At 45.6% G+C, this 117945-nt stretch overlaps 1 protein-coding gene across 7 annotated transcripts; it reads left to right on the forward strand.

Moving 5' to 3' along the window:
* The first annotated feature begins 26835 nt into the window (after positions 1-26835).
* PHKG1 (phosphorylase kinase catalytic subunit gamma 1) lies at positions 26836-113413 on the forward strand. Of its 7 annotated transcripts, none has more exons than XM_069757401.1 (11): positions 27090-27328; positions 33288-33480; positions 38428-38536; positions 39392-39567; positions 48319-48373; positions 88607-88672; positions 105079-105242; positions 106247-106337; positions 106500-106653; positions 108725-108850; positions 111911-113413. In XM_069757401.1, exons 3-11 carry the CDS (start codon positions 38454-38456, stop codon positions 112160-112162), a joined length of 1167 nt encoding a protein of 388 aa, XP_069613502.1. In that variant the 5' UTR covers positions 27090-27328; positions 33288-33480; positions 38428-38453; the 3' UTR covers positions 112163-113413. The 7 variants fall into 7 exon arrangements, with proteins under 7 accessions (XP_069613505.1, XP_069613503.1, XP_069613507.1 ...); XM_069757403.1 differs by having other exon boundaries at positions 27213-27328; positions 33412-33480; XM_069757404.1 differs by lacking the exons at positions 27090-27328; positions 33288-33480 and adding an exon at positions 26836-26951.
* The last annotated feature ends 4532 nt before the right edge of the window (positions 113414-117945 follow it).

Below are 117945 nucleotides of genomic sequence, written 5' to 3' on the forward strand. Positions count from 1 at the left end.
TGGCGTGGGCTCCCGCACAATTTTCACCACCAGAGTAGTAAAGGGTTAAAAAAAACACAAACACATTATTAAAAAGTATTTTAATGAAATAAACACAAAGGTTGTTGTAATATTTTATTCTACGCTCAATCCATCTGAAGACCATCGCTCTGTAACAAAGAAAAAATAATATAATAAAAATAATATATATATACCTATTCTATGTGTACACATTTATTCTACCTATTCTATTGTAAGCTGTCAGTGTGATTTTACGGTACACCGCACTGAATTGTTGGCTTTTCTCTCTAACACTGCTGCGTATTTCTCGCAAGTCACACTGCTGGTCCGTGTGTAATCCGTATTTTTCTGGCTTCCATAGACTTTCATTGGCGATTTTTTTGCGCAATACGGTGACAAACGCAGCATCATAATACAGATCAGTAAAATATGGCAGATAGGAGCAGGGGCATAGAGAATAATTGGGTCGTGTGTAATGCGTGTTTTACGGACGTATTTTATGCGCTCATACGTCCGTAAAACTCGCTAGTGTGACGCCGGCCTAATACATACAAATATCAAGCGCTCATGGTGCTACTGGGATCTCTCCGCAGCTCAGTCCAGTGACCGGAGGGAACCTCTATGATGTCACTACTGCTCACTGTGCGCTTGTGAGGGAGCGTCAGAGCCGTAGTCGTGGCTGAGATTATCGGATCTTGCGCGCCTTGGTCTCCCTTCATATACAAAGACCGTCCTTTAGCCAGTGTACTTGCCTCTCTGCTGTCTGCACCTTCAGGATCACCTCTGAGTTGCTGATTGCCTTCTCCATACGTTTGCACACAGAGACACAGTCCTGTTGTAACTTAAAACGTAGAACTTTACTTTTTCCTCTTCGCAGCACATCCTTATTAGATACAACATCAGCATAGGGTTCCAAACAGTCCTCATTCTCCACTTTCCCTGCACTTCTTCCTACGGTCTTCAGTACGTGCCCGGGTTCTACCGTCTTTTGCGGTACCGCAGCGTCCTCCCTGTTCAGACTCCCTATGCTCAGGTATTCCGTCGTCCATTTCGCACCAGATCTGAGGTCATCTGCCCATGCAGTAAGCTGCCACATTATAGAGCCACCTGTGCCCCCGTACTGTTGTGACCTCCGCTGTAGCCTCCGCTCCACCACTGCTGTCACACTGCTGCTAAGGCTGTACTTCTGGCCCACTGGACCCTCGATGGCTGGCTTCTTAGTTAGAACGTTACGGAGCTACTGGGTAGCTCGGGCTCTAAAGCCCACCCAAGCTGTCTGGGCTCTCTAGCCCCTCTGCTTCTAACCAGGAAACTGTTCCTGCCTTATCCCAGTTAACTCCTCCTATATTATGTACCCATCTAGTGGCCCAACCAAGGTACTACACTGTCCCTAGATAATTATGGAAAAACTATACACAGTAGTATAAAACATTCATATAGCACAAAACTGTTGGAGAACACTATATACATAGCAGATTGAAATCACATTTACATAGTGTGGTCACACTCTCACTACATTAAGAACTGGGATGTGCTTCAAGGGGTAGGGGCGTGTACCAGTCTTTGTAACCTGTTACACGCTCACGGAGCTAGCGGCGATCTCACCGCAGCTCAGCCAGCTGGGAACACAGCCCAGTGACCGGAGTTACCTCTATGACCTCATCCCCAGTGATCGACACTGTGTTCCCAGCAGCTCATTCACCAGTGCTCCTCAGCCTGGACGGTCGCATCTTGGCACCGTCTAGGTTGAAAACAAATTATCTCCCAGGCATGGATTACGGCGTGGGACACGACGACGGACAGGTATGGTAAATTATTGATTTTTTAATTTATTTTTTATTACAGGAGATCGAGGGCTTCCGTGGAATTAGGCAAGGTCATAAGTAGGGTTTAATTGAGAATATTAAAGGTGTCTGTGTCATTTTTTTAAATTAAAGGGCTTTATTCTGGCTGTGTTTTTATTTACCATATGATTATAGGATTAGTAATGGAGAGGTGTCTTATACCTCAGATGAACTCGAGCGTGGGAATTTTTCTGAATATTTTCTCATGCTCAAGTTCATCTGAAGTTATGCCAGCAGGGGGCGCAGCACCGCAAGACTAGGTAGCTACGTTCCCCTGCTTTCCATTCATTCCGGGGTTTTTACAAGCAGGGGAGGCTGCATTAGCAGGCCTCTGCTTGTAAAATTATTTAACCCCTTCAGATGGATTTACAGCGTGGGACAAGACTGAACGACGGAAGGTATGGGATATTGTTGGTTTTTTATTTGTTCTTTTTTACAGAACGAGGGTCTTCACTTGGATTGAGAGTATAATAAACTATTACAACACCCTGTGTCTTTATTTCATTAAAATACTTTTTCCATAATGTGTGTGTGTTTTATTAACCATTTACTACTATTGGATTAATAATGGAGAGGTGTCTTATTGACACCTCTCCATTATTAACCTGGCTTAATGTCACCTTACATTAGCAAGGTGACATTAACCCTTTATTACCCCATATCCCACTGCTACACGGGAGTGGAAAGAGAGTGGCCAAGAGCTAGAATAGGCACATCTTCAAGATATGCCTTTTCTGTGGTGGCTGGGGGCAGATGTTTTTAGCCAGGGGGGGGCCAATAACCATGGTGTATGTGTGGTGAAATGTGTGCTGAGGGTGGCATATGTGTTCAAGCACGTGGTAGTGTGTGGTGCACTTTGTGTGTGTGTTCATATCCCCGTGTGTGGTGAGTATCCCATGTCGGGGCCCCACCTTAGCAGCTGTACGGCATATACCGTATTTTCCGCTTTGTAAGACGCACTTTATTTCCTCCAAATTTTGGGGGGGGAAATGTGGGTGTGTCTAACAAAGCGTATATACCGCTTACCATTACAGGCTGGGATGAGGGGGTGTCCGCCACCGCTACTGCCTACCGCCGCTGTCGTCCGCCGCCGCTGCCGGGGTTGTCCGCTGCTGCCCCGGGTGATGCTGGAGGCTCCGGTGCTGCGGGGGACTCTGGCGACATTTTGTGAAAGACCAGAGCCCCCCGGCAGTTCGTCCTTGCGTTCCAGTATGACTAATTCCAGGAAAATGGCCGCCGGAATCTCGGGAGATGAGATTTCAGCGCTGAGATCTCATCTCTCGAGATTCCAGCCGCCATTTTCCCGGAGTCAGTCATACAGGAACGCATGGACGAACTGCTGGGGGCTCTGGCCTTTCACAAAATGTCGCCAGAGCCCCCCGCAGCTCCGGAGACAGCCCTGCAGCATCGGAGACAGCCCTGCAGCACATGAGCCCCCTGCAGACCCCTCATCCCAGCCTGCAGCACAGGAGCCCCCTACAGACCCCACATCCCAGCCTGTGTAAGAGAGTGAACTGTAGTCCCACTGAGAGGGCATGTTCCAAGGGGCGGGAACTCTGAATGATCTTGAGTTTGATGGTGTGCTTACTCCTGCGCCTGCTGATTTGCCCCCTGTGACCGATCTGGCCTCGGGTGATGAGAATGTTGGGGATATGGAGGATGTTGATGAGGAGAGTGCATCAGGTCAACTGTTTGGTCCTGATGCTGTATCACAGGACATCGAGCCGCAGGAGGAGACAACTCCACTTGCGCCCACTAACACGACCATGGAAGAGACTTTAGCTCCCTCTAAGGTTGCACCTGTTGATGTAGGACTCAGGAGAACTACACGATCTACGGCAGGAATACCGCCTCAGCGATATGCTCAAGATGAATTTGAGTGGGAAGGTATGTCGAGGACGCCAACCTCTAGTGGGGTGGCATGTAAGAGAGTGAACTGTAGTCCCACTGAGAGGGCACTAGGACCCTGTGGTTTTTGCCTGCTGCAGCAGAGGACAGACCCTGCAAAACTCCCGGAGACCATGTGTGCTGGGGGGTGGGGTCTGGTGTCTTGTGTGTAAAGTGAAACAAGGAAGTGAGAGCTGAGAGAGAAAGGCGGGAAGAAAAGGCAGAAGCTGCTGTGATATCTTAACAAGAGACTGTGTGTGGATTTACTGCGAGTGTGTTTGGAGGAAAAGAAGCTTTTGAGAGACTTTTGTTGCTAACGTTTCCTGGAGAAGAGCTAACCCTTTATCTAAGAAAAGACTGAGACTTTACTAAAAACCCAGTACGTATTTGGAAGTCTGTGGATTCCCTGTGCGTTGAGTGGAGAAACAAGTCTGGGCAGACTGCTGATACAGAGACGGACGGGTTGTTGTGGAAGCATTCCTAGGAGCTACAGAAGCAGAGACAACATCGTTTGACCACTAACTAAGTCCCCGGCGTTTGGGCTCGGCATCGGTCGACAAGACAAGAGGAGCTTGCTGTAACTTATTGGCGCTGAAGATATGGACAGGCTGCAGCCTGTGCGGATTCCTGCCTGAGAGGAAATCCATCTCAGGATACGGTACCATAGTTATAGATACCCGGGTGTCTCTGCTCTGAGTGTTTAATTGTTACTTTAGAGGTGTATCTTATATTAGAGTTGTGTAAGTTATACTCAGTGTGCCGTTCCAGGGGCTCCCTTGATAACACTACATTCAATTTACACTTGTTTCCTGTTTTTAGTTGCCCTGTTAGGTAAATTTCTTACTAGTCTGTTGTAGTATACAGTTCTCAGGAGACCTTGGAGTGGCACAGTGATTTCAGCTGCTGCTGAGCTAGTGTATCTTTGGGGTGCATCTGCCTTAAAATTCTCCATATTACCTTTATTATTTTGCTTTTGAGTAAATACCGTTGGAGCTTTCTGCCTTGGTCTTGGTTTGTGACTCACTGGATCTTATTCGGACCTCTGGTCATTACATTTTTGGCGTAGTCGGCAGGATCCAGTGTTTGTCATGGACGGGGGCGAGGGTGGAAATGACCCCGCTGTATCCGCATCCTCCTCGGGGGTTGGGGTTCCCCTGGCAGCCGCGGCGACTCCGGGAGGGTATGTGCCTGTAGGAGCTTTACTTCAGCACATGCCGAAATACGATGGGCGCAATATGGCGTTGCAAGATTGGGCTGAGAGAATCCGGAGTATTCTGCGCATGTGTAATTTGACCCCCGCGTTACGCGCTGAGCTGGCATTAAATGCACTAGAGGGTGATATTAGGCGTATGGTGATGGTGCGCCCAGAATCAGAGAGGGATACGTTAGAAAAGATTTTGGAACTGTTAGAGGGGAGTTTGGGGGGCCGAGCGCGTGTGGCCCAGCTTCGGTCCCTATTCTTTAATCGTCCCCAGAGAGAGTGTAAGTCCCTGATGCAGTACTCTAATATCTTGCAAGAGATGTTGAATGAGATGCAGCGACTAGACCCGGGGGCCATGGGGGCGTTCCGGGAGGTAGACCGCTTGCTCCGGGACCAATTCATCACCGGTTTAGCCAATAGACTTCTCCGGGACAAACTGTTGGAAATGGCCCGGGTTGCACCAGAGTTATCTTTCTGGCAGATTTACCGAGCTGCAGTGGAAAGGGAAGAGCAATCAGCCTATGTTCCCGAGGGGTCAGTGAACAGTGCCCAGCTGGAGAAAGGTGGGTCATCAGGGTCGGGGGAAGAGGGGCTGGTAAGCGTGGTACAAGCTTTGCATGCTGAGGTGAAGGAGTTGAAGCTGACATTGTCTCAACTGACAGTTGATCCCGCCTCTACCCCCTCACGGGGACCTCCTGCCCCACCCCACCCCCTGGAACGGTGACCCCGCAAATGGCCAGGTCGTCCTATCAGAATGAGTCAAGCCCTCGTCCACGAGGAACAATCACCTGCTGGAAGTGTGGTCGCCAGGGACACATCTCGCGTTACTGCCGGATGCGTACAGCCCCAGAAACCCCGTCGCCGGCTTTAAACTTCCGGCCGCTGCCATGAGAGGGCAAGCAGCAGCGGCCCCACACACACAAAGCCCTCGACGGAATGAACAAGATTTGTTTGCATGTAGTCCAGTGATAGAAGCAGAGTTTGAAGGGCGGAAGATGAGGTACTTGGTTGACACGGGATCCGAATGTACTATAATGCCTCTAGAAGTATATGAGAGATACTTCAGTCGACTAGTGATTCCAGAGGATGGCCGAGTGATACGACTGACCGCCGCAAATAATGGTCAATTGTCAGTCAAGGGAATCGTGTGGATGCAACTAAAAATGTTTGGTCAAGAGCTGGGGCAGAAAGGGGTAGTACTGGTGGATCACCCCTCTAGAAGAGGGATGGAAGTGACGCTCGGAATGAACGTGCTGCGAGACTTGAATCATCAGATGTATGCCAGTGAAGGACCCCGATACTGGGCCCGTGCGACAAGACACCGACCCACACAGAGAATTCTACACCGTCTAGTGTTGAGTTGCGACTTGCTGAAAAGTGCGGTCCCAGGTGGCCGGGTGGGCCGGGTCCGAGTGACTTCGAGGGCCCAGATCCTGCTGGGACCCAGACAAGAGGAACTCTTAATGCTGCCTGTGGGAGCTGCACAGAGATTGAATGGGCTTGAAGTGCTACTTGAGCCCGCCCGAGAGGGTTCCTCATTTGCCAAGGTACATGTGGCCCGGTCTTTGGCGATTGTGAAGAATGGACGAGTGCCGGTCCGATGCATCAATGTTTTAGATGAAGCTGTTGCAATTCCCGCTGGGACCATACTGGCTGAACTGTTCGTGCCGGCAGAGAAGGTGCCAGAAAATGCAGGGTTCGAATTGCGACCAGACCAACAGTCATCCTGGACATTCGCGGTCGAGGTAGGCCGGACTGAGCCTCCTACGGAGGAATGGAATGGTCATGTGATCATGGAGCAGATGGGAGTGGATCGGGAGAAGCTGACCCCCGTGCAGTTGGAGCAGTTGGAGAGAGTTTTGTGGGAACATCAAGAGACCTTTTCCCGACATGGAGAGGGCTTCGGGTGTACCCAGACGATTGAGCATGAGATTCCAACGGGGGATACTCCACCCATTAGAGAAAGATATCGTCAAATTCCTCCGGCGCTCTATCAAGAGGTGAAGAGCATGGTGGCCAGTATGCTGGACAACCAAGTGATCCGAGAGAGCCGGAGTCTCTGGGCGGCCCCTGTAGTCTTGGTCCGCAAGAAGGATGGGACACTCCGATTTTGTGTGGACTATCGGAAATTGAATGCCCACACCGTACGGGACGCATATCCTTTACCCCGTATTGAAGAATCCCTGTCGGCCCTGGGTCGGGCCAAGTATTTCTCAACGTTGGATTTGGCAAGCGGGTACTGGCAGGTCCCAATGGCTGAAAAAGATCGGGCCAAGACGGTGTTTGTCTTGCCAATGGGGCTCTTTGAGTTCAACCGGATGCCCTTTGGCCTCGCTACCACCCTGGGAACCTTCCAACGCCTGATGGAACATTGCTTGGGCGATCTAAATTTTGAATCAGTCCTGATATATCTAGACGACATTGTGGTGTTCGGAACCTCATTTGAAGATCATCTGGAGAAGCTGCGTCAAGTTCTCCGGCGGCTCAAGAGCTACGGCCTGAAAATAAAGCCAAAAAAATGTCAACTGTTACGAAACCAGATTGAATATTTGGGGCATCTGGTGACCCCGGACGGGGTACTACCTTTAGCCAGTAAGATTAAGGTGGTACAAGAGTGGCCACCTCCTTGTGACCTGCGAGAAGTGCGGGCCTTCCTGGGCCTAGCAGGATACTATCGGCGGTTTGTGCCTAAATTCTCACAAGTGGTGAGTCCCTTGAATGAACTTTTGAGAGGGACAGCGCTGGGTCCTCGAAATCGCCCCATTCCATGGGGGCCCCTATAGAAAAACGCATTTGATGAAGTGAAAACCGCCCTAACGAGTGCCCCATTGCTGGCCTACGCCCGGTTTGACACCCCTTTTTTGTTGTATACCGATGGTAGTCTTCATGGGTTGGTGGCAGTACTAGCACAGGTGCAGGACGGCCGAGAGCGAGTGATTTCTTATGGCAGCAGATCTTTAAGAGACTCTGAGCGAAATCCGGCTAACTACAGCTCATTCCAGCTGGAATTGCTGGCCCTGGTGTGGGCAATGACAGAACGCTTCGCCGAGTATCTAACAGGAGCTGAGGTGCTAGTCATGACAGATAACAACCCGCTAGCTCACTTAGAGAATGCAAAACTGGGGGCGTTGGAGCAGCGGTGGGTCGCCAGACTGGCCAAGTTCAATTACCACTTTAAATTTCGCTCTAGTCGAGAGAACGGCAATGCAGATGCATTGTCAAGAGTGCCCCTTGGGTCATCAGGGGAAGATGTTGACGAACAACTTGAGGATACTGAAACTCCAGCTTTGGGGCAGATACCTATCTTCCAAAGTGTGGTACACTCAAGTGGGGTGGCCACCGGGATGCCCTGTGTCCTGGGTAAAACACCCTCAGATTGGACAAGAGTCCAGGATGAGTGTCCGGACGTTGCACTTGTGCGCCGTTGGGTACAAAACAAGGCCTGGCCCAGTGCAGAGGACAAGGCTCAGTTGTCCATGGAAGGAATGAAACTCCTTCGACAATGGGATAAATTGTGTGTGGAACAAGGTCTGTTGTATCGTAAGGTGTACCTGCCTTCGGAGCTGCAGCATCAGTACCAACTGATAATTCCTGTGGGGATGGGTCCAGTGGTCGCTCATGAGGCGCATGAGAAGGGGGCCCATTTTGGAAGTGAAAAGACACTTCAGTGGTTGCAGCGAGTCCTCTACTGCCCTGAGTTGGGAGGGATCCTGGCCGACGCGTGTCGGCAGTGCCGAATTTGTGGGCTCAACAAAAGCCCTGAGCAGCAGGCTCCCACACAGTCTATTAAGACTTCAGCTCCACTGGAGCTACTCATGATTGACTACGTGTTGATAGGGTACTCTATGTCAGGGTACTCCTATTGCCTGGTGATGACAGATCACTTTACCAAGTATGCTGTAGCGGTGCCGACAAGAGATCAGACGGCCAAGTCGACGGCTGAGGCAGTGTGCCGACATTTCTTCCAAGTGTTCGGGTGTCCGCAGAGAATACATTCAGCTCAAGGGGCCAGCTTTCAGGGGACGCTGATGAAAGAGTTGCACCAGCTCTATGGTATCGAGCAGTCGAGAACAACGCCTTACCACCCTCAGGGTAACGGGGCGTGTGAGCGTTTTAATCGGACCTTGTTGCAAATGTTGAGGTCCTTAGAGAGTCAGCAACAGACATGCTGGCCTGAGTATCTCCCCGAATTGATGTGGGCTTACAATAACAGGGTGCACAGTGCTACTGGTTACTCACCACACATGTTGATGTTTGGTAGACCTGGCCGAGACATTGAGGATTTGAACATGCCAGATCCCTCCTCCGCCCCCCTTCGGACTGCATCCGAGTGGGTATGAGAGCATCGGCGGTGGTTGAGGGTGGTGCATCAGGTGGTGGGCGACCGCCTTCGCCAGGTGGTCCATAAGGACACGTGACCTGTACAAACAGAGCTGTTCTCTCCGGGAGACAGAGTGTTGGTGAGGACAAAACGACGGTCAGGAAAGCTGAGTGACCGATGGGAGGCGATACCGTATCTGATAAAAAAAAACAGGTGAACCCTGAGATTCCAGTGTACGAGGTCGAACCGGTGGGGACAGGGGGGCCAACCCGTAATTTGCATCGTAACATGTTACAACGGTGCTGGTTTGAAGATTCGGCGCCTACCCCCCTAGAGCCAGAGGCCATGTTCCAAGGGGCGGGAACTCTGAATGATCTTGAGTTTGATGGTGTGCTTACTCCTGCGCCTGCTGATTTGCCCCCTGTGACCGATCTGGCCTCGGGTGATGAGAATGTTGGGGATATGGAGGATGTTGATGAGGAGAGTGCATCAGGTCAACTGTTTGGTCCTGATGCTGTATCACAGGACATCGAGCCGCAGGAGGAGACAACTCCACTTGCGCCCACTAACACGACCATGGAAGAGACTTTAGCTCCCTCTAAGGTTGCACCTGTTGATGTAGGACTCAGGAGAACTACACAATCTACGGCAGGAATACCGCCTCAGCGATATGCTCAAGATGAATTTGAGTGGGAAGGTATGTCGAGGACGCCAACCTCTAGTGGGGTGGCATGTAAGAGAGTGAACTGTAGTCCCACTGAGAGGGCACTAGGACCCTGTGGTTTTTGCCTGCTGCAGCAGAGGACAGACCATGCAAAACTCCCGGAGACCATGTGTGCTGGGGGGTGGGGTCTGGTGTCTTGTGTGTAAAGTGAAACAAGGAAGTGAGAGCTGAGAGAGAAAGGCGGGAAGAAAAGGCAGAAGCTGCTGTGATATCTTAACAAGAGACTGTGTGTGGATTTACTGCGAGTGTGTTTGGAGGAAAAGAAGCTTTTGAGAGACTTTTGTTGCTAACGTTTCCTGGAGAAGAGCTAACCCTTTATCTAAGAAAAGACTGAGACTTTACTAAAAACCCAGTACGTATTTGGAAGTCTGTGGATTTCCTGTGCGTTGAGCGGAGAAACAAGTCTGGGCAGACTGCTGATACAGAGACGGACGGGTTGTCGTGGAAGCATTCCTAGGAGCTACAGAAGCAGAGACAACATCGTTTGACCACTAACTAAGTCCCCGGCGTTTGGGCTCGGCATCGGCCGACAAGACAAGAGGAGCTTGCTGTAACTTATTGGCGCTGAAGATATGGACTGGCTGCAGCCTGTGCGGATTCCTGCCTGAGAGGAAATCCATCTCAGGATACGGTACCATAGTTATAGATACCCGGGTATCTCTGCTCTGAGTGTTTAATTGTTACTTTAGAGGTGTATCTTATATTAGAGTTGTGTAAGTTATACTCAGTGTGCCGTTCCAGGGGCTCCCTTGATAACACTACATTCAATTTACACTTGTTTACTGTTTTTAGTTGCCCTGTTAGGTAAATTTCTTACTAGTCTGTTGTAGTATACAGTTCTCAGGAGACCTTGGAGTGGCACAGTGATTTCAGCTGCTGCTGAGCTAGTGCATCTTTGGGGTGCATCTGCCTTAATATTCTCCATATTACCTTTAATATTTTGCTTTTGAGTAAATACCGTTGGAGATTTCTGCCTTGGTCTTGGTTTGTGACTCACTGGATCTTATTCGGACCTCTGGTCATTACACCTGCAGCAATGCTCCACTCCTGCCTCCAGCAACGACCCTGGGACCCTGATCCACCACAGCCACAACCCCTGGTAAGTAATAAGATGCATGGATTATAAGACGCCCCACCAATTTATTAAAAAAAGTTTTTTCCTATTTTTCTCCTCAAAATTTGGGGTGCGTCTTATAATCCGGAGCGTCTTACAAAGCGAAAAATACGGTACTCTTTGGCGCCATCGCTCTCACTCTAAGTCCCCCTTGTTCACATCTGGCAGCTGTCAATTTGCCTCCAACACTTTTACTTTCACTTTTCCCCATTATGTAGATAGGGGCAAAATTGTTTGGTGAATTGGAAAGCGCGGGGTTAAAATTTCACCTCACAACATAGCCTATGACGCTCTCGGGGTCCAGACGTGTAACTGTGCAAAATTTTGTGGCTGTAGCTGCGACGGTGCAGATGCCAATCCCGGACATACACACATACATATATACACACACACATTCAGCTTTATATATTATATATATATATATATATATATATATCCCTATACTATGTGTAGACATTTATTCTATCTATTCTATTCTAACCTGTCAGTGTGATTTTACTGTACACCGCACTGAATTGCCGGATTTTCTCTAGAACACCGCTGCGTATTTCTCGCAAGTCACACACATGGTCCGTGTGTAATCCGTATTTTTCTCGACCCCATAGACTTTCATTGGCGTATTTTTTGCACAATGCGCTGACAAACGCAGCATGCTGCGATTTTCTACGGCCGTACAAGACCGTATAATACGGATGCGTAAAATACGGCAGATAGGAGCTGGGCCATAGAGAATCATTGGTCCGTGTGCAATCCGTATTTTCTGCGCCTCTCATAAGTCCATAAAACTCGCTAGTGTGACGCCGGCCTAACTCTCATCATTCTCCCCTGCTCGCGCCAATCGCCGGCAGAGCAGGGGAGAATGATGAGAGCCATGTTCAGCACCCAGCACAGGGGAACAGCGCTTATTGTTATGCTTCTTCAATGGCGCCAGTCCATGTGATACTGATGCGGCACACAGATGCCACAAGTATTACACACACGGACACTGACATCTGTACTGGGAATATCAGGACGTGTGAAAGAGGACTTATAGCCAGTTTTCATGTTTGGCTGCTGTCACATACTAAAAGATGCTTTTTATTACAAAAAATAGTTTTTGCATCTCCACATTTTGAGAGCTATAATTTTTCCATATTTTGCCCCACAGAGTCATGTGAGGTCTTGTTTTTTGCTGGCATTTTTATTGGTACCATTTGTGAGCACATGACATTTTTTGATCGCTTTCTATTCCGATTTTTGGGAGGCAGAATAAACAAAAAACAGCAATTCATGAATTTCTTTTTGGGGGGGGAGGGAGGGGGGCGTTTATACTATTCCATGTGCAGTAAAATTGATAAGGCAGTTTTATTGTTCGGGTCAGTACGATTACAGCGATACCTCATTTATATCTTTTTTCATGTTTTGGCGCTTTTATACCATAAAAACTATTTTATAGAAAAAATAATTATTTTTGCATCACTTTATTCTGAGAGCTATAACTTTTTTATTTTTCCGCTGATGGAGCTGTAAGGTATGTTGATTTTTGTGGGACAAGATGACGTTTTCAGCTATACTATTTTTTATTTACATTTGTCTTTTTTATCTCCTTTTATTGCCTTTTATTTCACTTTTTGTTTTGCGGTAAAGTTTTGTTTTTTGCCTTGTTTTTTTTTTTTTTTACGGTGTTCACTGAAGGAGTTGACTAGTGGGACAGTTTTATGCGGTGGGTCGTGCCGGCAAGTCACGGCAATCAATCACAATGTGATGGGCGTGAATAATTTTGAACAGGACCATGACTGAAGCGGTAAACAATGCCACCCCTATGACTGAAATAAAAGGTATGTGATACAATCTACGAATGATATTGTTTTTACACTTATATACCAGGAGCTTTTCTTTGAGAAAATAATGTTAGTGACACACATTGCATCACTAACAACACACTGGGGGCAGGTTAAAGACCTTTTAATGTAGGTCATGAGTAGAGAACCCTCATGTGTGATGTTCATATGCCTAAGGCCGGGATCACACATGCGAGAAATACGTCCGAGTCTCGCATGGTAATACCCGGCATTGCCACCATTGTTGAGGGAGGATCTAAAGTGATCCTTCACGGTTAACTCAGTGATTTCCAAATTAATCTACAGGGCGTTGCCGGCAACTGAAAATGACCAGACGGAGACGAATGTCTCTTTTTTGGGGGGATCAAGCAGATCTCTGGGCCCCCGTTTATTGTCTATGACTTTTTATAGTCATAGAAATTATACTTCAACCAATCAGCATAAGAACACGTTCACAGTTCTTAACCTATAAGAATGCAGGAATAGTCTGTACATCAAAGTCTCGTAGAACAATGCACCCTCAGTCTCATGTCCTGGCAGATTGCAACAATCAAGGTCTCATATCAGCTGTAAATTTTAGCCTAGTAACAAAATTTATATCAAAACAATAAAATGGAGTCGAAAAGCACAAAATGGAGAATCCTTCTTAATATATTCCTTCACATTCCCCCTAGATAAATTTTGTTAACTAATGTCCAGCATCAGAGGTACTATCCCAAGCTATAAGCTCGAGGGGTACTGGTCTTCACATGACTGGTGCCACGTTACCAGCCATGGCTGTTGCGGCATACCCGTCCCCCCTGTATACTAGAATTTACAAATAACAATTATTGATAACAGTGGTGGGGATCTTTTGAAGATAGCCATGCGCTTGGCTTCAACATCTTCATCAGGTAACTTTGTGAAATCGGTGTAGAGAAGAGCAGGGGTGGCAACGCTTTTGGTTTCATCATTAGTTGTCTTAGTGCAGAATTTCCTAATACATACAGAAATACACCAAAGAACAAGTTTTAGTATTACATACATGACAAGGATAAAGGCAGCGATATGTAACAAACTTTGCAAGATTCCAGCTATCCAGCCCCCAAGTCCCTCAAACCAATTGGCTAGATTAAAAAGGAGAAGATATCTGCCCACCAACTGTCCCTATTACGGTCATTGTCTTTATCATATTAATCTCTGAGTCTTTGAATATCTTCTAACTTTAACTTTAGAGTACTATTGGGTTCTATATAATAACAGAAAGCGGGTCCAATAATCTGACACATACCACCCTCTGCTGCTGTTAAGTAGTCCAGTACTAAAGTGTGTTGATTAGTGACTATGATAAATTGGTTTTGTACAGCAACAGTAGTATTAAGTATATCCATTATATCCCAAATTTGATCATCTAGATATCTGTGGCCCTAAGCAATTTATCCCATATTTGTGTAATCATAGGGTAAATGAAAATAGAACTGACAATTTTATTGGCTATACCCATCTGTACTACTAATCTTTCATAATATTGTACAAACTTATTATTCAAGGATATTGGAGAATTTAGGCTGTCCCATGCGGTTATCAATATTATTATATGGAAATACGAAAAACCAAAACATTATGTCCCCTTATTTGCTACTAGTCTGTTTGGCCAGCTTGCAGTGCGATGCGTGGATCCACGTCGGCCTTCCTTCCAGCTTTAATGACATAGGAGTAATGAGGAGGACTTGGTAGGTGCCGTCATACAAGGGTTCTAGTCCGTGTTTTCTGACATGGCTTTTTCACAACCACAAAACCACCAGACTTCAAGTTGTGACAAGTGTCGGTTTCTGCTTAATGTGGAAGGGAAGAAAAAAACTAAAACATGGGTGTTAGCAAAATTTTTACTAAGCTGAATAACATATTGAACAGCACGGTCAGTTTCTTCTGACAACTACTGAGACTGGAAATTTGCAACTGAGAACCTAGCACCAAACAATATCTCATTAGGGGACAGGCCATGTTTTGCAATAGGGGCAGTACAAATGTGGTACAGTACAATGGGTAGGAGCTCTGGCCATGGAGCCGTAGTCTCCTGCATCATTTTGGTCAATTGTCCCTTCAGTGTGCCGTTCAGCCTCTCAATTTTCCCACTAGATTGTGGATGGTACGGAGTATGGAGGGCTACAGTGGATCCAAGCATTTTCAGAACCTCCTGATACAATACACATGACAAGAAAAAGCCAGACCTTGGTCACTTTCAACAACTTCTGGAACACCATATCTGCATATAACTTCCATCACCAGTTTCTTCGCTGTGGTTTTTGCAGTCATGTTGGTAACAGGGAATGCTTCTGGCCAACTGGAGAACATGTCGACAACCACCAGACAATATTCATACCTTCCAGACTTAGGCAACGTGATGTGGTCCACCTGGAGCCTTTGGAAAGGATAGTCAGGCTTTGCAAGATACTTTGGGGGTACTGTTGTGAATTCTGTGGCTGAGTTCACTTCTGTGGTCACAAGTGGTATTGCAGTCTCTGGGCTTCCTCCCTCAGGTGTTTTGGTGAGCTCGTTGGCTGCCTTGCTATTTAGCTCCACCTGAGTCTGTCTTCCTTGCTCCTTGTCAATGTTCCAGTGTTGGATCTGAGCTACTGCATCTTTCCTTGGGCCTGCTGCTCTGCTAGATAAGTGCTTCTAGTTTGTTTTCTGTTTTTTCTGTCCAGCTTGCTATTAACTTTTGCTGGAAGCTCTGAGAAGCAAAGGGGTGCACCGCCGTGCTGTTAGTTCGGCACGGTGGGTCTTTTTGCCCCTTTGCGTGGTTTTCGTTTTAGGGTTTTTTTGTAGACTGCATAGTTCTCTTTGCTATCCTCGCTCTGTCTAGAATATCGGGCCTCACTTTGCTGAATCTATTTCATTCCTACGTTTGTCTTTTCATCTTGCTAACAGTCATTATATGTGGGGGGCTGCCTATTCCTTTGGGGTATTTCTCTGAGGTAAGTCAGGCTTGTATTTCTATCTTCAGGCTAGTCAGCTCCTCAGGCAGTGCCGAGTTGCATAGGTAGTGATAGGCGCAATCCACTGCTGCTTATAGTTGTGTGAGGATAGATCAGGTACTGCAGTCTACAGAGATTCCACGTCTCAGAGCTCGTCCTATTGTTTTTGGTTATTGCCAGATCTCTGTATGTGCGCTGATTATTGCACGCTGTGTTGCCTGATTGCCAGCCATAACAGTACAAGGAGCCACACCAATGATTCCCAATAGAGGGAAAAAAGAAATCCTGACATCATTTTTTTTTCTTAGCTCTGTCTTCAGTCTTTTTTTTCCCCTAGACATTAGAGTGCTTCAGGACACAGCTGTGGACATGGATATTCAGGCTCTGTGCTCCTCAATGGATAATCTCATTGTAAATGTACAAAAGATTCAAGATACTATTGATCAGAAATCGATGCTAGAACCAAGAATTCCGATTCCTGATTTGTTTTTTGGTGACAGAACTAAGTTCCTGAGCTTCAGAAATAATTGTAAGCTATTTTTGGCCTTGAAACCTCATTCTTCTGGTAATCCTATTCAACAGGTTTTGATTATTATTTCTTTTTTGCGCGGCGACCCACAGGACTGGGCGTTTTCTCTTGCACCAGGAGATTCTGCATTGAGTAATGTTGATGCATTTTTCCAGGCGCTGGGATTGCTTTACGATGAGCCTAATTCAGTGGATCAGGCTGAGAAAAATCTGCTGGCTTTATGCCAGGGTCAGGATGATGTAGACGTATATTGTCAGAAATTTAGGAAGTGGTCAGTACTCACTCTGTGGAATGAATCTGCACTAGCGGCTTTGTTCAGAAAGGGTCTCTCTGAAGCTCTTAAGGATGTAATGGTGGGATTTCCTATGCCTGCTGGTTTGAATGAGTCTATGTCCTTGGCCATTCAGATCGGTCGTCGCTTGCGCGAGCGTAAATCTGTGCACCATCTGGCGGTATTGTCTGAGAGTAAACCTGAGCCTATGCAGTGCGACAGGACTATGACTAAAGTAGAACGGCAAGAACACAGACGTCTGAACAGACTGTGTTTCTATTGTGGTGATTCTACTCATGCTATTTCTAATTGTCCTAAACGCACTAGGCGGTTCGATAGCTCTGCCGTTATTGGTACTGTACAGTCCAAATTCCTTTTGTCCATTACCTTAATGTGCTCTTTGTCGTCGTATTCTGTCATGGCGTTTGTGGATTCAGGCGCTGCCCTGAATCTGATGGATTTGGATTATGCTAGGCGTTGTGGATTTTTCTTGGAGCCTTTGCGGTGTCCTATTCCGTTGAGAGGAATTGATGCTACACCTTTGGCCAAGAATAAGCCTCAGTACTGGGCCCAGCTGACCATGTGCATGGCTCCTGCACATCAGGAAGTTATTCGCTTTCTGGTACTGCATAATTTGCATGATGTGGTCGTGTTGGGGTTGCCATGGCTACAAACCCATAATCCAGTATTGGATTGGAACTCTATGTCGGTAACCAGCTGGGGTTGTCAGGGAGTACATGGTGATGTTCCATTTTTGTCTATTTCGTCATCCATTCCTTCTGACATCCCAGAGTTCTTGTCGGACTTTCAGGATGTATTTGAAGAGTCCAAGTCTGATGCCCTACCTCCGCATAGGAATTGTGATTGTGCTATCGATTTGATTCCTGGTAGTAAATTCCCTAAGGGTCGTTTATTTAATTTGTCCGTACCTGAACACACCGCTATGCGCAGTTATGTGAAGGAGTCCCTGGAGAAGGGACATATTCGCCCATCGTCGTCACCATTGGGAGCAGGGTTCTTTTTTGTAGCCAAGAAGGATGGTTCGCTAAGACCGTGTATTGATTACCGCCTTCTTAATAAGATCACTGTTAAGTTTCAGTATCCCTTGCCATTGATTTCTGACTTGTTTGCTCGGATTAAGGGGGCTAGTTGGTTTACTAAGATTGATCTTCGTGGTGCGTATAATCTGGTGAGAATCAGGCAGGGAGATGAATGGAAAACGGCATTTAATACGCCCGAGGGTCATTTTGAGTATCTGGTGATGCCGTTCGGACTTGCCAATGCTCCATCTGTTTTTCAGTCTTTTATGCATGACATTTTCCGTGAGTATCTGGATAAATTCTTGATTGTTTACTTGGATGACATTTTGATCTTCTCAGATGATTGGGAGTCTCATGTGAAGCAAGTCAGAATGGTTTTCCAGGTACTGCGTGCTAATTCCTTGTTCGTGAAGGGATCAAAGTGTCTCTTCGGTGTGCAGAAAGTTTCATTTTTGGGGTTCATCTTTTCCCCTTCTACTATCGAGATGGATCCGGTTAAGGTTCAGGCCATCCAGGATTGGACTCAGCCGACATCTCTAAAAAGTCTGCAGAAATTCCTGGGCTTTGCTAATTTTTATCGTCGCTTCATCTGTAATTTTTCTAGCATTGCCAGACCATTGACCGATTTGACCAAGAAGGGTGCTGATTTGGTTAATTGGTCTTCTGCTGCCGTGGAAGCTTTTCAGGAGTTGAAGCGTCGTTTTTGCTGTGCCCCTGTGTTGTGTCAACCTGATGTTTCTCTTCCGTTCCAGGTCGAGGTTGATGCTTCTGAGATTGGTGCAGGGGCGGTTTTGTCACAGAGAGGTTCTGGTTGCTCAGTGTTCAAACCATGTGCTTTCTTTTCCAGGAAATTTTCTGCTGCTGAGCGTAATTATGATGTGGGCAACCGAGAGTTGCTGGCCATGAAGTGGGCATTCGAGGAGTGGCGTCATTGGCTTGAGGGTGCTAAGCATCGCGTGGTGGTTTTGACTGATCATAAGAACCTTACTTATCTTGAGTCTGCCAAGCGCTTGAATCCTAGACAGGCCCGTTGGTCGTTATTTTTTGCTCGTTTTGATTTTGTGATTTCATACCTTCCGGGCTCTAAAAATGTGAAGGCGGATGCTCTGTCTAGGAGTTTTGTGCCCGACTCTCCGGGGTTATCTGAGCCGGCGAGTATCCTCAAGGAAGGAGTCATTGTGTCTGCCATCTCCCCTGATTTGCGGAGAGTGTTGCAGAAATTTCAGGCTAATAAACCTGATCGTTGTCCGGCCGAGAAACTGTTCGTCCCTGATAGGTGGACTAGTAAAGTTATCTCTGAACTTCATTGTTCGGTGCTGGCCGGTCATCCAGGAATCTTTGGTACCAGGGAGTTGGTTGCTAGATCCTTCTGGTGGCCATCTCTGTCACGGGATGTGCGTGCTTTTGTGCAGTCCTGTGGAATTTGTGCTAGGGCTAAGCCCTGCTGTTCACGTGCCAGTGGGTTGCTTTTGCCCTTGCCGGTCCCGAAGAGGCCTTGGACACATATTTCGATGGATTTCATTTCTGACCTTCCCGTTTCTCAAAAAATGTCGGTCATTTGGGTGGTCTGTGATCGCTTTTCTAAAATGGTCCATCTGGTGCCCTTGGTTAAATTGCCTTCCTCCTCTGATTTGGTGCCTTTGTTCTTCCAGCATGTGGTTCGTTTACATGGCATTCCTGAGAATATTGTTTCTGACAGAGGTTCCCAGTTTGTCTCGAGGTTCTGGCGAGCCTTTTGTGGTAGGATGGGCATTGACCTATCTTTCTCCTCGGCCTTCCATCCTCAGACTAATGGCCAGACCGAACGAACCAATCAGACCTTGGAAACATATCTGAGATGTTTTGTTTCTGCTGACCAGGATGATTGGGTGTCATTTTTGCCGTTGGCTGAGTTCGCCCTTAATAATCGGGCCAGCTCGGCTACCTTGGTCTCTCCATTTTTCTGCAATTCTGGGTTCCATCCTCGTTTCTCTTCAGGACAGGTTGAGTCTTCGGACTGTCCTGGTGTGGATTCTGTGGTGGACAGGTTGCAGCAGATCTGGACTCAGGTAGTGGACAATTTGACCTTGTCCCAGGAGAAGGCTCAGCTTTTCGCTAATCGCAGACGCCGTGTGGGACCCCGACTTCGTGTTGGGGATCTGGTTTGGTTATCTTCTCGTCATATTCCTATGAAGGTTTCCTCTCCTAAATTTAAACCTCGTTTTATTGGTCCGTATAGGATTTCTGAGATTCTCAATCCGGTGTCTTTTCGTCTGACCCTCCCAGACTCCTTTTCCATACATAATGTATTCCATAGGTCGTTGTTGAGGAGATACGTGGCACCTATGGTTCCATCTGTGGAGCCTCCTGCCCCTGTTTTGGTGGAGGGGGAATTGGAGTATATTGTGGAGAAGATTTTGGATTCTCGTGTCTCTAGACGGAAACTCCAGTATCTGGTCAAATGGAAGGGTTATGCTCAGGAAGATAATTCCTGGGTTTTTGCCTCTGATGTCCATGCCCCAGATCTTGTTCGTGCCTTTTATGTGGCTCATCCTGGTCGGCCTGGGGGTTCTGGTGAGGGTTCGGTGACCCCTCCTCAAGGGGGGGGTACTGTTGTGAATTCTGTGGCTGAGTTCACTTCTGTGGTCACAAGTGGTATTGCAGTCTCTGGGCTTCCTCCCTCAGGTGTTTTGGTGAGCTCGTTGGCTGCCTTGCTATTTAGCTCCACCTGAGTCTGTCTTCCTTGCTCCTTGTCAATGTTCCAGTGTTGGATCTGAGCTACTGCATCTTTCCTTGGGCCTGCTGCTCTGCTAGATAAGTGCTTCTAGTTTGTTTTCTGTTTTTTCTGTCCAGCTTGCTATTAACTTTTGCTGGAAGCTCTGAGAAGCAAAGGGGTGCACCGCCGTGCTGTTAGTTCGGCACGGTGGGTCTTTTTGCCCCTTTGCGTGGTTTTCGTTTTAGGGTTTTTTGTAGACTGCATAGTTCTCTTTGCTATCCTCGCTCTGTCTAGAATATCGGGCCTCACTTTGCTGAATCTATTTCATTCCTACGTTTGTCTTTTCATCTTGCTAACAGTCATTATATGTGGGGGCCTGCCTATTCCTTTGGGGTATTTCTCTGAGGTAAGTCAGGCTTGTATTTCTATCTTCAGGCTAGTCAGCTCCTCAGGCAGTGCCGAGTTGCATAGGTAGTGATAGGCGCAATCCACTGCTGCTTATAGTTGTGTGAGGATAGATCAGGTACTGCAGTCTACAGAGATTCCACGTCTCAGAGCTCGTCCTATTGTTTTTGGTTATTGCCAGATCTCTGTATGTGCGCTGATTATTGCACGCTGTGTTGCCTGATTGCCAGCCATAACAGTGTACACGTTGAAGTTGACCAGGATTGCAGGTCTGACAGATGTTACATGCACGGGTGAGTGCTGTCAGGACTGTAGAAACACCTGGAGTCCAGTAGAATTTTTGTACCAGGGATAGGGCCTGTTTTTTCCTTGATGTGTACATCCGCTTAGGGAGACACACAAGTTGGTCCTTTTTCCAGAGACCATTGTCCATACATGCTCCATCAGCCTTTCACTGCTTCACTTCTTCCTTTGGGGACATTCTCTGCATCATTAAGCGGTCTCGTGGGGTCCAACAGAAAATCTCAGTCTGGCGTGGATCATCAGGTTCCTGTAGAGTCAGTGTTTCTTGTAACTGTTTACGCTGAGAGCGTGTGGTCACCATAGCTGGTATGGTCTGTTCAACGGGTAGGAGAGCAGCAGCTTTTGCTTGCATATCTGCAGAGGCGTTACCAGTCTGTGGACGGTTCCTAGCACCGTGCTCCTTAACTTTGATAATGGCCACCTGGGTAGGTAATTTGATTGAGTCCATGTGGGTTTTAACAGCTTCAACATTCTTCACTGGAGTCCTGGCGGTAGTAATAAACCCTAGATTGGCCCATAGGGCTCCAAAATCATGAGCAATACCAAATGCATACTGTGAGTCCGTATATATATTAGCCTGCCTGTCTTTGGCCAGAACACATGCAGTAGACAGAGCCTGAAGTTCTACTTCTTGTGCTGACAGGGAGGGAGGAAGTGCAGCTCCGTGCACTACAGTATCTTCCGTAGTGGGGTCTTTTTCTTAACGGGAAACAAAGGCATGTTACATGGGGAAACACAGTACCATTATCGAGTAACGTTAGTGCAGCGCCCCAGAGACCTGGTCGTTGCAGTATGGCACTCTGCCGCTAAGGAGAGTGGCGGTACGTCTGATGGCACTAAGGAGTTCTCCTGACCAGGTATCACCAGAACACATTACACTTCACACTCCGGCCACTAGGGGGAGAAAAAGGCTTTATTTATTGGGCCACTCCTCACATTGGTAAAACTAGGGGCTGGGGAGGAAGTTAGTCAGAAGCTGACTGGGTTGGAACCAGGCAACATCCCGTGGCAAGGGGTGTTGCAGGGAGAAGGCACAGGGGGGCCCCTGTCAGGCATGGGAACCTGGCAGGTGCCTAGCGAACAGAACGTAACGGAACCGCGCCTGCACACCCTGCGGCAGTATCCTAAGGAAGAGACACGAAGGGAAGGATATTGTGGAACCGTGTAAACGAGATCAAGCACAAAGGAGAGCCAGTAAGAGTCGTGCCGAGAGAGAGGCAACATCTTACTGAGGCGCGTAGTCGGTGGCCGGAACACCGTAGGAGTAACTGACTTCAGGCCTTACTTCAAACTCCGCTGGACAGCTAGTCATAGGTTGGCTGTCTACCTTACTACACCTACGAAGACATAGGGGGCAACATTTGGAGAGAGGCGTCTCTAGGGTCCCGGAAGACCTCCAAGCCTTCCCGTCATACGGGTGGCGTCCTAGCCATAACATACCTGGGGGACGTTAGAAACTAGTAACATCTGGAACCAAAGAACGAGAGAGAGAGCTGTAGAGAACGAACGAACGAGAACAGCAGTTGTGAGGACTATTCCGAATGCTCAGCAGGATAGGACTACAACACACAGGCGCTATTGGTAGGCAACGATTTCCATCTGTGAAGGAAACTCTGGATGTGCCCATCGGACCGGCCGGTCTCTGATAGCCCTGTTAAACGTACTCTCGATTGAGGATCCTGAAGCCTTCAGTAAAGAGGTAAAGAGACTGCAACCTTGTGTCCTCATTATTGACTGCACCTCACACCATCGCCACCTACACCACTGGGAAGCCCTGGGGGCATACTTCACCTGTGTGAAGTTATACCATCCGGCTGCCATTCCATCACCCCAGCGGACCCCATAGTAGCGTCGGTCACCCTGACCGAACACCACAGGTGGCGTCAGGAACCCATGACAGGCCGTTCCACTACTTTCATTGGACGCCCCTTAGCATGGTCGCGGACCGGGTCTAGCCACCGTGACAGCCTCAGAACCGAACCAGAGGGGCCCAGTACCGAAACGCGTGGCCCTGTGTCTGGGGGCGATCCATTTGTATTAGACCCTTGAGGCTCCGCTCCTGATCATGTTTCAAAGGGTATTGATGGACTTTGGGAAAAGGGGCACCAGATTTGAAAAACACTTTTACTGGTCCTACAGGCATTATTGGGGGTGAATCTGAGCCTATCAGGTCCATCAAAACCGTGGGAAGGGCATGTAAGATACACATCTCATTATTTTCATCTGCATAGGGGTTATATAACGTAAGTACCATCTGACCATCATCTTGGAATTATATTCTGGAGCGGAACTGTGATAATAAATCTACCCCCAGTAAATTTACCGGACATGAGGGAGAGATTACGAACTGAGCAGTAACTTCAGGGAAAGGTCCCACAGGGATGGGTTTTGTGAGAGTATATTTATTGGTTCTGCCATCTACTCTAATTAAAACAAGCTCTTGGTCTGAGAATTAACATGGCGAGGGAGATTCCCAGACATAGGGTTAAAAAGGGATATTGGAGTATGGGACTGGATTTGTGTAAGGGAGGAGGGCTGGAGCTGGAGTCTGGGCCACTGATAAGGAACCAGCTGCGTCCTTGTAACTGTGTGTGGGGGGGGGGGGGGCTGAGATTGGAGCAGAAATCGCTGCGGCTACTGGTTTAACCCTTGCTTTCCCTGTTGATGCAGAGCGGATTAAGTTCTGAAAACCCTTTTTTTTTTTTATACTACTTTTAATGCATCATCCGGAGTGGAAGTCTCAATATCGGATCTGACTGACCTTATTGCCTCTTTCAATTCAGATTTAATGCCGGACATCAAAGCTACTACAAAAAGGTGTGTATGGGCTTTATTTTACAATGAGAATCCCAGATCTTTAAATACTACCATAAGACGCCCATAGAACTTCTCGGCAGTCCAGAATATATTGGTGCCTTGGGGTTAAGGGGCATAGGGCTTACAGTCGGGAGTAGAAGCTTAATTTCCTGGGGAGGGACCATATTATCTAGCAGGGAGCCCCCCTGTCCCAAAATTTTTAATTGTTTGCTTTCCCAACACATTAATCTCAGTCACTTTCTCAGTTCCTTCTTGCACCACAAACATCCAGTTTTTTGTCATAGTAATAGACAACTTTCCTTTTTCAACGTAACAAAAACAAATCCGAATTCACTTCCTCTGTTAATCCTTAATTTGCTTCTAAAACAAGGCACCATATTTTACTTTAAACTTACAATATTGTTGTTTTAAACAAAACACAGATCTCCCAGCGCGTTCTACACCAAGGACATAAAATTCAGCTATGTGCCCCCTCCATACCAGAGACACAGAAATAAGAATTTACAGCATTCCTCAATACAGAAAGAAGGAAGCAACAGCTTGACCTACCCCTCCCATCGGGTATCTTGGAAATCTACACACAGAAACAGAATACAGCAGTTCTCAGACTTAATTAATTTCTACAAAACCTTCATCACACAATTCACATGCCAGAACACCTTAGAAAAACCAATGATTGAGAATATTTTCCTGCATTCCTGACAGATCTCTTTCCCCGTCTTTGGGCTAACAATATGAGATTCATCACACAACTTCAAAGTCTTCTTTTTCTACCACGGAAACTGATTCTACTTTAGAGCTAAATATCCTTACTTTGTCGTGCGCAATACCAGAGCGGCCGTTTTAGTTTGTTGCACTAGGTTTACCTGTCCCCCTCTGGGACAACCCAAAAACGCGGTACTCAGCGAAAGGAGGAGGGCGTCTCAAACTAACCCTCCGGATCCCTCTAGAAATACACATATATATCTATATATTCCTGAGTTACACATCCTACCCATCTTCGATCACCTCACCGCGCCTGATTCTAACAGTGATCAGGAATTCAGGATATTTTGACTATAAAGAGAATTACATCACTGGTCAATCCGGGGTGTCCGTCCCTTATGAGGTACGGTTCGAGCACTGGGCTCCCAACGGAACTACACCTCTATATGATTCCACCCAAGAATCACCCCACCATCGGGGACAAACCTCAGATCCTCTTTGCAGCACAAACACAGGAAAACCACACCAAATGGTCAGTCTGAACAGTATAACTGCCAACTTACCATGGTTGTTGTGGGGGATGATCAGTCCCAATTTTCCAGTGCCTGTGTCCGGTCCGAGGGTCCTTTGCCTTGTTGTCCTCCGGGGGGCAGAGGCGTTCCTGTTTGAGGCCCCACGTTTCGGGCGCCAACTGTTGAGGGAGGATCTAAAGTGATCCTTCACGGTTAACTCAGTGATTTCCAAATTAATCTACAGGGCGTTGCCGGCAACTGAAAATGACCAGACGGAGACGAATGTCTCTGTTTGGGGGGGATCAAGCAGATCTCTGGGCTCCCATTTATTGTCTATGACTTTTCATAGTCATAGAAATTATACTTCAACCAATCAGCATAAGAACACGTTCACAGTTCTTAACCTATAAGAATGCAGGAACAGTCTGTACGTCAAAGTCTCGTAGAACAATGCACCCTCAGTCTCATGTCCTGGCAGATTGCAACAATCAAGGTCTCATAACAGCTGTAAATTTTAGCCTAGTAACAAAATTTATATCAAAACAACAAAATGGAGTCGAAAAGCACAAAATGGAGAATCCTTCTTAATATATTCCTTCACACCATCACTCAGGAGCGGAGCGTGCGGCTCCATGTATTGCTATATGGCCGACGCTCCGCTCCTGGGTGACGGCGACAATGCCCGGTATTACCATGCGAGACTCGGACTTATTTCTCGCATGTGTGATCCCGGCCTAATAGTCATATGTAATTCTATATGCCCTATATGCATACTATAAATATAGTGTTTCTTCCCTGTGGGCTGTGGGGGTTTTGACAACAGGCATTTGCTTCTCATTTGCAGTTTTAATGTTTTCTAATGGGAACTTCGGCAACGAAAAGGCATTTGAGATTTTCTCGGCTGCCCTGCTGTTTTGCCTCGATATCTGAGTGAAGGTATTTTATTTATTATCTGTTGGGGAACTATTCATTATGCCCCTTTCACACATCAGTCTTTTGCCGTCAGTCTCAATCCGGCGAATTTTGAAAAAAAACGGATCCGGCGAATGTTACTGCCGGATCCATTTTTTCTCATAGACTTGTATTAGCGACAGATTGCGGTGGATGGCCTCACGTTTCATCCATCGTTCGCCGGATCCATCATAAATTGTTTATCCGGCAGCCGGAGAAAAAGGACATAGTAACGTTTTTTGTGTCCATCGAAAAAACAAACAGCAAAATTAGCCGGATCAGCTAGTCGAATCTGGTGAAAAACGGATCCATCGCATCAGTTTTTCACAATTTGCGCCGGATCCGTTTTTTTTATCATTAGACGGATTGTGACTGATGGCAAAAAACTGATGCGTGAAAGCAGCCTTATACAAATACCCAATATTCTTTTATTTAATTCCCCTACACCACGATTACGGAAATAATTCTTTTAGGGCTCGCTCTCACTTGCGATGAAATCAGACGAGTGTAATCTGATTAAAAAAAAACTCATGAAACAGACAAGAATAGTCCATTGATCACCCTTGGTCAGTGTTTTGTCCGCGTGTTGTCCGTTGCACACATTGATATGTGAACCCGGCCTAAATGTAGGTTCCAATTCATAAAGTCATTGGCGTCACGGAAACAATGTGTTAAGATTGGAGAATAAACAGGCCGTTCTTCATAACTTCCCCCATTAATTTGCTCTCTGTGCGGCCGTGCACTATACACGGATTGTTGCTGTGTACTGATGGCTTGCTAGTGGCACTCCCTATTTACTTTTTCCCTCGCCTAATGTTTCACTCCCGGCAATAAGGCTTCATGTGCCTTTTCTTGGTAAGTAGCAGAGATTTCCTTCACTTGCAGCCTGACAAATCCTGCAATGCAGCAGCTATCCGAGCTTAATGGCAGAAAGGTACAGTATGTTTTCTGGACTGTTTACTAGCCTGGATTGCCTTTCACCTTAGCCTAGGTCACACATGTTGCTCTGACTGCATGGCGGGCACATAGGCGGCAGCAGCAGCATACGCGGAGGCTTGGGAGTGCTGGGCTTATTCCAGGATGAATAGCAATGTATTTTTGGCAGGCCACTTGCTTAGATCTGCAGTGTACATAGCCCAAGCTCACACTATTATCAGCTCTGACAGTGTGTGTGCATGCTGGTGCCTGGGAGCGCTCTCGGGGGTCTACCGGAGGACCCCACATCAGTAACGGTAAGAGAGGATTTATCTGCTGCTCCGATTTCCTTATATGAACAGGATTTAGTCAAAGCCTGTAATCTCTGCGCTCACGAATCTGCCATTCTGTTCTCTTCCTCCCATAAAATAGGCTCTGTCTGCATTAGTTATCTTCATCATTTTAGGTTACGGGCGCTATATGAGTGAATAACCTTCTCTAAAAGCCGTTTACTAGTTTTGTTCGCATTCACTATAATTGTATTAACATGATTGTTTTGTTTTGGGTTTTTTTTATAACGCTGATAGCACTAAAGTATGGGATAGTGAATAGCAATTCCTCCAAGAACCATATGACAGAAAAAGACATCCTGCAAGATCATTTATATATTTTTTTAAATATGTTTCATACAGTAGAGTTGTCTATCATAGTTGTGATTTAGGGATTTTGCAAATTACCATATTTTAGGATTTCATGCAACCTGCACATTGTACAGGTCCTAATATTGCTCCCATAAGCAGTCTGTGGGACATACTGTACCTCCAGAAGACTCCAATTTCATACAGTGGCATACAGCACCATATTACAGAGATATTCTTGACATTTAACTTGGAACATGCCATAAACGTTCATCAGAGATTGAAAGTTTTTCCTTATAAAAAAAAAATAGGTGATAACGTGCCGATTGCTGAAGGTTCATCTCCTGGAACCCCCACTGATTCTGAGGATCAGAGAACGGAGCAGTGAACGATCCTGGGCACTGCCACTCCATTCATTATTATGGGAATGCTAAATACCAGCCGAGCACAGTGCTTGGCAATAGTGGGCAGACCCATTAAAAGGGTTGTCCGGTCTAAATCGATAAGACTGCAGTCACACAGAGTGAATATCCCTAGTTCACGCACTATGCGCTGCGAGAATTCGCCAGTTTCTGAGCTGAGAACAGCGCAGCGGTGTAACTAATATATATATATATATATATATATATATACACATATATATAAATTTACATATATACATATACACTGCTCAAAACAATAAAGAGAACACTAAACTACCACATATTGATAAATACCATATGACTGAATGAAATATTCCAGTTTTAAATCTTTATTCATTACATATTGGAATGCGTTGAGAACAATAAAACCTAAAAATGATCAATGTAAATCAAAATTAATATCCCATGGAGGTCTGGATTTGGAATGATGCTCAAAATCATAGTGGAAAATCAAATTACAGGTTGATCCAACTTCAAGGGAAATGCCTCAAGATGAGGAAATGATGTTTAGTTGTATGTGTGGCCTCCTACGTGTCTCCCTACAATGCGTGGGTCTGCTTGTGATGTGGGGGCAGGTGTTCTCCTGAGGGATTACCACCTACACCTGGGTTAAAGCATCGGTCAACTCCTGGACAGTAAGTGGTGCAACGTCTGTGCTAAGTGTGAACCAACCTGGTCTAATCCATCAATAGCACATTGCGCCAGTGTTGAATGTACTAATCTTGGTGATCTCCGGCAAATGCCAATTGCCCTGAACGGTGTTGGGCTGTAAGCATCACATCCCCTCATGCCACTCTCATGGAGTCTGTTTCTGACAGTTTGTGGAGACACATGGATTTTTGTGGCCTGATGGAAGTCATTTTGCAGGTCTCTGGCACTGTACCTCCTGATTCTTCTAGCACAACAAAGGAGGTAGTGGTCCTGCTGCTGGGTTGTTGCCCTCCTATGGCCCCCTCCACATTTCCTGGTGTACTGGCCTGTCTCGTGGTATCTGCTCCATGCTCTCTGGACACTCTGCTGACAGACAGAGGTGTAGCTAGAGTTTTCGTTCAGGGGGGTGACGCTTCTGAGTGGGCCCCCAACCAGGTAACCTTGATTACAACTGAGTGACGCACCCTAATAGTGGAGGAGAACCTCAGCAGATGACGGCGCTGTTGCTGAAAATAATCTCTATATAAAGACTAACATTGATATTACCGCCATATGGCCAGAGGTATATACCAGTCCTACAGAACATATAAGAGATCACTGCACAATTACAGATAAAGACTTACCGCTGACATTCTTACTGATGGAATCATTCACTTTTGCCATCTTTTCCATCTGGCCCAGACCGACATGACAACTTCTTCCACCCAGGACTCGGCTACAGAGAATACAAGAAAGACATGTTTCACTTCTCATATTCCAGCCCCATCACCATCTATTCCCAACCTGCACAAACTCCTCATCCCAATGATACCCCAATGCTGCTGCCGTATGTTGTTGGGTCTGGTGTCTCTCATCTTCCACTTAACAATACTCCATAGATTCTCTGTGGGATAAAGGTCAGGTGAGTTTGCTGGCCAATCAAGCACAGTGATACTGTTGTTTTTAAACCAGGTATTGGTACTTTTGGCAGTGTGGATAGGTGCCAAGTCCTGCTGGAGAATGAAATCTCCATCTCCAAAAAGCTTGTCGGCAGAGGGAAGCTTGAAGTGCTCTAAAATTTCCTGGTAGACGGCTGCGGTGACTTTGGTCTTGATAAAACACGGTGGACTTACACCAGCAGATGATATGGCTCCCCAAACCATCACTGATTGTGGAAACTTCACACTAGACCTCAAGCAGCTTGGATTGTCTGTCTCTACACTCTTCCTCCAGACTCTGGGACCTTGATTTCCAAGGTCTAGTGTGAATTATCCACCAACCTGCAGTATGTATGACTCATACATACCCTCCGATCCCAGCTCAGACATCAGCGAATCCCCACAGCACACAGTGTATGCGCTGAGGGGATTCATAAGTCAGCAGTCACACAGAGTGACTGCAGACTTATCGATTTGGACCAGATAACCTCTTTAAGGCTTTGGGCACTTCCGGCCCCATCGCAGTTATGCCAAGGAATGGCATGGCTGTGATTGGCCGGCGCACCACGTGACCAGGCCTGACAGTGTAAAATAAATAATTTTAAAGAAACGACGTGTGATCCCACCTATTTTAATAGTCAGTCAAGGGAAAGCAAACAACTGTGAGCTGGTCTTATTATGCTGAGAAGGGGACAATATCCATAGACCCTCTAAGCCTATTAATATCAGCCCCAAGCTGCCTGCTTTGCCTTTGCTGGTTATTAAAAATTGAGGGACCCTAAAAAAATTGTGGGATCCCCTATATTTTTAATAACCAGCTAAGGCAAAACAGACAGCTGGGGTCTGATTTTAATAGGCTGGGAAGGGCTATGGATATTGTCCCCTTCCCAGGCTAATAAGACTAGCCCTCAGCAGCCCAAAAATGGTGCATCCATTAGATGGAACAATTCTGTTGCTTAGCGTCGGCTTTTCTCAATTGCCCTGGTGCGTTGGCAATCGGAGTAATGGGATTGTGGGGTTAATATCAGCAGCTGGTGCTGACATCAAGCCCATGGGTTAGTACTAGAGAGACGTCTGTCAGACACCTCTATTACTAAACGAGTATTTAAAAGAAATACACACATAGAAAAGTCCTTTATTTGATAAAGTCACTCCTTGACAATATCTTTCTATCACCCATTATTAAAAAAAAATCCACACCCAACCGCCATAATCCAAATGGAGGTCCCACGACGATCTTCTTCATCCAATATATGGAGCCCCGTTCAAAGAACAAAGCTTCCTAGACTAGAGCAGCAGCAGCTGCCGGGTTTCATGCTGCACTTCGCAAGACCCGGCCACTGAGAACTGAGGTTACGTCATTAACCTTAGCTGGTAATTAAAAATAGGGGGACCCCTCGTCATTTGTTTTTAGCGTCCACCATTTTTAATAACCAGCAAAAGCAAAGCAGACAGGATATTGGCTCCTTCTCAGAATAATAAGACCAGCTCACAGGTGTCTGCTTTCCCTTGGCTGGTTATTAAAATAGGGGGAACCCATTAAGTTGTTTTCTTTTATTTATTTATTTAGAAGTAAACTATACAAACAAGGCACTGCTCCACTCCTTCACTTGGACCTCCACCTCCTGCTTCAAGATTATTATTATTATTATTATTATTATTATTATTTTATTATGTTATTTTAAGTAATTTCCCTATCCTCCTATTTTGCTCCCTTTTGCAGCCCCCTAGCCCTTACTGTGACCATTTTACAGCACCAAAGTTCAGATCCCCACTGACTTATATGGGGTTTGGGTCTGGGGTCAAGTTTTGGTACCCGAACCAAACTTTGGATTCAACTTAGGCAGAACCCGGCAAACTTAAACTTCCACGGGTTCGCTCATCCCTATCTATGAATGATAATATGCCTCTAAATAACACAATTATGCAGATACAAAATAGTACTATAAGAAGCAAATAATATCGCCATACTGTTACTGAACAAAATCAAAGATCAACAATACCAATATTACCACTATTCCACTACATATAACCACCACATAGTGACTAAATATTACCACTACAGTGAAAAATTTTGTGTGCTTCCATATCTTATAGGCTGCAGGCCTAAACCAGTCTGTGGTTTTACAAGAACAAATTGATTGCGACGCCACTTAGAAAACCCCTTTAAAGTGTAGGTATCTTCAGTCAAGATATATAAATATTAGGCTTCCTATTATAGAATTATCAAAACCATTGGCTTTAGCTGCGGGTTTGTTTTTAACAATACTCATATAGGGTTGTACATAATTTAATATTTTTCCTGGCATGTATAGGGTTATAGTTGTGTTATCCTAATTTGAGCATGAGCTTTTCTGGAGATTCTGAAGGTGCTATTCCCAAAATTTGGAAACTGAGTCATTGAGAAAATTATGTTCATTTTATTATTATTATTTATTTATATAGCACCATTAATTCCATGGTGCTGTACATTATTAACCCCTTAATGACCGCCAATACGTCTTTTAACTGACCTGAGATATAAGAGAATAGCCTCCCCATACAGATGACAATCCAGCATCTGTCAGTTGTACACTATAGCTGACAACTTGCTGCATTAGCCACGATCAGTATTTGCACCATCTAAGTCTGTTTAACCCCTTAGATGCTGCTGTCAATAGTGACTACATCATTATAAATGGTTAACAGTGTGTGGGGGCTTCTTCTTTGTCACAATTGGTGCCCTCAGATCATGATTTTGTTGTCCTGATGTTTGCCATGGCAATTCACGACCAAATAGTGGCCTTAGAGTCTGACGGCTGTAGTAACCTGTTTAGAAGTTAGCAACATTTAGGTGGTAAAAATACACATTGTCATTTCTGTCATACCACTTTGCATTAATTCCTGTAAAGCACCTGAAGGGTTAATAAACTACCTGACAGCAGTTTTCAATATGTTTAGGGGTGCTGTTTTTAAAATGGTATCACGTTTGTGGGTTTCCCAATATATGGGACCCCTAAAGTCACTTCAAACATGGATAAGTCCCTAAAAAATTAAATTTTGTAAATTTCTTTGAAAAAATGAAAAATTGTTGCTACATTTTTAAACCTCCTAAAATGCTAACAAAATAAAATAACATTTTACAAATGGTGCTGATGTAAAGCCGACATGTGGGAAATGTTATTTATTAATGGTTTGCTGTTGTATGACTATCTGGATTAAAGGGATAATCATTCAAATTTAGAAAATTGCTAATTTTTTAACATTTTTCTAAAATTATTGATATTTTTTATAAATAAACACAAAAAATGTTGAACAAAATTTACCATTATCATAAAGTATAATGTGTCACGAAAAAACAATCTCAAAATCACTGGGATTTGTTGAAGCGTTGCAGAGTTATTACCACATAAAGTGACACTGGTCAGATTTCAAAAATTTGGCTCGGTCACTAAGGGGTTAAACCTTATTGTAGGGATGTTTTAGACAGGTGCCTAGAGAAACTAGAGGTTTTGCTCATGACAACTAATCAGAATTCACCTCAATTTTATATTGTGCAGTTGAGCGAGGCATAATGAGATGTAATAGAAGAAGCCGCAAGTCTCTTGCTGCCTCTTCGCCTCCTTAAATTCTGCTATTTAGAACATAAATGATGTAACACCCTTCTAGGAAACGGCTTATGTAACATCTAAAACCGAGCTGCAGAAAAATCCAGTTTAGTCATCCATCAAGAGCTGAATATGGAAAAGAAACTTTACTAAGCTCTGTGGGATTTCACAATATATATTTACAGCCGGAGACCCTACAGGGCGGTTCACCAGGGATTGTTTCCCAGGAGAGCAATTCTGTTCTGAAGAAAAAGGTAAGAGGATATTGCAGACTTGACTTGAAAGTCACAGACATTGAACCAAGACAAAGCATAAAGTTACCCTTTTCTGCTAATCCTTGTACATTCATCTCTTGTGCATGTTTCGCATGATTATTCTACTGAAATGGCAAACAATTAAAGGGAGTCTGGCAGCACAAAATGACTGTTCAAACCAAATACATGATCTCAGTACACCCTTGGTGTGGCCAAACATTTAAGTTCATCTTCCAACCTACTTGTTTTCCATCTATCTCATATGGCTCCAGAAAGACAGAGACGTCAATCAAAGGAGATAGAGGGGAGGTGGAGGTAGAGGGAAACAAATAGGTGGAACGTGCACATAATTGGTCACGGCAAGGGTGCACATAATCTACTATATAATTGTCTAAGGGTCACTTCCGTCTGTCCTTCTGTCTGTCACGGTTATTCATTCGCTGATTGGTCTCGGCAGCTGCCTGTCATAGCGACGGCCACAGTCCGGAAGAAAATGGCCGCTCCTTCCTCCCCGCAGTCAGTGCCCGGCATCCGCATACTCCCCTCCGATCAGCGCTCACACAGGGTTAATGGCAGCGTTGACCGCGGTGTAACGTACTCGGTTAACGCTGCTATTAACCCTGTGTGACCACCTTTTTACTATTCATGCTGCCTATGCAGCATGAATAGTAAAAATATCTAATGTTAAAAATAATTTAAAAAATAAAAAATAGTTACATACTCACCCTCCGGTGGCCCCCCCGGATCAGGAACCTGCCTTTCCCGCTTTGCGCGATGCCCCGGTGACCGCTGCATGCATTGCGGTCTCACGAGATGATGATGTACGGTCTCGCGAGACCACAATGCAATCTTCACACCGGAGCGTGCGACACGCATCGGGAACCGGCCGCATCGATCCGGAAGCTCCAGGAGGTGAGTATGTAACTATTTTTTATTTTAATTCTTTCTTTTAAGAGGGATATGGTGCATACTATGTGACTGGCCAATATACTATGTGACTGGGCAGTATACTACATGGCTCTGTGCTGTATATTACGTGGCTCTGTGCTGTATACTACGTGGCTCTGTGCTGTATACTACATGGCTCTGTGCTGTATACTACGTGGCTCTGCTGTATACTACGTGGCTCTGTGCTGTATACTACGTGGCTCTGTGCTGTATACTACGTGGCTCTGTGCTGTATACTACGTGGCTCTGTGCTGTATACTACGTGGCTCTGTGCTGTATACCATGTGACTGGGCAAGCTGGGCAATATACTACATGGCTGGGCAATATACTATTTGACTGGGCAATATACTATGTGGCTGGGCAATATACTACGTGGCTGGGCAATATACTATGTGACTGGGCAATATACTATGTGGCTGGGCAATATACTACGTGACTGGGCAATATACTACGTGGCTGGGCATTATACTATGTGACTGGGCAATATACTATGTGGCTGGGCAATACACTACGTGGCTGGGCAATATACTATGTGACTGGGCGATATACTATGTGGCTGGGCAATATACTACGTGGCTGGGCAATATACTATGTGGCTGGGCAATATACTATGTGGACATACATATTCTAGAATACCCGATGCATTAGAATAGGGCCATCATCTAGTGAATTGATAAACAATGTACAGTTTTATCATCAATAGGCCACGTTCACACATTCAGTATTTGGTCAGTATTTTACCTCAGATTTCTATGCCAAAACCAGGAGTTGGACAATCAGAGGAAAAGTATAAGGCCGGGTGCCAACGATACGGAACTAGCAACACTTTGCACGCAATGTATGTTCGCTGCGTCCAAAGCACTGCCTTCTATTGAATGCAGGTAAGTCCGCATGTGTTCAATGAAACATATGGATTGAATGCATTCAACACATTTCTATTGATGTCATTTCTGTTGCGGAGACTAGCGTCTTTACAAGAGAAATTTACATGCTGCGGTCTGGAAAGATGTGCAGCATGTCAGTGTCCATGGATAATCTGCAGGCGTCTGTGGATGCATAATGGACATGGGATTTCTACATATTACCACCACATAGTAACCAAATAATTCCACATGCAAGGGACAAATACTGCCACAGCATGACCAGACCACATATTACCACCACATAGTGACCTAATAATACCACTTACAAGGAACAGATACCACCACACCATGACCAGATCACATATTACCACCACACAGTGATCGTATAATACCACAAACAAGGAACAAATACTAACATACCATGACCAGACCACATATTACCACAACACCATGACCAAATCACATATTACTACCACATAGTGACTGAATAATACCACTTACAAGGAACAAATACCACAACACCATGACCAGATCACATATTACCACCAAACCATGACCAAATCACATATTACTACCACATAGTGACTGAATAATACCACTTACAAGGAACAAATACCACAACACCATGACCAGATCACATATTACCACCACATAGTGACTGCATAATACCACATACAAGGGACAAAATATCTCCACACCATGACCAGATTATATATTACCACCACATAGTGACCAAACAATACCACATACAAGGAACAAATACTGTAATGCCACAACATGACCAGACCACATATTTCCACCACTTAGTGACCAAATATGACAATACTGATAATTAATAAATAAACTAATATTACCATAAGTGCCATTATACACAGGAGCTCTGTATACTCTGTAGTATACAGTGTATAATGTAAGTGTACAAGTAATACAGGGACTCATCAATGACATTATACACTTTGTTTATAGCATATTGTGCATAGTGTAAGTGTACAGGTAACACACTGACTTACCAGTGACGTCTCTAGTTGAAGTCCTTCATCTTCACTTTTCTTCTCCATCCAGCGCAAACCGCCATCACTTCTTTCTGCCAGGATTCGTCTCTGCAGAAAATAACACAGTTATCAAGAGCACCGCTTCCAGAGCACATTCCTCACTTTTTCCCCAAATTCTACACTACAACAGATGAAGAAAAAAAGCAACATAGTGCCGCCATGCCCAGTAACAAGACTTCCCCTTCAATTCACATTTGCTCTCCCCATCCTCAATTTATCATCTGATGTTCCCCTCCGCCAGTCTCAATTCATTATCATTAATTCTTCCCCATTCCCAGTCTAAATTCATCATCAATTACTCTCCCCCACCCCCCAGTCTCAATTCATCATCATTTACTCTCCATCATCCCCTAGTCTCAATTCATCATCAATTACTGTCCCCCACCTCCAGTCTCAATTAATCATCATCTGCTCTCCCCTCATCCTCCATTCTCAATTCATCATCATTTTCTATCCCCCATCTTCGTCTCAATTCATTGTCATTTGCTGTACCTCACTCCCCAGTCTCAATTCATCATTTCCTCCCCCACCTTCAATACATAATCCTTTACTCTCCACCACCCTCAATTCATGATCAAGTACTCTCCTCACCCCCAAACTTGAATTCATCATTTGCTGTCCCCCACTTCAATTCATCATTATTTGCATTCCCTCGCTTCACTCTCAATACAGCATAATTTAGTGGACCCGTGCCCCACCCTCAATACAACATCATTTACTGTCCTCCACCCCCAATACAGTATAATTTGCTTGTCCCATGTCCCCCACCCTCAATGCATCATTTACTGTCCCCCCACCCTCAATACATCATCATTTACTTTCCCCTATCCCCCACCCTCAATACATCATGCATCAAGTTTTTCATACTAGCCTCTCATACAATCCCCTGTAGCTCCATTTCCGGTGTCCAGAGTGTGTATGTGCCAGCGTAACGATGTCATTGCATCACCGCCGCCGTCACCTGACCCCAGCATGTCACAGAAGAGGCAGAGGGAACTTGGAACTGCGCAGCCTTGACGGTCGTGGAGTTCCAGGAAAGCTCCCTGTGCCAACAAGATGAATTATTATTATTGTTATTTATTATTATAGTACCATTTTTTCCAAGGCGCTGTACATGTGAGGAGGGGTATACATAATAAAAAAACAAGTACAATAATCTTAATCAATACAAGTCACGACTGGTACATGAGGAGAGAGGTCCCTGCCCGCGAGGGCTCACAATCTACAAGGGATGGGTGAGAATACAGTAGGCGAGGGTAGAGCTGGTCGTGCAGGGGTTTGGTTGATCGGTGGTTAGTTACTGCAGGTTGTGGGCTTGTTGGAAGAGGTAGGTCTTCAGGTGCAGGTGCCACAACCCACCCCTGCCCCCGGGGCCTGGTGAGCAGAAGCAAAAGAGGAGGGGCACTGGACTGGGCCCAGCCCCCCTTTTACTTCTGCTCACCGCGCCCCATACACCAGTAAAAGGCAGTAATGTCCTGATGGCGGCGGTGGGTTCAGCACAGGAAAAAACACTAACTGTTTTTCATGTTTAAGAAAAAAAGAATGTGTGAAACTCACCTATGATATACTGAACTAAAGAATGCCGCAGTTTCTGAATCATTAAGATGGGTGCCCCTCTTAATGAATCAGCAGCATCTGACTCCAGCACGCCTCTTCAACATGACCAGTGTGAATTATGCCAGTCTTGATGAATTGGGGCCTTAATGTTTTTACTATGGCATTTTTGAAAATTGCTTTTTTCCAACTTTGTGTCAACAGTTTACTCATATAGGTGTGTTGGTCAGGGGTCTTCATACTTTTGGTCATACAGAGTATATGTCTCTGAATAATCAAGGGGATGACAAATTGGACCCACACAACGTCCAGATGACAAATCAGAACAAAAAGTGTCAGGAGTCCAACACAGCACTGCTATGATGACAACGCAGCATAGACTTACGGTACTATATAGGAGAATAATTTGTACATCTGATTGTTCACTAAATTTATAAAGGGACATTTATAAATGCAATAGGGTAAATCTACTTTAATACTGCTATTTGTTAGTGGAGGGGTTTCTAAAATGTGGCCTACTGAATTGCAGATTTCCAAGGGAAATAATAAAGAACGATGACTCGTGAAGAGGAATTACCTGACTGGCAGACGTCTCAAGAGTTTTATGAGAACTATGAGCCCAAAGAGATCCTGGGAAGGTAATCAAACTATTTATTCTATTCATACTGTACCTCTGAGAAGGACATTGCCAACACGGATATTTATGGCATTTCCATATGACCTCTGGCCCCCACATCTATATGAATGGAGAGGTGAAATCCCCCAATCTCAGGCATTTAATCCCTTGTGATCAATAGTAACTGCATCATCTCTGAGCCCTTTAACGGTCTGTAATGTAACAAAGGTCCCTAGGTCTACCACAGCTATATTCCTATTATACTCTGACAGGCAATATTACTTTTTAATGTTGAAGATTCCAAAGCTTTATGTGAGCAATTAAATAGTTGAAGAAAATGTAAAATGTACTTAAAAAAATAGTAAAAAAATATAGCAGAAAAATAATCTAAAAAGAATTTGAGAAGTTTCTCTGAAAACTCTTCATGGCATAAAATGCAGTTATATTCTGAAAAATAAAAAGTTTTAACTACATAAAACTACTCTCGATAGGATTTAACCCATATGTACCATTTATTTTTGTTGGTTGCGTCCCCAAACAATAAGCTAATTACATGGTGTCTCCAGTGATCAGTTGAAATCTTGAAAATGATCAGTAGCGCCACTAGAAATGACGAATTACATGGTGCTCATTGAAATGAATAGACTGTCCATGCAATGTACAGATGTGTCAGGTCCTCAGACGCAAGAGATGCTTTTTTGCAATCCATTGTTGCTAATGGATAGAATGTGGGTACTGCAAGGGTGGGCTTAGATTACTGAGGTGTGGGCCTAAAATCTACCACGGGTTAGAAATATCCCTTGGTTCTGGAAATAAAATTGTTATAATGTTCTGTATTTCTCGATTTCTTGTCATCCCCTTTGTCCACTTCGCGTAGAGGCGTTAGTAGTGTGGTACGTCGGTGTATTCACAAGTCCAGCAGGGAGGACTTTGCTGTCAAGATTATTGATATTACGGGCGACCATCTGACACCGGAGGAAATTAAGGAGCTCCGAGAGGCTACGATCAAAGAGATTGACATATTACAGAAGGTCTCAGGACACCCGAATGTCAGTAAGTAATAACTCTTATGTTAATAACATAGACATGCTTTCTATTTTATATGTAACTGAATACGTGTAATATTATAGCAACGACCTGCCACACAGTAGGAAAGACAATGAACTGATAATAAAATATTACATTTACAAGTATTTACAACAGCTAATAGGGGGCAAAATGTGAGCCTGGAAATTATAGGCCAGTAACTTTAATTTCTACTGTGGGAAAGTTCTTGAGTTTTTTTTTCTAAGCGGTGCTATACTGGAGTATATCAATAAGAAGAACTTGGGGGGGTAAAGGGGTTAAATGCATTGCTGGGAAAAATTGTGCATATAGAAAAAATAATGTGCATACAAATAAACTAAACATAAGACTTTGGGAAACATTAGCTAGCCATTGGCCAATGAGAAAATGATAGCAAAATGTAATGTTTTGCATAAAATTAACTAGCAACATATACAGATGTACAAAATAGCTGACTTAGGCAATGTTCCCACTTTGAGGTTTTGGTGATTTTTTTATGCTGCAAGTAACTTTTTCACACAAAAATGTCATTTAAGCCCCAGTTTTTTTATTTTCACAAGGGTAACAGGAGAAAATGGACCACAAAATGTGTTGTACAATTTCTCCTGAGTACGCTGTGTGACTAAAGGTACTGTCACATTAAGCGACGCTGCAGCGATCCAGACAACGATCCCGATCGCTGCAGCGTCGCTGTGTGGTCGCTGGAGAGCTGTCATTCAGACAGCTCTCCAGCGACCAACGATGCCGGTCCCCTGGTAACCAGGGTAAACATCGGGTTACTAAGCGCAGGGCCGCGCTTAGTATCCCGATGTTTACCCTGGTTACCAGCGTAAACGTAAAAAAAAAAAAAAGCACTACATACTTACCTTCCGCTGTCTGTCCCCAGCGCTGTGCTTCTCTGCACTGACTGTGAGCGCCAGCCGGAAAGCACAGCGGTGACATCACCGCTGTGCTCTGCTTTCCGGCTGGCCGGCGCTGACAGTGCAGAGAAGCACAGCGCCGGGGACAGACAGCGGAAGGTAAGTATGTAGTGCTTTTTTTTTTTTTACGTTTACGCTGGTAACCAGGGTAAACATCTGGTTACTAAGCGCGGCTCTGCGCTTAGTAACCCAATGTTTACCCTGGTTACCAGTGAAGACATCGCTGAATCGGCGTCACACACGCCGATTCAGCGATGTCTGCAGGAGGTCCAGCAACGAAATAAAGTTCTGGACTTTCTGCACCGACCAACGATGGCACAGCAGGATCCTGATCGCTGCTGCCTGTCAAACTCAACGATATCGCTAGCCAGGACGCTACAACGTCATGGATCGCTATCGATTTCGTTGAGTGTGAAGGTACCTTAAGTTACTGGTAAAATACTGGAAGGACATTAGGACAATGAGGACATTAGCTTCAGTGATATGAACCTGGAAAAATGCTGCAGCACACTAATTGCTGAGAGAGGTTAATGGTCCATGTTAAGGGCTCGGCTTTTGTTGACAACTGTAGAGTGGGTGGGAGACTGGTCACCATATCTCCACCCCAGGGTTTGGTCCAGAAGGGAAATAGACAGCCTTCTGACTCATTCCCTGTTCTGTGTGCCTGGAGATTAGAGCTCCAGAACTGTGCTCGTGTTTAAAGAGAACTGAACCGTGTGTTTTGTTATCCTTTGAGGATGAATCCCTACAGCCACACAGACTGTACTGTATGCTATTTTTGTTTTCCCGGTATGGCAGAAGGAACTTGTTTATTTTAATTAAGTTTGCGCTGGTTTATGCAGTACGTTTTTAATAAAACAGTGGAAGACTTAAACAGAAATTGTTCCTGTGTCTACCTCTGTGAGCAGCCGAGTGAGCTCATCTACCACTAGCGATATCCCATATGCGGTGGAAAAGTACTTTTCAGGCACAGTGCAAAGCTCAGAAGGGAAGGAGCGCCATATTGTTCAGATTTTGCTGGAATGGTTTTAGGATGCCTTGTCACATTGGCAGAGCCCCTAAGGTGCCAAAACAACCAAACCCTGCCCCATAAGTGACCTCATTTTACGCCACTAGATCCCCGGAGGAAGCACTCAGCACAGTGCACAGGATAAATGTGCGCCAAGCTTTATTGCGATCTTTGAGAGGCAGTATGAAAAAAAAAATGAACAGCAGGTGAACAATTTGTTCAATTTATTTTTCACGCAGTTTCTTGTGCAGTATAAGGGATTAGACAGCTTTATTCTTCGGGTCGGTGCGATTACAGCAATACCAGATTTACATTGTTTTTTTATGTTTTGCTGCTGTCACACACTATAAGATGCTTTTTATTGCAAAAACAAGTTATTGCATCCCCATATTTTGAGAGCTATAATTTTTCAATATTTCTGCCGACAGAGTCAAGTGAGGGCTTCTTTTTTGTGCGATGAGTTGATGTTTTGTTGGTACCATTTTCGGGCACGTGACTTTTTTATCGCTTTCTATTCCGATTTTGGGGGACAGAATGAACAAAAAACAGCAATTCAGGAATTTTGGGGGTATTTTTTTATTCCGTTACACATGTGATAAAATTGATAAGACAGCTTTATTCTTCGGGTCAGTACGATTACAGCAATGCCACATTTATATAATATTTTTTATGTATTGGTGCTTTTCTAATATATAATTGCCTAGAATACTACTTCCTGCAATTTGTGCCAACTTCCTGTCCGGAGCTAATGTCCGGAGCTAATGTCCGGAGCTATTGTCCGGAGCTAATGTCCGGAGATAAGTGACGTCAACAGTGTCCAGTGTCTGATTGGTTGCCGCCTGCTGCGAGCGACCAATCAGAAACGTGCCGTACTGTGACACACTCCGCCCGCCATTTTGGTGTGATTTTTGAATTTTTACCTCACAGCAAGTTTCTACTGCGTGGAGGCGGGCCCAGTGACGTTGCTATTCAAGCTCCTGCCGAATTTCGTCAAAAAAATGATAATACCATTTACCAAAACTATATATATTTAGTTGTGAAGTGGTTCAGTGACATTTTCACACCAATTTTGAACTTTTGTTTGGTGTTTTCTCCATATACTGCCTATTATTCACTGACTGTTATACTGAGAGACTGCCGTTTATTAACCTCTTCTTTGCCACATTGGGTATATTGCTCTATTATTTGCCACATAAGGACATTGTCCATTATTGCCCAGCAATTTCTCTGCAATATAAACTGCCTATTTATTAATATCTGCATTCCTGCAAAGAACTATTGCCTATTATTAACTGGCTATTTTCCTACTACCTGACACTGCCTCTTATTAACCTGTTGTTTGCCACCACCACGCTTAAAGCTGTTTAGCTTAGCCAACATGAGCTCTAATAGTAAGGATACTAATGACACAGAGCCCAAAGCTGCTGATGGCGCACGTAAGATTAGGTCTGATAGAAAGTATACTAATAATGCAGAGCAAAAAGACGCCGATGCCGCACGTAAGTGCAAACAGCGTGCTAACAAGAGTACAGAGGATAGATGCAAGCGCATGGACACTGTTAAGTATACTAATGACACAGAGTCCAAAGCTTATGATGGCGCACGTAAGATCAGGTCTGATATAAAGTATGGTAATGATGCAGAGCGAAAAGCCGCCGATGCCGCACGTAAGCGCAAACAGCGTGCTAAGTCTGATGTCTTTCATCCCTCCCCTCATAAGCATGTTCATGGATCCTGTGTAACTGTACCTTAAATAACAAGAATTGTCAAGAGCTGGTGAGTGCAGCCATTTTTTGTTCTTTCTTACTATTATTTATTAATTGTATTATTCTTACATTTGAATAAATAAAGTCGCATACAAGATTTCTCTCGTGCATCCCCCCTACTCTGGAATGCTCTACCACAACATATCAGACTCTCGCCTACCATCGAAACCTTCAAAAAGAACCTGAAGACCCACCTCTTCCGACAAGCCTACAACCTGCAGTAACCACCGATTGACCAAACCGCTGCACGGCCAGCTCTACCCTCACCTACTGTATCCTCACATATCCCTTGTAGATTGTGAGCCCTCGCGGGCAGGGTCCTCTCTCCTCCTGTACCAGTTGTGACTTGTATTTTTCAAGATTATTGTACTTGTTTTATTATGTATACCCCTCCTCACATGTAAAGCGCCATGGAATAAATGGCGCTATAATAATAAATAATAATAATAATAATAATAATAATATATGGATTCTAGACTCCCGATTCTTTAGAATCGGGCTGCCATCTAGTATACTATAAAATGATGCAACTGAACAAAAAAATAAATAAAGGAAAATGTCTTATTGCAATAATTTATTAAACAACTACATACCGGTATGTCATTTCCTTGTGCAATAAAGAACAAATATATAAGAATTATCTTCCCTGCGGAGGTTGTGTTGCCCAACTTTCCATCATACCTGGTAGAATTTGCTCTTAACAATTTAGTTTTGTAAAAATTTCAGCAGTAATGAAAGTCACAAGTCTGGAGATGGAAAACCCCCTTTAGTTGCTTTAGTTTATTTTAAAGACATTGATTTATGTTTCAAGGAACGCTAATGCTTTATTTAGAGCAATATAGAATAGAAATTGGTGATGTTCCAGCGTTAGTTTTATTCAGAGCATGCACATGTACGTTCTAGTTCACATTTATCCTGTGCTGTGCGCTGAGCACTTGTGTTGGTGTTTGGTCTAAATCCATAAAAAAGCAGGACTCAGACAGAACTCTGACTGACCAACTCAGCATAATGGGGCAAACGGAGTCCATTTGGACTCACTTTGACCTCAGTTTCAGCAGAATTTTTCATTTTTAGGCGGACACAAAAGTGACGCAGTGTTCGGCGCAGAGCCCTGTATAAATGTGAAGCTAGCCTAATGTGTGCCAAATAAAGCTAACCTCAAAGAAAGCAGGTGTATACAAATTAATTTGAGACTGTCAAAAATGGCCAGGCAGAATTTGCCAAGCCTAAAGGCTCCTATATACATTACACTGATGACGGCTGAACTCGCCGATATCGACAGGTTCCGCTGACAGTTGACTGATAGTCAGGTGAGATGACAATTGAGCATGTCCAATTTTTGACAATTTCTTGGAGATAAGCCGCCTACCGACGTGTCAGTTGGTGGCAATCTGATGGATAACACCAGAGCGCTCAGCTGGAGAAGCCTACTGTGCATGGCAGCAGCGGCTGAGATGGCTGATATAGAGGAGTACCAGGTTGGGTTCTCATTTTGATGTCATTGTGCCCTAGTTTTGTACTAAGCTAAGGCTTAGTGTCTCATGTCTTTAACTGTTTTAAGATTACTTTTTGGAGCACCCCACTCCCTTGCATCATGGTTTCCTGTTTGTTCCTGAAAACTGAAAGTTTGTGATGGCAGTCGAGCCAGTAGCCCGAACTGTGCGCTCTTCCAGGCAGCTAATAAAAGCAGCCATTCCTCCGCAGCATTAGTAGAACATAGGAACACTGAAGACAGCTGGACCAAGAGATCTGGCCAGGGTCAGAGTAGCGCTTGCAAGTTGTATGGCAGTGGGCCTGAAACTATTGTGCTCCCTGCTTTGGTGAATGGCCGCCACTTACAGACTGCAATGATAACTGATAACCCAAGAAATGAGCAGTAAACTATAGAATTAGAAATCCCTCCATTCTAAAGAACAGAGATCATTTTAAATGACTAAGCATTTTGCAGTGTTACCCATTTATCATGTTAAGATAATCCTTTTAAAGAGAATCTGTCAGCATGGTATTGCAATGTAATCTGAGAGCAGCATGATGGAGGGGCAGAGACCCTGATTCCAGTGATGTATCACTTAGTGGGCGGTGTTTTGCTGTTTTAATACAATCAGCATTTTTATTAGCTGGAGATTATCACTTCACTAGGTGTCATGTGCCTCTTGGTCCAACCCCGACCTCAACACTGATTAGCGGCTTTCTGTCAACATACAATGTACACAGAATTCTGCCAATCAGTGATATACACAGGGAATACACAGGGCTCAGCATTCTGAGCTCTGCCAGATCTGTAGTAGATAAAACTTTGATTCTATCACAACTGCTGAACCTAGTAAACTAAGTTATACATTGCTGGAATCAGGGTCTCTGTCCCTTCATGGTTCTGCTGTCAGGTTACATAGCAAAAAACAGCAGATTCCCTTCAATTTTACTTTCATTATGTAGATGCAAGCTTTTAAATGAGGAAAATGTTTCTTTTTTCTTACATGTTGCAGCTTTTTTTTTTTTAATTTTGAAAAGTTTCCAGGGACAAATTGGAGGAACTTCCTTCCAGATACATTGCTAAGATTTGTGTACTTTAAGGCAGCTGCTTTGCATTAAAGTTAATTAATGAATATTATAGGCTACTGCAGCCTCCAGGAGGTGAAGGGGTTCAGCTTTCCACTTCTAAGAGATAGAGAAGTAATAGGGAAGGTACATAAAGAGTCTTATCTTTGAATATACAGGTCCTTCTCAAAAAATTAGCATATAGTGTTAAATTTCATTATTTACCATAATGTAATGATTACAATTAAACTTTCATATATTATAGATTCATTATCCACCAACTGAAATTTGTCAGGTCTTTTATTGTTTTAATACTGATGATTTTGGCATACAACTCCTGATAACCCAAAAAACCTGTCTCAATAAATTAGCATATTTCACCCATCCAATCAAATAAAAGTGTTTTTTAATAACAAACAAAAAAAACAACAAATAATAATGTTCAGTTATGCACTCAATACTTGGTCGGGAATCCTTTGGCAGAAATGACTGCTTCAATGCGGCGTGGCATGGAGGCAATCAGCCTGTGACACTGCTGAGATGTTATGGAGGCCCAGGATGCTTCAATAGCGGCCTTAAGCTCATCCAGAGTGTTGGGTCTTGCGTCTCTCAACTTTCTCTTCACAATATCCCACAGATTCTCTATGGGGTTCAGGTCAGGAGAGTTGGCAGGCCAATTGAGCACAGTAATACCATGGTCAGTAAACCATTTACCAGTGGTTTTGGCACTGTGAGCAGGTGCCAGGTCGTGCTGAAAAATGAAATCTTCATCTCCATAAAGCATTTCAGCCGATGGAAGCATGAAGTGCTCCAAAATCTCCTGATAGCTAGCTGCATTGACCCTGCCCTTGATGAAACACAGTGGACCAACACCAGCAGCTGACATGGCACCCCACACCATCACTGACTGTGGGTACTTGACACTGGACTTCAGGCATTTTGGCATTTCCTTCTCCCCAGTCTTCCTCCAGACTCTGGCACCTTGATTTCCGAATGACATGCAAAATTTGCTTTCATCAGAAAAAAGTACTTGGGACCACTTAGCAACAGTCCAGTGCTGCTTCTCTGTAGCCCAGGTCAGGCGCCTCTGCCGCTGTTTATGGTTCAAAAGTGGCTTTACCTGGGGAATGCGGCACCTGTAGCCCATTTCCTGCACACGCCTGTGCACGGTGGCTCTGGATGTTTCCACACCAGACTCAGTCCACTGCTTCCTCAGGTTCCCCAAGGTCTGGAATCGGTCCTTCTCCACAATCTTCCTCAGGGTCCGGTCTCCTCTTCTCGTTGTACAGCGTTTTCTGCCACATTGTTTCCTTCCAACAGACTTACCATTGAAGTGCCTTGATACAGCACTCTGGGAACAGCCTATTTGTTGAGAAATTTCTTTCTGGGTCTTACCCTCTTGCTTGAGGGTGTCAATGATGGCCTTCTTGACATCTGTCAGGTCGCTAGTCTTACCCATGATGGGGGTTTTGAGTAATGAACCAGGCAGGGAGTTTATAAAAGCCTCAGGTATCTTTTGCATGTGTTTAGAGTTAATTAGTTGATTCAGAAGATTAGGGTAATAGGTCGTTTAGAGAACCTTTTCTTGATATGCTAATTTATTGAGACAGGTTTTTTGGGTAATCAGGAGTTGTATGCCAAAATCATCAGTATTAAAACAATAAAAGACCTGACAAATTTCAGTTGGTGGATAATGAATCTATAATATATGAAAGTTTAATTGTAATCATTACATTATGGTAAATAATGAAATTTAACACTATATGCTAATTTTTTGAGAAGGACCTGTAGTGTTTCTATGCTGCACCATCAATAGAGCTCTCAATTAAAGGGATTATCCAATACTCGGACCTTCTAAATTCCTATGTTTCTCCTTTGTATAATATTTACACCTGTACTCAGCTCTGGTGCCAGCACTGGCTTTCCCGGGGATCGTATGACATTATTATGTCACGTGATCCCAGCACTGGCTTCACGCTCACCTCCTTCAGATAAATCAATACGTCCATAAGAAGTGAGAGAGCAGCCACAACTCTCACTTCCTCCAGGCTCCAGATATGAATTATGTCCATAGGAGAAAAGAGAGAAGCCAGTGCTAATTGGCCACAGGGATCGCGTGACATAATAATGTTATGTGATCCCTGGGAGAACCAGTGTCGTCTCCACTGGAACGATGCTGGCGCCAGAGGTCGGTATAGGTGTTAATATTTTACTGGGGGTGAAAACATCGGGATTCAGAAGGGGTTGTCCGAGTAGTGGACAACCCCTTTAATTTCTCACATTCTGCTGACTGTTCCAGCGTGTGGCAGTGTAAAGAAAACACAGGATTTTGATTTCTGTAACAAATTACTCCAAAGCAGATTTATTATGGAATTATTCAGTAGAGAATTTTGGACTAATATTTAAATAGAAATATATGAAGCAAAAAAATATATGTTATTCGTAGAAAATAATAAACTACAAATAAATGTATTAATACACATTATTTTCTATTTCTTTGTTACAGTCCAGCTAAAAGACAGTTACGAGTCCCACACATTCTTCTTTCTTGTATTCGACCTGTAAGTATACTCTGTCCGCAACATTTATTTGTATACCCGTTTATTAATATTGCAATTACAATAGGTTTAAAACTTTAAAGGGAATCTGTCAGCAGGTTTTTGCAATGGAATCTGAGGACAGCATGTGGTAGGGGTTAAAACACTGAACTTAAAGTGGTGTTGTTTATTTAGACTCATTAACATTGCTGTGACTAGCTTGTCTGGTACTGGCAAGTCTGACTCCGTCCCTTTTGTGATAAGCACCCCAGGCTCTATAGTTATGTGCATTGTGAGTCGGGCGTGGGCGGAGTTAGCTTCCTCAGCTCTGCTGCATTACTAAATCTAAAAACTTTGATTGTGTCACAACTGCTGCACCCAGTAATCTAAGTGATACATCGTTGGATTCAGCTTCTCTTTGCTTACACCGTGCTGCTCACAGATGAGGTAGCAGAAACCTGCTAATAGATTCCCTTTGAATAACACCTGTCCTATCTGAACTATACTGTCCTATATGTTCTATTAACCAAATGGCAAAGAAATATTGTGTCATTTGGATACTTTTAATGATTAGAATATTTTAGCAGGTTGGTGTATATATGAGTAGAGCTTCTCCTATCCTTCTCACAGTGATTGATGCAGAAAAACAGCAGCTAGCCATTATTCACCACCTAAATGAATGAGGGGACTAAGCTGTGTTAATAAGGGCTGAGAGAGCGTTCCCCTCATGAATGTGCCAGACTCATAAAGTATGTGTCAGGTGTATTCTCTAATCTCATCTGTCTCCATACTTTATTGCCTTTGAATAAGCCAGCGTAGTCTGATGAACGGTGTGCTAAATCTCAAGATTTTTGCAAAGGGTTAATAACCTTATTAAAGCTGCCGGTATATTGGAAGAACCTAGAAAATGACTCCTTCCCAACCTGAGACAACAAGGAAAATAAAGAGACAAAATGTACTGTGGCAGTCTACCAGGTTCTTAATCTGCAAATATTACTATACAATATGGCAGGAGTGGTGCATTGAGATTGTTATCAATGGACTATGCATTCTGCCAGCTCTAGCTGCAGGACAGAGGTTAGTAAGCTAGAACATACTTTTGTTGCAAAGTTAAGGTGAATTTACGCTGCATGGTTTTTGGAAATGAGTGTTTCTATAAATGCTCCTTTCCTGATAATTTTTCAGTCGAAACAGACTGCCTTTCCCCTTATGAACATTCAAAATGATTATTCGGCAGGTTAAATGATCTTTTATTTGCTTGAAAGATAATCGTTCTCGGCAGCACATCATCCTCTGCAATCAGAAAATGTGCTGTCAAGAACCATGACAGTCCATGCACACAGAACGATTTAGTATTGGTCCTTCTGCGCATGTAATGAATGTGGTCAGTCTGTCTGTCTAAAAAGGTAATTAAATGACTGCCAGTCGGCAAACAAGTAGCTAATAATAGTAATTTAGTGTCCCAAACCGGGTGGTGTACACACACCTTGAAGATCTATTTGATGAGGTCAAATCATAGTTTATTGCCATTACTGCAGCAAAACTATGGCAAAACCTAAGCAGTTTGCAATGATTTAATGGGTACCTAGGCTGATACTCATACACACTGTGTTATTAACTGTTATGAGAGCTGTGAAGAATATTGGACATATAATTCCATGACAATCATTTGTATCCCATTTGGCATGGCATTATAAAAACCCCTTCAGTGTGCAGTTGTAGCAGAATACCAAGCAACAGTAGAATGGGTCCAGAGTCAAAGGGCTGTGAGTGTCAGATCTCACACCTTGACCAACTCAGAGCAGAACAAAAGGCTCGCTTGTCATGTGGATACCAAGTGGTCGAAATTGCTTTGTTAAGTCAGCTATGCTTCCATAAGTAGTTATGGGGATACTTCACATCCTAGCCATAAATCGTGTATATTTTCGAGATCCCCAGTCCAGAACTGCCACCCTAGGAAAGAAAGGAGTTATGATCTTTAATAGGTTTTGGGAGATTTGACTACAAACCTCCAGAGAAGGGGATTTAGCCCAGAGGTCAGGAGGGGAGTGATACAAAGGGGTTAAATGCTCATTTAAAGCAAGGCCTAGTGCTATTTCTCTGGGGAGGACACAACTATGTATCATATCGTGTGAGGAAAAGTCAAACAACAGAAGAGACCACAACCCTTCCATGTGGAAGCCCTTCCCCCGCAAGCCAGGCCTTTCAGCTACTGGTAACTGACCCATATATTCTTATATTTTTTGTCCTACCACTATCTGTATTTGCATATCTGACCAATGTATATGTATAACCATTGTGTTATAGTACAATGTCTAGTGTGTGCTTAAGGCCAATAAATACATAATTTAACCTTAGGCTGCTCTTTATCTCGATCCACGAATCCACGTGTCCATTTCTCGGTTTACTTGTCCATGCTACCGGAGTTGGTTTCTGGCCCGATATAATACCTATTAACGGATTGGGCTTATATCGAACGAGGAACTGGTGGCAGTTCTACCGGACAGATAAGGTTCTGTTTCAGTAGGGCTAGTGAAAGGGGCTGTAAGGGTTGTGGGTGAGTGTGCTACCACGACAGTGACTGCAAGAGCCACATCCTCTCACTCCCCATGCCTACCTGGGACAGTGTAGAGAGGGGGTGTCTGTGTAAAAACTGTACCAATCTGACCTTACGTGTTCCCAGGGCATGCGAAACGTCACGTTTGTACAAGTGGGGAAACCTTACCATGTGATCTCACTGATGTAATACTGATGTCAGACTTGGGCCTCTAGTATCCCAGTATGTGTAACAACTCTGCTGGCATCACGGCATGGCCTCTCATCTCTCACACTATCTTACCCACTGCTCCAGGCCATGATGTGGTCTCTGTTTCTTGCCAGCTCCATATTCTGTTCCTCTGCTCTCTGCATGCTTCCTGGCTGTGTACATAGGGGGGCGGCGCCTGAACTCTCTGGTTCTTATAGGAATCAGGTGCACCTGTCTAATCTGTTCCTGACCAATTACCAAGAGGCCTCCAGTATTTAGTGCAACTCCACCCAGTGGACTGGGCCTGTGCAATGTGTTAGCTCAGTTTGTGCTTAGCGTCTGAGTTTGCCAGGCCTTGCTCTGTGTTACTCCCTCTCTAGAGGCTTTTCTCCTTGCCTTGCCTTGATCTTGTTTTCCACCCTCCATGAGGCAGAATATCCTGGTCCCTGTGTCTTTGTCCTTGTGTCTTGTTCCATTGCCTTGTCTGTACTTTGTCCTACCTCTGTTTCCTTGTCTGTGGCTTCCTTCCCTGTTGTGTCTTTCCTTGTGTTCTCAGTCTGCTTCTGCTCCGCACTCTTGCGGCTCTGCTTGCTCTGTACCTTTGTGGCTTTACCTCTGCTCCGCACTCCTGCGGTTCTGCTCCGTTCTACTCTGCCTAGCTTCTGCTGCTGCAGTAATCTCTTGCTGCAGCTCTTCTTCGCATTCCTTGCGGTTCTGCCTTGCTTTGCTGCTGCAGAAACCTCTTGCTGCAACTCCTCTCCACATTCCTTGTGGCTCCTCTCTGCTTAGCTGCTGCAGAAACCTCTTGCTGCAGCTCCTCTCCACATTCCTTGTGGCTCCTCTCTGCTTAGCTGCTGCAGAAACCTCTTGCTGCAGCTCCTCTCCACATCCCTTGTGGCTCCGCTCTGCTTAGCTTCTGCAGTAATCTCTTGCTGCAACTCCTGTTGTGAATTCTGTGGCAGAGCTCCCTCCTGTGGTCACAAGTGGTACTTCGGCTGATTCTCTCTGTGAGCTTCCGTTGGTGGAGGAGAGTGGTACTGCGGCTTCTGAGTTTCCTTCCTCAGGTGATGTGGTTAAGTCGTTAGGTGCTGCTCTATTTAACTCCACCTAGTGCTTTGATCCTGGCCTCCAGTCAATGTTCTAGTATTGGACCTGTTTCCTCCTGGATCGTTCCTGTGGCCTGCTGCTCTGCATAGCTAAGTTCCGCTTTTGCTATTTTGTTTGCTGTTTTTTCTGTCCAGCTTGCTTATTTGTTTTTTTCTTGCTTGCTGGAAGCTCTGGGACGCAGAGGGTGTACCTTCGTGCCGTTAGTTCGGTACGGAGGGTCTTTTTGCCCCCTTTGCGTGGTTTTTTGTAGGGTTTTGTGTTGACCGCAAAGTTACCTTTCCTATCCTCGCTCTGTTCAGAAAGTCGGGCTTCACTTTGCTAAATCTATTTCATCTCTACGTTTGTCTTTTCATCTTAACTCACAGTCATTATATGTGGGGCTGCCTTTTCCTTTGGGGTATTTCTCTGAGGCAAGGTAGGCTTATTTTCTATCTTCAGGCTAGCTAGTTTCTCAGGCTGTGCCGAGTTGCATAGGGAGCGTTAGGCGCAATCCACGGCTGCCTCTAGTGTGGTTGGAGAGGATTAGGGATTGCGGTCAGCAGAGTTCCCACGTCTCAGAGCTCGTTCTATGTTTTTGGGTTATTGTCAGGTCACTGTATGTGCTCTGACTTCTATGTCCATTGTGGTACTGAATTACCTTATCATAACAAACTCCCCTCCACATTCCTTGTGGCTCCGCTCTGCTTAGCTTCTGCAGAAATCTCTTGCTGCATCTCCTCTCTGCATTCCTTTTGGTTCTGTTCTGCTTAGCTTTTGTTGCTACGCTATCTCTTGCTGCTCTTCCGCTCCTCTCTGCAGCCTTGCACTTCTCTTCCTGTGTGAACAGGTGTGAACCTGCTCCTTCATTCTCCTTTCCTTCTGGCTTGTTTCTGTACCTGCACCTCCAGTGTGAACAGGTCCCTTCCTGTTCCTTCATACTACATATCCGTACCTGCACCTCCACTGTGAACAGGTTCCTACCTGTTCCTTCATATACCACACCAACCAGCCTTGTGTTCTCTGCCGTGCCTACCAGCCCTGTGTTCTCTGCCGTGCCTGCCAGCCCTGTGTTCTCTGCCGTGCCTGCCAGCCCTGTGTTCTCTGCCGTGCTCTTCTGCCAGTCCTGCCTGATGCCCGCACCTGTCCTAGTATTCCTGTTCTCCAAGTGGGATCAGCAGCCACAGCCAGACACCACCCTGGAGTAGCACCTGGCAGCTGCCTGCTGCACAAGCCTGACCTCACCATCAGAGGCTTTAGTGAAAACCCAGGCAGCTGTCATAGTCACGCCCCTTCCAGGGTAGACTGGTTTGTGGCACAGTGGGGCCACAAACCCCCCGAGCTCACACCCACCAGTCAGGGCGTGAGCGTGACAGTATGTAGCTGCTGAACCCCCAAGCCTGATCCTCCAAACAACAATGTAATGTCAACCCTGTTGATGTCAATGTGATTAACATGCCTACTGATTGTGATGTGGGTATGGGTGTTGTACTGTGTCCCTCTCCCCTTGGAGGAGAGGAGATCAATCAAGCAAGCTGTGATAATGCCTTAGAGTGAAGCCAGCACGCATGCTGGAACAATTTGTCCTGTGAGGTTGTCACAGAGGGGACCGACAGGGGGCAGACTGCTGTGGAGGGGAAGAATGCCATTGAGGGGTGGGGCAGTCCCAAGAAAAATAGGGCTCCTAGGTTAGGCCTCATTGCAGGGTTCCTCCACATCCAGGATGTTAGCGGGCTAGTCAGTCTGGACCGGGGACTTGGTCGTAAGCAGAGGAGAAGCGGGAATTACCCCTGGTTGCACTGGCCGTGGCTGCTGTCACACGCAGCGGTAGCGCCAGGGCCCCAGGGGCCCCTCGGGGATCTGACGATTTCGCCCCTTCAGACCAAGTGGCTGCCAGGTCTGGTGGAGGCCAGGAGACAGGTCCCAGGTAACTGACTGAAGATGATGTGGCAGTCTGGCCACATCCAATCATGAGTTTCAGGCGGCATTGGAAACCGAAGACAGCCTGAAAGCTCTTAAGGAGAAGGCGGCACGCCCTCCCTCGGACTCAAACCTTGAGCGGGTGGCCTGGAACCAAGGACAGCTGTACCGGGTAACAATCGAGTGAGGTTAACCGTAGGCGTGGCTTAGAGAACGACAGTTAGTGGTACCCTATGCATTTAGGGCGGAGTTGTTGCAGATTACGCACGATTTTCAGAAGGCTGGACATCTAGGGATCACTAAGACCAAGGCCAGGCTAGCCCAGCATTTCTATTCGCCAAGGATGGGGGTTGATATGGTTGGCTACAGCCGTTTGTGCGACAACTGTCAGAGAGTGGGGAAGGCGGGGCGGAGCCCCAAAGCCCCACTAGTAACTCTGCCCATCATTGAAGAGCTTTTCAGGAGGGTGTCTCTGGATTTGGTTGGCCCGATGACCACTCCCAGGAGCTCCATGAAACGCTATGTACTTGGTGGTAGTAGACTATACCACCCGGTACCCAGAAGCGGTAGCCTTGCTGCCCATTCGGGCCGACAAGATGGCCACCGCCTTAGTGGAGATTTTCTCCAAAGTGAGTTTTCCCCAGGAAATGCTTAACAACTGGGGGACTCAGTTCATATCGCAGCTGTGTAAGCAGATTCAGGTGCAACATCTGGTGACCTGCCCGGCCACCCACAGACCAATGGCCTGTGCGAATTGTTCAATGGCACCCTGAAGCAGATGCGTAAGATGTTGGTCGACTCCCATGGGCACGACTGGAAGCGGTAGCTCTTACAACTGCTATTTGCATACCGGGAGGTACAAGACATGATGGGGTTCTACCCCTTCAAGCTCTTTGTATGGGCAATGTGTGCGGGGGCCCCTGGTTCTGATGAAAGAGGTCTGGGAAGGAGACTTAGCCACCCCTTAAGTGTCGGTCGTCGAGTACGTTTTGCACTTCCGTGACAAGATGCAGGCCTTGGCGCAGCTGGACACGATAATATGACACGAGCCCAGGCCAATCAGAAGCAGTTGTATGAATAGAATGCTTGTGAAAGGACCTACTAGGTAGGTGAAAAGGTGTGAGTACTGGTCTCCATACCCCCAAAACAAGCTTCAGGTGGCCTGGGAAGGGCCATACCTTGTGTACCAGCAGCTCAACGTCGTAACACATCTGGTCACCCTGGACCATGTCCCGGGGAAAGCGTAAGGCCTTCCACGTGAACATACAACCAGCTCTTATTGGACCAACGGTCCCAGATGTGGGCAACCATATAACCCTTCTGGGATTTGTTCAGAAACAGGCCCGGAAGGACAGAGTCAATCGTCCATCACGTGGACACCAAGGATCACCCCCCCCCCCAATCCAGCGTTCAGGTACAATAGCATATGCACCAGGAGATTTGATGAGTTGTTAGGGCAGCACAGTAGCTCAGTGCTTAACACTGCAGCCTTGCAGCGCTGGAGTCCTGGGTTCAAATCCAACCAAGGACAACATCTGCCAGGAGTTTGTATGTTCTCCCTGTGTTTGTGTGGGTTACCTCCGGGCTCTCTGGTTTCTTCCCACATTCCAAAGAGATACTGATAGGGAATTTAGATTGTGAGCCCCATCAGGGACAGCGATGATAATGTGTGCAAAAACTGTTAAGTGCTGCAGAAGATGTTGACACTATATACATAAAGAGATTATTATTATTATTATTGTTGCTGAAGCTGGAAATCATCCAACCAGCACCTGGGCCTCGCCCGTAGTCCTCATCCCAAAGAAGGACTGGACAACCCAGTTCTGCATGGACTACAGTGGGCTCAACGATGTCACGGTTACAGATGTGTTCCCAATGCTGCACATCGATGACCTGCTCGATCAGTTGGCATGGGTCAAGTACCTGACCATCATATATTGGCAGATTCCCCGACCCACGAGGCACTGGAACGCTATGCCTTTATCACCCCCTTCGGACTGTATGAGTCCACAGTGATATCATTCGGCATGAAGAATGCCCCTGACACTTTTCAGCGGATGGATAACTTGTTGCTCAAGGGACTTGAAGGGTACATGGCCACGTACCTGGACAACATTGCAATCTTCAGTCCCACCTGGGAGGATCACATAAAGCATGTGGCGCAGGTGCTTGGGCGGATCGCCGGGCAGGTTTGACCATCAAGCTGGAAAAGTGCCAGCTGGGTACGGGTGAGGTCCACTACCTGGGACACCAGGTAGGCGGGGGCTCTAAAGCTGGAGCTGGAAAGTGGATGCCATTGCATCCAGGCCCACCCCAGGACCAAGAAACAGGTGATGTCCATCTTGGGTGCCGCCAGATACTGTAGGAAGTTTGTCCCTAACTTTAGTAGTTCGGCAAAGCCCCTGATGGACCACACCAAGAAGAAGCTGCCCTCCACATTCGATTGGACAAAGACTGTGAAACGGCATTCCAGGTGCTGAAGACCGCCCTTTCCAGTTTCCCAGTACTACAGGCAGCTGACTTTACATGGCCATTTGTGGTACAGACCGACGGCAATGACATTGGCTTCGGTGCCATGCTCAGCAGAGTCGACAATACGGGCCAAGAACACCCCATTTTGTACCTTAGCCAGAAGCTCCTGCCGAGGAAGATGGCTTACTCCACGATGGAGAAGGAATGTCTGGCAATTGTGTGGGCCCTGCAGTGTCTGCACCCATCCTTGTACGGATGCCATTTCACTGTGCAAACGAGCCATAACCTTCTCAGCTGGTTACACAACGTGTCCAGAACGAATGGGAGGTTGCTACGCTGATGCCTTGTATTGCAGTTTCTTGGCTTAATTGTCCATGCAATCGGGACTGGTTTCTGGCCCAATATAATTCCCATTAACGGACCGGGCTTATATCGAACAAAGAACTGGTGGCAGTTCTACTGGACTTATAAGGTTCCATTTCACTGGGGCTAGTGAAAGGGGCTCTAAGGGTTGTGGGTGAGTGTAGTACCACAGCAGTGACTGCTTGGGCCACATCCTCTCACTCCCTGTGCCTACCTTGGTTTGTGTGAACAGGGGTGTTTCTGTGCAAAACTGTACCAATCTGTCTTTATGTGTTCCCAGGGGGTGCGGAATTTCACATTGGTACTAGTGGGGAAAACTTACCACGTGATGCCGCTAATATTGATATCAGACGGGGTGGCGAGGTGCGGGTTGGCAAGGTGCTGTCCAGTATGGATATAATTTGGCTGTAATTGTTTTGGAGCTATTCTAAATAACATTCTTATGGGGGTATATGTATGTTATTGTTGTGGGAAATCTGGGTCTATCATTGTCTAGCTTTAAGGATGGGGACAGTGTTGGATCAGGTGCATGGTCACCAACATAACTTGTACTGTCCCTGTTTGGCACTTATATTTAGCCAGAACTCTTTAAAGGAGTCTATCACCCCAAATTTACACTTCAAACTACATAGCCTTGTAGGAGATGGGGCAACAATAAAAAATATTCAGTTTGTTTTTAAATCTGTTCCGTCAACTCCTTCCCTGAAAAAAACTTGGTGTGACTAAATTCCCACTTATTTAAATTACTACCACTCTTTCTATGCTGATTGACAGTACCAACTTACCAAGAGCCTGCTGTGTCTTAAGATAAACTGCATGGCTTAAACCTACCTGATCCCTCGGACTAAGGGGCCTATCCCTGTCCCCAGATTAACCCTGAAGGCGGAGAGGCCAGCGTCACGTATCTTGCTATTCTGCTATCTTAAACCTTATGTGGTCCCTCCACCACCCAGGGAGGTGTGAGGCTAAAGTGTATAGGATTACACTAACCAGACAGACAAGTAAAGACAGACAGGGATGAAAGAAAACTACACTCACACATATATACTCACAAAACAACAGAGTGGGACACTGGGGAGGGATAGCTAGGAGAACCAACTCCAAGCAGAAATCTCCTGAACAACTCTTCAACCGCCTACTCCAAACACTGAATTTCTCCTCCAACACCTAAACAGGGAGTAAGAACTATCCCTGGCAATTCCCAAGTGCCAGTGGCAAGTCTATATACCAATGGGGAGTGGCCAACACAGAACAGCTGAGCTAATTAAGGATGGAAAGCTCCAGGAGATCAACTGAACTGATTAACCCTTGCAATGACGCGTTTCCCTGAGATCGGTTCATCGGGAGACATACTAAAAAAATAACCACTTATCTGAATGAAGGGTAAAGATACTATATTGCACACTTCTCCATAGTGATTTATCTCTTTACCCTTCATTCAGATAAGTGGTTATTTTTTTTAGTATGTCTCTTGATGAACCGATCTCGGGGAAACGCGTCGAGATGAACATACTAATTGTGTCTATTTGAAATCTATGAGATGAACATACTTTATGTGGTTATTTGAAATCTTTTTGATTAGGTGCTATTGTTAATAATCATTATTAGTAGCTATACGCTCGGTCTGCAATTGGTTTATTATTATTATTATTTTTTTCTATCTTTGCCACTAGGCATTGTGAGGTCGTTTTAGGGCCAGACGACGAGAGCGGGGGCGCCAACTGCGCAGGATTTTAGGGTGCCAACCCCGCAGGCAGAGCGTATCTAGGTGCAGAGAAAAATCCCTCAAAAATGCTATAGGCTATATGGGGATACAGTATGTGCAATCATGTACTGAGTGTGCGTTATTGTTTATAGAAAAAGCACACTTGCACATTATTTAATGAGCTCTAATTACATAGCACATTGGTCAAATTTATCTGTTTGTCTGATTTGTATGGTCTGCTGTTTATCTATTTCCACACTTGAGGGTTTACCAGGGTGAGTCAGGGTGAGCCTACGTTGAGCGGGGGCGCCATTGCGCAGGTTATATAGGGTGCCAACGTCCACGGCAAGGTAGGGCACAGATAGCCTGCGTATTAGGGATTGAGTGCACCCTGTATCTTTTTTCAGCCAAACATTAGCCGTTTTTTAGGTCATGAGTGTTGTTGTTTTTATCTATATTATTAGTAAATGTTACGTTTTATTGTGTATTTGATTTATTTGTTCATTTAGTGCTTTAGTCGGTGAATTATTACTCTTTTGGGGGGGCACTTATAGTGAATATTTCTGTGATATTGTTGGTCCAGGTGATGCAAGACTTGCAGCGGTCACTTGTCAACGTGCAAGAGAAACTGATCCAGATGGAGCGAAGAGTGGGGGAACTACAACAGTCTGACACACTGTACTCATGCAACCATTCTTCGGCCTGACCGATAAGGGATCAGTGGGAGCAAGCTTCCTCCCGTCAGGTTTCGGAGGCACGAGGACAGGCTCGAGGTGCCCTCCGGCGAGGAGGAGGCATCCAATGCTGGGAATGTGGAGAACGGGGGCACCTTGCCAGAGACTGTCGGAACTATACTCAAGGCCAGTGGAAGCCGCCGATAAAATACCAACCCCCGCAGTAGTGCGACACTCTGCGGGGGAGGCGAGGAGACAGGTCGCTCCATATCATGACGAACACTTGATTGCTGGGTATCTCATCCTACGTGCTGAATTCGAGGGAGTTCTAGTGGACTGCCTTATAGATACCGGGTCACAAGTGACGACGATGCCAAAAACGTTTTTCAGGCAGCATTTCCAGGCCCTAGCCAAGCCAGAAAAAGAGACATGGATCGGTTGTTTGCTGCCAACCAACAACCGATCCCGGTCACAGGGGTCGTGTGGATGAATATTCAAATCTGTGGGCAAGAAGTGGGGAGAAAAGGGATCCTGCTAGTCCCTGAGCCTATCAAAGAAGATGTGCCTGTAGTACTGGGAATGAATATCCTACGTGAACTCGATCAGATTATGTTTACCAAACGGGGACCTGGATATTGGAAGAAGGCTACTACACATAAGCCTACTCAAGAAGCCCTTCAACGACTGATCTGCATCTGTGGGACGCAGAAGAGTGTGCCATCCTATCAGATGGTAGGGGTCATCAGGGCTCCTGGTAAAGAACCTGTAATTCTGCCTCCCGAGCGAGAAACTATAGTATACCTTCCAGTGGGGACACATCGCAACCTTGACAGGTTGGAAGTGATTGTTCAGCCTATGGTAGGCGAAGGAGTGGACCAAGAAGTCATGATAGCTCGTACGATAGCTGTGGTCCAGCGAGGACACGTCCCCATAAGAGCTTTGAATGTGGGACCCAGGGAGGTCTCCCTGCCACGAGGGACAGATCTGGCCCTGGTGTACCTACATAAGTGTGAAGTGGTGAGTCAGAAGGAGATGCTTTTATCGCCAAAAGAAGGTGCGGGGTGGACCCTAGCAGTAGCTGCGGGGACCGAAGAGACGCCATCCCCGGAGTGGAGTGGACGGGTCATCCTTGAGCAAATGGAAGTGGATGTGAAGGCTCTGGGCCCTGAGCGTGTGCAAGAAATAGAAGCTATGCTGTGGGAAAATCAGGCCGCATTCGCCCATCACGCCAAGGATTTCGGCTGTACTGAAGCCATCACACATGAGATACTGACTGGAGAAGCTCGTTCAATTCGAGAACGATACCGGCAGATCCCGCACAAGATGTATCAAGAGGTGAAAACATTACTGAGGCAGATGCTGGATTCAGGAGTGGTGCAGAGTAGTCAGAGCCCTAGGGCAGCCCCGGTGGTGCTCGTCAAGAAAAAGGATGGGACCATCCAGTTCTGCATAGATTACAGGAAGCTTAATGCATGCACTGTTCGGGACTCGTATCCGTTGCCCTGCATCGAGGAATCCTTGACAGCGTTGGGGAAAGCCAAGTACTTCTCCACCCTGGACCTAGCAAGCGGATACTGGCAAGTAGCCGTGGCAGAGAAAGACAAAGAAAAAAACGCCTTCATCCTCCCTATGGGGCTGTTCAAGTTTAACCGGATGCCTTTCGGGCTCTCCAATGCTCCGGGCACGTTTCAACGGCTGATGGAAAAGTGTTTGGGAGACTTAAATTTTGAGGTTACCCTGATCTATCTGGATGACATAATTGTGTTTTCGGCTTCATTCAAAGAACAGCTTGCCCGGCTTGGACAGGTACTCGGAAGACTGCAGGCTCATAACCTGAAGGTGAAGCCAAAGAAGTGCCACCTTTTCAAAAGAGAGATCGAGTACCTGGGCCACATAGTGTCACAAGATGGAGTTCTACCCTCACCAGAAAAGTGTCTGCTATCCAGAAGTGGCCAGTCCCTCGAACAGTGAGAGAACTCCAGGCCTTTCTGGGGCTCGCCGGGTACTACCGCCGGTTCGTTAAAGACTTCGCGAAGATGGTGGGTCCTCTCAATGAGCTGCTGAGGGGAACTGCTGGAGTACCGAAGGCCCAGAGACAAGGCCTTCCAGGCTATAAAGAATGCCCTTACCTCAGCCCCAATTTTGGCCTACGCAGACTTCGACCAACCATTCCTGTTGTACACAGATGGTAGCCTTCATGGACTCAGTGCAGTACTTTCTCAGATACAGGATGGACATGAGAGATTCATCGGGTATGCCAGCAGGTCCCTGCGAGACAGCGAAAGAAACCCTCACAATTACAGCTCCTTCCGGTTAGAGCTCCTGGCCCTGGTGTGGGCCATGACAGAGAAGTTTGCGTGATTCCTGACAGGGACCAAGATTCAAGTTCAAACAGACAATAATCCCCTGGTCCACCTTGAGAATGCTAAATTGGGGGCCTTAGAACAACGGTGGGTGGCTCGCCTAGCCAAGTTTGACTTTATCATCCGTTCTCGCTCTGCTACCGAAAACGTAAATGCTGATGGGCTGTCAAGAGTGACTGTGGAGACTCCAATGGGGGATCTCGATGAGCAACTCGAAGAGGAGGAAACCCCAGGCTTTCGTAAGTTTAAGCCACCAGTGGTTGCAGCCCAGTCAAGAAGGGAGGCCTGCGCATTACCCTGGTGTTATGATACGGTGGTCTAGGAGCAACATGGAACGAGCTCTGAAGGAAGTGGTAACTGTACTGACCGCAGTCCCTAAGCTCAACACAACACTAGAAGTAGCCGTGGAATGCTCCTAACTCTCCCTAGGCATCTTGTCACAGCCTAAAGGCCCCTTCACATTAAGCGACGCTGCAGCGATACCGACAACGATCCGGATCGCTGTAGCGTCGCTGTTTGGTCGCTGGAGAGCTGTCACACAGACCGCTCTCCAGCGACCAACGATGCCGGTAACCAGGGTAAACATCTGGTAACTAAGCGCAGGGCCGTGCTTAGTAACCCGATGTTTACCCTGGTTACCATCCTAAAAGTAAAAAAAAACAAACGCTACATACTTACCTACAGCTGTCTGTCCTCCAGCGCTGTGCTCTGCTCTCCTGTACTGTCTGTGAGCACAGCGGCCGGAAAGCAGAGCGGTGACGTCACCGCTCTGCTTTTCGGCTGACCGACGCTCACAGCCAGTGCAGGAGGAGAGCAGAGCACAGCGCTGGAGGACAGACAGCTGTAGGTAAGTATGTAGCGTTTGTTTTTTTTTACTTTTAGGATGGTAACCAGGGTAAACATCGGGTTACTAAGCGCGGCCCTGCGCTTAGTTACCCGATGTTTACCCTGGTTACCAGTGAAGACATCGCTGGATCGGTGTCACACACGCCGATCCAGCGATGTCCACGGGAGATCCAGCGACGAAATAAAGTTCTGGACTTTGTTCAGCGACCAACGATCTCCCAGCAGGGGCCTGATCGTTGGTCGCTGTCACACATAGCGATTTTATTAACGATATCGTTGCTACGTCACAAAAAGCAACGATATCATTAACAATATCGTTATGTGTGAAGGTACCTTAAGAGCTAACTACGCCTAAAGATAGAAGCAGGAAAGCTATCTTGCCTCAGAGAAAATCCCCAAAGGATAGATTAGCCCACCACAAATAATGACTGTGAGTGGAGAGGGAAAAGACATACACAGAATGAAACCAGGATGAGCACAGGAGGCCAGTCTAACTAAATAGATAGGACAGGATGGAATACTGTGCGGTCAGTATAAAACACTACAAAAATCCACGCAGAGTTTACAAAAAATCTCCACACCTGACTAAAGGTGTGGAGGGCAAATATGCCGCCCAGAGCTTCCAGCAAGACAGAATTAATTCACACTGATAAGCTGGACAAACATAGAAAGGACAGAATGGATAAGTCCACAATCTATGGACAGAAAAGGGCAAGCAAAAACTTAGCTTAGCTGAACTGGTCAGGATAACAGGGAACTCCAAAGAGATGTGAATCCAACCAGGAACCATTTACAAGTGGCACTGGCTGAAGATAGAGCCAGACTTAAATAGCCGAGCAGAAGAGACGATAAGTGGAGGCAGCTGATGACAGCTAACTCCAAGGAGCAGCCATACCACTAGAAACCACAAGAGGGAGCCCAAGAGCAGAACTCACAAAAGTGCCACTCACAACCATCGGAGGGAGCCCAAGAGCGGAATTCACAACACCCCGGTCTCTGGGGAGAACAAATAAGGAATGGGGACATGTTCAGGATCAAGACGAAGGGCTGAGACAGATGAAATGGTGGGTAACCCAGAAGCGGAAGCCTGGCAAACAAGAGAGAGATGATCTGGACTCTGAAATGAAGAGTGTGTTACACCAGTGGGATAGACTGGAAGTGCGAGAGTCAGTGCTATATCGTAAGAGACAACAGTCAAAAGATATGGAAGTAAGGTGGCAGGTGGTCATCCCAGGAAGAATGGATCAAGAAGTAGCTAAAGAAGCCCACGAATTTGGAGCTCACTTCGGGCCCACAAAGACCTACCAATGTTTACAGTGGTATGTGTATTGCCCCCGGTTGGAGTCTGTGGTGGAAGTGGTTTGCCGGCAATGTCGAGTATGTGACCTCATTAAGAGTACCGAACAGAGGGCACCCATCCAGACCATACAAACTAAGGAGCCGCTAGAATTCTTGATTATCGACTATATCCTCGTGGGACACTCGGCCTGGGGGCTACAGTACTGTTTGGTGATGACCGATCATTTCTTTAAGTTCGCAGTAGTCACCCCGACTAGAGATCAGACTGCGGAATCGGCGGTGTAAGCCATCTGTCAAGACTTCATTCGGGTGTATGTGTGCCCAAAGCGCATCCACTCCCACCAAGGCGCATGTTTCCAAGGCAAGGTGATGGAAGAACTGTATCGTATGTATGGCATTGAGCAGTCCCGGACCACCCCTTACCATCCTCAAGGCAACAGAACATGTGAACGCTTCAACCGAACCTTACTTCAAATGCTGAGAACGTTGGAGGAGGATAAGAAGGCGTGTTGGCCAGACTACCTGCCAGAGTTGGTCTGGACCTACAACAATCAGGTCCACTCCACCACGGGTTATACCCCCTATCTACTGCTGTTTGGAAGATCTGGACGAGAGATCATTGAGCTGAATTTGGAACAGCAAGAGGAGCTGATGGAGCGAACTGTCACCCTATGGGTGAAAGAGCATCGTCAACGATTACAAACGATACGGCGGTTGGCGGGTCAGCAGCTGCAAGAGAAAGAACATATGGGCCGTAAATCGACTCAAGAGTTACCGCTCCAACCCGGAGACCGAGTATTCTGTAATGCTGTAGATAAGCCCCCGATGTATCCTGAAAGATGAGAAAAAGAGGTTCCCGCTGCGGTCCCGGTACGATGGGCATCGCGGTCTGGTCCAGCGCCTCTCATCTTCTTACGATGACGTCCTCTTCTTACAGTCACGCTGCGGCTCCGGCGCAGGCGTACTTTGTCTGCCCTGTTGAGGGCAGAGCAAAGTACTGCAGTGCGCAGGCGCTGGGAAAGTTCAGAGAGGCCTAGCACCTGCGCACTGCAGTACTTTGCTCAGACAAAGTACGCCTGCGCCGGAGCCGCAGCATGAAGAGAAGAAGAGGACGTCATTGTAAGAAGATGGAAAGCCCCGGACCGGACTGCGATGCCCATCGGACCGGACCGCACCGGGACTGCCCCTTAGTGAGTATAATCTAACCTCTTTTTCTCATCTTTCAGGATACATCGGGGGCTTATCTACAGCATTCCAGAATGCTGTAGATAAGCCCCTGATGCTGGTGGGCTTAGCTCACCTTCAATTTTGGGGGTGACAGGTTCCCTTTAACGCTCAAGAATGGTGCCTCATGTGAGCGCTGAGACCAGCAAGCATAAAGTGACAGTAGTTCACCGGAGTTACATTGTTTGGCTATTTTGGATTGTGATTGTCTACTTGTTGTAAAAGAAGGAACAAATTCTAACTTTTTTACTGTGTACAGTTATATGTAAACTCATCTATGGAGACGTTGAATGATAAATCTCGTTTTTTCCCTTTTTTTTTCCATTGTGATGTTTTAGTTTTGATCATTTAGGCAATACCTACATTTGTGCACACTTTAGACCTGTTGCTGCCCCTGTATGTGCCATGTTATAGCAGTATTATTTTTTGCTAATATTGTTTTCCCTTCTTTTTTTCATTTTAGTACCATGGGATTAAATTGTATAATTGATTTTAAAAAACAACAACAAATCAGTTGTTATTCTAATGCCCAATAATAGCACAGTTAATGTTGGCACAAATGTGAACGAGGCCTAATATAACTTCTAGGAAATGTGATGTTTGTGTAATTGATATATGTGTTATGTCTTCATGGACATTGTTGTCACACAGTAATCTGACAACTCATCTGCATTGTGAGACCCCTAGACAGTTGCTGTACTTCTCTCTCTAGGAACAGGGGGGATCTCCTGGACTTTGCTCTGTAAGATGTGAATGAGGTCTATGAATGTCATTGTAATAAGCTTAGGATATCTGTCCAATGGCAGATGGTTCTGTGCGATTCTCCCAAAGGCATTCTGCGCATTGCCGGGTGCGATACCGGCCATCGTGTCCGTCCCAGCTGCCCCCGGAAACCTCTCACGCTCAGCGACTACAAGCTCGGATGTCCCTGTACCCTTTCCTGGGACCGGTTATAATTACTCTATGTGTTATTTTTACTTTTGCTCTGCCTGTTTGCTACTTCCTGGCACATTCGGATCCTGACATTTTAGAGGCGTCTGTTACATAACAGTTTGACCAGACACAAGTCATTACATTAAAATATCTTTAATGATCCCTCACATGAATTAAAATATGTATCATTTGCTCCACTTAATGTGAGGCCAAGACGTGTAGGGATAATTACTGTATAAAAAAGTGATTTTTTTTTTAAACTAAAGTCATATTGATATAATGGGGTAACAGAAATCTGATGACAGATTCCCTGTAATAAGATATTTAATGAGGGGCGATTTACACAAATTGACCTTTATTTAATATTTTATTACAGGGAATCTGTCATCAGATTTCTTTTACTCTATCTGAGAGCAGAATGATGTAGGTGCAGAGTCCCTGATTCCAGTGATGTATCACTTATTGGGTTCATTGCTGGAGTCTTAATAAAATCACAGTTTTATCTGTTGCAGATCTAGCAATTCTCTGAATGCTGAGCTCTGTATAACCCCACCCACAGCACTGATTGGCAGTAAATAGTCCTCAAATAATTATCTACTGCTAATAAAACGATTATTTTATTTGAACTGCATTAAGCAGCCAAGCAAGTGACACATCATAGGAATCATGGTCTCTGCCCCTATATCATGTTGATCTCAGGTTAGGTAGCAAAACCTTTAAGGCCGGCGTCACACACAGCGTAAAACAATACGGTCCGTATATTACGGCCGTAATACGCTGAAAAGTCCCCAAAAAAATGGTCCGTTGCTCCTCCGTAGGCAGGCTGTGTCAGCGTTTTTTGCGCATGGCATCCTCCGTATGTAATCCGTATGGCATCCGTACTGCGTGGTTTTCTCGCAGGCTTGCAAAACCAACATACCGCTATAGAAGTGATCCATGTGTCCCAAAAAGAAAAGAATATATATATATGTCAGTAGACACATATATGTATATATATTAATACTTATTCCAGCGCTATACAGCTTGAAAGCCGGTAATTCAATTACCGGCTTTTTCTTTCTCCTTCATAAAACCCGACATGATTTGAGACATGGTTTACATACAGTAAACCATGTCTTCTCTCCATTTTTTTTGCAGATTCCACACTACTAATGTCAGTAGTGTGTATCTGCAAAATTTGGCCGTTCTAGCTCTTAAAATAAAGGGTTAACTGGCGGAAAAAATTGGCGTGGGCTCCCGCGCAATTTTCTCCGCCAGAGTAGTAAAGCCAGTGACTGAGGGCAGATATTAATAGCCTGGAGATGGTCCATGGTTATTGGCCCCCCCCTGGCTAAAAATATCTGCCCCCAGCCACCCCAGAACAGGCACATCTGGAAGATGCGCCTATTCTGGCACTTGGCCACTCTCTTCCCATTCCCGTGTAGCGGTGGGATATGGGGTAATGAAGGGTTAATGCCACCTTGCTATTGTAAGGTGACATTAAGCCTAATTAATAATGGAGAGGCGTCAATTATGACACCTATCCATTATTAATCCAATTGTAGTGAAGGGTTAAATAAAACACAAACACATTCTTTAAAATTATTTTAATGAAATAAAAACAATGGTTGTTGTAGTATTTTATTCAACGCCCAATCCAGTCACTGAAGACCCTCGTTCTGTGAGTAAAGAAACATAATAAACCAACAATATACTTACCCTCCGCAGATCTGTAACGTCCAACGATGTAAATCCTTCTGAAGGGGTTAAAACATTTTGCAGCAAGGAGCTGTGCTAATGCAGGCTGCTCCTCGCTGCAAAACCCCAGGGAATGAGGCTAAAAATAGATCAATGATCTATATTTAGCATCATTTGCGGTGAGGCGCCCTCTGCTGGCTGTTCATAGATCGTGGGAAATTACCTAGAAAGCTCCCTGGCTCCCTGGCTTTCTAGGTAATTTCCCACGATCTATGAACAGCCAGCAGAGGGCGCCTCACCGCAAATGATGCTAAATATAGATCATTGATCTATTTTTAGCCTCATTCCCTGGGGTTTTGCAGCGAGGAGCAGCCTGCATTAGCACAGCTCCTTGCTGCAAAATGTTTTAACCCCTTCAGAAGGATTTACATCGTTGGACGTTACAGATCTGCGGAGGGTAAGTATATTGTTGGTTTATTATGTTTCTTTACTCACAGAACGAGGGTCTTCAGTGACTGGATTGGGCGTTGAATAAAATACTACAACAACCATTGTTTTTATTTCATTAAAATAATTTTAAAGAATGTGTTTGTGTTTTATTTAACCCTTCACTACAATTGGATTAATAATGGATAGGTGTCATAATTGACGCCTCTCCATTATTAATTAGGCTTAATGTCACCTTACAATAGCAAGGTGGCATTAACCCTTCATTACCCCATATCCCACCGCTACACGGGAATGGGAAGAGAGTGGCCAAGTGCCAGAATAGGCGCATCTTCCAGATGTGCCTGTTCTGGGGTGGCTGGGGGCAGATATTTTTAGCCAGGGGGGGGCCAATAACCGTGGACCCTCTCCAGGCTATTAATATCTGCCCTCAGTCACTGGCTTTACTACTCTGGCGGAGAAAATTGCGCGGGAGCCCACGCCAATTTTTTCCGCCATTTAACCCTTTATTTTAAGAGCTAGAACGGCCAAATTTTGCAGATACACACTACTGACATTAGTAGTGTGGAATCTGCAAAAAAAATGGAGAGAAGACATGGTTTACTGTATGTAAACCATGTCTCAAATCATGTCGGGTTTTAGGAAGGAGAAGGAAAAAGCCGGTAATTGAATTACCGGCTTTCAAGCTGTCTAGCGCTGGAATAAATATTAATATATATACATATATGTGTCTCACTGACATATATATATATATATATATATACCTATTCTATGTGTACACATTTATTCTACCTATTCTACTGTAAGCTGTCAGTGTGATTTTACTGTACACCGCACTGAATTACCGGCTTTTCTCTCTAACAGCGCTGCGTATTTCTCGCAAGTCACACTGCTTGTCCGTGTGTAATCCGTATTTTTCACGCTTCCATAGACTTTCATTGGCGTATTTCTTGCGCAGTACGGTGACAAACGCAGCATGCTGCGATTTTGTAGGGCCGTAGAAAGCCGTATAATACTGATCAGTAAAATACGGCAAATAGGAGCAGGGGCATAGAGAATAATTGTGCCGTATTTTTTGCGAGTTTTACGGACGTAGATTCTGCGCTCTTACGTCCGTAAAACTCGCATGTGTGAAGGCGGCCTAATACGTTCAAGAACATTATCGGTCTCTGAAATCCGGTCTGTCAAAATCTAGAATTCATTAACCCTTAAGGTATGCGAACACATTAAGTATTTGGTGCAGAAACTTCTGCGCCATTTCTGCATCTCGTGGCAGGAAAAATGCAACGGCAAAAATGTTCTTTTCTCCGTGTTTTTGCTCTGTTTTTTACTTGCGTGTTTTATGCAGATTTTCCCCCCAATTTATAACACATTCTCTTTAAACAGTAAGTCACTTTCTGATGAAAGCTTCCGTTTAATGCTGTGGGCGTCCATTAAGATACATTTGGTGGCATGATCATTCTGGAACATAAGGATTATACTACGCCTACCTGTTTTCTCTCCTTCAGAGATTACAATATAAAAGTTACAGGCTTAATAGAGAACATTTCGGACCCAATTTAACAAAGTTTTCAAGACAGAATTCTGACGTGAAAGCTTTGAAAAGCGGCAAAATTTAGACCCAACTCTGAATTGTGCAAACGTTTTACAACTTTTGCCTTTTTCATGACAAATTCTCGCAGATCTGACAAAATGTGTCTAATTCACATGGAACTGTGGTGTTCCTTATGCCAGAAATCTCACTCCAATGTATGACTGGAGTACGATTTCTGGTATAGCGAACCCCCTTCATGTATCAGGAATGTCTAACTCCAGCCAGCTTGATGAATCAGGCCTGTAGTCTATTGCCCATCATGACACACACTTGTTCATGGCACTGATATTGAATGCCATTATGGAACTGGCAAAGTAGCCAAAGACCCTAGGAAATCAGTTGCACAGATTACTACTTCAGCTCCATGTCCTTTTTTTTAAGCAAAAATGAAAATGTAATATAATGTTGCAGAGTGGCTGGTGCCATGATAAATATGGTATATGAGTAGTATGCCATAGTTTTAAAGAGATTATCCCTTTAAATTATTTTTTTTTATTTTAATGGCGCGTAGCACTTCTCAGCAGATAGTTCCTAACTTCGTAACCTTGCTGACAATTCCTTTTCTTCTGCTTTGCTCTGTCAACGTGGCGTCACTGCCAACATCATGTTGATTTAAAGCCATCTCTACTATTGAGAGTACTGCACCTCATCCAGAGGTGTGGTATTCCGCTCTCAGGTAAGAAGGGGGCACAGCACAGAACCCTACACCTGCATTCAACACTAGACACTTCAGTCAGGGCACCTGGGCGTACCCTAAGGGAGGAAGGCCTCATGCCAGGCTGGATAGGAAAGGGTGTTGGAGGAGTGGGTAGGATAGGTAGAGTAGGGGAGGAGCTAATTAGGAGGCAAAGTAAGTTAGCTTGTGAGAGCAGAGGAGACATGAGGGTATGCAGCTCCTGACAGACAGAAGAGAGAGGAAGGAAGCAGAAAGACTGAAACAGACAGAAAGGAGTTCCCAAAGAGAGGGAACTGAAGGAAGTGAAACGACAGAAAGAAGGACAGAAGGGGTCCCAGAGGCACGGGTATTGAGAAGTCCACTTGTGGGGCTCGTATCCAGAAGTGGAGGGACCAGGTCGCAGGCAAGGGGACCGGCCCCATTCTAGTGGAGGAAATGAAGACTCAGCTAGCTAACCGGAGGCTGTGGTATCTGTATGTGCCACAGTCACTTCTGCACACATTCGCTGGAAAAGGCAGCCATATAGGATCCAGGGGGATTCAGTGCACACCACCCGACAAGATCCACGGCTGCTGGCTTGGGACACTGTGTGGAAGGCGCAGGGCAGGAGAGGTGAAGCCAGTGCAAAGAGATGGCCAGAGAAAGGAACATACAAAGAGGGATCTGGAAAGTGCACCCGAATTGCTTGAGAGCTGGCTGGACCACAAACCTGGAGGACGCAGCACCCCAGCTGGAGCAACTAAGAACTGTGAGTAGAGCATTGGAAACTGCACCACAATTTGTCCTCACACTTATTTACTGTGCCATCCACCCTGCACCACAGCTACTACAGCATCCATCATCTCACAATTTCACCTAAGTGCCCTGGGACTTAAGCTATACCTGTGGAGAGCCTTACCAATTTTGCTGCATGACCATCAGCTTCAGCGGTCCATTCAAGCAGCGTCGGCTAACATCTCCTATTTGCCGAGTACTGTTGTGATCCGGTGGTTTGGACAAATAATGGACCTGATTGTTACTGATAATAAGGACGAGCTCTGGGACGTGGGAACTCTGCTGACCGCAATCCCTAAACCTATCAAAACACACTAGAAATAGCCGTGGATTGCGCCTAACGCTCCCTATGCAACTCGGCACAGCCTAAGAAACTAGCTAGCCCTGAAGATAGAAAAATAAAGCCTACCTTGCCTCAGAGAAATTCCTCAAAGGAAAAGGCAGCCCCCCACATATAATGACTGTGAGTAAAGACGAAAATACAAACACAGAGATGAAATAGATTTAGCAAAGCGAGGCCCGACTTACTGAACAGACCGAGGATAGAAAAGGTTACTTTGCGGTCAGCACAAAAACCTACAAAAAACCACGCAGAGAGTGCAGGGAAAAATACCTTCCGCACCGACTCACGGTGCAGGAGGCGCCCCTCTGTGTCCCAGAGCTTCCAGCAAGCAAGGCAATATTGACAAAAGCAAGCTGGACAGAAAAAATAGCAAACAAGCAAAATAGCACAGAGGAACTTAGCTTCTGCTGGAGCAACAGGAACTCAGAACGATCCAGGAGCGAACTAGAGCCATAGTACAACATTGACAGCTGGCATGGGGCAAAGATCTAAGTGGAGTTAAATAGAGCAGCCCACTAACGAATTAGCCTCGTCACCTGTGGAAGGAAACTCAGAAACACCCACAGGCACCAGAGAAAGTCCATGGACAGAACCAGCCGAAGTACCATTCATGACCACAGGAGGGAGCCTGACAACAGAATTCACAACAGTACCCCCCCTTGAGGAGGGGTCACCGAACCCTCACGAGAGCCCCCAGGCCGACCAGGATGAGCCAAATGAAAGGCACGAACCAGATCGGCCGCATGAACATCAGAGGCAAAAACCCAGGAATTATCTTCCTGACCATAACCCTTCCACTTGACCAAGTACTGGAGTTTCCGTCTCGAAATACGAGAATCCAAAATCTTCTCCACCACATACTCCAACTCCTCCTCAACCAACACCGGAGCAGGAGGGTCAACGGATGGAACCACAGGCGCCACGTATCTCCGCAATAACGACCTATGGAACACATTATGGATGGCAAAAGAATCTGGAAGGGCCAAACGAAATGACACAGGATTGATAACCTCAGAAATTTTATACGGACCAATGAAACGAGGCTTAAACTTAGGAGAGGAAACCTCCATAGGAACATAACGAGACGACAACCAAACTAAATCCCCAACACGAAGTCGGGGACCCACACAGCGCCGGCGGTTAGCGAAACGTTGAGCCTTCTCCTGGGACAATGTCAAATTGTCCACCACATGAGTCCAAATCTGCTGCAACCTATCCACCACAGTATCTACACCAGGACAGTCCGAAGACTCAACCTGCCCTGAAGAGAAACGAGGATGGAAACCAGAATTGCAGAAAATCGGCGAAACCAAAGTAGCCGAGCTGGCCCGATTATTAAGGGCAAACTCAGCCAACGGCAAAAAGTACACCCAATCATCCTGATCAGCAGAAACAAAGCATCTCAGATATGTTTCCAACGTCTGATTAGTTCGTTCGGTTTGGCCATTTGTCTGAGGTTGGAAAGCCGAGGAAAAAGACAAATCAATGCCCATCCTAGCACAAAAGGATCGCCAAAACCTCAAAACAAACTGGGAACCTCTGTCCGAAACGATGTTCTCCGGGATACCATGTAAACGAACCACATGCTGGAAAAACAATGGCACCAAATCAGAGGAGGAAGGCAATTTAGACAAGGGTACCAAATGGACCATCTTAGAAAAGCGATCACAAACCACCCAAATGACTAACATCTTTTGAGAGACGGGGAGATCCGAAATAAAATCCATAGAAATATGCGTCCAGGGTCTCTTCGGGACCGGCAAGGGCAAAAGCAATCCACTAGCACGAGAACAGCAGGGCTTAGCCCGAGCACAAGTCCCACAGGACTGCACAAAAGAACGCACATCCTGTGACAAAGACGGCCACCAAAAGGATCTAGCCACCAAATCTCTGGTACCAAAGATTCCAGGATGCCCAGCCAACACCGAACAATGAAGCTCAGAGATAACTCTACTAGTCCATTTATCAGGGACAAACAGTTTCTCTGCTGGGCAACAGTCAGGTCTATCAGCCTGAAATTTTTGCAGCACCCGCCACAAATCAGGGGAGATGGCAGACAAAATTATCCCCTTTTTGAGAATACCTGCCGGCTCAGAAACACCCGGAGAGTCAGGCACAAAACTCCTTGGCAGGGCATCAGCCTTCACATTCTTAGAGCCCGGAAGGTACGAAACCACAAAATCAAAACGGGAGAAAAACAACGCCCATCGAGCCTGTCTCGGATTCAACCGTTTGGCAGACTCAAGATAAGTCAAATTTTTGTGATCTGTCAAGACCACCACGCGATGCTTGGCTCCTTCAAGCCAATGACGCCACTCCTCGAATGCCCACTTCATGGGCAACAATTCTCGATTACCAACATCATAATTGCGCTCAGCAGGCGAAAACTTTCTAGAAAAGAAAGCACATGGCTTCATTCCCGAGCCATCAGAACTTTTTTGCGACAAAACAGCCCCTGCCCCAATCTCAGAGGCATCAACCTCAACCTGAAACGGGAGTGAAACATCTGGCTGGCACAACACAGGGGCAGAAGAAAAACGACGCTTCAATTCCTGAAAAGCATCCACGGCCGCAGAAGACCAATTGACCACATCAGCACCCTTCTTGATCAAATCAGTCAACGGTTTAGCAACACTAGAAAAATTAGCGATGAAGTGACGATAAAAATTAGCAAAGCCCAGGAACTTTTGCAGGCTCTTCACAGATGTCGGCTGAGTCCAATCATGAATGGCCTGGACTTTAACAGGGTCCATCTCGACAGTAGAAGGGGAAAAAATGAACCCCAAAAATGAAACCTTCTGAACTCCAAAGAGACACTTTGACCCTTTCACAAACAAGGAGTTAGCACGAAGGACCTGGAACACCATTCTGACCTGCTTCACATGAGACTCCCAATCATCCGAAAAGACCAAAATATCATCCAAAAACACAATCAGGAATTTATCCAGGTACTCTCGGAAGATGTCATGCATAAAAGACTGAAATACTGATGGAGCATTGGAAAGCCCGAATGGCATCACCAGGTACTCAAAATGGCCCTCGGGCGTATTAAATGCTGTCTTCCATTCATCGCCCCGTTTAATACGCACAAGATTATACGCCCCTCTAAGGTCTATCTTGGTAAACCAACTAGCCCCTTTAATACGAGCAAACAATTTGGACAGCAACGGCAAAGGATACTGAAATTTGACTGTAATTTTATTAAGAAGGTGGTAATCAATACAAGGTCTCAAAGAACCATCCTTCTTGGCCACAAAAAAGAACCCTGCTCCCAACGGTGATGACGATGGGCGAATATGGCCTTTCTCCAAGGATTCCTTTATATAACTCCGCATAGCGGCGTGTTCTGGCACAGATAAATTGAACAATCGGCCCTTAGGAAACTTACTACCAGGAATCAAATTAATTGCACAATCGCAATCCCTATGAGGAGGTAGGGCACTGGCTTTGGGCTCATCAAATACATCCTGATAATCCGACAAAAACTCCAGAACGTCAGAATGAGTAGAAGACGAAATTGACAAAAATGGAACATCACCATGCACCCCCTGGCAACCCCAGCTGGACACAGACATAGACTTCCAGTCCAATACTGGATTATGGACCTGTAGCCATGGTAACCCTAAAACAACCACATCATGCAGATTATGTAACACCAAAAAATGGATATCCTCCTGATGTGCAGGAGCCATGCACATGGTCAATTGGGTCCAGTACTGAGGCTTATTCTTGGCCAAAGGCGTAGCATCAATTCCTCTCAATGGAATAGGATGCTGCAAGGGCTCCAAGAAAAAACCACAGCGCCTAGCATACTCCAAGTCCATCAAATTCAGGGCAGCGCCTGAATCCACAAATGCCATAACAGAATAGGACGACAAAGAGCAAATTAGAGTAACGGACAAAAGAAATTTAGACTGTACCGTACCAATGGTGGCAGACTTAGCGAAACGCTTGATGCGCTTAGGACAATCGGAGATAGCATGAGTGGAGTCACCACAGTAAAAACACAGCCCATTCTGACGTCTGTGTTCCTGCCATTCAGCTCTGGTCAAAGTCCTATCACACTGCATAGGCTCAGGCCCATGCTCAGATAGTACCGCCAAATGGTGCACAGTTTTACGCTCACGCAAGCGCCGATCGATCTGAATAGCCAAAGACATAGACTCATTCACACCAGCAGGCATGGGAAATCCCACCATGACATCTTTAAGGGTTTCAGAGAGACCCTGTTAGGGCTAGCGGAACGCACCGAATAAATAGAGATGTTTATTGATATTGGTGTGTTCGCAGCCCGGGGTCCACCGTGCAGGAGTACCTGCTGCTAGCAAACGGCGGAGCTATATGGCGGTATAGACTAACTCAGTTAATTCACTGAGTAGCCGTGAAAGGAAAGCACTGTGCCCTGTTAGACTCCACAGAGGCACAGGCTAACTGCCCAAACAGAGAGCAGTCAGTGGTCACACAAACACACAAAACTCCTCGCCGAAGGAGCCAGCATTCTAGGGGCTTATTTCAGCCGGGTCCCTGAATACACTCAGACTCAATCTCCTCACCGGAGGAGCCAGCATTCTAGGGGCTTATTTCAGCCGGGTCCCTGAACACACATACATGTGACCACACTGGCGCAAAGCACATAACATAAGACAATACTAGCGCATGGCTGTGCGGTCATGCGCAGTTTATATAGTTGCAGCACAGGAAGCTGCTACTGAAGTTTTTGCCCTTTCAGGACCTTCCAGAAGGACCAATGGAAAGTGCTGCAGTACCTGAGCATGTTTTGCCCTTTCAGGACCTTCCAGAAGGACCAATGGCATGTACTGCAGCACCTGAGCATGTGACCGAACATGTGGCCCTCGACCTCCAATGGGAGACCCTGCCCTGGGCATGCTCAGTGTGAGTAAACAAGGACTTAGTCCCAGAGAGGCTCGCTCGCCGCAGATCAGTGCAGGGTACCATAGGAAAGCCAGAAAAGGCAGTAGTGACCCTATGCACCGAATCAGCCCCAGCGAGACGCTGGGAGCGACGTCTCCGCTGAGCAGAGCCCACTGCGGCCGATACCGAATGGGAGACCACAGCAGACACGGATCGAGATTCCCCCTGTGCAGCAGAGGAAACTCGACTCCTAACATTACCCCCCCTCCTAGGGCCCCCCTCCTTGAGCCTCACTACGCTCAAAAGCTGCGATAAGCAGCGGAGCCCGAATGTGCTCCACAGGCTCCCAGGTTCTATCCTCTGGGCCGTGACCCTTCCAGTCCACCAGATAAAATTTCTTGCCACGTACCACCTTGCACCCCACAATAGCATTCACCTCAAACTCATCCGTGGATGAACCCGATGTCCCAGCAGGTGACTCGGAAAACCGGGACAAATGAACGGGCTTTAAGAGGGAAACGTGGAAAGTATCGGTGATACCAAGGCGTGGAGGAATAGCCAAATGGTAGACCACAGGGTTGACCTGTTCCAGAATCTTAAACGGGCCAATGTAGTGAGGAGCAAACTTAGTGGACTCAACTCGCAGCCTGATGTTACGGGCGGAGAGCCACACTAAGTCGCCAGGAGCAAAGACCGGAGCGGGGCGCCGGTGTGTATCAGCCGAAACCCTCATTCTCTCCTTGGAGGCCCAGATGGCATCCTGTGTGCGGTCCCAGATGTCACGTGCCTCCACCGCCCAGTCTGCCACCCTAGAATCGGTGGATGACACGGGCATGGGCACAGGGACACGCGGATGCTGGCCGTAATTAAGGAGAAAAGGAGTTTGACCAGTGGAATCGGCTACGGCGTTGTTCAGGGCAAATTCCGCCCAAGGTAGCAAAGATGCCCAGTCATCCTGCCTAGCAGAGACGAAATGTCGCAAATATGTCACCAGAGTCTGGTTGGTTCTCTCCACCAACCCATTCGTCTCGGGATGGTATGCAGAGGAGAGGTTTAACTCTATACTGAGTAAACGGCAGAGCTCTCTCCAAAACCGAGATGCGAACTGGGGACCCCGATCGCTGACAATCTTATCAGGCATACCATGCAATCGGAAAACGTGTTTAATGAACAACACCGCCAAGGCCCGTGCTGAGGGTAACCGAGGAAGCGGCACCAAATGCACCATCTTGGAGAAATGGTCGGTGACAACCCAAATAATGGAGCAGCCACGCGACTTGGGTAGACCCACCACAAAGTCCATCCCGACCATCTCCCAGGGCCTGTCTGCCACCGGTAGAGGGTAAAGCAACCCAGCAGGCCGTTGCCGAGGAGACCGATTCTGGGCGCAAGAAACGCACGCCTGAATATAGTCCTTGACATCTCGGGCCATATGCGGCCACCAGTATGTTCTCGCCAGAAGCTCAGATGTCCTCTTGGTCCCAAAATGCCCACCCACTCTGGAGGAGTGAGCCCAAGAGAGAACCTCCGGTCGCAAGTTAGCTGGTACGAAAGTCTTGCCCGGGGGCACAGACTCTAGCGAAACCGGAGCTACAGTTCTCAGGCTCTCAGAAGGGACAATAAGCCGAGGCTCCTCCTCCTCCTCCTCCGATGACACCACGGAGCGGGAGAGAGCGTCAGCACGAACGTTCTTCTCCCCGGAGAGGAAATGGAGAGTAAAATGGAACCGGGATAAGAACAGGGACCATCTAGCCTGGCGAGAATTCAGCCGCTGGGCCGTTTGCAGATACACCAAGTTCTTGTGGTCAGTGAAGACTTGGAAGGGAAAGCGAGCTCCCTCCGAGAGATGTCTCCACTCCGAAAAAGCCAACTTCATGGCCAGCAACTCCCTGTCCCCGATGGAATAATTCCTCTCCGCTGGTGTGAAGGTCTTGGAGAAGAAGAAGCAAGGATGCTTCCGACCTTGAGCATCCTTTTGGAAAAGGACTGCTCCAGCACCAACGGATGAGGCATCCACCTCCAAGATAAATGGCTTATCGACATCGGGGCGATGTAGGATGGGAGTGCTAGCGAAGTGTGACTTGATCGAGAGAAAGGCTTTGGAGACCTCCTCTGACCACAACTTGGGATTTGCTCCCTTCTTGGTGAGGGCAACCAAGGGAGCTACCAAAGTTGAGAAGTGTGGAATGAACTGGCGATAGTAATTAATGAACCCCATAAAGCGCTGCACCGCTTTAAGAGAATGGGGTTCCTGCCAGTCCATTACAGCCTGTAGCTTGGCAGGATCCATAGCCAAACCCTGGGCAGAGATGATATAACCAAGGAAAGGCAAGGACTCCTGCTCAAACACACACTTCTCCAACTTGGCGTAGAGGGAGTTTGCCCGTAAGAGGTCGAAGACTTTGCGAACATCTCTCCCATGGGAGTCAATATCTGGAGAGAAGATGAGAATATCATCCAGATAGACTACGACCGAGGTGGTGAGCATATCCCGGAAGATGTCGTTCACAAAGCCTTGGAAAACGGCTGGGGCATTACAGAGCCCGAAGGGCATCACCAGATATTCATAGTGCCCATCCCTGGTGTTAAAAGCCGTCTTCCATTCATCCCCCTCACGGATGCGAATCAGGTTGTAAGCACCCCGCAGATGTAACTTTGTAAATACCCTCGCTCCCCGTAGCCTATCAAACAGCTCAGATATCAGGGGTAGTGGGTACTTGTTCTTAACGGTGATGGCGTTAAGACCCCTGTAGTCTATGCATGGACGTAAGTCTCCAGTCTTCTTCTGTACGAAGAAGAACCCTGCCCCTGCCGGTGACACTGACTTCCTAATGAATCCTCTTGCCAGATTCTCTTGGATGTACTGGGACATTGCCTCCGTCTCCGGGAGAGATAACGGATAGACTCGACCCCGGGGAGGCTCAGCACCAGGCAAGAGGTCAATAGGACAGTCATAGGGGCGGTGAGGCGGAAGGGTCTCCGCAGCTCTTTTGGAGAACACGTCTGCATAGGGCCAATAGTGCTTGGGGAGAGAGGAAAGATCTGCGGGTACCTGTGTAGTAGCAACCTGAACGCACTCCCTCAGACATCTACCCTCGCAGGATTTACTCCATCCCAAAATTCTCCCAGAGGACCACTCAATATGAGGAGAATGGTAGCGAAGCCATGGTATCCCCAACAGGACCTCATCAATTCCCTCAGGAATGACTAATAGGGAGATTATCTCCTGATGTGATGGAGACACAGATAGCGTGAAAGGAATGGTTTGGTGGGTAATCTGTGAAGGTAGTGTTGACCCATTTACCACTCGAACGGTTACTGGCTTGGCGAGCATCACCAAGGGTATTGCGTGACGCTGGGCAAAACCGGAAGACATAAAGTTACCCTCTGCCCCAGAATCCACGCATAGCTCGACCATAAGAGTGGATGGGCCTATGGTAATTGTCCCCTTGAAGGACAACTTTGAGGCAAACGTCGCCGTGTCTAGTGTACCTCCTCCAACTGCCACTAGACGCTGACGTTTCCCCGACCGCTGAGGACCCTTGGAGGCAAGGTGTCCTGACTGCTGGCAAACATGACGGACCTTATGTGCACGGGCATACTGAGACTTGGATCCCGCTCGTGTCACCTCTAAGGCCTCATGTGACTCGGATGCCTGGACTGGAGATTCCAAAGGTTTGGCGAAGATGGGAGCCAGCCGAAACCTCTGCCTACACTGGGCTCGCTCCAACCTCCGCTCGTTAAAACGGAGGTCAATACGAGTAGAGACAGTTATTAACTCCTCCAGTGTGGCAGGAATCTCCCTAGTGGCCAGAGCGTCCTTAATGTGGTAAGCCAGGCCCCTCCAAAATATGGGAATAAGGGCTTTATCCGACCACTCCAGCTCGGAAGCTAAAGTACGGAAGCGGACGGAAAAATGGCTGACCAAGGACTCACCCTGAGTTAATGCCAGTAGTTGGAGCGCTGTGTCATGGGTGACTTGAGGTCCTAAAAAGACCTTTTTCAGAGTGCTCAGGAACAACGGAGCACTCTGCACCACATGATCACCACGCTCCCACAGCGGCGTAGCCCACTCCAACGCCCTGTCCGACAAAAGAGACACAATAAATCCCACCTTAGCCCGCTCTGTAGGAAAACGTGCAGCCAGGAGCTCGAGGTGAATAGAGCACTGACTCACGAATCCCCTACAAGTTTTGCTATTTCCAGAAAAATTTTCTGGCAGCGGGAGGCGAGATAACGTCGGAACAGGGGTGGCAGTGGACAAGGTTGCTGCAGCCACGCTAGCAGCCTGTACAGCAACTTCGGTAACATCCACAGCTGAGGTTGAGCTCTCGAGAGCCGCCAACCTACCCTCCAGCTGCTGGATATACCGCAAAGATTGCTGAATGTCCGCCATTTACTAGCCAGACCCTGGCGCTAGTATTCCGTTAGGGCTAGCCGAACACACCGAATAAATAGAGATGTTTATTGATATTGGTGCATTCGCAGCCCGGGGTCCACCGTGCAGGAGTACCTGCTGCTAGCAAATGGCGGAGCTATATGGCGGTATAGACTAACTCAGTTAATTCACTGAGTAGCCGTGAAAGGAAAGCACTGTGCCCTGTTAGACTCCACAGAGGCACAGGCTAACTGCCCAAACAGAGAGCAGTCAGTGGTCACACACACACAAAACTCCTCGACGGAGGAGCCAGCATTCTAGGGGCTTATTTCAGCCGGGTCCCTGAATACACTCAGACTCAATCTCCTCACCGGAGGAGCCAGCATTCTAGGGGCTTATTTTAGCCGGGTCCCTGAACACACATACATGTGACCACACTGGCGCAAAGCACATAACATAAGACAATACTAGCGCATGGCCGTGCGGTCATGCGCAGTTTATATAGTTGCAGCACAGGAAGCTGCTACTGAAGTTTTTGCCCTTTCAGGACCTTCCAGAAGGACCAATGGAAAGTGCTGCAGTACCTGAGCATGTTTTGCCCTTTCAGGACCTTCCAGAAGGACCAATGGCATGTACTGCAGCACCTGAGCATGTGACCGAACATGTGGCCCTCGACCTCCAATGGGAGACCCTGCCCTGGGCATGCTCAGTGTGAGTAAACAAGGACTTAGTCCCAGAGAGGCTCGCTCGCCGCAGATCAGTGCAGGGTACCATAGGAAAGCCAGAAAAGGCAGTAGTGACCCTATGCACCGAATCAGCCCCAGCGAGACGCTGGGAGCGACGTCTCCGCTGAGCAGAGCCCACTGCGGCCGATACCGAATGGGAGACCGCAGCAGACACGGATCGAGATTCCCCCTGTGCAGCAGAGGAAACTCGACTCCTAACAGACCCTTTCTGAAGATTGCTGCCAGGGCACATTCATTCCACTGAGTGAGCACAGACCACTTTCTAAACTTCTGACAATATATCTCTGCTTCATCCTGACCCTGACATAGAGCCAGCAAGATTTTCTCTGCCTGATCCACTGAATTAGGTTTGTCATAAAGCAATCCGAGCGCCAGGAAAAACGCAATGCCGGGTCTCCTGGTGCAAGGGAAAATGCCCAGTCTTGAGGGTCGCCACGTAATAAGGAAATAATGATCCTTACCTGTTGTACAGGATCACCTGAGGAGCGAGGTTTCAAAGCTAGAAACAATTTACAATTATTTTTGAAATTCAAGAACTTAGATCTATCACCAAAAAATAAATCAGGAATTGGAATCCTAGGCTCTGACATCGGATTCTGAACCACAAAATCTTGAATGTTTTGTACCTTTATAGTGAGATTATCCATCCAAGAGGACAGACCTTGAATGTCCATGTCTACACCTGTGTTCTGAACCACCCAGAGGTATGGGGGAAAAGTGAGACAGAACACGCTGCAAAGAAAAAAAAATGGTCTCAGAGCTTCACTTATCCCTCTATTGAGATGCATCAATACTTTTGGCCAGCTGTACTGTTGTGATCCGGTGGTTTGGACAAATAATGGACCTGATTGTTACTTATAATAAGGACGAGCTCTGGGACGTGGGAACTCTGCTGACCGCAATCCCTAAACCTATCAAAACACACTAGAAATAGCCGTGGATTGCGCCTAACGCTCCCTATGCAACTCGGCACAGCCTAAGAAACTAGCTAGCCCTGAAGATAGAAAAATAAAGCCTACCTTGCCTCAGAGAAATTCCTCAAAGGAAAAGGCAGCCCCCCACATATAATGACTGTGAGTAAAGACGAAAATACAAACACAGAGATGAAATAGATTTAGCAAAGTGAGGCCCGACTTACTGAACAGACCGAGGATAGAAAAGGTTACTTTGCGGTCAGCACAAAAACCTACAAAAAACCACGCAGAGAGTGCAGGGAAAAATACCTTCCGCACCGACTCACGGTGCGGGAGGCGCCCCTCTGCGTCCCAGAGCTTCCAGCAAGCAAGGCAATATTGACAAAAGCAAGCTGGACAGAAAAAATAGCAAACAAGCAAAATAGCACAGAGGAACTTAGCTTCTGCTGGAGCAACAGGAACTCAGAACGATCCAGGAGCGAACTAGAGCCATAGTAGAACATTGACAGCTGGCATGGGGCAAAGATCTAAGTGGAGTTAAATAGAGCAGCCCACTAACGAATTAGCCTCGTCACCTGTGGAAGGAAACTCAGAAACACCCACAGGCACCAGAGAAAGTCCATGGACAGAACCAGCCGAAGTACCATTCATGACCACAGGAGGGAGCCTGACAACAGAATTCACAACAGAGTACCACAGGTGGCGTCACAAACATTTATCCCATAAACTTTATTCCCCTTTTATTGGACGCCCAGGGCCATGGACCAGGTCACTGCTGCCATGACATGTCCCCTTTAAGAACCGGCTCGGTACCGAGTATCCCCACGGCCTCGGCGGGCTCTCCATACCCTCAAAGGACATATACAATTGTCTAATAATACAGAAAACAAATTACATACTATACTCCAAGCTTTTCATCTTATAGCAAATCTGCAGGGCAGATCCCAGTAGAGTTAGGCATTAGTGATGAGCGAGTGTACTCGGGTGGTCTCCAAGTATTTTGGGTGTGCTCGTAGATTATGTTTGTGTCGCTGCAGCTGTATGATTTGCGACTGCTAGACAGCCTGAATACATGTAAGGAATGCCTGTTTGTTAGGGAATCCCCACATGTATTCAGCCTATCTAGCAGCGGCAAATCATACAGCTGCAGCGACACAAACATAATCTACGAGAACGAAGCTGAGCTGTGATTGGTTGCTATGAACACAGTTTTCCTTGCAGACAGTTGTGGTAACTGAGGCCTATTATTCTTATCATTTCTATGGTGTTATCCTCCTTCTGTAAAGCTGGAAATAACATAATTTATTATCGTGCCGACACAGACTACCCTCTGCCACACACTGCAGGGGGAGCCCAATATCACACAAGATAGGATTAGATACACAGCTCAGCAGACTGTATCACACAGGATAGGATTAGATACATGCAGGCTCCGACTGGCCCATAGGGTAACAGAGGAATCCCCCCGTGGGCCCCTGTTCAGATCTGTGCCCTCACACCCACTATATGGGCATTATTTGGCATAATTCAATTGATTCATTCTGCACATAAAAAAAGCAGCATCTCATCATTCATTAACCAAACTATACAAAGGTGAATATGACACATAAACATGGTAATATAAAAATTGAAAATCAATCACTAAATACCAAATCATATACCATGCTAGAAATAATAGGACAGTAGAGCCTATCATCAAATACTACATAGGGAACAAAAGAAAGATGATCAAAAGGCCGAAATATGAAAAAATACCAAACTTTATTCAATGACAACCGTATAAAAGCATATGATCATAGTGTAAAATACAGGGAAAGCACACCCACCCATAAGATACCATCATACATAATACGCACACCCACAGGATATATATGACAACACACGATCGTATATTGGGACAATGCAGGCACACAGACTAACCAAATGAAACTGATACAGATCTATAATGACACCTAGCCCGATCACTGCCCACAGGGAAACCTCGCTTAGTCATGTGGAATATACATCTGTACAACAGACCTCATATCCAGTATATCCTGCTATCCAAAGTATTCCCCATGCCCCTATAGTCTGTAGCACACACGGCTCCAAAGCCCTATAGTACCTAAACAATATCTACATAATCACCTGCTCCAGACGGTGGGGGAATGTTGTCAATCCTGCGGTAGCGCGTCCGCCCCAACGCGCGTTTCGGTCACCTTTATCCCTTTAACCAAACTATCCAGTTTATTATTATATAGAGATATAAGTAAGTTTGCGAATGAGGGTAGTGTAATATTTGTATGCAGGTGAAAAGTGGGCCCCCCAAAGTCAGTGTTACTGGTGGGCCATTAGCACCCCAGTCCGACACTGGATACACGGCTCAGCAGACAGTGTCACACAGGATGGGATTAGATACACGGGTCAGCAGACTGTACCGCACAGGACAGGATTAGATACAAAGCTCAGCAGACAGTATCACACAGGATAGGATTAGATGCAAAGCTCAGCAAACAGTATCACACAGGATAGGATTAGATACACGGCTCAGCAGACAGTGTCACACAGGATGGGATTAGATACACGGGTCAGCAGACTGTACCGCGCAGGATAGGATTAGATACACGGCTCAGCAGACAGTAACACACAGGATAGGATTAGGTACACAGCTCAGCAGACAGTATCACACAGGATAGGATTAGATACACAGCTCAGCAGACAGTAACACACAGGATAGGATTAGATACACGGCTCAGCATCCAGTATCACACAGGATAGGATTAGATACAAAGCTCAGAAGACAGTAACACACAGGATATGATTAGATACACAGCTCAGCAGACAGTAACACAGAATAGGATTAGGTACACAGCTCAGCAGACAGTATCACACAGGACAGAATTAGATACACGGCTCAGCAGACAGTATCACACAGGATAGGATTAGATACACGGCTCAGCACCCAGTATCACACAGGATAGGATTAGATACACAGCTCAGCAACAGGATGTGCCAAAGGAGAGGACCTTATCATTCCAAGAATTCCTCTCATTCCATCTGATTTGCCTTTTGATTTTAAACCCCTCCAGTTTTCACTTCGTCTGTCATTTGCAATGTCCATTACCAAGGCTCAGTGACAGTCCTTGAAAGTAGAAGGGATTGATTTGCAACCTCCATGCATTTTTCATGGTCAACTTTACGCGGCCTGTTCAAGAGTTGGAACTGCCAAAAATCTGTTCATTTTTGCACCGGAAGGAAAAACCAAAAATGTTGTTTATCCAAAAGGCTCTTGAATGAGTTGAAAATAAAATACTATCAATACTTAGGTAGTCGTTTAGATAATTTGTGTTGTAAATTTGTAGTATTGAGTATGTGATGTGAAATGTTTTTATGTGCAATATAATCATTATCATTTGTTATAACTAACCACAGTTAGTTACTATGCCCGGGCAACGCTGGGCTCTTCAGCTAGTCTATAATAACAAGGGGTTGTCTTGTGTTCACTACCTTCTGCTGACACGCTAAGAAGAACCACATGACCCTCTGCCCTGCCACAATCACTATTTCTTTTTGGCTCCAGGGCCGTTTACAGCCCTTGATAACCTTTTATTAGGCCCCCGGTGTGCTTGGGCCGGCAGTTGTATAGACAGCCACCAGACCATTCATTTCTTCTTGCTCTGTGAGCATGCGCACACAGTCAGGACGTACTTTGTGGGTGGAGGTAGCATGCCATTTGTACGGCCCCTGAAGGATGGTATAAATATCCAAATATCCCTTGGCAACTAAAAGATTTCCCACCCCTGGTTTAGAAGATGTTTCAGCCACCTTCATTTACTCGTTACCATAATGGCGAAATCCTCTTAATTTACCTTGAGAAGCTGCCAAAATTTTCATTCTCTGGCTCTACTGGACAGGGGGCATCTAAAATATTAAAAGGTAGGCCACCACTTATTAATGGTCTGTCCATAGGATAGGCCATCAATATCTAATCGGAGGGGGACACATCACCTTGCACCTCCACCAATCAGCTGCCATCAGCACCAGCCGGAAGTTTCCGCATGCTGCCGGAACACAAGAACTCGGTCAAAACCATAGTGGCCGCGGCTGGGTTCCACCACCTATTTATTTGATTAAAGGGTACATCCGCATTACCCAGCCACTAGATAATTGACAGGGCTGCTGTATTCCGGCAGCACCCGAGTACATACAGTGGGGCAAAAAAGTATTTAGTCAGTCAGCAATAGTGCAAGTTCCACCACTTAAAAAGATGAGAGGCGTCTGTAATTTACATCATAGGTAGACCTCAACTATGGGAGACAAACTGAGAAAACAAAATCCAGAAAATCACATTGTCTGTTTTTTTTTATCATTTTCTTTGCATATTATGGTGGAAAATAAGTATTTGGTCAGAAACAAACAATCAAGATTTCTGGCTCTCACAGACCTGTAACTTCTTCTTCTTTAAGAGTCTCCTCTTTCCTCCACTCATTACCTGTAGTAATGGCACCTGTTTAAACTTATTATCAGTATAAAAAGACACCTGTGCACACCCTCAAACAGTCTGACTCCAAACTCCACTATGGTGAAGACCAAAAAGCTGTCAAAGGACACCAGAAACAAAATTGTAGCCCTGCACCAGGCTGGGAAGACTGAATCTGCAATAGCCAACCAGCTTGGAGTGAAGAAATCAACAGTGGGAGCAATAATTAGAAAATGGAAGACATACAAGACCACTGATAATCTCCCTCGATCTGGGGCTCCACGCAAAATCCCACCCCGTGGGGTCAGAATGATCACAAGAACGGTGAGCAAAAATCCCAGAACCACGCGGGGGGACCTAGTGAATGAACTGCAGAGAGCTGGGACCAATGTAACAAGGCCTATCATAAGTAACACACTACGCCACCATGGACTCAGATCCTGCAGTGCCAGACGTGTCCCACTGCTTAAGCCAGTACATGTCCGGGCCCGTCTGAAGTTTGCTAGAGAGCATTTGGATGATCCAGAAGAGTTTTGGGAGAATGTCCTATGGTCTGATGAAACCAAACTGGAACTGTTTGGTAGAAACACAACTTGTCGTGTTTGGAGAAAAAAGAATACTGAGTTGCATCCATCAAACACCATACCTACTGTAAAGCATGGTGGTGGAAACATCATGCTTTGGGGCTGTTTCTCTGCAAAGGGGCCAGGACGACTGATCCGGGTACATGAAAGAATAAATGGGGCCATGTATCGTGAGATTTTGAGTGCAAACCTCCTTCCATCAGCAAGGGCATTGAAGATGAAACGTGGCTGGGTCTTTCAACATGACAATGATCCAAAGCACACCGCCAGGGCAACGAAGGAGTGGCTTTGTAAGAAGCATTTCAAGGTCCTGGAGTGGCCCAGCCAGTCTCCAGATCTCAACCCTATAGAAAACCTTTGGAGGGAGTTGAAAGTCCGTGTTGCCAAGCGAAAAGCCAAAAACATCACTGCTCTAGAGGAGATCTGCATGGAGGAATGGGCCAACATACCAACAACAGTGTGTGGCAACCTTGTGAAGACTTACAGAAAACGTTTGACCTCTGTCATTGCCAACAAAGGATATATTACAAAGTATTGAGATGAAATTTTGTTTCTGACCAAATACTTATTTTCCACCATAATATGCAAATAAAATGTTAAAAAAAACAGACAATGTGATTTTCTGGATTTTTTTTCCTCAGTTTGTCTCCCATAGCTGAGGTCTACCTATGATGTAAATTACAGACGCCTCTCATCTTTTTAAGTGGTGGAACTTGCACTATTGCTGACTGACTAAATACTTTTTTGCCCCACTGTACGTCTGCCGCCGGTAACAGCTGATCAGCGAGGGTGCCAGGCATTGCACCCCCACTTATCATCATATCCTAGAAATAGGCCATCAGTAAAAAAAAAAGTACTAGCCAAATCTTTAACTCTATAGAAGCTAATCAGATTAACATGTTTGTGGGGAAAAATACAGCGTATTTTATCATTCCTGCTCATTGCGGACACAGAGTTCCAGAGGCCGATCCTAATCAATGATTGTCAGTTATCTCTCTATGCACACTGATTCAGCCCATTAGGCCTACTGGACCTTTGTGCCCAAAATGAGCAGCGATTTCTATAAAATACATGTAATCTTTTCCCACAAACCTCTCTTTCTAAGCTGTTCAGTTCTCTTTGACAATAAAAGATAACTCGTAATTATAAATTATGTGTCTTCTAGGATGAAAAGAGGGGAACTGTTTGATTATCTGACGGAACAAGTCACCCTTAGCGAGAAGGAAACAAGGTAATTACCTGAATTTATTAAAAGCTCATCAGAATAGTGAAACTTGTGATAAGGCATGGTGAATTAAAGGGAATTGGTTTCAAGGATTTTATTTCCCCATCTGAGAGCAGCATGATGCAGGGATAGAGACCCTGATTCCGGCGAAGTATCACCTATGAGACCGCTTGCCGCAGTTTTAATAAAATCACGGTTTTATTTCTCTGAATGCTGATCTCAGTATAACACCATCCACACCACTGATTGGTTTCTGTGTTCACTGTGCATAGGCAGAAAACTGCCAGTCTTAGGGGCAGGTTAATACAGAGCTCATAAATATGGAGGACTACATGGCAGCAGGTTTACTAGTCCTTTAATGATAATCTCATGCTGATTAACCCCTTTCCAACCTTAGACGTATCCATACGTTTCGGTTGGGAAGGACTTCCTGACCTTGGACATGTTGTAGCGATTTTTTGTGCACAGGAGCTGAGCACACTACCATAGAAAACGGGCGAGTGCTATGAAAGAAACATTACATAGCACAGATTTTTCTGTATTTTCATAACTATGAAAATTGTACATTCACACTGAAGGCATCAAAACTATGAATTAACACGTGTGGAATTATATACTTAACAAAAAAGTATGAAACAACTGAAATTATCTCTTATATTCTAGGTTCTTCAAAGTAGCCACCTTTTGCTTTGATGACTGCTTTGCACACTCTTGGCATTCTCTTGATGAGCTTCAAGAGGTAGACACCGGAAATGGTCTTCCAACAATCTTGAAGGAGTTCCCAGAGATGCTTAGCACTTGTTGGCCCTTTTGCCTTCACTCTGCGGTCCAGCTCACCCCAAACCCTCTCGATTGGGTTCAGGTCTGGTGACTGTGAAGGCCAGGTCATCTGGCGTAGCATCCCATCATTCTCCTTCTTGGTCAAATAGCCCTTACACAGCCTGGAGGTGTGTTTGGGGTCATTGTGCTGTTGAAAAATAAATGATGGTCCAACTAAACGCAAACCGTATGGAATAGCATGCTGCTGCAAGATGCTGTGGTAGCCATGCTGGTTCAGAATGCCTTCAATTTTGAATATATCCCCAGCAGTGTCACCAGCAAAGCACCCCCACACCATCTCCTCCATGCTTCACGGTGGGAACCAGGCATGTAGAGTCCATCCGTTCACCTTTTCTGCGTCACACAAAGACACGGTGGTTGGAACCAAAGATTTCAAATTTGGACTCATCAGACCAAAGCACAGATTTCCACTGGTCTAATGTCCATTCCTTGTGTTCTTTAGCCCAAACAAGTCTCTTCGGCTTGTTGCCTGTCCTCAGCAGTGGTTTCCTAGCAGCTATTTTACCATGAAGGCTTGCTGCACAAAGTCTCCTCTTAACAGTTGTTGTAGAGATGTGTCTGCTGCTAGAACTCTGTGTGGCATTGACCTGGTCTCTAATCTGAGCTGCTGTTAACCTGTGATATCTGAGGCTGGTGACTCGGATAAACTTATCCTCAGAAGCAGAGGTGACTCCTGGTCTTCCTTTCCTGGGGCGGTCCTCATGTGAGCCAGTTTCTTTGTAGCGCTTGATGGTTTTTGCCACTGCACTTGGGGACACTTTCAAAGTTTTCCCAATTTTTCAGACTGACTGACCTTCATTTCTTAAAGTAAAGATAGCCCTCGTTTTTCTTTACTTAGCTGCTTTTTTCTTGCCATAATACAAATTCTAACAGTCTATTCAGTAGGACTATCAGCTGTGTATCCACCAGACATCTTCACAACACAACTGATGGTCTCAACCCCATTTATAAGGCAAGAAATCCCATTTATTAAACCTGACAGGGCACACCTGTGAAGTGAAAACCATTCCCAGTGACTACCTCTTGAAGCTGTGAACCTGCTTTCATCTGTGAAGAGCACAGGGCGCCAGTGGCAAATTTGCCAATCCTGGTGTTCTGTGGCAAATGCCAAGCATCCTCTTGGTGTTGGGCTATGAGCACAACCCCCATCTGTGGACGTCGGGCACTCAGACCATCCTCATGGAGTCAGTTTCTAACTGTTTGTGCAGACATATGCACATTTGTGGCCTGCTGTAGGTCATTTTGCAGGGCTCTGGCAGTGCTCCTACTGTTCCTACTTGCACAAAGGCTGAGGTAGCGGTCCTGCTGCTGGGCTGTTGCCGTCCTATGGCCCCCTCCGTGTCTCCAGGTGTACTGGCCTGTCTCCTGGTAGAGACTCCAGCCTCTAGACACTACGCTGACAGACACAGCAAACCTTCTTGTCACAGCTCGCATTGATGTGCCATCCTGGATGAGCTGCACAACCTGAGCCACTTGTGTGGGTTGTAGAGTCCGTTTCATGCTACCCCGAGTGTGAAAGTGCAACTGGAGTGCCCCCAGACACAGGGCCACAGGTTACTCGGTACCGGTCCTTTCTGTCTCAGTTCTGGGGAAGTCACGGTGGCTGGACCCGGTCCGTGACCCTGCTAAGGGGCATCCAATGAAAGGTGATAGGAGTCTGTCAAGGTTTCGTGACGCCACATGTGGTGTTCAGTCAGGGTGACCGATGCTGCTTGGGGTCCACTGGGGTGATGTGATGGCAGCTAGATGGTGTAACTTCCCACAGGCGAAGTATGTCCCCAGGGCTTCCCAGTAAGGTGGATGGTGATGGTGTGAGGTGCAGACAATAACGAGGACACAGGGTTGCAGTCTCTTTACTGAAGACCTTCAGGATCCTCAATCCAGAACACAGTTAACAGGGCTGTCTGAGACCGGCCGGTCCGATGGCACATCCAGAGTTCCCTTTACAGGTGGAAATCGTTGCCTACCACTAGCGCCTGTGTGTTGTAATAGCCCTCACAACTTCTGTTCTCATTCATTCATTCTTTCTAGTTCTTTCTAATTCTTTCTCTTTCGTTCCAGATGTTTCTAGTTTCTCGTCCCCCAGGTATGTTATGGCTAGGACGCACCCGTATGACGGGAAGGCTCGGAGCTCTTCCGGGACCCTAGAGATGCCCCTCTCCACGCGTTGCCCCCTATGTCTGCGTAGGAAATTTAAGGTAGACAGCCAACCTATAATTAACTGTCCTGCGGAGTTTGAAGTAAGGCATAGAGTCAGTTACTTCCTCGGTGTTCCGGCCACCGGCTACGCGCCTCAGTAGGATGTTTCCGTTCTCCGGGCACGACTCCTACTGGCTCTCCTTTGTGCTTGATCTCATTTCTCACTGTTGCACAATATCCTTTGCTTCGTGTCTCTTTCTTAGGATACCGTCGCGGGGTGTGCAGGCTCGGTTCCGTAACGTTCTGTTCTGTTCGCTAGGTACCTGCCAGGTTCCCACGTCTGACAGGGACCCCCCTGAATCTTCTCCCTGCAACACCCCCTGCCACGGGATGTTGCCTGAATCCAACCCAGTCAGCTTCTGACTAACTTCCTATCCAACCCCTAGTTTTACCAGTGTGAGGAGTGGCCCAATAAATAAAGCCTTTTTCTCCCCCTAGTGGCCGGAGTGTGAAGTATAATGTGTGCTGGTGATACCTGGTCAGAGAACTCCTTTAGTGCCATCAGACGTAACATCACTCCCCTTAGCGGCAGAGCGTCATACTGCAACGACCAGGTCTCTGGGGCGCTGCACAACCAACATTCAAAAGTGACCAAAACATCAGCCAGAAAGCATTGGTACTGAGATGTGGTCCCCACCTGCAGATCCACTCCTTTATTGAGTGTGTGTCTTGATAATTGCCAATAATTTCCATCTGTTGTCTATTCCATTTGCACAACAGCATGTGAAATTGATTGTCAAACAGTGTTGCTTCCTAAGGGGACAGTTTGATTTTACAGAAGTTTGATTTACTTGAAGTTATATTCTGTTGTTTAAGTGTTCCATTTATTTTTGTCAGCAGTATATATATATATATATATATATATATATATATATATATATATATATATATATTTATTTATATATATAGATATTGTAGCGTTTCACCCACTACGTGTCTTGGGGGACACTCGCTTGGCAGCAGAATAACCATAGACAGGCACGTTTTTTTCCACAAATCAGTCTATTCCGGTTTATTAAACGTCATAAACCGTATCTCAAACAGTTCATTATACCGCCATATCAGCATATCACATACGGTTTTACATTGCCTTTAGTGGTCAGACTGGTATTTCTCCAGTCACCGGGTGACTGCACAGTTCAGCAACTGTCCTATGTTAGCGCACACAGTTCTTTTCCCCATACCAGGGGTTACCTCTTAGGAGCTCCTGCTCCACAGGTTGACTCCACGTCAGTCCAAGGTCCACAACAGGACCGTCCAGGTCGATGGTCTCACAGTGCTTCCAGGACGACTCCACTCCCAGGAGCCTCCAACACTGACCGTCCAGGTCGACGGTCTCACAGTGCTTCCAGGACGACTCCACTCCCAGGAGCCTCCAACACTGACCATCCGTGTCGACGGTCTCACAGTCTACTCAGTGCCAAAGCCCAACCGTGTGCTATTCAGGAATTCCCAGGATTTCCAACACAGGCTTCCAGGGCCCTGCACTTGGACCATACAGATCCAAACACAGGAACCACACAGGAACATGTGACCCACACCCTGGTCACATTACATACCTGTAACCACTCCCTTGGGTGAGAGTGTGGGTGTGTGTGGCTAGTTTGTCCCGCCCATCTCACACAACTAGCCCTGCCAATCTCCCATTAGAACTTACACATTTACATGTGGGACTACAGGTCCCAGACCACAACATAACTTTAGATTGACAGCGCAGAGTGTCCTCCTCTGCGACACACATACCAGCCTCCAAGCGCATCTTGAAGCACACACACAGCGCCCCCTGGCTGTAACACTGGTCACTGCTCCACAATATATCTATATATATAATTGTCTAAGGGTTTTTCCGTCTGTCTGTCTGTCTGTCTGTCCTGGAAATCCCGGCTCTCTGATTGGTCGAGGCTGCCAGGCCTCGACCAATCAGAGACCGGCACAGCATCGACGTAGAAATCCCGCGTCTCTGATTGGTCGAGGCCGCCAGGCCTCGACCAATCAGCAACGGGCACAGCGACGATGATGTCATAAAGGACGTAGACATCTCACGTTTCTGATTCAGCGACGGGCACAGTATCGACGTAGATGTCATAATGGTTGCCATGGCGACGATTATGTCATAAAGGTTGCCTCGACCAATCAGTTACGGGCACAGTCTGCCGCGAATTCTGGAATCTTCATTGTCCATATATTACGGGGACATGCATATTCTAGAATACCCGATGCGTTAGAATCGGGCCACAATCTAGTATATATATATATATATATATATATATATATATACACACTGCTATATATAAATATATATATGTGTGTGTGTTTTGACGAATATTTCCTTTTAAAACAAAGTGTAAATGACATAGAGAATTGCTGTATGTAAAAGCTTATGTCAGGGCGCGATCCATGCCACTGCAGTATAAATTTCTGAGTACCAAGTTTATTGCTACTACTGGACTATGCGTGAGAACCCTACATGGGCACCTGAATCACTCACTAGGAGTGCTGTATATTCATTCTCTACACAACAAACTGAGAGCTCAATTTTTTCCAATTAGCCTTTATAAAAATCTAACATTTGAAGCTAAAACAACATTTCAGCAGTAAAAATGTAATTGTTCTTTCTTCACCACCCAGTGGTATAAATTTCTGTGAGGCACGTGTGGTGTCATCATGCTCACTGTACCCCTAGATGAATTAATTGAGAGGTGTCGTTTGTAAAATGACATCACTTATGGTGTTTGCTGTTTAGACACCTCAGGGGCTCTGCCAATGTGACCTGGCACCCTCAAACCATTCCAGCATCTGAACTCCAATATGGCGCCTCTTCACTTCTGAGCTTTGCACTGTGCCTCAAAAGTAGTTTTCGACCACATATGGGGTATCGGTGTATTCAGGTGAAATTGCACATCAAATTGTATGGTCCATTTTGCTTCTTTTACCATTGTGAAAATGAAAAATTCTGAGCAAAACCAATATTTCTCCAGAAAAATTGTTTTTTTCATTTTCACAGTTCAACGTTGTAAACTTATGTGAAGTACTTGATGGTTCAAAGTGCTTACCACCTATCTAGATAAAATCATTGAGGGCTCTAGTTTCCAAAATGGCGTTACTTGTGGGGTTTACACTGTTTAGGTCCATCAGTCGGTCCCCAAACCCGACATGGCATCTGCTAACAATTCCAGCCAATTTTGCGTTCAAAAACTCATTTTTTTTTTCGATAACTGACGTGGAACGTAGTAGTTTACTCTCATATATAGGGTGTTAGTGTACTATTATGCAGTTTCTCCTGTCACCCTTGTGAAAATAAAATATTTGCAGGCAAATGAACATTTTTGTGGGAAAAAATGTGATTTTTTTAAATTTCACAGCTCAATGATATAAACGTATGTGAAGCCTCTGAGAGTTTAAGGTGCTCACCACACATCTAGATACATTCCTAATTTCCAAAATGTGGTCAATTGTTTAGGCATATCAGGGGCTCTCTAAACGTGATGTGGCGTCCGCTAATGATTCTATCAAATTTTGAGTTAAAAAGGACAAATGGTGCTCTTTCCCTTCCAAGCCCTGCCGTGCGCCCAAACCGTAGTTTCCTCCACATATGGGATATCAGAGTACTCAGAAAACATTGCTCAACAAATTGTACTGTGCATTTTCTGTTACCCTTGTGAAAATGCCAAATTTGGGGCTAAAAGAACATTTTTTGGGGAAACATTTGACGTTTTATTTTCAAGGCGCCACTTTATAAACTTCTAGGAAGCACCTGTCGGTTCAAAGTGCTCACCTTACACCTATATATGTTATTTGAGGGGCCTAGTCTCCAAAATGGCATCACTTGTGGGGGGTTTCCACTGTTTAGTCAAATAAGGAGCTCTCCAAACGTGACATGGAGTCCGCTAATGATTCCAGCAAATGTTGCGTTCAAAATGTGTTGTGAATTCTGTTGTCGAACTCCCTCCTGTGGTTGTGAATGGTACTTCGGCGAGTTCTGTCTATGGTCTCCCTCTGGTGGCTGTGAGTGAAGCTGCTGCTTCTGAGGTTCCTTACACAGGTGACGTGGTTTATCCTTTGGTTGGCTGCTCTATTTAACTCCATTCAGATCGTTACTCCATGCCAGCTGTCAATGTTCCTGCATTTGTTCAGTTCGCTCTTGGATCTTTCTGGTGACCTGTCTTCTCCAGCAGAAGCTAAGTTCCTGATAGTTATTATTTGTTCACTGTTTCCTTGTCCAGCTGGTTATCATGATTTTGTCTTGCTAGCTGGAAGCTCTGGGATGCAGAGTGGCATCTCCGCACCGTGAGTCGGTGCGGAGGTCTTTTTGCACACTCTGCGTGGTCTTTTGTAGTTTTTTGTGCTGACCGCAAAGATACCTTTCCTATCCTCTGTCTGTTTAGTAAGTCTGGCCTCCCTTTGCTGAAACCTGTTTCATTTCTGCGTTTGTGACTTTCATCTTTACTCACAGTCAATATATATGGGGGGCTGCCTTTTCCTTTTGGGAATTTCTCTGAGGCAAGGTAGGCTTTATTTTCTATCTCTAGGGCTAGCTAACTCTTAGGCTGTGAAGAGGCGTCTAGGGAGAGTCAGGAACGCTCCACGGCTATTTCTAGTGTGTGTGATCGGATTAGGGCTTGCGGTCAGCAGAGCTCCCACATTCCAGAGCTTGTCCTGCGTGAGTTTAACTATCAGGTCGTGCCGGGTGCTCCTAACCACCAGGTCATAACAGTACAGCTGGCCCAAAGTATTAATGCATCTCAATAGAGGGATACGAGAAGTTCTGAGACCATTTTTTTTTCTTTGCACTGTGTTTTGTCTTTCTTCTCCCCTAAACCTTTGGGTGGTTCAGGACACAGGTGTAGATATGGACATTCAAGGTCTGTCCTCTTGTGTGGATCATCTCACTGCAAGGGTACAAAACATTCAAGATTTTGTGGCTCAGAATCCTATGTTAGAGCCTAGAATTCCTATTCCTGATTTATTTTCTGGGGATAGATCTAAGTTCTTGAATTTCAAAAATAATTGTAAACTGTTTCTAGCTTTGAAACCCCGTTCCTCTGGTGACCCCGTTCAACAAGTAAAAATCATTATTTCTTTGTTGCGTGGTGACCCTCAAGACTGGGCATTTTCCCTTGCGCCAGGAGATCCTGCATTGCGTGATGTTGATGCGTTTTTTCTGGCGCTTGGATTGCTTTATGATGAATCAAATTCAGTGGATCAGGCAGAGAAAATCTTGCTGGCTTTGTGTCAGGGTCAGGATGAAGCAGAGGTGTACTGTCAGAAGTTTAAAAAGTGGTCTGTGCTTACTCAGTGGAATGAATGTGCCATGGCGGCAATTTTCAGAAAGGGTCTTTCTAAAGCCCTTAAGGATGTCATGGTGGGATTTCCCACGCCTGCTGGTCTGAATGAGTCTATGTCCTTGGCCATTCAGATCGATCGGCGCTTGCGGGAGCGCAAAGCTGTGCACCATCTGGTGGTATTCTCTGACCAGAGCTGAACGGCAAGAACACAGACGTCGGAATGGGCTGTGTTTTTACTGTGGTGAATCCACTCATGCTATCTTCGATTGTCCTAAGCGCACTAAGCGGTTCGCTAGGTCTGCCACCATTGGTACGGTACAGTCTAAATTTCTTTTGTCCGTTACTCTGATTTGCTCTCTGTTGTCCTATTCTGTTATGGCATTTGTGGATTCAGGCGCTGCCCTGAATTTGATGGACTTGGAGTTTGCCAGGCGCTGTGGTTTTTTCTTGGAGCCCTTGCAGTATCCTATTCCATTGAGAGGAATTGATGCTACGCCTTTGGCCAAGAATAAGCCTCAGTACTGGACTCAATTGACCATGTGCATGGCTCCTGCACATCAGGAGGATATTCGCTTTTTGGTGTTGCATAATCTGCATGATGTGGTCGTTTTGGGGTTGCCATGGCTACAGGTCCATAATCCAGTGTTGGATTGGAAATCTATGTCTGTGTCCGGCTGGGGTTGTCAGGGGGTACATGTTGATGTTCCATTGTTGTCAATTTCGCCTTCCACTCCTTCTGAAGTCCCTGAGTTTTTATCAGATTACCGGGATGTATTTGAAGAGCCCAAATCCGGTGCCCTACCTCCTCATAGGGATTGCGATTGTGCTATTAATTTGATTCCTGGTAGTAAGTTTCCTAAGGGCCATCTGTTTAATTTATCTGTGCCAGAGCACGCCGCTATGCAGAGTTATATAAAGGAATCCTTGGAGAAGGGTCATATTCGCCCGTCGTCGTCACCATTGGGAGCAGGGTTCTTTTTTGTGGCCAAGAAGGATGGCTCTTTGAGACCTTGTATTGATTACCGCCTTCTTAATAAGATCACAGTCAAATTTCAGTATCCTTTGCCGCTGCTGTCTGATTTGTTTGCTCGGATTAAGGGGGCTAGTTGGTTCACCAAGATAGATCTTTGAGGGGCGTATAATCTTGTGCGAATTAAACAGGGCGATGAATGGAAAACAGCATTTAATACGCCCGAGGGCCATTTTGAGTACCTGATTATGCCATTTGGGCTTTCTAATGCTCCATCTGTGTTTCAGTCCTTTATGCATGACATCTTCCGAGAGTACCTGGATAGATTTATGATTGTATATTTGGATGACATTTTGGTCTTTTCGGATGATTGGGAGTCTCATGTAAAGCAGGTCAGAATGGTGTTCCAGGTCCTTCGTGCGAATTCCTTGTTTGTGAAGGGGTCACAGTGTCTCTTTGCTGTTCAGAAGGTTTCATTTTTGGGGTTCATCTTTTCCCCTTCTACTATCGAGATGGACCCTGTTAAGGTCCAAGCCATTCATGATTGGACTCAGCCGACATCTCTGAAAAGTCTGCAAAAGTTCCTGGGCTTTGCTAATTTTTATCGTTGCTTCATCTGCAATTTTTCTAGTATTGCTAAACCATTGACCGATTTGACCAAGAAGGGTGCTGATGTGGTCAATTGGTCTTCTGCTGCTGTGGAAGCTTTTCAAGAGTTGAAGCGTCGTTTTTCTTCTGCCCCTGTGTTGTATCAACCAGATGTTTCGCTTCCATTCCAGGTCGAGGTTGATGCTTCTGAGATTGGAGCAGGGGCTGTTTTGTCGCAGAGAAGTTCTGATTGCTCGGTGATGAAACCCTGTGCCTTCTTTTCTAGAAAATTCTTGCCTGCTGAGCGCAATTATGATGTTGGCAATCGAGAGTTGTTGGCCATGAAGTGGGCATTCGAGGAGTGGCGACATTGGCTTGAAGGAGCTAAACATCGCGTGGTGGTCTTGACGGATCACAAGAATTTGACTTATCTCAAGTCTGCCAAACGGTTGAATCCTAGACAGGCTCGATGGTCGCTCTTTTTCTCCCGTTTTGATTCTGTAGTTTCATACCTTCCGGGATCTAAGAATGTGAAGGCTGATGCCCTGTCAAGGAGTTTTGTGCCTGACTCTCCGGTGTTCCGGAGCCGGCGGGTATTCTTAAAGAGGGGGTAATTTTGTCTGCCATCTCCCCTGATTTGCGGCGCGTGCTGCAGAAGTTTCAGGCTGATAGACCTGACCGTTGTCCTACGGAGAAACTGTTTGTCCCTGATAGATGGACTAGTAGAGTTATCTCTGAGGTTCATTGTTCGGTGTTGGCTGGTCATCCTGGAATCTTTGGTACCAGAGATTTGGTGGCTAGATCCTTTTGGTGGCCTTCTTTGTCACGGGATGTGCTTTCTTTTGTGCAGTCCTGTGGGACTTGTGCTCGGGCTAAGCCCTGCTGTTCTCGTGCCAGTGGGTTGCTTTTGCCCTTGCCGGTCCCGAAGAGGCCCTGGACGCATATTTCCATGGATTTTATTTCTGATCTCCCTGTTTCTCAAAGGATGTCGGTCATTTGGGTGGTTTGTGATCGCTTCTCTAAGATGGTCCATTTGGTACCCTTGTCTAAATTGCCTTCCTCCTCTGATTTGGTGCCATTGTTTTTCCAGCATGTGGTTCGTTTGCATGGCATTCAAGAGAACATCGTCTCGGACAGAGGTTCCCAGTTTGTTTCGAGGTTTTGGCGGTCCTTTTGTGCTAAGATGGGCATTGATTTGTCTTTTTCTTCGGCTTTCCATCCTCAGACTAATGGCCAAACCGAACGAACTAATCAGACTTTGGAAACATATCTGAGATGCTTTGTTTCTGCTGATCAGGATGATTGGGTGTCCTTCTTGCCTTTGGCTGAGTTCGCCCTTAATAATCGGGCCAGCTCGGCTACTTTAGTTTCTCCTTTTTTCTGTAATTCTGGTTTCCATCCTCGTTTCTCTTCAGGGCAGGTTGAGCCTTCAGACTGTCCTGGTGTGGATACGGTGGTGGACAGGTTGCAGCAGATTTGGACTCATGTGGTGGACAATTTGACATTGTCCCAGGAGAAGGCTCAACGTTTCGCTAACCGCCGGCGCTGTGTTGGTCCCCGACTTCGTGTTGGGGACTTGGTTTGGTTGTCATCTCGTCATGTTCCTATGAAGGTTTCCTCTCCTAAGTTTAAGCCTCGTTTCATTGGGCCATATAAGATTTCTGAAGTTCTTAATCCTGTGTCATTTCGTTTGGACCTTCCAGCTTCTTTTGGCATCCATAATGTGTTCCATAGGTCGTTGTTGCGGAGATACGTGGCGCCTATGGTTCCCTCCGTTGATCCTCCTGCCCTGGTGTTGGTTGAGGGGGAGTTGGAGTATGTGGTGGAGAAGATTTTGGATTCTCGTGTTTCGAGACGGAAACTCCAGTACCTGGTCAAGTGGAAGCGTTATGGTCAGGAAGATAATTCCTGGGTTTTTGCCTCTGATGTTCATGCTGCCGATCTTGTTCGTGCCTTTCATTTGGCTCATCCTGATCGGCCTGGGGGCTCTGGTGAGGGTTCGGTGACCCCTCCTCAAGGGGAGGGGTACTGTTGTGAATTCTGTTGTCGAACTCCCTCCTGTGGTCGTGAATGGTACTTCGGCGAGTTCTGTCTATGGTCTTCCTCTGGTGGCTGTGAGTGAAGCTGCTGCTTCTGAGGTTCCTTACATAGGTGACATGGTTTATCCTTTGGTTGGCTGCTCTATTTAGCTCCATTCAGATCGTTACTCCATGCCAGCTGTCAATGTTCCTGCATTTGTTCAGTTCGCTCTTGGATCTTTCTGGTGACCTGTCTTCTCCAGAAGAAGCTAAGTTCCTGATAGTTATTATTTGTTCATTGTTTCCTTGTCCAGCTGGTTATCATGATTTTGTCTTGCTAGCTGGAAGCTCTGGGATGCAGAGTGGCATCTCCGCACCGTGAGTCGGTGCGGAGGTCTTTTTGCACACTCTGCGTGGTCTTTTGTAGTTTTTTGTGCTGACCGCAAAGATACCTTTCCTATCCTCTGTCTGTTTAGTAAGTCTGGCCTCCCTTTGCTGAAACCTGTTTCATTTCTGCGTTTGTGACTTTCATCTTTACTCACAGTCAATATATGTGGGGGGCTGCCTTTTCCTATGGGGAATTTCTCTGAGGCAAGGTAGGCTTTATTTTCTATCTCTAGGGCTAGCTAACTCTTAGGCTGTGAAAAGGCGTCTAGGGAGAGTCTGGAACGCTCCACGGCTATTTCTAGTGTGTGTGATAGGATTAGGGCTTGCGGTCAGCAGAGCTCCCACATTCCAGAGCTTGTCCTGCGTGAGTTTAACTATCAGGTCGTGCCGGGTGCTCCTAACCACCAGGTCATAACAAAATGTCAAATGGCACTCCTTCCCATCCGAGCCCTGCCGTGTGCCCAAACAGTAGTTTTCCTGCACATATGGAGTGTTGGGGTACTCATGAGAAAGTGCACAACAAATTATATGGTGCTTTTTATCCTCTTATCATTGTGAAAATGCAAAATTTGGGGCTAAAGAACATTTTTTTGTGGGAAAAAATAGAATTTTTATTTTCACCGCTCTTTGTTATAAACTTTTGTTAAGCACCTTGGGGTTTCAAGGTGCTCGCCACACATCTAGATACATTCCTATGGGGTTTAGTTTCCAAAATGGGGTTACTACTTTTTAGGCACATCAGGTGAAGTGGTTAATCAGTGATTTTATAAAAACTACACTAAGCAGCCTAATAATACATTGCTGGAATCAGGCTCTCTGCTCTACATTATACTCCTCATAGATTAGATGGCAAAAACCTGAAGGCAGATTCCCTTTAAAGGGAATTTGTCAGTAGGATCAACCCTCCTAAACTGTATATATGGGCACTGTAGGTCATAGGAAGCTGAAGAAAATTATACCTTGATGACCTATTCAGATCTATGGGCAGGACACTGATCTACATGAGAATCCGCCTCCAGAGATTATTATAAATTAAACTAGATGGTGGCCCGATTCTAACGCATCGGGTATTCTAGAATATGTATGTATGTATATAGCAGCCACATAGTATATAGCACAGGCCACGTAGCATATAGGAGCCACATAGTATATAGCAGCCACGCAGTATATAACACAGCCACATAGTATATAACAGCCCACGTAATGTATAGCACAGGCCACGCAGTATATAACACATGCCACGCAGTATATAACACAAGCCACGCAGTATATAACACAGCCCACGCAGTATATAACACAGCCATGCAGTATATAACACAGCCCATGCAGTATATAACACAGCCCACGCAGTATATAACACAGCCCACGCAGTATATAACACAGCCCACGCAGTATATTACACAGCCCACGCAATATATAACACAGCCCACGTAATATATAGCACAACCCAAGCAGTATATAACACAGCCCACGCAGTATATAACACAGCCCACGTAATATATAGCACAGCCCACACAGTATATATCACTGCCCCGCAGTATATAACTCTGCCCACGCAGTATATGACACTGCGTATGCAGTATATAACTCTGCCCACGCAGTATATAACACTGCGCATGCAGTATATAACACAGCCCACGCAGTATATAACACAGCCCACGCAGTATATAACACAGCCCACGCAGTATATAACACAGCCCATGCAGTATATAACAGAGGCCATGCAGTATATAATAGGCCATGCAGTATATAATACAGGCCACGCAGTATGTAACAGTGGAACGTAGTATATAACACAGCCCATGCAGTGTATAACATAGCCCACGCAGTATATAACACAGCCACATAGTATATAACACAGCCCACATAATGTATAGCACAGGCCACGCAGTATATAACACATGCCACGCAGTATATAACACAAGCCTCGCAGTATATAACACAGCCCATGCAGTATATAACACAGCCCACGCAGTATATAACACAGCCCATGCAGTATATAACACAGCCCATGCAGTATATAACACAGCCCACGCAGTATATAACACAGCACACGCAGTATACAACACAGCCCACGCAGTATATAACAGAGCCCACGCAATATATTACACAGCCCACGTAATATATAGCACAACCCAAGCAGTATATAACACAGCCCACGCAGTATATAACACAACCCATGTAATATATAGCACAGCCCACGCAGTATATATCACTGCCCCGCAGTATATAACTCTGCCCACGCAGTATATAACACTGTGCATGCAGTATATAACACAGACGCAGTATATAACACAGCCCACGCAGTATATAACACAGCCCACGCAGTATATAACACAGCCCACGCAGTATATAACACAGCCCACGCAGTATATAACACAGCCCATGCAGTATATAACAGAGGCCATGCAGTATATAATAGGCCACGCAGTATATAATACAGGCCACGCAGTATGTAACAGTGGAACGTAGTATATAACACAGCCCATGCAGTGTATAACATAGCCCACGCAGTATATAACACTGCCCACGTAGTATATAACACTGCCCACGTAGTACATAGCAGCCACGCAGTATATAACACAGCCCACATAATATATAGCACAGCCCACACAGTATATAACACAGCCCACACAGTATATAACACTGCCCACGTAGTATATAGCAGCCACGCAGTATATAACACAGCCCACGTAGTATTTAGCAGTGTGGGCACCATATCCCTGTTAAAAAAAATAATTAAAATAAAAAATAGTTATATACTCACCCTCCGGCGTCCAGCGAAGCAGTCCCGATGCGCACGTGGCTGCCGCCAGCTTCCGTTCCCAGAGATGCATTGCAAAATTACCCAGATGACTTAGCGGTCTCGAAGCTGGCGGCAGCCGCGCGCGCATCGGCGGACGATAGAAGGTGAGAATAGCAGGTTTTTGTTTTATTATTATTTTTAGCATTAGATTTTTTTTACTATTGATGCTGCATAGGCTGCATCAATAGTAAAAAGTTGGTCACACAGGGTTAACAGCAGCGTTAACGAAGTGTGTTACACCATGGCATAAGGCGGTCCGTTAACGCTGCCATTAATCCTGTGTGAGCGCTGATTGGAGGGGAGTATGGAGCGGGCGCCGGGCACTGACTGGACGGAAGTAGGGAGGTACTAATTCTCGGCCGGGCTGTGCCTGTCGCTGATTGGTTGCGGCCTGGCGGCCTTGCTGCATTTCAACAATATTGCAACTCTGTCTGCCTATGAGGTGAAAGCTGAGTGGAACCTGCATATGTGTTAGTTATAATCACGCACAGCTCTGCAGTGAGATCAGGAGAGCAGAGAGCAGCCATTACACATCACACTGGTAATGCCCCCTTCATGTAAAATAAGCTCTAGAGGCAGATTCTCATGCAGATTCGCGTCCTACCCGTAGCCCTGGATAGTTAATTTACATATATTAAAACATGGATATCTCTGGAATAAGTCATCACTAATATTAATGTATCATTTTATTCACCTTCCTACTACATACTGCTCATATAGATGGCTTAGGAGGGGTGGTCCTACTGTAAAATCATCTAAGGTAGTCAGCACTTTAAAAGGGTTGTCCAGGTTTGGCACTAAAGTCTGCAGTCTTGGGAATTCTCTGGTGCTGGCGGAGAGCCCGTGAAGTCATGTGATTACAAGTATGCAATATGCATATTTCTGGCCACATTTCAACTAGACATGCTCATTTTTTATTACTTGAGTAAACCCATGCACGTCCAGTTGTACTGTGACCAGGAGCATGCATATCGTATACCTGAGGTCACATGACCTCCAGCATCAGAAAATCCTGACTGTGAGCGCTATGAGAATTTACAAGTCTGCAGTCACATAGAGTAACTGCAGCCTTTCATGCCAAACCTGGACAACCCCTTTAAGTGTCAGACTACCCATGTGCAAGCTGCCCACCCGCTGTGGCCAATGGCATCACGATTTTGAATCAAAAACATGGCACCATTGGTCACTGTAGGTGGGTTAAGTTTCTGAGAAGTGCAGCCACCCAGTGTTGATTTTTGATATTGCGTGATGAATAATGCAGGCAAAATAAATCTTAACTTCAGTAAAAATGTATCACTGTTTAATATCACCTCTGACAGGAAGATAATGCGAGCCCTGCTTGAAGTTGTTGTATACCTGCATTCCCAGAATATCGTTCACAGAGACCTAAAACCAGAAAACATTCTGCTGGATGATGATATGAACATCAAGCTGACAGATTTTGGTTTCTCATGTCAGATTGCTGAAGGAGAGAAACTAAAAGGTGAGACGTCCTCTGACCTGTCCTCTAATGTCATTACTGATGCAACACAATACCCCTGACAGCTGTAATAAGGATTACTAGGTTTATGCTGGTGCTGAAATTTTGCCTGCCCATGACATGAGAATCATTGCTGACGTCTTGCTGTATTGTATTTTCTTCACCCCTTCACAAGTCCATTACCTCCAAATGTATGCCCCAGATGTATGGAATTGTATGCATATATACAGTTACATACAGGCGCTTCTCACAAAATTGGAATATCATCAAAAAGTTAATTTATTTTAGTTCTTCAATGCAAAAAGTGAAACTCATATATAGAGTCATTACAGACAGAGTGATCTATTTCAAGTGTTTATTACTGTTAATGTTGATGATTATGGCTTACAGCCAATGTAAACCCAAAAGTCATTATCTCAGTACATTAGAACACCAGCTTGAAAAATGATTTTAAAATCCAAAATGTTGGCCTACTGAAGTGTATGTTCAGTAAATGCGCTCAATACTTGGTCAGGGCTCCTTTTGTAAAAATTACTGCATCAATGCGGCGTGGCATGGAGGCAAACAGCCTGTGGCACTGCTGAGGGGTTATGGAAGCCCAGGTTGCTTTGATAACAGCCTTCAGCTCGTCTGCATTGTTGGGTCTCATCTTCCTCTTGATAATACCCCATAGATTCTCTATGGTGATAAGGTCAGGTGAGTGCTGGCCAATCAAGCAGAGTCATACTGTTGTTTTTAAACCAGGTATTGGTACTTTTGGCAGTGTGGACAGGTGCCAAGTCCTACTGGAGAATGAAATTTCCATCTCCAAAAAGCTTGTAGACAGAGGGAAGCATGAAGTGCTCTAAAATTTCCTGGTAGACGGCTGCGCTGACTTTGGTCTTTATAAAACACAGTGGACCTTCACCAGCAGATGACATGGCTCCTGAAACCATCACTGATATAGAATGTGTCCGTTTTATTTAACTGTTATATATATCTGCACTTTATTTCCATTTTGCATAAAGAAATATGTGGTACCCCAGGATACTTGGCCCCTGAAATTCTGCAGTGCTCCATGGATGAGTACCATCCAGGCTATGGCAAAGAAGTGGACATGTAAGTAATTACAGTTTTACCATTGTAAAATACAGAGTACGTCTGCTATAATGCTCAATATTGTGATCTGTATAGCAGCCATACTATAAAGGTGTCTTACTATGCAGTTTTCGGTGATTATAGTATGAAATGTGAAATTGCCATCGACTTTCTCATCTGCAGGTGGAGCAGCGGAGTGATCATGTACACCCTATTGGCAGGGTCACCCCCATTTTGGCACAGGAAGCAAATGCTGATGTTACGTATGATAATGAATGGAGAATATCACTTTGGTTCCCCTGAGTGGGATGACCGATCGGACACGGTTAAAGACCTGGTATAGCAGAATCCTTGTGACCTTCTAAGTTATATTTAGCTAATATATTAATATTACAACCTTATCAGAATACTACCATATTTTCCTATAGTTTCTCACTGAACCTAAAGAAGATCCATCAATTTCTTTGTTGTGCCTCCTGAAAATCAATGAATAAATTGCCAACTGGGTGTTACCATTCTCCTTGTCAACATGGAGCGATCCATTGCTGTCAGCACAGTGGGCCGTATAAGTATACAGGGACATGCACCTTTGGCAATGGGAATAGTAATACCTAGGGGTTAATTTATTAATACACTTCCGAAGGGATTAATAGAGTAACTACACAGAGCAGAGTTGTAAGAAACAATGCTCTATTATTGTTATATCATGATTAAAGGGGTTGTCTGGTCTCACGCTACAATCTGCCGTCACTCTATGCAGACTATGAATCCTCACATGACACACACTGCGCTCTGTGAGGATTCTCCGGTGCAGACTCCCAGCCACATTCCTACTAGATGGACATGGCCTCACCCAAAGCATATGGAGCGCCCCCAAGGGCTAGGGGTTACTCAGATCCGGGCCTTTCTTCTGTTCTCAGTGGGGATGTCACGGTGGCTGATAAAATGGGGACAGGTCTTTAAAGGGATAGTGTTCGTGACGCCACCTGTGGTATTCGGTCAGGGTGACCGACGCTGCTTAGGGGTCCGCTGGGGTGATGTTATGGCAGCTAGATGGTATCCCTTCCCACAGGTGAAGTATGTCCCCAGGGCTTCCCAGAGTGTAGATGGTGGATGATGTAAGGCGCAGTGAATAACGAGGACACAAGGTTGCAGTCTCTTTACCTTTACTGAAGGCTTCAGCATCCACAGTCCAGGGTAGGGACCACAGGGCAGGCAGAGTCCGGCCGGTCTGAAGGCAAATCCAGAGTCCCCTTATCCAGGTGGAATTCAATAGCCTTCCTCTAGCGCCTGAGTGTTGTAGTTCCTCCCTGCTGAGCAACTCGGTGAGGTCCTCACAACTATTGTAGGTGTTAAGTCTCTTTAGCTCTGTCCCCCTGATGGATAGGACAAACCCGTATGACTGGTGGCCTGAGGCTTTTGATAGGGACCCTAGAGACGCCCGGCCTCCACAAGTTGCCACCGTGCCTCCTGGGTATATGGTCGGGCAGCCAACGTGGAATCAACTATCCTGCCAGTCTCTGAAGTAAAGCATAGAGATCCTTACTCCTTCAGTGTTCTGGCTACCGGTACTGCGCTTCAGAAGGAGGCAGCCTGCTTCTAGCTGGTCTCCCTCTGATATTCCTCTCGTGTTGCTATGACTTTGTTTCTCTCTCACTGCAACACAATTACGTTCAATGTCTCCTTCTTGGGATGCTGCCGCATGGGATGCAGGCGCAGCTCCGTGCACCCTCGCCTCCCGCAGGCCGCAGTCTGGAGCTGGCTGGAACCCACTCCAACCAGCCTCTGCCAAACTCGGTTTGGTTCTGACTGTCTAACTTCCTAACCAACCCACCAGTTTTACCCAAGTGTGAGGAGTGCCCTAGTAGATAGAAGCATGGCTCCCCCTGGCGAACTGGAGTGTGAAGTGTGTTTTGTGGTTGTGATACCTGGACAGAAGATCTCCTTAATTGCCTTCAGACGTAACATCGCTCCCCCTGGTGGAAGAATAACATTACTGCAACGACCAGGACTCTGGGGCACTGCACGTATTGAATGAAGCTGGACACAGTCTAGTCGGAATGTTGCCAGGAGTACGCATGTCGCATACTTGCAGTCACATGACTGCTCGCCTTCATATGGATGTAGTTATACACCAGAGATGCTCGGTGTTCAAGCAGGACATATGGAAGGGGTTGTCTAGATGTGTTAGACTCTTCTGTCCATGCTACAAATGCAGGAGATGCGACTCTTCATATCGGAGAAACAGAGCTTACCCTCTTTGGAAATATGGTGTTATCCTCTGAAGTTTATTAAGGATTGAAAATTAATTTTTAAAGACAATGACACTTTGAAATTGTATTTGATTACATTTCATTGCTACCACAAGAAGAATCACAAAAATATATATATATATATTTTTATCTAAGATTGCACGACTGCTAATAGTGAACCCTGAAAGACGCCTGACAGCAGAGGAGGCACTAGCGCATCCATTTTTCCAGCAGTACGTAGTAGAAGAAGTGCGCCATTTCAGTCCATACAGGAAGTTTAAGGTAAATCTGTCATTCTAATTCATACATGTGAAATTATTGTAATTAACTGACCACGAGAGCACAGCATTATGGGGTACAACTGCCATGTTTCTTAATAGCCTGCAGAGCAGGATTTACCTTAGATAAAGCTCAATTTCCAATAGCTGTCGCATAAATCACTATGTAATGAGCTCTATTTTTTTTAAAACCATTGGCGCCTTTTTTTAATCTAGTTTTTGTTGGTTTTTATTTTCCCATTTGTGCCTAATTATTTTATTTTGCGCCTTTTTTATAGTCTAATTTACTTATATTTGCCTAGGTTGTTTTTTTAGTTTACCACTGTGGGGGAAGTTTAGGGTTTCCAAATGTTTTCACCTGATTCATCATTTTCAGAGTTGCAAAATTTGTTACTAATGTCACTCCTTGGAGTGATGTTATAAACACCGGAAATTTGGGCATTTTGCAAAACTCTTTTTATGTTATAGACAGTAGGTCAGAAATTTTTTTTAAGACAAAACAAAGTGATTTTTATTTAAGATATAATATTTAAGTTATATTTAAGAGATAAAATTATGAAGTGTGTGAACCATTTGAAATACTGAAAGAAAAAGAAAAGTGACATAAAAAAATACAAAAGATGAAATGGGGCCATGCCTAACAATAACTTAATTTTTATTTCCTAGATCAATAGTAGTACCCATAAAAATAAGCAACTTTGTAATATAGCTTAGAAAAAATTCATCAGTCATTCTGAGGTAAAATCTGTATTACAAAGTTGCTTATTTTTATGTGTGCTACTGATTTATGAAGGAAAATTTTGCTTTTTTTAATTTATTATTATTATTATTATTATAAAACAATTGTTCCTCTTTAAACACAGCGGCTGCAATATACCGTATGAATTCAGCTTTTATACCCTGCCATGTTGAATATAAAGGGTAAGAATAGGTGGTTCCAGCTCCTTTTTAAAAAAAATATTTATTGATATACAGTCATGGCCAAAAGTATTGACACCCCTGCAATTCTGTCAGATAATACTCATTTTCTTTCTGAAAATGATTGCAGATACAAATTATTTGGTATTATTATCTTCATTTAATTTGTCTTAAATGAAAAAACACGAAAAGAATTGTTCTAAAGCCAAATTGGATATAATTCCACACCAAACATAAAAAAGGGGGTGGACAAAAGTATTGGCACTGTTCGAAAAATCATGTGATGCTTCTCTAATTTGTGTAATTAACAGCACCTGTAACTTACCTGTGGCACCTAACAGGTGTTGGCAATAACTAAATCACACTTGCAGCCTGTTGACATGGATTAAAATTGACTCAACCTCTGTCCTGTGTCCTTGTGTGTACCACATTGAGCATGGAGAAAAGAAAGAAGTCCAAAGAACTGTATGAGGACTTGAGAAACCAAATTGTGAGGAAGCATGAGCAATCTCAAGGCTACAAGTCCATCTCCAAAGACCTGAATGTTCCTGTGTCTACCGTGCGCAGTGTCATCAAGAAGTTTAAAGACCATGGCACTGTGGCTAACCTCCCTAGATGTGGACGGAAAAGAAAAATTGACAAGAGATTTCAACACAAGATTGTGCGGATGTTGGATAAAGAACCTCGACCAACATCCAAACAAGTTCAAGCTGCCCTGCAGTCCGAGGGTTCAACAGTGTCAACCCGTACTATCTGTCGGCGTCTGAATGAAAAGGGACTGTACAGTAGGAGACCCAGGAAGACCCCACTTCTTACCCCGAGACATAAAAAAGCCAGGCTGGAGTTTGCCAAAACTTACCTGAAAAAGCCTAAAATGTTTTGGAAGAATGTTCTCTGGTCAGATTAGACAAAAGTAGAGCTTTTTGGGCAAAAACATCAACATAGAGTTTACAGGAGAAAAAAAGAGGCATTCAAAGAAAAGAACACGGTCCCTACAGTCAAACATGGCGGAGGTTCCCTGATGTTTTGGGGTTGCTTTGCTAGATCTGGCACTGGACTGCTTGACCGTGTGCATGGCATTATGAAGTCTGAAGACTACCAACAAATTTTGTAGCATAATGTAGGGCCCAGTGTGAGAAAGCTGGGTCTCCCTCAGAGGTCATGGGTCTTCCAGCAGGACAATGACCCAAAACACACTTCAAAAAGCACTAGAAAATGGTTTGACAGAAAGCACTGGAGACTTCTAAGGTGGCCATCAATGGGTCCAGACCTGAATCCCATAGAACACCTGTGGAGAGATCTAAAAATGGCAGTTTGGAGAAGGCACCCTTCAAATATCAGAGACCTGGAGCAGTTTGCCAAAGAAGAATGGTCTAAAATTCCAGCAGAGCATTGTAAGAAACTCATTGATGGTTACCGGAAGCGGTTGGTCGCAGTTATTTTGGCTAAAGGTTGTGCAACCAAGTATTAGGCTGAGGGTGCCAATACTTTTGTCTGGCCCATTTTTGGAGTTTTGTGTGAAATGATCAATGTTTTGCTTTCTGCTTCATTCTCTTTTGTGTTTTTTTCATTTAAGACAAATTAAATGAAGACAATAATACCAAATAATTTGTGTTTGCAATCATTTTCAGGAAGAAAATGAGTATTATCTGACAGAATTGCAGGGGTGTCAATACTTTTGGCCATGACTGTACTTAAAAATGGATTCCATATTGCATGAGAAAAAGGCAACACGTTTCAAACGCATGCGGGCATTCAAAATGTATTGGATTCAACATGTTGGATCACAGCGGACTTCTATGCACCTACACGCTTAGAACCTCAATGCTGAGCTGGTCTTCCAAGCCCTCTATTTCCATTTTCTCCTTAAAACCCTGCTAAACTGCAAAAATTAGTAGAGAAAACTGTGCAATTACCATGCCCCTAGTTCAGAGGGATGGCTAGGTTAGAGACATTACACCTTGAGGACATCATGTCCCATGGCTGTGGGATGTTCACCACTCTGCTGTTTATTCTATGGGGATGTAAGGTTTTCCGTTCATCTGAGACCTAAAGAAAGTCCTACCATGTACCAATTGTGGTGCAGAATTATTCTTGTTATGTAACGCAAAGAAAACATGAAACTAATCAAATCGTCTATTTTCAGGTGGTCTGTCTAACAGTCCTTGCCTCTGTCCGGATTTACCACTACTACCGTAAAGTGAAGCCAGTTACCAAGGAGATTGTAGCGCGGGACCCGTATGCAATCAAGCCCATTAGGAAGATGATTGATGCTTGTGCATTTAGGATCTATGGACATTGGGTGAAGAAGGGAGAGCAGCAGAACAGAGCGGCCCTCTTTGAAAACACAGCTAAGGCCATTCTACTCTCGCTGGCTGCGGAGTCCAGTATATCCTAAGTAGGAGAAAACAAGAATTCTTCCCCACTAACTATACACAGCGTGATATCCACTTCAGTGCAAATATATGTGTATGTAAATATATTTATTCTATATTTATGCAATGTAAAAATGTTATTACCTTATTTTTAAGAAGATTGAATTCTGACTTTACAAAAGCCATTTGCCAGCTATCGGATGCAGTGGGCAAGTCCGTTCTACTGCTGGATTTAAAGGTGTTGTACCAAAATCACAACCAACCACCTGGTGCAGGGGCAACAGCTGAAACCAAGCCTTGGAGTCTAGAGAGGGTCAAAAGGTCCCGTTGGCCCATATGAGAAAACCAATACTTTTAAAGACCTTAATACTTAGGGGTTCCTGTTGGAGATTTTTAATAGGGCCCATGACCTTCAAGTAACACCGCTGCCTACCACCTATGCACAGAGTAGGTGATAAGTTGCTATTCGCTGAGGGTCCCACCGGTCATGAGAATGGTGGTCCCAAGTTCCTAATCTTATTAGAGCAGAGGGTGGAGAATAGTCGATGACCACGCTTAACTTTGTGATTCTTTTACACTGAATGTGGTGCATTGCACATACTTGACTACTGCTTCATCCAAACGGCAGACTGAGTTCTCTTGATTGGTGGTCCCAGAGGTTGGAACCCAAGGAATCAGTATATTATCACCTATCCAGTAAATGTGGTCTTGATAGAACCCCTTGAAACATAAGTACAGGTCAGAAGGGTTAACAATAATCAATTTACAAAGAATATGCTTAAACGTCCAGTGCATCCATGGGAAGAGGGGGCCACTACTGCTCCCCATCTCAGTGCTAAATAATGGCTGCTTCCATACAGTGGTGGGGTGGGGGTGCAACGCTTTAGCTAGTAATATACACTGAAATGTATTTACTAAACCAGTTATAAGACAAGTTGCACAATGTTGTGCGGTGTGTAATAATGACTTCAGACCCGGGCTGATAATATATGATTCGGACATGCCTGCTTGCTCACTGGATTCTGTGACTGGCAATTGCTAAATAAGGTGATTTGCTTAATGAGCACAGAACTGGCCATGAACGGATGCACTAGGAGCAAAGAACAGGAATGGACTTTCTCCAGCTGATTTCCACCATGTTCTCCATGTCAATTAACTGTTTCTTGACGGTAAAACTTACATAAAAAATTGCATCTGAGTAACTAAACAGACATGAATGCTTTCAGTCTTAATGTATTCATCTACAATAAACTGTCTTCTCTGCCCGCTCCAAAGGCTTCTTTACAATTTATGAGGTTTACCTTACAAAGGGGGATACAGTATGTAGCAGCACCGCATTTGTGACCATTCCCCAATGGTCATGATCTGCCCCCCTAGCAGGAGTGCCCCTCGGGCATATGCCATCTGTAATGTGCTAGAAACGACTACGTGTTTTCCCTCTTACTCTCACAGACAACATGCACCATTGCTATACCTCATTACTCCCGAGTCTTGGACGAAGCACGTTGGGAACCTTTCTTCTTCCAGCCTAACCCTGACATGGTGCTACAGTAAATCCTGTAGTCTTCTATGCCAGCCAAACTGTGATGATGAGGCATAAGTTGTCGTCAGCTCAGAATTAGATCCGCACGCCATCTGGCTTTCCATGTTGCTCACCTCGCACGTTCTTATGTAACCCAGACACAGTTCAAGGAGGATATCGGTCTTCAGTTACACACCCACATTTCCTCACATACATTTATACATGGTTAGGGGGATACGGGGTAAGTCAAAGAAGAGTGCGGAAAGAACAGTAGAAGGTTAGATCTCCGGACAATATGTAATGCAATTATCCATAGAACACAGCCATAGATGCAAGGAGGTCCACTGTAATTGCTTTAATTATGTGATTTACTCCCTGTAGCTGATGCCATATTTTAGTTTCTATTCACAATGTCAGAAGCAAGATTTGTAGCTCCTAGAGAGTTGGCACTTTGGGGACAGATGGAGAAGATTCCCTGAGAGTCCATCTTAGAATACATGCCCTTGTCTGATATGTCCTTTGCGGAAAAGGTCAAATATATGGATCAGTCATTAGGAGAAGAAACATTTGTAATCACGTGTAAGGTTACATCCACAGACAGTAATTTGTAATGAAATCCACTGGAAAATCGGCATCTAATACAAGCGGATTGTGTTGTGGTGTTGTCACCCCCAAGATATAATTTATATGAGCTACACAGTCCTATAGGGGATACAACCCATATAAAACCCCTACCTGCAGTATAAACTTTACTTTTTTAGTTGGATAGAAACATTTAAATTTAAATCAGGGCTCAGTGCACCATATTGCCGCACAATACATGTGCTATACACTTCCCCATGGCGTAACTGACACACTTTACCAGAACAAGCGCTGCCTGAACTGAATCATCAGACCTGCATGTCTGCACCGACACTGCAGGAGCAGAACCAGCACACGCACGCATGCACAGTATCAGCGCAGGTATGCTCTTATCCCTCTTTCCTGTCTGCAGCAGATTCTCACCACTGTGTGATCCCATGTGTAACAAGTGGCACCGCAGACAGGAGAGAAGGATGACAGCATGTACGCAATGACACCACGCTCATGCTTGTTAAGCTCCTGCAGTGTCAGTGTGGACGTGCAGTGACGGGGTGTCACCATCCATTTTTGGATTCATGACAGCTCTGGCTCTGCTTTAATTTAAACGTTGTTTTTTGCTTTCATGCCAGCATAGGTTAAGTTTTCCTAGCTGCAAGCTGCTGAATTGCTGTTGGTGAGTTATTCTATGGAGACCAGCCCTGGAGTGTGCAGCTCTCTGCTGTCAGCGCTGTGTCAGCTACTTCTGGAGTTTGGGGTCTTGTTTCAGTGTCCTCTGTGGTGTGGAGCTTGGCAGCATTGTCTGGAGCTAAGTTACTTGTCTGTTTTCCCTGTCTGTCTCATGCTTGTCACTATCCCCTTGTGTTTGTACTATCTGCAGTGGTGAAGCTAGTGTCATTATCGGCCAGTGTACTAGCCAGGGTTAAGTGAGGTGACAGCTAGGAACGAGGTTCGTGACAGCGGCGAGGGGAAGGACCCACATAGGGTGTTAGGGGAGCTTAGGGATAGGCACAGGCTGTGTTAGGAGGTACCCCATCCCTCTTTCCCTACTATTAGGGCCTCCCCCCCCCTTTTCCCATCTCGTTGGTGTTTGTGGTGCCGTCCGCTGTACCGACCCTTGTAGTCGTGACACAGGGATTCAATTCAGTCAGTGCTTGTGCTGGGCAAGCAAGAGCTGTCAATTCAGTTAAAGGGAGGTGCACAGCTTATTGATTGAAGTGCCCTTCACCATGCCAACAGTGAACTGAAGAGTTCTCCTTTACATGTGAAATAAAATAATTTTTCTATCCAACTATTTATACATATTAGTCCGATAATCAAATCTCCAAAGAACACATTCAGCAGAATAGTTCACAAAAGAGGCCTCCCATGCTATTAAACAGGCCACAGAATGTTCAGTTCAAACATATAAATTTATTTATAACAAATGAATAAAAAAATTCATCATTCAACATATACAATTTCAAAATGTAAAGAATGCCTCCTAATCCAATAACTGGTTTTATGTGACGGTACAGATGTCTAAACAATGACAGGCTTTTAATAGATAGTAAGGTAAGTCACAAAATAACTTATTCCATAATTGTTATTAGACTAATTTATAGGTACCGTATTTTTCCGCTTTGTAATACGCTCCGGATTATAAGACGCACCCCAAATTTTGAGGAGAAAAATAGGAAAAAACTTTTTTTTAATAAATTGGTGGGGGGTCTTATAATCCATGCATCTTATTACTTACCAGGGGTTGTGGCTGCAGTGGATCAGGGTCCCAGGGTCGTTGCTGGAGGCAGGAGTGGAGCATTGCTGCAGGCTGGGATGAGGGGGGTCTGCAGGGGGGCTTCTGTGCTGCAGGGGGCTCCTGTGCTGCAGGCTGGGATGACAGGGTCTGCAGGGGGGCTCCGGTGCTGCAGGAGGCTCCTGTGCTGCAGGCTGGGATGAGGGGGTCTGCAGGGCTGTCTCCGGTGCTGCGGGGGGCTCTGGCGACATTTTGCGAAAGATCAGAGCCCCCCGACACTTCTTCCATGCGTTCCTGTATGACTGACTCCGGGAAAATGGCCGCCGGAATCTCAGGAGATGAGATCTTCCATTCGTTCCTGTATGACTGACTCCGGGAAAATGGCCGCCGGAATCTCGAGAGATGAGATCTCAGCGCTGAAATCTCATCTCCCGAGATTCCGACGGCCATTTTCCCGGAGTCAGTCATACAGGAACGCATGGAAGAAGTGCTAGGGGGCTCTGGTCTTTCACAAAATGTCGCCAGAGCCCCTCGCAGCACCGGAGCCTCCAGCATCACCCGGGGCAGCAGCGGTGGCGGGCGAGGTGACAGCGGTGGCGGCGGACACCTCCTCATCCCAGCCTGTAAGTGGTATATCCGCTTTGTAAGACGCACCCCCATTTCCCCCCCCAAATTTGGGGGAAATAAAGTGCGTCTTACAAAGCGGAAAATACGGTAATATGTCAATGAATTGCCTGAGAGGAAGATCTCCTATGTTAAAGGGACTCTGTCACCTGAATTTGGAGGGAACAATTTTCAGCCATAGAGGCGGGGTTTTTGGGTGTTTGATTCACCCTTTCCTTACCCGCTGGCTGCAATATTGGATTGAAGTTCATTCTCTGTCCTCCATAGTACACGCCTGCGCAAGGGATTGCCTTGTGCAGGCATGTACTACGGAGGACAGAGAATGAACTTAAATCCAATATTGCAGCCAGCATGCAGCCAGCGGGTAAGGAAAGGGTGAATCAAACACCAGAAAACCCCGCCTCTATGGCTGAAAATTGTTCCCTCCAAATTCAGGTGACAGAGTCCCTTTAAAGTGCTAGTGTGCATGAATATATACCTAACTATCCAAGCCACCCATAAGGCATATACCATGATATACATCTATGTTAATCAATCATTAATGCAGCAAAAACCACAATATATTACAAGGCACCCAGTTTTTATTACTTGCAATGTTGCCAGACACAACCTCACTATGGCGTAATCATAAGATCATAATTACCTCTGTACACACACACATGACCAGTGGGAACCCCTACACGCGTTTCGATAAGTTCTTCCGGGGGCGTGTGAAGTAAAGTAAAATCTATAAGGACTATGTGAACTAAGGGAACGGTGACCGGTTCCCTTTACGCACATTCACCCTTGCAAGCTCTGCCATTTGCGCTCTAAATTGCTTCTGTTTCATTTTATCACATTCTTTTTATTTGGTTGTCAAAAACAAAAGAAGTACAAAATGTACACAGAGGCACAATAACATAAAGGCATGTTCATAAAAGATATATAAACATTTGTGTCAGGCAAAATTTACAACATCATGTAACCAAAATGAAAGAATTGAAGAAATATGACAAAACGAACTAATCAAATATCCAGACCGTCCACTTGAGTTAAAGGGAACCTGTCACCCCCGTTTTTTGAGATTGAGATATAAATACTGTTAAATAGGGCCTGCGCTGTGTGTTACTATAGTGTATGTAGTGTACCCCGATTCCCCACCTATGCTGAGAAATAACTTACCAAAGTCGCCGTTTTCGCCTGTCAATCAGGCTGGTCAGGTCGGGAGGGCGTGTTCACAGCGCTGGTTCTTCCTCAGCTTTACGTTGGTGGCGTAGTGGTGTCCGCATGTTGAGGTGACTAATCCACTGTGGGCACGTGAACAAGCAGCGCGCGATCTGCGCTGTCATCCCTTTCGTCGGTGGGGG

The sequence above is a fragment of the Ranitomeya imitator genome, chromosome 3 (genome assembly GCF_032444005.1).
Source record: "Ranitomeya imitator isolate aRanImi1 chromosome 3, aRanImi1.pri, whole genome shotgun sequence".
In the NCBI taxonomy this organism is placed as follows: domain Eukaryota; kingdom Metazoa; phylum Chordata; class Amphibia; order Anura; family Dendrobatidae; genus Ranitomeya; species Ranitomeya imitator.

Bases quoted from the DNA above. Each gene is read 5' to 3' on its own strand.
- PHKG1 (XM_069757404.1), top strand. From the start codon at position 38,454: ATGACTCGTGAAGAGGAATTACCTGACTGGCAGACGTCTCAAGAGTTT. The intron at 48,374-88,606 runs GTAAGTATACTC...TGTGTCTTCTAG, and splicing joins TTCTTTCTTGTATTCGACCT to GATGAAAAGAGGGGAACTGT. The intron at 105,243-106,246 runs GTGAGACGTCCT...TTTTGCATAAAG, and splicing joins TGAAGGAGAGAAACTAAAAG to AAATATGTGGTACCCCAGGA.